Below are 144,179 nucleotides of genomic sequence, written 5' to 3'. Positions count from 1 at the left end.
ATTATTGCCGGCTTGTCAAACTAAGAGATTCTCTACTGTGGCCATGATACAAGAGGTAGAAGAGACTTCCTCTAAAATTGCCTTCAGCACTTTTGCCCTTGACCCATACGAACTTGTTTTTGATTATATACTTATGACGTGGATCTGTACTTATACATCCCGCATTGTGCTATGGTCAATATTGAGTTCTTTTCTTTCATTTTTGCTTATGTATTTTGTCTATATGCCATTTCCTGTTTCTTTGTTGAAACAGTTAATTGTTTTCATAGTGATTAAGATTATATTACAATGTTGACTGCTATACCCCGATTTTTGACGTTTTCTTTTGTATAGACCAATGGAAGAAGGTTCTTAATACTAACGGTATTGAAGACTTGATCACTTTGAGATATATGGGGTCAGTAAATTCAATATATGGAATTTACTGACCCCATATACATGTATATCATATTAGGTCACTAGCACACTATGCAACGAATATAATCCGACTTAGTACTAATGCCGGCTGGCCAAACTAAGAGTCGTCACGTTGGGCATGATACAAGAGGTAGAAGATGACGACATTGCATCTAAAATGGCCAAAAGCATTTATGTCAGCAGGGGATATTTTTTTTGGCGGGAGGGGGTGGGTATCCTGATGTTCTGATGTCACATTGTCCGACTTAACTATTGATAGCTAGCCAAACTAAGAGATTATTAACGTTAACCATGATATCAGGGGTTTAAAGTATATATTGCCTATGAAATGGCTCACAGCACTGATGCTCTAGACCCGTACGAGCTTTAAGCATAGGGTTGGAGGTACCTGGTTTGTCACATAGTCCGGCTATTGCCGACTGATCAAACTAAGAGATCCATCACGTTAGCAATGATGCCAGCGGTAGAAGAAGACAATGCCTCTAAAATGACCCATATGACTTATGCCTAGACCCGTACGACTTTTTTTTAGCTTACATCACTGATGCTCTATACCAGTTCACTTTGCAAGCATACGATGAAAAAAAGGGGGGTACTGATACATGTATATATTACATGGTCCAATTTAATTATTACCGGCTGGCCAAACTAAGAGATTATAAACGTTAACCATGATACCAGGGGTAAAAGTATACATTGTCTCTAAAATGGCTCACAGCACTGATGCTCTAGACCCGTACGAGCTTTAATCATAGGGTTGGGGGTACCTGGTTTGTCACATAGTCCGGCTATTGCCGGCAGATCAAACTAAGAGATTCATCACATTGGCAATGATACCAGCGGTACAAGAAGACAATGCCTTTAAAATGACCCACTTGACTTATGCCTAGACCCGTACGAGTTTTTTTTTAGCTTGTAGGGATCCTGGTATCCCAGTATGTCACATAGTTCCACTTAAGTATTGCCGGCTGGCCAAACTAAGAGATACGTCACGTTGGCCATGATACAAGAGGCAGAAGAAGACATTGCGTTAAAAATGGCCCATAGTATTATTGGCTAGACCCGTACGAGATTTTCAGCTTGTGGGTGGGTTGGGGGGGGGGGGTCCTGGTATCCCAGTATGTCACTTAGTTCGACTTAAGTATTGCCGGCTGGCCAAACTAAGAGATACGTCACGTTGGCCATGATAAAAAAAAAGGCAGAAGAAGACATTGCGTCTAAAATGGCCCAGAGTGTTTATGGCTAGACCCGTACGAGATTTTCAGCTTGTGAGGGGGGGGGGGGGTCCTGGTATCCTTGTATCCTGACATTATCTTACCTCCTATACATTTCTAGGAATATGATTGGTTAAAAGCAACCGCATGGAGACCGTGTATATTCCATATTGGGTTAGTAGGCGGAGCTTATTTCAATACACGATTAGTAGTGGTGTTACGTCCCTTTATAAAAACAACACGGTGTTGAGGAAAAATCTAAAAGGTTTCAACAGACGAAAAAATTGACGATGAACGATTGAAATAAATTCATAAAACACATTTAAAGCTGACAAGTTGTTATTTTTAGCATTTGCTTTTGTATAGACCAATGGAAGAAGATTCTTAATACTAAGGTATTGAAGACTTGATCACTTTGACATATATGGGGTCAGTAAATTGAATATGGGGATTCACTGACCCCATGTATATCATATTAGGCCACTAGCACACTATGCAACAAATATAATCCGACTTAGTACTAATGCCGGCTGGCAAAACCAAGAGTCGTCACGTTGGCCATGATACAAGAGGTAGAAGATGACGACATTGCATCTAAAATGGCCATAAGCATTTATGCCTAGACCCGTACGAGTTTGTCAGCAGGGTTTTTTTTTTTTTTTTTTTTGGCGGGAGGGGGTGAGTGTCCTGATGTTCTGATGTCACATTGTCCGACTTAACTATTGCCAGCTAGCCAAACTAAGAGATTATTAACGTTAACCATGATACCAGGAGTAAAAGTATACATTGCCTCTATAATGGCTCACAGCACTGCTGCACTAGACCCGTACGAGTTTAAAGCATAGGGTTGGGGTACCTGGTTTGTCACATAGTCCGACTATTGCCGCTGATCAAACTAAGAGATGTATCACGTTGGCAATAATTCCAGCGGTAAAAGAAACCAATGCCTCTAAAATGACCCATAGGACTTATGCCTTGACCCGTACGAGATTTTCAGCTTGTCTGGGTCCTGGTATCCTAGTATGTCACGTAGTTCGACTTAAGTATTGCCGGCTGGCCAAACTAAGAGATACGTCACGTTGGCCAAAATACAAGAGGTAGAAGAAAATATTGCCTCTAAAATGGCTCATGGCGTTTATCATGTCTAGACCCGTACGAGATTTTCAGCTTGTCGGGGTCCTGGTATCCTAGTATGTCACGTAGTTCGACTTAAGTATTGCCGGCTGGCCAAACTAAGAGATACGTCACGTTGGCCATAATACAAGAGGTAGAAGAAGACATTGCCTCTAAAATGGCCCATAGCATTTATGTCTAGACCCGTACGAGATTTTCAGCTTGTGTGGGTCCTGCTTTCCTTGTATGTCACATAGTCCGACTTAATTAATGCCGTTTGGCCAAATTAAGAGAGTCGTCACGTTGGCCATGATACAAGAGGTAGAAGAAGATGACATTGCCTCTAAAATGGCCATTATCATTTATGCCTAGACCCGTACGAGTTTGTCAACAGGTTTGTTTTGTTTTGTTTTGTTTTTTTGTTTTTTTTTTTGGGGGGGGGGGAGGTGGGGTCCTGATATTCTGATGCACATTGTCCAACTGAACTATTGCCGGCTGTACAAACCTATAGATTATTCATGTTGGTCATGGTACCAGATGTTACCGCTAACTGTCTCATGGTACATATGCCCTAAACCCGTACGACTTTGTCAGCATAGGGTGGGGGTAATTGGTTTTATCTTTAGTCTGAACTGTTAAATATGGTTGAAAAAAATTGTATATAATATGAGAACTGTATAATTCTGAAAGTGATTTAAAACCAGTAAAAAATCACGTCGGCATGTAAGAGAATTCAATAAGAACCATTTTGTAATCTTATATGGAATATGTCTTTACTAAGAAGCATCTGTAGATTGTATTTTTGGTTCAGCTTAATGTTTAAATATAAAAGGCTATTCATTGATGTTTCAATTGGCATTTTTTATAATTTACCGAAAAATATTTGTAAACTATCGGTTCACGTAAGCGTTCCCCTTTTTATAATTGATTAAGTAAACGCAGACCTCGAAGAAGACACCCGTTGAGTTAAGAATTTATTGTTATTTGTAGCAATATCAAATATAATCAGCAAACATTATTTTATCCTTATAATTGATATTTTCTTACAACACTTCATCGAACCCAGGTCATCTCATGAATATTATTGCTGGTTGCCCTAGTGAATAGTAAGCGGCCGACTGTTATCGCCGGTTAGCTTCACAATAGTCATTCATGTTTACCGGTTTCTAAGCAGGCTCATTTTTGGGGGCCGGCAAAGCCGTCGAAAATTTACTTTCGATTTCGTTCACAACAATTCTTTATTTTGGGTAGAATATTCATTTCATCCTGTTTTCGACATGATAGGTTATGTTCAGTTACCACTTCGTCTTGGTTAGCTTATTCATTTCATTACTTATTATCAGTTCTAACTAGTTAAAATTCCCCCAACCGAATTAAAAATAATTATACTAGTCAACAAAAGAAACGATACACAAGTTTGAACTAAAATTTATCATAAAATATAATAAATAGGAAAATCTTTTAAATTATCATATGAAAAACATTCATTTACAAAGCAAATGCATATGATTAAAAGAATATGACCAAATTGGAAAGTTACAAAATACCAAGTTATTGAACACAGGGGTCAGATTTATTTTGCAGAAAAGTCGGCACTTAATTTCGAAGATGATAATTAAGTATTCAAATATCTGCAAAGGCATTCAAGATTTTAAGCAGACCATGTTTAAGTTTAACAGTCTAAAGTTCTAACACCGATTTTTTCAATTTTTGGGTGAAAAAACGATTTTTGAAATAACAAAAATTTTAGAATTTTTTTTCGCGTTTTTGCTTTGGTTTTGATGAGAAAAATAACACTCTGTAAAAATTAGACGAATAGGGCAGTTATTTACTTTGGTACAGTGTATTTAATTTGATGATATATGGAAAATACATTGCCTTGTATCGTTTCTTTTGTTGACTAGTATAGTAGTCCCTTCCTTTTTTTTCATCATATTTGTCAATGTTAAAGCTTAATGGGATATATTTATATTTTTTCTGTAACATTTGTATTGAATATCTCAGCTATTCTTGGTTTGCTGTTATTGTATTTTAATCTTTATCTTTGTAAAAATTTCTTACCGTGCAACAATGATGAGTTTTTAACAGCCTTCACTAGCTATACAGCCCTCGCACAGTCGGTTACCCCGTCCCCCTCCACCACCATTGTTGTTCGAAGTTCATGAATAATCATAATGAATCTCATGAAATGGGCATAAAATGAAACTGAAAATAGCTTAATTATATATAATTTCTGCAATTGTTTGTTACATGATCATTAATTGTAAATAGATAAATGCTTGACACCTTATGATACAAGTATTTGTTGTTTTACGCATCAAAGAAGACTTTATATTTCAATTATTCTAAAGTAATAATTTTTAAAGGGAGGTAAATCATATTTTTTAAAGATTTATAACAAAAACTTTATTCCACATTTCCGTGCTTTTTAGGGTTAAATTGTTAAAGAAAAATGCTGCTTCACATTGTGTTTTAAAAAAGAAATTCCTTATTTCTCCACTCTTGTAGTGTTCTATATTTTTTTTTGATTTATTTCTCACCCTTTCAACGTGCAGCGCGGTGTGCTAATAAAATATACAAATGTCTTTTAATTCTTGAACAAAAAATGAAAATGTAAAATTCAGTGGAGGATTCAGATAAAGCGTGGTTGGTGTACGACACCCTCCCCTTTAAACGGAAAAATATCTTCTTTTTTTCGGCAGATAAAATCGTTCAACATTTTTTTGCAATCCTCCTATCAGCGATCGATATATGTATATGTTTTCGGCAATTAGCCCCCCCCTTTTCCCCTTCAAAAATCCTGGATCCACCCCTTAAACTCATGCATGGTGTCTTCGATTGTTAAATTAAAAAACGTTATATATAGTATAAAAAAAAACATTTGAGTCTTATGCAACTTTTGGGTTTATAGACATATCTGAAAACTGGCTGCTAGCGGAGTGGCTGCTAGCGAGTGGCTGCTAGCTTGAGTCTAGCTCGGTTGAGGGGCAAACCAGAGACTTATACAGGCCTGAGAATGTGCCTTGGCCCAAACTTGTTGATACTTGCACACAGAGCATTTCGGCTCAGCGTATGATTGGTTTAGTAAATGAATCTTTTGTTTACATTAATAATACAAAGTGTAAGACCTTGATTGATACTGGGTCCATGATATCAACAATATCTGATGGTATGTTGAATGATTTAACACCTCCACCTGAACTGAAAAGTTTAGATGACTTTAGTTTATCAATTAGTGTGGCAGGAGGGTCCACTTTACCATATCTAGGATACATAGAAGCTAAGATAAAGGTTGATTTTGTAGAGCAAGATTTCATTGTGCCACTGTTGGTTGTGTCTCTCTTACTGTTTATAACAAAAATGTACCGATTATTATTGGTACAAATGTTATCAGATTGTTAGATACATGTTCTATGGTTGGTAGAAAGAAAACTAACGTAGAAAATATAAGGATATTGCTTTTAATTCTATTAAAGATGAAGCAATAGGTCAAGTTTACTCTACAAATAAAAATTCCATCGAAATGAAACCTTTATATGTTGTAAATGTTTCTGGTTTAGACAGGTCTAAGACATCAGAAGCATGTACAGTAGTGACGGAGAATCTGACAGACGACTTGTCAGGTTTGTCAGTATGCCCACGGGTAGTAAACGTCAAGGGGTCAACATGTCGTGTTCCAATTGGAATATTTAACATGACTGCTAAAGCTATGGTGATAAAACCTAAAACACACTTGTGTTCTCTAAATGAGGTTAAGGTTGTCCGTCGTGTTGATTTTCAAAGTGCAGAAAGCGCTGTTGATGATGAGAAAAGTATTTTTTCTGATCGGAAGTTGTCCTCTCTAGGTATTAACTTAGAGAATGTCGACGTTCGTGATGAATTAAACTTAGATTGAAAGGTTTAGTTAGTAAGTGGAGGTCTATTTTCTCCAAATGACGCACTGACATTGGGCTCACAGATCTGATTGCACACGAGATCCAGTTATCAGATAATAAACCTTTTAGACAACCATACAGACGTATTCCACCAGCATTGTTTGATGAGGTGAGAGGACATGTACGTGAAATGCTGGATGCGGGCTGTATAAAGGAGTCAAACAGTTCTTACGCAAGTAACGCTGTTCTCGTTCGAAAAAAGGACAGTTCTTTGAGATTTTGTTTAGATTTTAGGTCTTTCAATAAGCTAACAATTCGTGATAGTTACTCTTTGCCTCGCATTGACGAGACGATTGATTGTCTAGCTGGGGCTAAGTATTTTACACGACTGGACCTTCGGTCGGCCTATTTGCAAATGTGCATTAAAGAATCAGACAAGCATAAGACCGCGTTTTCGTTAGGTCCATTGGGGTTCTACGAGTTTGAAAGGCTCCCGTTCGGTCTAACAAACGCAGGGGCGTCGAGAATGCTTGGTATTTTTAGATGACATTGTGGTGTTTTCACGTAACATAGATGACTATTTTGAGTCTCGAGTCTGTTTTTAGTCGTCTTAAACACCATGGCTTGAAACTTAAAGGTAACAAACGTGAATTTTTTAAAAAGGAGATTAAATGTCTTGGAGTAATAGTGTCCGCCGACGGTATCAAAACCGACCCAGAGAAAGTTATGGCAGTCCAGAATTGACCTGCTATAGAGAATATTAAGGATCTTCGTAGGTTTATAGGTTTCACTTCCTACTACAGGAAATTCATTAGAGACTATGCCAAAATTGCAAAGCCTCTAAATGACCTTTTTTTCTCGGACACCCTACAAACAAGAAAAACCTCGGTTCTAAACGGAAGAAGTCTAGTAAGCCTAGTCCTTGGAAGTGAGGTACCGAGGAACAGAATGCTGTAGATCTCATTATAGAAAAGTTGACAAACCCACCAGTACTTGCATATGCTGATTTCTCTTTACCTTTTCACATAAACATTGATGCAAGTGGTACCGGAACAGGAAAGTAGGGAACGAGTGATAGCATACATTAGCCGTAGCCTACGTGGCCCAGAGAAATTATATCAAGCCCATAAAAGAGATTTTTTGGGCGCTTAAATGGGCTGTAACCGATAAGTTTCATGATTATCTCTTTGGTAGCAAATTTACTGTAAGAACGGATAATAAAATTGAGAATGGAAATGGGGAATGTGTCAAAGAGACAACAACCCGACCATAGAGCAGACAACAGCCGAAGGCCACCAATGGGTCTTCAATGCAGCGAAAAACTCCCGCACCCGGAGGCGTCCTTCAGCTGGCCCCTAAACAAATATGTATACTAGTTCAGTGATAATGGACGTCATACTAAACTCCAAATTATACACAGGAAACTAAAATTAAAAATGATACAAGACTAACAAAGGCCAGATGCTCCTGACTTGGGACAGGCGCAAAAATGCGGCGGGGTTAAACATGTTTTTTGAGATCTCAACCCTCCCCCTATACCTCTAGCCAATGTAGAAAAAACATAATCCACTTAGTACGTACGTTCTTGGGAAGGCTAAATTAGATGCTAAAACTACAGCTAGAGCATTATGGAAAATTTCGTTCCGCACTATTGTTTTCCGTCTCGAGTTCAACACGGAGCCTTGGCTCACACCGAACAGCAAGCTATAAAGGGCCCCAAAAGTGACTAGTGTAAAACAATTCAAACAGGAAAACCAATGGTCTAATCTATATAAAAATACGAGAAACGAGAAACACTTATGAACCACACCAACAAACGACAACAGGTTCCTGACTAAGGACAGGTGCAAACAAATGCAGCGGGTTTAAACATTTTAACAGGCACCAACCTTCACCCTAACCTTAGTCTGTTTCAAGAGATCACGCTTCATATGAAGAAACGACTGCAGTTTGCCTATAAAACAGCTGCAAAATCAGCCGAAAGGACTGGAAGACGTCACAAAACGCGGTATGATCTGAAAGTTAGACAGTCAGTACTGGAGCATGGTTATATAGTTTTACTTAAAAATGTTACGTTTAGAGGGAAGCCGACGGTATCAAAACCGACCCAGAGAAAGTTATGGCAGTCCAGAATTGACCTGCTATAGAGAACATTAAGGATCTTCGTAGGTTTATAGGTTTCACTTCCTACTACAGGAAATTCATTAGAGACTATGCCAAAATTGCAAAGCCTCTAAATGACCTTTTTTTCTCGGACACCCTACAAACAAGAAAAACCTCGGTTCTAAACGGAAGAAGTCTAGTAAGCCTAGTCCTTGGAAGTGAGGTACTGAGGAACAGAATGCTGTAGATCTCATTATAGAAAAGTTGACAAACCCACCAGTACTTGCATATGCTGATTTCTCTTTACCTTTTCACATAAACATTGATGCAAGTGGTACCGGAACAGGAAAGTAGGGAACGAGTGATAGCATACATTAGCCGTAGCCTACGTGGCCCAGAGAAATTATATCAAGCCCATAAAAGAGATTTTTTGGGCGCTTAAATGGGCTGTAACCGATAAGTTTCATGATTATCTCTTTGGTAGCAAATTTACTGTAAGAACGGATAATAAAATTGAGAATGGAAATGGGGAATGTGTCAAAGAGACAACAACCCGACCATAGAGCAGACAACAGCCGAAGGCCACCAATGGGTCTTCAATGCAGCGAAAAACTCCCGCACCCGGAGGCGTCCTTCAGCTGGCCCCTAAACAAATATGTATACTAGTTCAGTGATAATGGACGTCATACTAAACTCCAAATTATACACAGGAAACTAAAATTAAAAATGATACAAGACTAACAAAGGCCAGATGCTCCTGACTTGGGACAGGCGCAAAAATGCGGCGGGGTTAAACATGTTTTTTGAGATCTCAACCCTCCCCCTATACCTCTAGCCAATGTAGAAAAAACATAATCCACTTAGTACGTACGTTCTTGGGAAGGCTAAATTAGATGCTAAAACTACAGCTAGAGCATTATGGAAAATTTCGTTCCGCACTATTGTTTTCCGTGTCGATTTCAACACGGAGCCTTGGCTCACACCGAACAGCAAGCTATAAAGGGCCCCAAAAGTGACTAGTGTAAAACAATTCAAACAGGAAAACCAATGGTCTAATCTATATAAAAATACGAGAAACGAGAAACACTTATGAACCACACCAACAAACGACAACAGGTTCCTGACTAAGGACAGGTGCAAACAAATGGAGCGGGTTTAAACATTTTAACAGGCACCAACCTTCACCCTAAGCTTAGTCTGTTTCAAGAGATCACGCTTCATATGAAGAAACGACTGCAGTTTGCCTATAAAACAGCTGCAAAATCAGCCGAAAGGCCTGGAAGACGTCACAAAACGCGGTATGATATGAAAGTTAGACAGTCAGTACTGGAGCATGGTTATATAGTTTTACTTAAAATGTTACGTTTAGAGGGAAGCATAAATTGGATAACAAGTGGGGTAAACAACCTTATGTTATTGCTTCAAAACCTGACTGCAATATTCCAGTTTATATTATAAGACAGGAACATGGTCGAGCTCGTAAGACAGTACATAGAAATATGTTACTTCCTATTACTTTTATAAACACTCAGTGTAGTGATAACTCTCACCATAAGAGAAATGTAGTTTAAGAGAAGAACGATTGTCCGTCAGTATTAGTAGATGAGATTTTAGACTGTAATAAGACAGCGGACAAAATCACTACTGATGACCAAGTTGTTTCAAATGCTTCATCTGAGAATTCTGATTCAGAATGTCCGAGGCGTTGAGTAGATATAATACCGTCACAGAACCCTTTAGCGGATGAATTTCATCCGGGCATTTTGAATCTAGATGAAGTAAGTCAGCGATCTAGTAGTCCTGACAATAGTACTGAGCAAACTAATGGTCAGAGTTCAAGTATTTTAGGTGTATCTGAGTTTAGTAACCAAGTTCCCGTCAGTAGTGAATCCAAAACCAGTTCTGATAATCAAGCGTCAAGCGTATCTGATAGTCATACGCCGAACGCTTTAGATTATGTTCAACCAGAGTCTGAAATTCAGGCGCGGCGGTCGAGTAGACAAGTGAAACCGCCAGTCCGTTTTCAAGATTATGTTAGATACTAGTATTTTAAGGTTATACCTTTTGAATATTTTTTTATTGATATTTGGAGTTTATTTTTATTTCTATGTAGTTTCATTTTTGTTTGTTTCACAGAACATACATACATTTAAACGTCTAGTAGAGGAAAAGTTTTAGAAGGCAAAGTTAGTTGGAAAACATTACGTGTAGTGACTGGAAGGAAAATGGCTACTTTTGCAAATATACATAATTTTTATGATGAACTTAAAGATATAGACGATCTTTATTGTCAAACGAGGAAGTACTTTTATTTATTGTGTCATTGAATTCGCCGGGTCGTTTTAATGTTTAAGCCTATATTATTAATTTTTACAATTAACACAGAACTTGCATGGTGCTATTTGACTCACTTTAAATGTGGTGGTATTTCTTTAAAAAAAGCTATGATCTACATGTCTATATTGTGTTAACACCTCATTTGACCTCAACATAAGACATACTCTATTCTGTCGGGGAGTTCAATCGATGAAACGGCCTTCTTTGATACATGTACTTAAAATATAAATATAAATGTACAACAAAACAATAACATTTACCAGTGAACCATGAAAATAAGGTTATGTCAGATGGAAATGGTCGACTACGATGTTTCTCCATGCAAGCAATCCATGCACCAAGGAGGTGATGAAGTGGATGTCATTTGTCGATCTATGTCATATTTTTTGCTAGATACATTTAACGTTCTCTGGTTGGGTTTTGATCTCGTCGGCAATCATACCTTCACAAATATATTTGACCTTATGCGTAAAGTATCAAAAAACAAACCAAGCCATGCACCAAAACAATTAAAAATTAAGCAATAAGAAATAGAAATAATAGAGACTATGATAACACAGGTCACAGTAGACATGTACAACATACAAATATTCCATACATAAAATAAAGCTGACATAAAATTGCCTACAGTATCAAAGACAATGGTTTGGCCACATATTTAGTATTCTCTTGATATCATATTAATCTTTTTAGATATCACACAAAACACGGATTGACAATTTAGGTTACATTCAATGACTTTTTTTATATATATATGAAGATCCAGTTGAAAAAAATCACAGAATATGATTCAGAAACAGAGGAGTTTGTGTCCGCCCTGAACATGTCATTACCACTATCCCACAAGATCAGGGAACAATGAGTTTAAATACGACGTTTTAAGAGTCAGTATATAAGACATCTGCATCCCAGATATCTGTATGCCGGTCACCATGTCCAGATTCTTCTGTATCCCAGACATCTCAATTCCAGACACCAGGTCCATCTGGTATATCAGCATTGCAAGGTAAAGGATTGTAAATTAATTATAAATGGAATAATGAGATGCATAGCCACTACACTTAATCGTCCAATGCAAGTACCACTTTAAAGTGTCCGTTTATGGTAGCTATGAATACGTACAAGAAATAGTGAACACAAATGTGCTATTATATTTCAATAGGGATATTTTTTTTCACGTTGCCATTTGCTTATTGAAAAAATCAATAAGACACCGCTGGAACATACAAAAGGGCTAATATCAAATAAAAACAGACAACATTATGCATATATTCATTCAATTATATTTGCATTACTAGTATATGTGTCGTACTGACTTTTCTGTGCTGCGTCTGATGACTTTTAGCGCCTGGTGTAAAACAAGAGAAAGTTCTAGTAAATATAGATGTTTATTTCTTGAAATCAGTAATCAAAGTGCTGCAGATTTTACACAATAAAATAGCAAGTCTCACTTGATTATAAATTTAGAATTTCACAACTGAATTAAATTAAGGGACATAACTCTATGCAAATTTTAATCAATTAAATAAAACTTGCCCAAACTCTATTTTATCAAGTGAAACAGCTTTACAAAACTTTACGTACAGGTTAATGCATAATACAATATGTTAAATAAACCGAATCGTTTCAACTTAAATGGATACTTAATTTCAAATGTTTTGCATAATTATTTGTTGCTATGGAAACAATAAACTTTTAAAATTTATAAAATCTTTGTCATACTATCTTAATATTTAATCGCATAAAATCTAATACCAAATACAATTTATTTATGAATAAATTGGTATGTAAAATAACCTTGCATAATGCTTAAACAGTATTTACTCCTTTTGCAAAATATTAAAATAAAGAATATACCCATGTTGCTAAGCAACAAACATGTACTTCTGTCACGAGTTCCGTGTATGTGTGTAATACAATAAATTAACTAAATTCAACTTAGATATAAGGTCTAAAGTCAATTCAAATGTTCAAACAATTTTGTTAACAAACTGAAATCCTGCGGACAAGTGTCGCTTTCCAAAACCTAATTTATGAACTAAATATGCAATCTATATACAAAATATAAAAACACAACTTACAGAATAATGAAGTAGAAAATAAGATTTCATGTCTTTGTTATTTAGCTTTCGATAAAACTCTATAATCATTGCTTTATCAACAAAAGACATTTCTCCCGGCAAATAAAAATTACAAATTATCTCCCCTGGACATTATAACACTTAAAAGTTACTACGGATACAATGTGAAATAGTAAAATTATGAATTGCCAAAGACAAAATTTTAATATAACATATGTACAGAAACATCGATAACTGATCTTGTCGAAGGGCAAACATTAAAAATATCTTTATTTCCCCTTCCCGACTAAGGTTTTCAGGGTATGGGTAGGTAGGTAGGCAAATTATTTTATTTTATTCCTTGATATGGTTTTCTTTATTGAATTTGTACAAAACTCAACACTGAATACAGGGAATACCCAACTTTTCTTGAATTGAGCCCAACCTGTTGAATTTGTACAACAGGTTGGGCTCAATTCAGGAAAAGTTGGGTATTCCCTGTATTCAGTGTACACCCCAGTTTTCTGGTGTTAAAAAAAACGGTATACAGGGACTTCCTTTTTTCCTATTCAACTAATGGTATGAAATCTACAAAAGCGCACCTTCTACATGTGATAACAATGTTTAATGATAACAAGTGTTTTTATTTGTTCAAAAATCAAGTTAATTTCAAGTCTAATATGATGTGTAACTCACAACAAAACAAATTCTTTGTTCACCAATTCATACCTTGATCATCAATTATGAGATGACAAAAAGACAAGTTAATCACTTGGGTATTAAAATTCAATGAATAAAATGTTTCTATAGAAGTGAACATAATTCAGTTATGGTCAGTTACATCTGGATCATGCAGCTTGGTCAATTGATTCCTAAACAAAAGATTTGTATGTTGTTGTTTTTTTTTTACTTCTAGAAAAAACAAGGCTTCACTTATTCATGTTTTGTTGTTCCTGGAATACTTCAAGTATTTCAGTACAATTCTACTGATGCAGTTAAAACGTGCCCTTTTGTAAATCTCATGCCATGGTAATTGAAATTGAAAAAGGAAGTCCCTGTTAACTTGGGTTTTTTTAACACCAGAAAACTGGGGTGTTCCCGGAAAACAGGGAATAAATGTAACCCACATTTCCTGACTTGTGTTCAAAGACAAAGTAGACAGATTTTTAAGCATGATTCAGACCATTTTTACTCAAAGATTTTATCCTTTAAACAGGAACAGAGGTTAAAAACCAAGAAAATCAAGATGCACTAAATGGGTTGAAAGATGCTTCAGTTTTTTTTTGTTTTTTATTAAAGACCACTTTTGCAGACACACAAATCGTGTGGCAAGCCATTTTGTTTGTTTTTCTTGATTATGAATCATTTAGATGCTTCAATGCAAAAATGCCTTGAATTTAAACGCTCATGAACTACAGCATCGAAAAGGTATCACCAAAAACCAAAACAGCAACAAAAAAAATATTGGACAGAAACGGCCATAAAATTTGTCGGTTCGCGGAGATTTTACCGGGTCGGTCGTGGGATGGGAAACAAACAATATTTTTTTTTGGCCTAGAAATATTATCCAGAATGACATGAAAGCATATTATTCTCAAAATCAAAGTGAAAAGCATAAGTGACATGATATTAAAGTATTAAACATATATTGAGTAATACAGTATACATGTGAAAATGCACACATATAAGAAAATTACCAATAAAGATAAAAGGGAGGTAAAATTTATTTTTTTGTTACTGGAGAGGAAGCAGCAAATTACCTGCAAAAAGAAGAAAAACCCAAGAAGATATTTTTGCAATTCAGCATAAAATGTATGAAAAGGAACTGATAAAACAGGACAAGGAAATAGAAAAATTAGATTTGCGAATTGAGTTACTGAAATATATCAAAAGGAACCCATCTATACCTGCTGCACCTTCTGTTAACCGGTTGCTTCTAGGTAGCTTACTAACTATGTAACTTGTTAAAAAGAGGCAGTGATTTGTTCATGAATTTTTAAATTATTTTCAAATATTAACATTTAAATTTTATTAGAAATGTCTACATTTAAGAACAAAGATATCCCTGCAATGCATCAACAACAGTTAAAGTAAATTCTTACTGATTTACAATCAACACTTTTAAAATTGTACTAATTATCAATTCATCATGAAAAATATACTAGGAAAAAGACTGTGTACGACAAATGAAGCGAAAACACATTTTTATAACAATTTGTCAAAACTGAAAAATTTCTTGTCTTAAAATTTGTTGACACATTTCGTTGTTGATCATGCAAATATCCATCAGAAGAACACAGTCATGAATATATATTTTAAAGAAGAGATACTATTTTAAGTACAAAAAATGTTTGATTGAACAGGAAAAGTTCATTGACTGGTAAATGTATATTAGATATGCTAATTAAATTCTATAATTTCTTCATGGGCAGTCTGTAATTTTTTTAAAATCAAAATGCAGGATTTAGGGTATAATTAAAAATAGATAAGCCGGTGTAGTATATAGTCATAACAGTGATGTATATTCTGTATCTTTATTGTTGACATCAAAGTGCTAAAAATATGAATATGAATTCATTTTGAACGAAATAAAGTTATTAGATATATGTGTCAAAAGAATTATCTGACGCGGTATTCCCTTACAGTTTTTCCATCTTGAGGTCCATTGTATGCATTCACCGAAACAGGTGGTGGATTGATGCATGGTGTCTCGTCAAGTGGCTCTTTCTCAAGACAGCTATAGTGTGCAGTACAGCGCATACACCTATTATGCGACACACCTTCTCTGGCTTCATTCTGATCTACAAAATAAAAGAATATAATATTGTTTAGCGTTACAGGATTTTTTAATTTGAGTTAGTTTCAACCTTTATCCATCATCATTATCTGACATAATTTTTACTGGAAAAGGCTTTTTATAATCATAAAACAGTTTTAGATATAATTATACAATTATAGCCTTAATGAGGTCGATACAAGGATATATTGACCTGAAAGAAGTATATTGATGAGGACGAAGTCCGAGGTCGATATACTTCTTTGGGTCGATACAAGGATTTATCATATACTTATAGAAAATAACGGTATAATTGTACCCCATGATAAAACTAATTTGTACATATGTTTATTCGTTAAATTTGAAGAATTGTCTTAGCTGTGTGATATGACTTTTGTTATCAACTGCTTCCGGTTTATATCAACTGCTTCCGGTTATTATCGCATGCCTTTCTGTAATTACGTTATCGCTTTGCATTTCGACGTCATTCGGCATATTCCGGAAAATACACCTCAATGGCACGTTTATAGTGAAAAACATAACTAATTTGGATAAAAAACTAGGATTCAGGAAAATATATTGTTAAAAAATGAAAGAAAAAAAATAATACAATAAATGCATTTTTCAAAGTTTTAAAAATAGTTCTTGTCTGTATGTCCTCTATTTAAGAATACGATAAAAAGAACATAACATGTCACTTTTCATATCAGACCCCTTATCAGCCCATGGTCAAAATCATCCCTCGAGCCTATCGGCTCTCGGGCTGATATCATGACCTAGGGCTGATAAGGGGTCTAATATGAAAAATGCCATGTTATGATCTATATATATTGACCTGAAAGAAGTATATTGACTGAGGACGAAGTCCGAGGTCGATATACTTCTTTGGTCGATATATCCTGTATTGACCTCATATATATTTGATTTTGTTGGAATTTTATAGATATCATATTGTCTCTTAGACAATAACAACATAAAAGTTGTTATTTCATTTATTTTTTATGTCTTTTTTTGTACAGCTTATCTATTTGAAGATTTTTTTCTTCAAATAATCGAACATAAATATACACTTTTTAATTTTTTTTAACAATATCACGAAATTCATAACATGACGTCACAAAGTATATCGGTTTTTAGATATTCTAAAAATAACCGTGCAAAATGCTTTTTGCTATCCGCCATTTTCTATCTACCTTCGAAAATATAGTTTAACATGTGACGTCTCGAAAATTTAAAACTTGGATCTTTTCTTATCTTACTACATCAAGTGAATTTGATAATCGCGAAATTAAATTGCCGCGAAGTGGGCTGGAAAGGGCTAAACGCGAAATAAAGTATCCGCGAGAATAAATTGGTTTACAGTATCCCTGAACGAATCAAATTAGTTAAAATATACGAATTAATAATATATATTTATATACAACATTTGTTCTTTGGTGGATATATATGCAGTTGTCTCATTCGCAATCATACTATACCTTTTATATCAATGTATGTGGTATGATATGAAATCCCAAAAGAACAATTTTGATATGGATGTGTCGTTCTTTTAGTAGCATCTATGCATTGCGCATGGTGTATGAAGACAATGTGAGAATGATTTATAAAAGATGTTTGTTGTTTGCTTTACGTCCAGTGGCGAATATGTCATGCATGTTCACAACGAAAATAAGTTTACAATTCCTACAATAGGTAGGCCATGTAATATATTCAAATTCTTTTTATTAATATGAATAAGATGATGATATATGAGTGCCAATGAGACAACGCTCAACCCAAGATACAATGTAGTTAAAGTAAGCAATTTTAGGTTAAACTACGGCCTTCAACACGGAGTATTGGCTCACACCGAAAGATCAAGCTATAAAAGGCCCCCAAATGAACAGTCTCGGGGCTTTTTATAGCTGACTATGCGGTATGGGCTTTACTCATTGTTGAAGACCGCATGATGACCTATAGTTGTTAATTCATATACAGAACGAGAAACGTTACCTATAATAACATTCATTCACTATTGATACACGCATCTGACATCAAAGGACATGTGTTGGACTGCTATTTAAAAAAATTAGACAGAATACAATACCTCTGAATGAAGAACATGAAATATCCTTTTCCAGACTCCAAATGTTCTCTCGATAAGAGATCTTGTTGAGACATGACTCCTATTAAATCTTTCTTGGTGTGGTTCCTGTGGGTTGTTGTAAGGGGTCAATAAGAATGGACGCCACATGTAACCGCTGCCACCAAACAGAACACCATCTACAAGGCCTTTGTGGTTCTCCTAAAGGTGTTTGTAGATTGATGAAGTCTTAAAAATATGAGAATCATGAACTGATTCAGGCCAAACTGCAGTGATCTGAGTAAACTTTCCTATAACACGGAAATAACTATCATCATTATTATCATCCATTAAAACACGCACTACTTACAGCCACTTCATTTTATTGGCTTTTTCAGTATACGTTTGTTCAATGCCGTCAGTAGTTGGACTGGGGAACATGTGACCAATGCGGCATGCAATAAACAATATTTATTTTCAAATAGACATTAACATTGAATGTTTTCCAGGGTAATGTCATGAATACAGTCAATGAAAACTAAGACACATCAGGACGAGACTCGAAAATGATATAAAAAGTTAGAGTTTACAACCTCATACCTGAGACAGAGAAAAAAAAGAAAAGGTTTTGTGTGTATAGCAATTATTCGTTTGTAGGATTATAACACTTATATGTATAATCACGTATGTTCAAAATTAAAATACAAAAAAATGCACTCATGTGAGAATCGAAAATGCACTTTTGGTTTTGATTGCTATACGTTAGTCTGACTCCCTCTCTACTAGGCCACCAACACCATTGACAAAAAAGTTCGAAATTGCAGTATTTATTCTTTTGAAACAAAAATTTAAAAAACATTTAATCGAAGAACGTTACCTCCTTTCTCTTCGCATGAAAAGTCACACGTTTTTGAAACTTGTACACGATACTAGCATTTGAGCTCACAATGACCTGAGACTAATATAGTAGTCTCAGCAATGCCCAATGACGGAGAGAAGAATTTTTATTATTCAAGAATCTGAAATGGAAAAAAAAAGTGAATTTATAGAAATGATCATGACAGGACGATCTGCCTTAATTCTGTCTTTTCTCTTAAGAATTCATAGATATAAGAAGATGTGGTATGAGTGCCAATGAGACAACTCTCCATCCAAGTCAAAATTTATAAAAGTAAACCATTATAGGTCAAAGTACGGTCTTCAACACGGAGCCTTGGCTCACACCGAACAGCAAACTTTAAAGGGCCCCCACACTTACTAGTTTAAAACCATTCAAACGGGAAAACCAACGGTCTAATCTATATAAAAAAAACGAGAAACAAGAAACACTTATGAACCACAAACAACAACTACTGAACATCCGATTCCTGACTTAGGACAGGTGCAAACATGTACATATATATATTTATAATTTATAGCTGACTATGCGGTATGGGTTATAATCATTGTTGGAGGCCGTACGGTGACCTATAGTTATTAATTTCTGTGCCATTTTGTCTCTTGTGGAGATTTGTCTCATTGGCAAACATACCACATCATGTTATTTTTATATGCGCATAAGAAAAAAATATCTTGACCTCACCGAGGATTGAACCCGCATTCTGGGTATCGCCAGTGTAGTGCGCTTTTTTTTATTTTATCTTTATTAGCCAGTGTAGTGCGCTACCCACCGACACACAAGAACCAATCCGTAACTCCTGTAAAATTAAAGTATATAACTCTTTTGCAAAAAAAGGGAAGAAAAAAAACCCATTAAAACATTATCTGCCTTTTCTCTCTTTTCTCTAGATATGAATTTAGATGTAAATTTATTATTAACTTGAAACAATGATAATGAACGAGATGAATGCTTTACAGTCTGCTATCTTTTCATGAAAAAACACCGTTCCTATTGACTCTGAATAACACTTTTTAAAATGTCCTGCGTCCAAACCACTAAAATGCTTTTCTTTTCAGCCTCGGTAACAGGTTGATAGTAATTATCCTTTTTGACAATTCCACACATAAATTTTAAAAGAAAAGTGCTAATTTTTGAAGTGCTTGGTCACTGTTGTAAACGTTGAAACAAACTGTACATTCCATTAAATGTCAAGCCGAGGTAAAGGGACATTTAAAACAATTTAAACACTACAACGGACATTGAATTTTAAGCAAGCGTTACAAATCATGAACAAATTAAAGTATTTTGACAGGTTTACCTTCATGATTACATACGGCTTGAACATTGATACTTGAAAAGTTCTTTCTGTTGACAAATGCAGCTTCATCCTCGACTGGCCTCTGGATCCGTACTTGGGTACAGTCAATGCAGCCTACGACATGTGGGAAATCAGCTTGTTCGTAGAAACCTATCTTGACCTCATCAACCTTAGCTTTACTGGTTAGGAACGATATAAATTCATTTTTTTCTGGCCAACATTGCATTGGTCACATTATCCACGGCTCTGCTTACTGTCGACTTATCGTACCCCAAAGTATCACCAATCACCTGGAGAAATGACCCGCTGGCATAAAATCTCAGAGCAATGGACAAATGCTCCTCCACTGTGAGTGCTGTCTTTTTCATGGTTCCGCGTTGAAGATCTTTTCCTAGCAGATCCACCAAAAAATCAAAAGTATCCCTCCCAAATCTGTATCTTTCTCTCATTTCTCTTTCTGTCAAGTTAGTGAGATTAATTCCTCCCCGAAATACTCGCGGTGTTCTTAAATTAGGATTTGGAATATTGAAAATAAGTTGTCGTGCTGCCATTTTGAAACTTTTAATCTTGGTTAAATATTTAACCCAGCCCCTAAAGGTGGGTTCAATATATCCGCTTTAACCAAGGATTTAACAGAGGGTTAAATTTAACCACAGGATGAACATGAGAAAATAACCAAGGGTTAAAATTTAAACCAAAAAAGATCTAAGACTAAATGTAGATTCTAAGATCGAATTTTAGAGAAAAAATATCGATACTTTAAGAACACTGTAAAACTGACAGAATAAGACGCTAGAAACTTCTTTAGCATGTTGAATACAATCAACAGATTTTGCTTTAACTTTCAATGGGATAAATCGTCTCCCCCCCCCCCCCCACAAAAAAAACAAAATAAAAAAAAAAAACACAATACAATACACTGATTGCAAATCAAAATAAACATAACCAACATTAAATTGATTCATATCACAGTAATAAAATTTGGCCTTCGTTTCTGTTCAATGAGCCTAGCAACAAACTTAATGTTCGGTTAACATCAACTTATTTTTCAAGGTTTCTGTCTAAACGAGAGTCTGATTCCTTGAAGTAATAAAGATTGTCCTTTAATCTTTGTAAACATCATTGTTTCATAATCCCAACACTAACGATTCCGTGCCCCTTTACCTCCTGTAAAAGTGTTCTTTTATTTGTCTTTGTATATTATTAACCTCTACTGTGTAGTCAATGTTTGGTAATATCATTTTGGCTTGGCTCAGTATTTATACAATCCGCCGTTGTGTTATTGTGCTATGGTCGTGTTTTGTATTCTTGTCTTTCATTTTTGCGTATGTGCTTTGTCTATATGCCATTTTGCGTTTCTTTGTTGACATAGTTGTTTGGTTTGTTTGTGGTTTAGATTATAACACAATGTTGACTGCTGTACCCCTATTTTTGACATTTTTACCTATTATGTCTGTTTGTTTTATTCACATATTGTTGTTAATATAATGGAAATTTATGCGACTGTCATACAAGTGAGAGGTTTAGCTAGTAATATAACCAGGTTTAACCCACAGTTTACTACGTAAGGAAATGCCTGTATCAAGTCAGGATTTTGACCGTTGTTTTCCATTCGTTTGATGTGTTTTAGCCTTTGATTTAGCTATTTGATAATGGACTTTTCCTTGGTGATCAGTATTGTTGTTATATCACTTTTAAAGACGTGTATTATCAAAAATATTTCTTGAGATTTGTAGATTCCATACATAACATAACAGTATAAAAATTAAGGAGAAGTGCTATGAACAAAAATATAAAGAGATGTTTCAGACTATCTTCACGTGTCAAACTCAAGTCATGGATATTGAATTTCGAGCTTTTGCCCACATATATAAATAAGATGTCTTGAACCTCAAAATTCAAATTATATTCATAAAAAACAATGTAAAATAACAATAAACGGAGTCACTTTAACTGAAAATTACCCACTTTCGAATTTTATTACTTTATATTTCCGATTGTTTATGATCTTTTTGGCAGAAGTAAATGAGTTGGCACACGAAGGATTAATATTCGCCCTAGAATAGTAATGATATTTTATTCAAGCCGATTTACTACAAATATTACATACCAATGATAGTGAGATCACTTTTAATACGAAATAAATCTTTTAGGCACATCACCTTAACGAAACGAAGTTTTGACCTCATAATTATTTGTGTTAAAACATCAGTTTTGGCCCAATTTTTCCAATATATATAAACCTTGTTAACATTATTGACTTCTCCCGCAACCCAAGATACAGAAAATATATGTGTCTAGGGATTGAAATTAAACTTGATACTTTTTGGATGAAGAATATTTTGGATCGTAGCCGTGTCAAAAGTTGTCCCACTCAAAAATGTGCTGACTATAGGGCTCATAATGTACCATTATGAACAGATTTGTTTTAGACGAACATTTTGCCTTTTTGATATTGTATGATAAAGTTGAAATTCAAGGTTATATTTTTTGAAAGTTTTAATGTTTGATAGTTAACTATGTGCAATCCAATATTGGAGATTTGATTTGTTGTTGTTAAGTAAAGTAACTGCTATCTTATTTTTAAAATATGTTCACAATAAAACTGCTTTATCAAGATAACAGTTTTGAATTAGGGCAAAGTGTTGTCCTGAACGAACTTGGACGACACGATTAATTTGTCAGCTTTTTAGGTTAGTAAACCTTTCGCGAACCAATCATTGATATTTATTAATATTATAAGAGAATTCAAAATAATATTAGGCATTCCAAAATATCATTTATTTTATAGACTATTCATAAAATTGTTGTATTCAAATCGTCTCGGACGTTCAGCGGCCAATATTACATTAAACAAGCATGATGTTTATATATGAGCACATGTATCTATTAAATTTTTTTCAGTAGTACATGTAGCGAGTATTTCTTGCTACCGTAGAATTGTTTTGCCTATAGTAGAAATAAGAAGATGTAGTATGAGTGCCAATGAGACAACTCTCCATCTAAGTCATAATGTGTAAAAAGTAAACAATTATAGGTCAAAGTACGGCCTTTAACACGGAACCTTGGCTCACACCGAACAGCAAGCTATCAAGGACCCCAAAATGACTTGTGTAAAACAATTCAAACAGGAAAACCAATCTAATCTATATAAAAAACGAGAAACGGGATACACTTATGAACCAAATCAACAAACGACAACCACTGAACAACAGGTTTCTGACTTTGGACAGGTGCATACAAATGCAGCGGGTTTAAACGTTTTAACAGGCGCCAACCTTCACCCTAAAATGAAACAGTAATATAACATTACAACATAAAAAGATAAATATAAAAAAAAACATATCCATATTTTTGTCGTTATAGAACTGATGTTATATTTATATTTTGTCTGCCTACCGAGATAAGAAGGGTAAGAATTGAATACTCAAAAATACATTTATGCTATCACATATGACAAAATGTCTATTGCAAGTCAAAATTCTCGTTAGATTTCGTCTTGAAAACGATAGACGAAAGATATCAAAGGGACGAGACTGAGAAATACGGATCCCTAAAAACCGGGAGTGACATCCGGTGCTACGTACACAAGGGTAAGCATATTATTCTCCAAATGTGGCAACAGTCTTGTTGCTCATAGAAGTAAAAACCCGTTGATAAGTCTTATTCCAATTGGATTATATTCGTCGTCATCTGTGAAACAGATATTCCATAACGATCAACGAACTCGTGACGGCGTGTATAAACTTTTTCCACTATTGGTTTAATAGCTTCCTTGTAAGCAGCAACCATCTATCAAGAAAATCATGATAGGAAATGCGAGATCTGAAATATCGTTTCATATGGGAGTTACAGGCTTATGACTTTAAACAAATATAACAACTATGGGGAAAGGGGGGGGTTAAACATGTTTGGGATCCATCGACCCTCCTTAATTTGGGGCATCATTGCAACAGTACATCAACCTATAAATAAAGGCAACAGTAGTATACGCTGTTAAAAATCAATGTGTACGTACTTGACTCATTAGAGTGACAAAAAATAAAAAAAAATAATAATAACACGCACAACAAAGAGACATAACAACATTTTTTCCTAAAATTGCTTAAATCTCATAAATCGAGTATCGATACAAGTCTAGGTAACAAACCTAAAATGAGAAAATCGCATGAACTGCAAACTGAGTGAAACCGGGTGCATCGAACGGTAAGAAATTTCTTACTATGCATGCCTCACCCGTCATGCGAATCAACATTCAGTCAAATGACACAATCGATAATATCACAAATCAGACGACTATTCTGGTAGCTAAAAATCTAAGACTGCGGAAACATGTCGCCAGCTAGATGAGACATAGACATATAATTTCGGTCAACCAAGTCAAAATGGTGACCGTAAAACTTATGTTATATCGATTTAACAATTATAAAGCTAAAATCGTCACATTAGTCATGATTTTTTTTAAGGTTAAATCAGTATTTGGTTTGATAACATAATTTCTGAATCTCTTGAAGTAAGTTGAATATTGTGAATAACACAGCTGAACGATTATTCCTTGCTTATTTCCAACAAATATTATGAATACCACCTTATACACATTTCTAATTTGTAATGCAATAGGGATGCATATCGTGTTTATATGTCATTTTATCACTGACTAACCTTGTATCTGAGTTACAAAAATATTTAATAGAAAATGTAGGCTTAAAAAATCAGATTAAAAAAACAAAAATTATTTATAAGACCAAACAAAATGAAAAATACGAACTACATAAAATAATTACCCCGAGATCGGTTTACTTTAAGATTAATGTGTTTTGGGCTGCTGGAATGTTGTATATCAATGATTATCAATACCCTGATTACCTTAATAGATTGACAAAATCTGAAGCAAAATGTGAAGCACTGGAGATTTTAAACAATATATTCGCAGACATTCTATTCGAATAGCCGGTATCCCCGGGAAAAAAATTTGAAAGTACAGATAATGAATTGCTACGATTGTCTAATGATGTTCTATATTCTCAGTAAGAACCTTGTAAAATAGACAAATCTCACAGAGTAGGTCCTCCACGAGGTAACCAAAAACCTCGTGAACTTATTGTTAGGTTTTTGTCGTACAAAGGCAGACACAAACTCTTTAAATGTAAAAAAAAATGCACGGATTCAATAAGAACAATGGTTCTAACTACCTAATGTATAAAGACCTAACACGAAAGTGAGCAGAACTAGACTGTAATGTACGTTGGCCTAAAAATAACAACTACCTGGACTTTTGATTGAATAGTTTTAGTGAAATGCTAGATGACCGCATTTTCTTGTGTGTTAGGCCATCAGATTTTCTGGCGGCATTCAACAACATTTACCTATCAATAATAAACCCACCAAACCAGAGGATAACAACAAAGGCAAAAGACCATTAAGTTATGATAAAGCGGTTAAACAGTCATCAATGTCTCTATCAGTATCAATACCAGCACAAATGTCTCAGTCGACTACCCAAGAGAGTGCAACTATTAAGTCACCGTCTGCTTCTAAAGTAGACCAAAGTACAAGGGGTACTTCTAACAGTTCGTAATCTAAAAGTCGATTAATAAACGTGTTTGATTAACAATATTATTATCCTATTTGTAAACAAAAACATATGTTGAAAAGCACATGGTTTCTATTTATAGCTGAACTCAATACTGACAAGGTTACAATGGTCTATCTGACTTCTGTATTTTGCAATGTATCTCTAATTATAAGTTACAACTATTGCATACAACTTTAATTAACTTGAACAATTACAAACCTTTTTTCGATTTGCTTACCTGTTATATTAATATTTGTATATATATTACCTTTGATGAGATTGATCCTTTGTTGTATAATTTTGGTGCATTACAGCCTCATGAGCATATGTTCTAGTACTGTAGGTGTTGGGTCTTATGTTAATATATTTGTTTTCTTCCGGAAAATGAGGACACTACCAAATATGCATTTAATTTTTGACACATACGATTAATTTATAATCACTATTAATTCATCCATGAACAATATTTGTAAGTATCCCTCAACACTTTACTGTTTCAATCACATTTAGTGATATAACAGCTGGCTATAAAACCAGGTTTAATCCACCATTTTCTACATAAGGAAATGCCTGGGCAAGTCAGGAATATGACAGTTGTTTTTTATTCGTTTGATGGGTTTTAGCTTTTGATTTTGTCATTTGATAAGGGACTTTTCGATTTGAACTTTCCTTGAAGTTCGTAATTTTTGTTATTTTACTTTATACTGTACAAACTTATCTTCCAGTTTTTTTGTCACCAGAAACGTTATTATCAACTTACATTTTTCATACATCTTTTTCAATGCTTCTTGTACGGAATGGTATTGAGCGGAACCCAGGTACATATGCTCTACAGGTTTACGTAATTTCAAAATGGTACATAATAATTATTTAGCTTTCCATCCAAGGTAGATTTAATTGAATTTGAACTAGGCAAGTACGATATTATTGCTCTCACTGTGCCTCATCTAGATGATAGCATATATAATGAATCAATAATATGCCATGTGGAAGTAGTAACAATTTGAGAAATATTTTACAACATTTGAATAATTATGTACAATCTTTGAAAAGACTAGTTTTACTACTAACGCAGGCACATGCATTGATTCATTCTTAACAAACAACAAAAAGTTTTGTTAGGTCAGTTTATATATTACCACCTTTTTGTAGAACACAAACACTTGTTTTTCAAATTGAATAAAGAATAAGGAATATACATACAAACGTACAATTAGAAAATTTGAAAATGCAAATTATAAGAACTTTGTATGTGACTTAATCAATATTGATGGGATTTAATTTTTTCACTCATGTGATAATATTAATGACATGTATTCACAAGTTTTAAATGTTTATTCAATAAATTTGAATAAATATATACCAACAAAACATCCAGCTGACAAACCATTCATGGAATCCACTATCCGGAAAATAGAATTCATTACAATGCAAAAAATTCATTTCCATTGTCAAAAAGTTAGAGAATTACGTAATGAGGTGATTTGGTTAGAAAATCAAAAGAACAATATTAACAAAAATGTACGGATAAAATTACTGACAAAAATATACCACCAGGAAAGTGGTGGAGGATTTTAAAATCGATTTATAAATTATTTAAGTTTCGCTGACCTACACCTTATCGTAAATCTGTAGGTCAAATAATTTAACATCAAGTATATTAAGCTGAACTCTTAAACACCCATGTTTCGAAAATTTTGAAAATTTTGAAAATTTGAGCCCGAGCTTAAAAATAATGTACCAGATTCTGCATTGAAAATGGAGGGATTTATTATCACAGAAAATGAAGGTCTTGATCAAGTAAAAAACCTTAACTGTGATAAACCTTCTGCTCCTGATGGTGTTTCCTCTAAAATTTTGAAAGAAATTAAAGTTGGTATTGTTTAACCACTTACTTTATTTCAATATTGCACGGTAACTCAAAAAGGTTCCATGTCACTCCAGTTTCTAACGGAAAGGAAAACTGTCATGATCATGTTAATTACCGATCTATTTCACTTAAAAGTATTATATAAAAAATATGGAAAAAATGTTGTTCAAACATTTATTTGATTACGTGAAAGATCACAATTTATTTTACAGAAATATATACTAGTAATACTATTATATCCAATCTTGATAAAGGAAAAGATATACGCTTTTTTTTGTGATATTTTCTAAAGCTTTTGACAAAGTTAGGCATGAAGGTTCATTATATAAATTGAAAATTTCTGGTACTTATGGTAATTTAATTGACTGGATTGAAGACTTCCTATTTGAAAGATGCCATAAAGTTGTTTTTGATTTTTTTTTATCTCAAAAAGTTACCAGTGCAGGGGTATCCCAATGCTCGGTAATGGGTCCCTTCCTTTTTTTTTTTAACTTATACAAATAACATTGTAGAAAATATAAGTAATCATATTAGATTATTCGCAGATGACACCTTTTATAGGCCATTGACTGGTGATCTTTGGAGGATAAAAAAATTGGCCAAAAATTGGGCTGTAACATTTAATCCCTCTAAAATCAAGTTCATATAATTGAAGTAAAAACTCACTGTCACACAAGTTATGCAAGTTATACTTTCATACAAGTGAGAGGTGTACTGCCTATTCCTGGGAAATAACAGTCAGCTTAACCAAGTAACTAAACACTTAAAGAGTGATAATCTTTATTCTGGTAGATGTACAATAAGTGTTGATAGTTTGTGAGCGGTAAAAAACTGAAATTAAATAAAATTACAATTACTAAATTACTTATATTTCCAAAGAATAAAAGTGTCAAATTTAGCGTTCCATAGAAAATTATGAATTACTTCAAAAGTCAACATGTTAAATATTCTTACATATTTATAAAAAGATATTAATTATATCCAGTTATTTCCTTCGTATATAATTGTTTATTAATAGCAATGATTATGGCATATACTGCTTTCCATACTTTTATTTTTCAAGCGGAGATCCGTTACGTAAATGTTATAACTCATCAAAGATTGTCAATATCGGCAACAGAACAGATAACGCAAATAAACAAATATTGGTCCATCATCAACGTAAATGAATTATGTACAGTTACGAAAATAGTTATGATATAGATACGATTATTTGATTATCCTTTGTTCTTGTTTACGAAGTTCATTCACATTTAATGTCATTAAAATTGTTCTTAAAATAATACTGACGAATGTTATTTCACGGAATAGAATTATGAAATGTTTATAAAGTAGAACTTACACTGTGGCGGTATCAGAATTCCAAAATTTTTGTAAAATATAAGTGTCCGGAGACATCACCTCAACATAATGTATATAAGAATATTGTGGAGGCACTGTAAGGGTAACGCACGTGAATGGTATGTACAAATACCCAAAAGTATAATAAATATAAAGCACACTCCCCGTTTGGTATCCGGAGGATATCACTTTACATATAATGGTTTAGAGTATTATTTACAGATGATTCGTCGCTTTTAAAATTTAACATAGCAATACTTAGTTTCGTACGAGTAGGACAACTTCTACTATGGGTCGAATGTAATATGTAGGTTTTCCGTCTTTAATAACACGTATTTTCATCTTACGAACTTTACCATCGTCACTAGGAATTGATTGCGTAATTATTCCTACGGGCCATTCACTACGATGTACTTGAAAGTCTCTCAACAAGACGACATCGCCTTCCAAGATATTAGGTTGATCGGTTTCCCATTTTCTCCTAGTTTGAAGAGTATGGAGGTATTCCTTTCTCCACTAATTCCAAAATATATTAGACAATGCTTGAACTCTTTTCCATTGTGATCTATACATGTCTTTTTCGTTTAAGCCGTTGAAGGTTTCATCAACAATATCCGATTTTTGTGTCAGTAATAGTGACGGACTAAGAACTTCAGGAACTTTAGGATCAGAAGAAACTGGTACGATAGGACGAGAGTTTACAATGGCAGTGACCTCTGCCATAAAGGTTGACAACACGTCGTGTGTTAACTGTTTCGCAACGGTTTCTGACAAAATAGAATCTAGTATACGTCGCGTTACTCCAATCATTCGTTCCCAAACGCCACCCATGTGTGATGCATGGGGTGGGTTGAAGATCCAGACTGTTTGATTTTTCGTAAGTAAGTCTTTTACCTGAGTGTCTTCCACATTGATAGCTACAATATTCAAATCATCGGTTGCTCCGACGAAATTAGTTCCACGATCGGAACGAAACTCCTTTACATGACCTCTTATTGCGGTGAATCGACGTAGTGCGTTGATAAATGCGGATGAAGACATTTCATCAACAAGTTCGATATGTACAGCTCTTATAGTTAGGCAAGTGAACATTATTGCCCATCGTTTGCTGTTAGCCAGTCCTCCTCTGGTGCGACGTGACACAATCTCTCAAGGACCAAAAGTGTCAACACCAACGTGAGTAAAAGGTGGTGCTATTGTAACACGATCTTGTGGTAATGATGAAATTTTCTGAAATTGTTGTTTTCCCCTTAGTTTTATACACTTAACACATTTTTGTATGATCGAAGACACAAGTCGCTTAACTCCTGTAATCCAATATCCAGCTGATCTTATAATACCTTCTGTTAAATGGCGCCCTTGATGTTTAACCTTTTCGTGAAAGTAACGCACTAGTAAGATAGCAATGTGATGATTTCCAGGGATGATAACAGGATGTCTCTCCTTCGAAGTGATATCTGCTTTTTCGAGACGGCCACCTACTCTCAGCAATCCATCGTTGTCCATAAAGGGATTGAGAGACAGTATCCTACCATCCTTTTGTAATGACTTATTTTCATCTATGTTCTCAATTTCCTTCTTAAAAGTTTCATTTTGAACGGTTTTGATAATGAATGCTTCTGCTTCGGAATAGTTATCTACAGTATTTAGTTTTTTGTCAATCATAATGTTGCTATCCTTTATTTCATGAATCGATCGGATGACTTGTTTAAGGAGAACGAAGGATTTAACTAATTTATTCCAACAGGAAAAGCGGTTAAATCTGTGTGATCCAAGTGGATTTTTCACTATCGTTTTGAATGCAAATTCCAAAATTTTTGTAAAATATAAGTGTCCGGAGACGTCACCTCAACATAATGTAAATAAGAATAGTGTGGAGGCACTGTAAGGGTAACGCACGTGAATGGTATGTACAAATACCCAAAAGTATAATAAATGTAACAGCACAAGAGGTTAAGCTAGCTATAAAACTAGGTTTAATCCACCATTTTCTACGTAAGAAATTGCCTGTACCAAGGCAGGAAATTAGGAATGTGACAGTTGTTATCAATTTGTTTGATGTGTTTGAGCTTTTGATTTTGCTATTTGATTAGGGACTTTCAGTTTTGAATATTCCTCGGAGTTCGGTATTTTTGTTATTTTACTTTTCACCTAGGTCTCAACTTTGCGAGAAATGTTTGAAATCACATATAAGTTCAATTTAATAAAAAGCATGTTCTAGATTAAATTTATTATTGAAAGTTATATGCAGTTTGGATCGAAATGTAATTGGTACAATTTATATATCATGTATTCGCCCTATTCTAGAATATGCCAACATTATATGGGACAATTATACTTTACAAGAAGGTAATGTATTGAAAAGTGTTTAAAATGAAGCTGCTCGTATTATTACTAGTCTCTGAAGTGCAACTTCTCTTAAAAATGTACACTGGCTTAGGCATTGAAAAATATTCAGATAGAAGGAAAAAGCAGAAAATGACTACATTTTATGAAATAGAAAAATGAATTTTCTCCAAATTATATGTTAGATTTATTAGAACCTTGTCTTCCCACACAAAATTATTACAATTTCTGAAGAGATCTTCAGAATTATATCATTTCAAGGTGCAGAATAGTTTCATACTATAGAAGTTTCTTATGTTAAAAAATGCTTTGTCGAATAACCAGTTTAAAGCTTCACTTGATCAAATATGAAACCTCCTAAATATTTTTGTTTTAGTATAAGAAAACTCAATATTATTCATTGCCAATTGCCAAATGAAGCAATTTAAATTCTCACTTGTTTCATGATATTTTCATTGAAAAACCTTCTTGTCCTGATTGCTTATATACATGTGAAGACATTCAACATTTATTTTTTGATTGGCCATCATACTCTTTAAACATGATCATACTCCTTGATAAACTACCTGCCTATGAAGTTGATATTGATTTGAAGTTATAACTACTAGGTAATCAATATCTGAGCATTGAAGACAATATTCAGATAGTTAAAGCTGCTCATGAATACATTCGAAATGCAGAATCGTTTGTATAGTGAAATATATTTTATAGTCCGAAACTAAATTAAGCTTGTGACTTTGTACGTCTGTATTATATTTTATGTTCAACTAGACCCTCACAGACCGATAAATTGATAAAATTGAAACAAAAATCAGAAATTAAATGACAATAATTAAAAATTTAAAAGCTAAAAAACTAATAAATGCACCACTGTTTTCTATATCATTCAAACCAATTATTGTTTTTGTTTTATGTTTTTATTTACATTCTAAATTTTTCTTCTTATTTATGATTCCTTAATTTATCAATATGGTTATTTACTCACTGTCGTTATTCTTCAGGTGCGATAAGTTAGTTAAAATGAGTACATGATATTGAACATGTTGTTTTGGAAAAATGAGTTATTCTAATAATGATATTTAACAGCTGACTGGAGACAATTTAATTTAATGTAGTGCTTCTTAGTCAATATTAGAGTTTGTTACTTAGAATTTTAATAGATTTGTTTTTTAGTTAACTATTTGAAGCATTCTTCCAGTCAGTTATGATCTAGTCTTGAAAATGATAATTTTGTGATGTCATTATGTTTGTATATATTTTGTTTTGTTTAAATGTAATATATTATACCTTGATTTATGGAGAGGGCTTACATAGGCTTTGCCGGTTGTCCAAGCCAATTCAATTTATTTTTCATACCATTCTGTTTAAACTTAAAAATAAGATAAATCCTTTGTAGCGACAATCGTTTGAAATTTCTTAATGTCGTCGGATGACAGTGGTGCACTTGGTAACATATTTTACCTGATAACATACTGCACTTAAATTACCAATGGTTTGTTTAAACAGAGTTATATATTAATCAAATTGTCAAACAAGTAAACGCTTTTATCCGTCATAGATAAAAATGAAACGTTAGTTTGTGCATACCTTAAAAGCTGTGTAAACGTTGCATTCATTTTGAACAACTTGGATTAAATGAGGTTTTTTATCTCTTCAAATATTTACCAAAGGTACTAATGTTTAACTGTGCAAGGAGTTTCAAAAATGGGTTTATAACAAAAAGATAATTTCTTACAAAAGACTTGTGTTTGAGTTCTCTTGAAATTAGAAGTCGAAAGGTTATTTAATCTGTGGATAAACCTTAATTTACAACTACACGGTATTGTCTTTATTTACTTACAGCTTCTGCCAACGCTGTGCATGCTTATAGTTTTAGTACTTAATTGTATTATTCATTTTGTGTTGTCATGTTGACTTATATGCTGATCTGCTTACATAATGAAGTTATGAGTGCTTTTTTACAAGCTTTAATTTTGTGATAACATGTTGCTTGATATGTTTATCCGCTTGCTGCATTATATGTTTAGTTTTACTCATGCATGTGCAGTATTAATAGTTTGCATGTGTGCATTGTCCCTGTTGGATAATATTGATAATGAATTCTTTTTTTTTCAGAATTTATCACAGTTCACAAACATATAATCCACCCGGTGGCCTTCTACATTTAAGATAACAAAATTGTTAAAAGATAATAATACATAAACAAATGAGTAATAGATAAGTAAAAAAGAAACATACTAATACACTGTATACAAGAGCATATATATGGTAGAGGTAGACAAATACCTTTGACATAAATAATTAAAATTATAACATTTTAATGCTAAACAGTCTCTTCCTGTATTTGTAAGAGATAAATTTGAAATTTTGTTTAAAAAACATTTACACGTTTACTTCATTTCAAAGCCAAAGGCAAAAGATGCCACAAAATGGCTCCAGAAAATTGGGCGTTCAAAATAAAATACAACTGTCAAATATGCGAGTAAATGAGAAGATGATATAGAAGAATTTTAGTTATGTGATGTTTGAAGGGCAAAGGATGTTGATTTTAAATTATTCCCGTGGAGTTGAATAAAACCACTTGTACAATACGGCTTAGATTTTTGGTTGATTTCGAATTTCTTATCAAGCAATGTAAATACATACATTGCCACATCTATAAAGACTGATCATAGTATTGCATTGACACTGTCCGGCGTAACTTTAGTGAGAGAGGTCCCACTCTGTGGAAATTCAACTGTGGTTTACTGATAGATAATGATTATTATGCAGAAGTAGTTAAAAATACTTTATCAAAATCGGATGATAAATATTACAATCTAAAAAATACAAATTTTAAATGGGTTACCATTAAACCTGAAATGAGAGGCGAAACCGTCCAATATTAAACTGCGGGAATTAGAGTAAAAAAAAAAGAAAAAAAAAGGACAAGACGAATTTCAGAAAATTTAACTGAATAAGATATTGTTAAAGAGGATTTAGAGCAAATAGTAAACAATCAAACAACGGGGCTTTTAAACGATCACTTGCCGAGCACTGCAAAGGCAATGAAAAAAAAAATATTGCTTGAAATTAGAAAAACGCAATTATAAAAAGAAATGTCTCAACAAATCAACGACATTGAAATTACGTCACAAGAAATAAATATTAGATGAAGAGTGAATTTTCTATGAAAAACGATACTCGTCAAAAGAAGACTCTGATAAATGTTCGGTTGATTCTAACTTTTTTTAATTTTGATTTTATTCCTACGTTTACAGATAATGAAAAAAATATTGCAGAATCTGAGTGCGTTAAAGTTTTGAAATCATTTAAAAATAATAAAAGCCATGGTACAGACGGGCTAACTGTTAAGTTTTACCAAATTTTTTCAAATTGACATAAAAAATATGTTAAAGAAAGCTATGAATTCGAAACAGGCACCATCTCAATATGGGATATGTGGCTGGAAGATATTTGTGAAAATCTACGACTCATTGCTGATAGTATATTGTTCACTACACTAAAGAATTATCCAGGTCTTTTATTACTAGTTGATTTAGAAAAAGCGTGTGATATGCTAGAACGGAAATTTATTCAAAGCGCATTGGTTTGTTTTAATTTTTGCATCAAGTCCTGGAAATGGATCTTAACGTTATACTCACATATATATAGTCTTTTGTAGTCGATTAATTATCGATTTATTTCTTATCCATTCAAAATTGAAAGAGGTGTTCGACAGAGGTGTCCTTTGTCTCCTATTTATTTATTTTTGCCGCGGAACTGTGGCAGAACAATCAGAAATTTGGCATACAATTTGTGGACATTGAAATGAAAATAATTTTCACTTATTTTCTGAGAGATGTATTTTCTGCGCAGGTTTTATTGAATTCATTTAATGATTTTGAGAAGTGTTCTCAGTTAGAGGTACATTTTTCTAAAATCGAAGCAACATGGATTGGAAGTATAATTTGACAAAGATGGTTCTCTTTCCATTAAATGGACAGATGGCTTCAAAACCCTAGGTTTGAAATTCAATGTTTGTGAAGAAATTATTTGTTCTAATTTACATGCATAAAAAAATGAACGCATAGTCGCATAATAACAATGTCATATATTTTTTTCTTCACTTTTGTCTTGTAACAATGTCTTTATGCACTGTAGTTTGAACACAAAAAAGATCAATAATGAATAGAAAAAGACATATCTAAATACAATAAAAACATAATCTTTAAAAACTATCGTAATATTCCTCTAAATGTCTTTTTTTTTAGGAAAACTTGAAGTGAACAAGGCTTGGGCACAGTTTTTTATCTTCATGATGTTAAGATTTTGTGAACTTCAAAAGCACAATTGAGAACGAACGAGTTTCCATAAATGTCGATTTCATAAGTTTTAAATCACGCCAATGAAAAGTATTAATCTTATATCTATTTTGATTAATTGATAGAGGGTCAATATGGTTATTTTGCTTATTTTCTATTTAAACGGAAGGATCTTTAACTAAATAATATTATTATACATTTACGGTCTTACATGTTTGATGTGTACTGAATGATATTTTATTGTAAGATACATGCTGATTTTTTAGCTTTGCACTAGCTTTCAGTAACTGCGAGAGCTCTCAGATCTTTTGTGTTTTGTAAGGTTTTTTTTTGTGGTTTTGTATCGATCTGAATTTTATAGTTAGTTCTGATATTGTACTGTTACACCGCTGTCCCAGGTGAGGGGGAGGGTTTGACCCCAGCAAAAATGTCACGCTTTTTAGTCTCTGGTCGAGAGTTGTCACATTAGCAACACACGGGAGCCACATGTGGAGCAGGATCTGCTTACCCTTCCGGAGCACCTGAGATCACCCCCAGTTTTAGGTGGGGTTCGTGTTGCTTAGTCTTTAGTTTTCTATGTTGTATCATCTGTACTATTATTTGTCTGCTTGTCTTTTTATTTTTGGCCATGGCGTTGTCAGTTTGTTTTCGATCTATGAGTTTGACTGTCCCTCTGGTATCTTTCGTCCCTCTTTGGCAATAATTCCACATCTTATCATTTTTATATCACCGAGTTTGTATTTGATAAGTAACACGACGGTTGCCACACGTGAAACAGGATCTGCTCATTCTTTCGAAGAAAATTATAGGAGTGTTTGATGGGGTTCGTGCTACTATGTATTTGGTATCTCCCGCGTCTCCATTGAAGGAATTGTATGTGGTCCTTTGCTTAATCCATATGGGATTGAAAATGACTAGCGTAGAGAATATTCAAGAAAAAGGGTAAATATTGGACACAGATATTGATGAATACAACAAATACAGCAACTTGACACTTAAACTCCTTCATGGAAGGCTATCATTGGCTTTTACATAAAAAAACATTCTTTTTGAAATTATTATGATAAAATATATGATGATGTAACGTCTATGAAATTGATCAACGTTGATATTTTTGAACATTATATACATAAAGGAGATGTGAGGTGTAGATATATTTCTTTTAAATACACGTCACTAATAATATGTTAGTAATACATATACCATACGAACAATGAATTACATTATCATTCATATATATTGGCCATAAAAGATGCAACACATTAGACAAGGCATTTGGTTTTGTTAAAGCTAGAATTAACAGTCTGTTTCATCATAAAAAGGGGAAAATGTGAAGCAATCCAAAAGAAAAATGTCTATTTATATCAAAATCCATATTTACAAATTTACGTATTTGTTATCTTAAATTAAACTGTCTAACATCATTTTTTTTTCAATGCCTATTAGAATATATATCTGGCACGGAACTAGTACCTTTTAAATGAAAACATGGAACCTGTCAATTACTTTTAAACGTTTTTAATTGTATTGTATTAACATTGTATAAATATTTCAGAAATTGGTGATTTACATTCAGTTCATTATACAAATGGCTGTACAACTGAAAGGTATTAATCGGCAGGATCAACACTGCGGCGTTTCAAACGATACCTTTGAAGATTTTGAACCTGGAAATCCGCCTATAAAGGTATTTTTATTATCCCTAACTTCACTCGGTTTATCGAGACAAATGATTAAAAAAAAAAAGTTATCTTCGCCATGTATTGCGATCGGATCATGTAAAAAAATATTATCGAGAAGATGCATACAAGGTCAGTATTTAATCCTAATTAATCAGGTCGTTAATAAGTATCGGAATACCAACAGGTCTTTTTGGGTCAGCGTTTGGAGTTAAGGTATTGCTACATGCTTCTTTATTTATAACACAAATATTTTTTGTGATGACTAAAAATTTCTTTTTGTGTAAATACAGAAAATAATATCAAATTTCCGAACTCGAATGAAAATCAAATTGTTTTATGAATTTCTAACTTGCTATTTTTTTGGTTCCGAAATTTGGATGCTGAACGATTGTATTACATGGTAGGTTGTCCGTAATGTAGATCCTTGCACATCTGTTGTTAAAAGCGGTTCCAAACTCGGGGATATGGATGAGAATTCGTATACGCGTTGAAATGGGATTTATATTAAATCATTGCACATTTTATATCATGGTACAGTATGCAAAAAAATAAATTCCATGCTTCGGAGAATCATGAATATGGTAAGCGTAGCTCATGTGATTATTGTTCTTCGTGTCGATTGAATTTGTTTCGAACCTTTTTAAAGGTTCCTGTTGCCACACATTTACTGTACCAAATCATGAATATGGCAGCTGTTTTTCGCTTGCTCTGTTGATTGATATATAGCGTTTGAATTTGTCAGTTTTTATAGACTTCCCCTTTTTGAAATTGCCAAAGTGTATTTTTATGGACAACATCACGAATTGGTTGATTTATACGATGTGCCTGTGTCTGAACTAACTAATGACATTTTTACCACGTCTTAGATTGTAGTTTAACATCTATGTCGTCTGTCTGCTATTCCCGAATACGACTGTTTTACCAAGTGAATTTGCATTGCTATACGACGTGTCTCGGTAATTTATACATCCAACATTCGTGTATTTATTTTTGATGTTTCTGTTGTGGTTTCGGTTGGATAATGTGTTATGTCTTATCGTTTGTAGTCCACAAAATTATAAAATAGCCTTTCAATACCGTAAATATCATGATAACTGTTTGGACTGGTATTGTGAAAATAATTGTATAAAGTTCAAGATTACATATTTGTTAATTAAGTGCGTCACTGTTTGTGATGTCCTGTGCTGTCTGTCATTGATGGAAGATGTTTGTTGTTGTTCTGCGGATTGCATGTTGTGTTGACTATTATATTATTTGTTTGTGCGTATCTCTGTGTTGAGTGTTCTTGCGTGTGTTTGTGCTGTATTTCTGTCGCGTAGTGTTGTAATGTTAGCGATATTTTTAACATTGCCATATAAGCGGGAGGTTTGGCTAGCCATAAAACCAGGTTCAACCCACCAGTTTTTCTTAAAATGTACTGTACCAAGTCAGGAATATGGCAGTTGTTATCAAATAGTTCGTTTCTATATATGTTGGCGTTTGCTTTTGTTGGACTTCAGTGTTCCTGTTGTTCCTTTGTTTTCATCTTATAGTTGATGTGTTTCCCTCGGTTTCAGTTTGTAACCCGGATTTTTTTTTCTCTCAATCGATTTATGACTTTTGAACAGCGGTATACTACTGTAGCCTTTATTTGCTATACATTTTTATTCTCTGAACCTGAGGTTTGTTTGTTCAAAACATTAGCGGTGCCATAAATAAGTACGTTTATGTCCCCCAAAACGCTCACATTGAATGATAGTTGGGTTATATTAACGTCTGACTGTCTCAACGGATTTTTATATATTTCTTCTCCAGTATACTCTCAAACTAAAACTAATAAAATAACTTTTGGAGGAATTAACTATTCCTGAAATTCTACTCAAAATGAGAGTAATGGGGGAAAATAATCATTATAAAATGCATTCATTTAGAATATTCATGTTTTAAAATGGAAGAATTGCAGCACGGGACCCTTACCATTGTTAGAATTCAAAGAGATTCAAATTAATTTCTGTAGTTCTAACTTTGTATTTCACCATAAACATTTAAAATTGGAGGGTCTTCAGAAATACTTTGAAACTGTTTACTCGCGTAGTAGTATTAACCATATGTGGATTCTAAAAAATTCTAAAGAACTTCTTGATAATTTCAAATCTCGATCTTTCTCTGAAATTAGTTCTATCAAAACTTTTGCTTTTTCAACCATGTACACCAGCATTCCCCATGTGAAATTGAAAATCGTCTAAAAGAAATAATCCACAATAGTTTTCAACATAAAAATGGTAGCAGACGCTATAAATTTATTACTTTGGGATACCATGCGGCATATTTTGTTAATAGTGAACAAAAAATAATACATGCTACACAGGGGAACAAGTGATCAGCTGGAGATTCTTATTGACAACATATTTGTTGAATTTGGAGGTAGACTTTTTCAACAAATTTTCGGCTTTCATATGGGAACGAACTGTGCGCCTCTCCTTGCCGACCTCTTATTTTCCTATGAGTCGGAGTTCTTTAGACACTTGTCATATACAAGAAGATGAAAGAAGCCAGATCATTTAATTTCACATTCAGATATATTGATGATGTTCTTTCCATTAATAATCTAAACTTTTCTGATTGGGTTCCATTAGCATATCCTCCAGAACTAGAAATTAAAGAAACAACAGACACGGCTTCATCTGCCTCATTTTTAGACTTAAACCTCGAAAATGACACAAGGGGTCATCTCAGTACCAGAATCTATAACAAACGAGACAATTTTAATTTTGAAATTATCAATTCCCCCCACCTTAGTAGCAATATACCAACTTCACCTGCATAGAGGTATACATTGCCCAACTCATTCGGTATTCAAGAGCTATACTAAGGCTTTTCTACCTCAGGAATAAATTAGTCTCTTTGACACATTCCCCATTTCCATTCTCAATTTTATTTTTTACAGAGTTTGTCTTTAGTGCCGTGTGGAGACAGTAGAGTGCCTCCCCGCGCTTCAAGTTTATGCTCTTATAATATACTAGATTATGGAGTGTGTGTCCGAGAGAGAACTTCTCTATGTTCATTACTTTAGGAATATTTATCAAAAAGTAGTATTTCACATTCAGCCCCATTTTTCTATTTAGTCAGACGTCAGTCGCTACCCTGATATACCCTATCTTTTGTTTTATTTTTCGGGTATTTTATGACAGGTAGCGTTTCACGTCTTTAGCCAAACAGTTTTATCATATTCACAGAATTCAATTTATTGTGTATTTAATATTGATTCACTTATAGGGTCTTTGCATCGGAATTAAACATATTTATTCTAAAACCAGTTGTTGACATGACACGGGTTATGTTCTTCTCATATATTTTATGACGGTATAATATTAAACCCCTAACAGGAGGGATTGTGCCTGATATTCATATGATGAAGACATAAACTTTCAATCAGTTTAATTGAGGTCTGGAGCTGGCATGTCAGTAACTGCTAGTAGTTGTTATTTATGTATTATTGTCATTTTGTTTATTTTCTTTTGTTTCCTATTCTGACATCGGACTCGGACTTCTCTTAAACTGAGTTTTACTGTGCGTACTGTTGTACGTTTGTTTTTTCTACATTGGCTAGAGGTATAGGGGGAGGGTTGAGATCTCAAAAAACATGTTTAACCCCGCCGCATTTTTTCGCCTGTCCCAAGTCAGGAGCCTCTGGCCTTTGTTAGTCTTGTATCATTTTAAATTTTAGTTTCTTGTTTATAATTTGGAGTTTAGTATGACGTCCATTATCACTGAACTAGTATACATATTTGTTTAAGGGCCAGCTGAAGGACGCCTCCGGGTGCGGGAGTTTCTCGCTGCATTGAAGACCCATTGGTGGCCTTCGGCTGTTGTTTGCTCTATGGTCGGGTTGTTGTCTCTTTGACACATTCCCCATTTCCATTCTCAATTTTACCTTAGCTGTATTTGGCAAAACTTTTAGGAATTTTTGGTCCTCAATGCTTCGTATTTTATTTGGCCTTTAAAATATTTTGATTCGAGCGTCACTGATGAGTCTTTTGTAGACGAAACGCGCGTCTGGCGCAAATATAAAATTTCAATCCTTGTATCCATGATGAGTTTATTATAACTACTACTCAGACTTTATAAAACGTCACCAGTGTCTGAACAAAAAGTTGATAAACCTGGGTTATGTCAAAGAACGTCTCGTCCTTTTTCCAAAAAAGTTCATCGGAAGATACCAAGACCTTGTTGATAAATATATTCCGTATCAACATCACACATAACACACGATGGTCTTGAAGTATAGATTCTAGATACTGAGTTGTTTATCATCTTAATTACGTGTTACAGTGTTCTTTTATTTGTCTTTGTAAATTATTACTTTTACCGTTTAGTTTTTTTTTTTGGTTATATCCATTTGACGTGATAAAGTGATAAAGATTGTAACACAATGTTGACTGCTGTACCCCTATTTTCGACATTTTTACCTTTTGTGTCTGTTGGTTTTGTTTACACATCGTTGTCAATATAATGGAATTTTATGCGACTGTCATACAATTGAGAGTTTTATCTAGCTATAAAACCAGGGTTGATCCACAATTTTCTACATAAGGAAATGCCTGTACCAAGTCAGGAATATGACAGTTGTTTTTCATTCGTTTGATATGTTTGAGTTTTTGATTTTGCCATTTGTTTAAGGACTTTTCGTTTAGAATTTTCCTCGGAGTTCGGTATTTTTGTTATTTTAATTTTTTGCAGTTAGGCAGGTTGTTGCTAATTTGGAAACCCATGAAGCTTTCAGTGCTGTAAAATAGCTATCAAAATCAACCATTTTTAACCCCCCTCTTTGATATTTGCCGATAAATATACTTTTTTTACTTTGTCATTTTCACCTTCCAAATATATTCAAAACAGCAGATTCAATATCATAATTTATCTGTCTGAAACAAAACAAGAAGTAGCCACAAATGAAAATTTTGGTAGTATCAAATATTTCAAATAAATATTTTCCGACCATAGTTATTTTTCTTTGTCACCATTCCTTAAGATAGGATTTCATTTTTTCTAATTTATTTATGCAGTTGTTATCAAATAGTCCGTTTCTGTATATTTTGGTGTTTGTTATTGTAGCAAATCAGTGTTTATGTTATTTCGTTGTTTTCCTTTAATAGTTAATATGCTTCCATCGGTTTTGGTTTGTGACCCGGGTTTATTTTCGCTTAATCGATTTATGACTATTGAACAGCGGTATAATTCTGTTGCCTTTATTTATGTTCCCACTTTAACTTTTCGCATTTTTCAAGCCGGTGCTAGAAGCGGTCTTAAACTTGCAGTAAGGTGAGAGTTTTTTGCTCGCTGTTGAAGGCCTTACTGTGACTTTGAGATGAAGAACAGCAATACATGCGCTGTTCCTTTACTTTCTATGTGTTTTATGCTGTGCATATACTAATTTTGTGTCATTGATGGACACCCCATATCCTTTGTTTTTCTATTATAAAATTCCAAAGTCAAACGTTGTAATCGTGGTGATTTATTTAGCTTCCTCATGTTAATAGCATTAGTGCATTCATCTTTAGTAACCTCCCCATCACATTCTTTAAATTCATTAATATGTATCTCCCTTTCTATAATTGTATCAGATACGTACGTATGTAGCAAATTTGTATCTGGGCAAGTAGTTGTGTATAATAGTTTATAATAATCTTTTATCATTTCTAAAATGTCCTCCTGATTTGTTGTATCTTCCTTCTTTTCGTTTCTAAGCTTATTCACAGATTTTTTTACTTGTCGCTGCTTTTCTAATCCTAAAAAATAAAGCGTTATTCTTCCTCCCTAATTCTACCCATGTATCCCTTGATCTAATTTGAGCCCCTTTGCTTTATATTCATTAAATGCTTTTAAATGCACCTTTTCGTTTGCGCATTTCGTTTAGATTTATATAAAAACCTTCATTCCTATTCATGGAATAACAAAAGTCATTAAAAAACCCACCCGATAAAAATCACTTTAGGAAAAGCATCTGCACTTTTTCATCAGATGCACACTGTCGAAATCAAAGAAACTGTCATTCAGCACCGTCATATATAGTACATTATATTCGATCTTTCTTTAATGCTTATTACAAGCTTACATAACTTCGACACAGAAAAAAAAAAACACTTTTTATTTTAATTTGTAGTATTTTTTCAAACTGCCAATTAGCAGACTGATTAAACAAAAAATATACGTAGTAACATAATAATCCTAAAAAAAATTAAGCATTTCCTAAATATACCATACATAATGCGAGATGTCCACCCAATTAGAACTTGCTAGTTCGTAATCGAGAGACTAGCAAGTTCATAAAAAGGCCATCAGATGCAATCTCGGAATATCACCAATATGCCTAGTTCTTCATTGTATTTTACTCCTGCAAATGGAAATGTACCACATACATAAACATAATAATCATCTTTATAAATATTAGAAGATGTTGCATAATTGGCAGCTATCAAACAACGAAAAATAAAGCGAATGTAAGCTACTACAGGGGACCGTATGGGCTGCAACAACGAGAAAATCTCATACTGTATATTAAGCTTTGACAGTCTCCAACAAGACGGATATTTAACACACACATGTGTTTATGAAGAATAACAAATGTTTCCAGAGTACTGCTACACTGTAAATAAACCCAGATTAAATTCTTACGCCAGACGCGCCTTTCGTCTACAAAAGACTCACCAATGATGATCGATTAAAAAAAAAGGTGTAAAAGGCCAAATAAAGTAAGAAGTTGAGGAGCATTGAGGATCCAAATTTGGAAAGATTTTGTCAAATACAGCTAAGTTAATCAACAATCTAAAATCATTTCTTTTGAAAGAGTATCCAAATCATTGAAACATGTTTTCGTGCTGATATTCATGTTATATTTGCCATTGAAAATTTTGCTGAAACCAATCAATCGAAAGAAAGCAACATAAAATTAGTTGTGATGTAGGTACATGTTTAGATCACCCACTGTGATCACTTGCCTATCAACACTGAAATTGGGAGATCGTCAGATTCAGATCTTTACTAACAAGGATAACCAGTTTTTAAATATAAAGGTAGCTGATTTTCTCTGAATACCACGATTCCTTCACCAATTAAAACTGGCAACATGTTATAGCACAGAGTGCTGTAAGTGACATAAAACACATACAATCAATCAATCTTTTCAAACTACTTCTAGTCGTTTACCTATCATTTGTCATCATTGGCAAAAAAAATATGAAAAATCATACTATAAATACATGTGATGAAAGAATATATACATTCAAAGAAACACCGGTGGACGAGCAGAAATTGAAACCTCAATCTTACTCTAAATTTCATTGGATCTCAAAATTTTAACTCTAACCCGAATTTTTACTCAAACTTGAAGTATAACTCGAAGTGTAACTCTAGCTGTAACTCGAACATTTTTTCGAACTAAATCGAACTCAAAGTATAACTCAAACGTTAACTCGATGGTTAGCCACACTGTCATTTGTCATCTGATAAAAACTATAGTAAACTAAAATATCTCCACATGTACGACAGAATATGGTACCCATGTAACTGAGCAATAAAGAAATAACAGATTCGTTTATTCATATTTTTGAATGTCCCTTTGGTATCTTTCGCCCCTCTTTTACATATGAAAAAAAAATGAATATGGCGATGTGTCTTTTACTTTCAGTCTGTATACATACTTGTCAGATGCATTACATTCCTCATGATATACCAAACTTTATATATTGATCCAATGGTTTTACCGTCTAAGTAACAAGTAAAGGTTTAATACCCATGCGATGGACATGAAACATATTATGTACAATGAGCATAAAAATATGTATGAAAAATTGGTTGCCGCTGTTCGAATGAATTATAAAAGCGTCGTGTAAGTACGGAAACTTTAACCAATTTTAAGGGCCATTCAAAAATAATTACTACAACGTTTTTTTATAACGTGCTAAGAGTGCAGAATATTAGAACACGGCGTTTCAGGTTTAACTCGGGCGAATGGACGTTAATAGTGAATTTATACTGCACGCACTGCCAAATAGGCAAGTGTTACTTTTCAGCCCGGATACACTCGAACTTCCGACTAGAAGAGGTCTTAATCCGCATTCCGGGACTTATTTCAATAATAATCGGCATGTGATTAACTTTCGTCATTCCGATACAACTAATGCAACTTCTACAACAAATGCCGTCTTTGAGATGACTAGGTTTGGACAATTACTTTATAATAAATTGTTACTGTATGTTTAACGAATCGATGGAATGATTCATATTATTAAATAAGGAATATAGTTTAAAACTATCAAACATGATATTATAGGTTTAAGACAACGCATGGCAAGCGTTGCACGAAATGCTGCAATGCGAGTGACATCGTTCTGTAACGTAACATAAGGAAATAGTTTTAGTTCGCTCAAATTCGATAAAAAGCTTATATACGTTCTTAGCGTTGTTAATATATCGGCTATATATTTTTAGACGGCGATGTTCCCCTGGCTCTATCATACGGTGTATATATATCCCAACTCGTTCGTTATGTCCGTGTGTGTAGTGATGTCATAGATTTTAACGAACGTAATGAATGCATCGCTGGTAATTATTAAGTCAGTGATTTCATTACCATGAATTACTTAAAACATTTTTTAAATTCTTTCATAGGTAGCTTAATTCAACCCCTGTTATTGGTGTGATAAGTTGTTCTCAATTTTAAGAGTTCGATGTGGTTTCTCACAGTAGTTTTCTATTCCTTTGATTTGTTTGAGCTTTTGATTTTGCCATTTGATAAGGGACTTTCAGTTTTGAATTTTCCTTGGAGTAGTCACCCGTCTTTGATAAGTAAATTTGGATGTACGGTATTTCACATCCTAAATTTTACGGTAATATTGTACTTAAAGCGCGAAAATCACTATGTGATCCGTGTAAATTCATCGAACATTTAAAAAAACTTATTAGTAAAGGTTATCTTACTAATGGTGTAATAAGATCTTTGAATATTGTTTACATTGGCGCTAACATCGATTTTCTCATCAACAAATTAAAACTTAACTAAATTTGTATTCTTTTAGACTGGTTTTTGGTATGTATAAATACACATCAACGTTTATTTTCTATTTAGAGATTGATTTATCTATATTTGACATGATACATATTTATAATATGGTTAAATCCTAACGATCCTATTACCTGTCGATACTTTTATTTTGGAAGTGCACAAGTCATATCTTCTTTGACTGTCCATGGCGTTAAAAACTAAATCCCCGGGATGGGTTTTAATTAATTTTAGTCACTGATGCATGATGTTTTGTTGTTATTTGTTTTTGGATAGTCTTTCAATAGCTGCTAGTACTCGCAAATCCTTTTTTCGTTTTAATCTGACCTGTTGACACAATTGACACAATTTGTAATGCATTTCTGTGATTCACTGTTTACCTGTTTTGTTTTTTAACTCGTCTCACAATTTCCAATGTGCACCACCTTTGATTTTTAGTATTTAGTATGACGGTAAATTTCCACTTCTGTACTCGTACTGCGAACAACAAATGTATCAATTTTGTAAAAAATGTTTACTTTCATACTCCTAACAACAAAAGTATTATATTTAAATTTACCTGTGTACGTTGTTTAATTTAACTTTATTTTGTCCCAGGTAAGAGTTGTCTTTCTGACACTGTTCCTACATCTTTTGTTTATTAATATTGTATTTTTATCGTGTCATAGATCAAACTTATTTGTTCTGTGTATGTTTACTTGTTTTTTTTAATTCTTTTTTATATCAAGTTAAGCCATTTCAATTGATATTTTATAGTGCGTCATTTTATGTTGTAATGCTACACTACTAGCTCAGATTAGGATGAAGGTTGACGCTTGTTGAAACGTTAAAACCCACTGCATTTGTATGCACCTGCCAGGAGCCTGTTCTACCACTTCTAATTCTACCATTTTGCGACCACCATCAATATACTGATTATTTGACCACGCTTGAATGCGCATGTAAATGTCTTATATAAAAATAATGCAAAAATTGTGCTATACATTCTATATACAGTAACAGGGAGGTTAAAAATATCATTGACGGCGATTTTAATCATCTCATGTAGGTGAGTCTTGAAACATTCTAGACTACCTGCACTGGTGGTTTTGAGTGGTAGTGCCTTCCATTCCCTTATTGTTCTTGGATAGAACGATTCTTTCCTCACGTTTGTTCTACATGTTGGAAAGTTGAAACCGTTGCTGTTTAAGTTGCGGGATATTCTGTCTGGTGGAATGAGAGTGTCTTCTGTATTAACATTTTCTATCCTGTTGTTCAGATGCTGTCGATTGTTGGTGTGTTTCATTAGTGTTTCTCGTTTTAATATAAATAAGATCGTTGGTTTTTGTTGTTGAATTGTTTTACACTAGTCATTTTGGGGCCATTTATAGCTTGTTTGGTGTGAGCCAGGGCTCCGTGTTGAAGGCCGTACTTTAACCTATAATTGTTAACTTTTTAAACATTGTGACTTGGATGGAGAATTGACTCATTGGCATTCATTCAAAATCTTCTTATTTATATCCACTAAAATTCAACTGAAGTGTATGTAAGCAATTATAGACAACCGAACGGCCTTCAACAACGAGTAAAAACCCGTACCATTAACCCTGCTTTGTACTGAACCGACACGCTGAGACGGAATCTTAAAGTGCTAGTTCACAAACTTGTAGTCCGCAGGAGGACATGTCACTATAACCGGACACATTATTCTGATTCATGACCGACCAAGTCTTTGCTCTTACTCTTAGCAAATACCAATTTAAAAGTCTTTTGGTTTGATCCGGCCAGGGTTCGAACCCACGACCTCCGCACTCGAGGTGAACACGCTAACACAAGACTAAAAAGGCAGTTAGTAAAAGGGTAAAGGATTGACGCTCGAGTACAAGTGAAATATATCATTTGTGAAAAAAATTATAACAGTCAACTAAATAATGAAGTGTTTCATGTGGAAAACTCAAACAAATTTACTTTACCTGTAATAATCCTGTTTTCAATAGATGCCTTGTAAGAAACAACCCTTCATTCAGGAAATATCGTATCAACTGTGAAATATATGTTCCATAAGAAGGTGCCATTGGAATATTAATATATAGAACTATAAAGTTTAGAAATATGTAATAGTCAAGTTTAGTGATCAAAAGACTCTTGCTTTACTTTTAGATGTATGATTTAAAACAGACTTTTGTTTAAACTTTGGTATAAATTATTTCAAATTTACTGGAATAGATAAAGCAATATAGTTATCAAACTTTGGATCATTGGATGAGAGAGCATATTTTAATAGCAGATCCTAAAGTTATATAACGATGCTTATATTTCTTTATATATCTTTGGAACCTTTTGCATGTCGTATGTCTCATTCGAGTAGAGAAACAAGTTTTTCAGAATAGGACTATATTCATTTATAATAAAAATATGAATTAAGGTTGTTTTCAAGGCATAATTTCAATTCTTAAAAGGGATATATATTTCTTCAATAATCAATAATTTTACGTAACAAAGTTTTAAAAATTCCTTCATTCTAATTTAAGTTTACAAAGAGAACACGATATTACCGTCTATCACTTTAACAGATACAATTTATTCTGTGTAACTGTTTGTCATTCAAAATTTTATTTTCTATCGTGTCCAGCAGATCTTTATATACAGTTCCAATTTTTAGTGCAATACAGTGGATTTTTCAATCGTGTACAATAAATTTTATCTGTTACACATAAAACTATGTAATGATTACACAAGTAAACTAGGTATGGGCTTTGCCCATTGTTGAAGGCCGTACGATGACCTAAAGTTGTCAATTTTTGTGTCATTTGGTCTCTTGTTAAGAGTTATCTCATTGGCAATCAAACCACATCTTCTTATACTACATATGTGTATACTATTGCTCGAGGAGAAGAACTTATATTGTATGAATTCTAACAAGTCTTTTGAATTATATAGCACCTCGTCTAATTAACATTGCCTCTAGAGTAGTCTATTTCACAGTTACTCTCAAGCCGGATATGATTGTCGACCAAATATAAGTGTATACTTTGGATAGCGGTTGGAATGTTTAGAAGACCATATATAAAACGTTGTGTCTTAGAATGCTTGGGCAATTTAATATCATGTAGACAAAATTGGTATTTTTGTGCTCTACTGTAAGAATTGTGGTAGGATATGCTTCGTTTCCAAATAAATCGTCAACATCTAATTCCAGTATAAAACACTTTAACAAAAATAATCTTAAACCAAACAAGACATTGCGTGGATCTTGACTGTGGAGACAACAACATATTTGTCACGGCGCGATAGGATATGTATTGAGCTATATTTTGGTTTTAAATAAATTTTGCAGGATGTTCATCAATCCTTTCCTAAATGTTTTAATTTTAACTTTTACCAACGACTATACAGCCTTAATCAATATGAAAGAGTATATATCTCACCTTTTTCACTTGATATCCATTATTTTTGACGTAATATTCGATTGAATCAAGCAAAATTTGATTTTTATATAGTTCGCGATATTTCAACATTTTGTCTAACACATTTCATATGGAAATCGTGTTGAGACAACCAATAGAACATGGCCGATAAGATTTGATAGAAATGGCGAACTTACTCAGGTGTGATGAGATGATGTAGATACGACAATACTTAAAGTAGTACATTCACCTATCTAGCTACTCAAGTGACTATTTAACATCGATTTGTCTTTGGTTTGTATATAGAGAGATGTTTGTAAGGATTTTCATTCTTGTCGTACATGTTTTCGACGATGCGAACTCGCAAAACAAGTACAGACTGATCAGACTGATTAAATTGTTGTTAGTCAATGTATTTCGCATTCTGGTGATCTACGACGTTTCCGTTTGTAGCTTGTTATTTCGTTTCACCTATGTTACCGAAGTTTTAAATGATTTCAGGTTTTTAGTTTTACGTTTGGGAAACTTCACTTCTTTTCAGTGTGATAAAGTACAAAATACGTTGTATTACAGGTGTACACGGCTGCGTGCGGAGATAAGTATTAATTTCTATTTGATGATGATCTGAATTTTAAAATATATGATATCTGGAACTAATAGGATTGTACTTTGAATTTAAGACAACACAGTGCCCTTGATAGGATCTTTTATACTTGGAACTGTCCACAAACGTCTGATTAGTTTTATTTTGTTTTGTACGGAAAAGTGCCTCATCTTGTTTTTACGACTTTCATTTTCGTATTGTATGTTTACCCTTGTGATGCAAATGAGCTCGCATTGTGGAAGCATATTGTCAAAAAATATAGATATTTGTGTTTGCATTAATTATTATATAGTAAATAACTACTAAAGGACATCACAGGCGAATCAAAAAGATTTTTCAGGAGGTGTCACTTATACGACCTTTCAAACCGTTAAATTGTTTTATTTATGATGACGTCATGAGGGCAGTAACAGAGAAGAAAAATTGTTACGCATGAATAACAAACTTGATTCAATTCATTATTCTTGGACGTCTGCAAGCAACAGTGCCAATCATTATGCATGTGCATGACTGGTAATCCATTCAGTCGTTTTCATTGCTGCACGTAAAACACGTGTATAGTTACAAAAGCATTACATCTAAATTCTCATATTCGCAGCTGGTTCAGTAAAAATTTTGCATTGTTTTAATTCTTTCAGCTGCTGCCTTTGCAGGTTGCGAGGTTTCTTTCATATGTTGTTTGAATGCAATTTATCTACTTCCATAATAGACATCATGGACTAGGCAAGTCGAGTTAAACAATTGCAGAAACGACTTTATGTATTCGAGTTTTATGTTTGTCTGGGTGCAGGAATTGAATATCCTAGCTGTATTTGGCTACACCTTTCGGAATTTTTGGGTCCTCAATGCTTTTCAACTTCGTACATTAATTCGGCCTTTTTTGATGTTTTCTTATTGGATCGTCCCTGATGTGTATTTTGTAGACGAAAAATACAAAATATAAGCCTAGCATCTGTGATGAGTTTGTTTAATAATAAAATACAAAGTAAACGTCGAAAATACTAGTAATTCTATTTTTTTTTTGTGTGCGCCTAGGTTTTTGATAATAATCATCGGAAATTAAAAAAAGAGCCATGAATGCTAAAGACAAAAGAAATCTGTCTTTTAAACCAGAGATATGTTTATTCATACAAGGAAATTGTGTTGGCGTTTCCAGGAGCATTACTGCAGTTCTATTGCCTTACGTATGACTATTGAAAGCTCTAGATCTAAAGATTGCCGATATAGACAGCCCCAACATACAACAATTGGAATTTGCTATTAACATTTTTAACTAACATCAGAACAGACAATCCTTACTGGACACTCATAGGCCATGTATAAGTAAATATAATGTATTCATTTTTTCCCTTTGTTTTCTACTTAAGCCAATATTGTAAACATTGTATATGTTCTACTCGTTTTGAACATTTTTTTATATCCCCAATACTAATTGAAGGATGTAAATGACGAAAAAAAAATATAAACTAATTTCAATTTAGGCATTAAGGTTCATCTATACACTTCGACAAAAATGGTGCTACCAGGCATTAACACTTTTAAAATTACACAGTATGTCTGTACTCAGAGAAAATTTCATGGTGTTAACACAGCCATTTTTGTTTAAGTGTATAGATGAACCTTAAAGCTGCAACACATAAGCTGTCAATAAAGTTTAAACTTTTAAAAGAAAACTCAATTAAAAAACAAAATACCTGCATAAAATTTCATAATTTTGGAGCTGTCTCTCGATTTTGAAACCTTACAGTAATCGTACAATAAATTATTGATTGTGGATTACATGTTAATTATATAAATTTACATGTCAAGATGCAATGCAATTTTATTACATTGAAAATGATACATCAATTTATACGATAGTTGATACGATATTCCAGGGCTTGTATTATCTATCGTGATTACCTTGATAGAAGGTTGCTACTCACAATGAAGCTATTAAACCGAGATTTTCAAGTGGTAAAGTAGAAATCATCCCTTTGTAAAATTCTACGGACATCATCACGAGTTGGTTGACCGTTATGAAATATCTTTTTCACAGATGATGACGGATGTTCCTATTGTCGTAACTACAATCCCATCCCCTTTTCCCGAATGTGACCTACCGACTTAGACTTATCACCGGGTTTGTACTTACATGATAACACGACGGGTGTCATATTTAGAGGAGGACCTGCTTTCCCCCGAGGAGCACCTATGATAGCCCCAGTTTTTGGTGGGTTTCTTGTTGCTAAATCTTTAGTTTTCTATGCTGTGTTTTGTGTACTGTTGTTTGTCTGTTTATCTGTTGGTCATTACCCTTTTTAGCCATGGCGTTGTCAGTTTTTTTTCGACTTATGAGTTTAAATGTCCCTTTGATATCTTTCGCCTCTCTTTTATAACCATTGCTGGACTAATTGATAAATGAATATAAATTTAAATATCACTATATTTATGGAGCACAATTTTTGCAAGTCTCCAGTGGGGTCTCGTGCACCAGATGACAAATAACCCACGAGCAAGGGAAACTTCTGAGCTGTTTTGGATAGATTGATACAAAACTATGTCAGAGCTAATTCATTATATTTAATTCAATGCATTTGAAAATCAAGCTGTATGGAGGCAAAAACATAAATGTAGCAATAATTACTGTCAGTCATCCGCTTGATGGGAAAGATATTAACACATACTGGTGATGTCCTTTATTTTGAACTGATATGTTTTTAAACATGAATTAAGACAGATTAGGGGTACATGATACAAGCAGAAATAAGTTTATTATCATAGGCATAACTTGCATGTTGAAACTTTCAGTGTTGCCTTATTCGTTATTTTCGAGATAGGCCTTTTCTTAATTGATTGATTGATTGATTGATTGGTTGGTTGGTTTGCTGGCTGATTAAACACATGGGACCTAGCCTCTAGGAACAAGCGAAAAAGGAATTGAGAGCCTAGTTCCCCTGTTTAAACACATTGGACTTAGCCTCCAGGAACATGCGAAAATGGGTCCGTGCAATATGTTTATTAATATTTAAATTATGATATTTCTAGGAACATGCAAGGATTTAAACACCCCTCCAAAAATATCCTTGCATCTTCCTTTATAAATGTTCTTTTTAAATACGGTTTCCCGGAATTTGTGTCTCATTTACTTATTGTGTGTGCATTTCATTCAATTTTGTATTTAAAGGAAATCGGACCTGCGCATTTCTAATTCTTTCGGAAAAGGGGAAAATTCCAATTTTATCTTAGGTAGCACGCGCTGAAGATGGTGTGATTGTTTACAATAAAAAAGTCTTCGGCTTAACAAGATGATTCGCAAGATGTCGGTAAGGTATTTTGGATATTGTATCGAACAGTTATTACGCTTTAAAAACTCATCTTGTTAAGCCGAAGACTTTTTTTATTGTAAGAGTTATCTCCTCAAAAACTGTTTTTCTTGTTAGTGTATCTCCTCAGTAACCAAAAAAGATAACGACAAAATTCTTTTTCATATTTGTTCGTTACATTTTCAGGAAAATTTGGCTGATTTGGATCGAATCGGTCCGTTGAAAATTTATAAGAGTTATCTACCTTTACCAAATAATTTTGTCGTTATGTTTTTGTAACTCATAATCCGTAAGCCATATTAACCAAGAGTCTTTTTGTTTGAGGTCCTTGGGTCCTAACTTAGAAAATGAGGTCAAGGTCAAGGTCATGTTTTCAATTTTGACTTTTGCTTGTTTTTGCATTTTCTCCAATACTTTTTAAGTAATATATAAAAGAGGAACGAAAGATACCAGAGGGACAGTCAAACTCATAGATCGAAAACAAACTGACAACGCCATGAACAAAAATAAAAAGATAAACAGACAAATAATAGTACAGAAGACACAACATACAAAACTAAAGACTAAGCAACACGAACCCCACCAAAAACTGGGGTGAGCTCAGGTGATCCGGAAGGGTAGGCAGACCCTGCTCCACATATGGCATCCGTCGTGTTGCTTTTGTTATTAAAAATCCGGTAAATAGTCTAATTCGGAAGGTCACATTCGGGAAAAGGGAAGGGTATTGTAGTTACGACATAAGGAACATATCCGATATCATCTGTGAAACGGTTATTCCATAACGGTCAACCAACTCGTGATGGCGTCCGTAAAATTTACGAAGGGATGATTTCAACTTCACCATTTGGAACTCTTGGTTTAATAGCTTCCTTGTGAGCAGCAATCCTCTATCAAGGAAATCATGATAGGAAATACAAGCCCGGGAATATCGTATCAATTGGGAGATATATACTCCGTATGCAGGCGCTGCTTGAATGTTGCTACATATATTGGAAAGTTCACAATTGGGAAGCTGAAATCATCTCTTTTGTAAGTCAAGTTATGAGGCAGACTTAACTGTATCTGTAGTATCCTTTATCTCTGGTTCGATAGGATAGATTCGTTCAACATAGTCACCAAATTTTGTACTATTTAGTGAGAGAACATCATCTATATAGCGGAACGTAAAGTTAAAGGATATTGCTAACTTCTTATCTTTCTTCCTAAGAAGTTCCTGTATGAAGTCAGCCTCATAATAATAAATAATAAAGAAACAAGTCGGCAAGAAGAGGGGCACCATTTGTTCCCATAGGAATTCATACAGTCTGTTGAAAAACACGTCCTCCAAACGTAACAAATATGTTGTCAATCAAGAAATCACGCATCTTGATAATGTCAGTTTGATTCTTTACAAAGTAGGATTTATCCCTCCCCAAGACAAGATACTTGTATCTACGTTCGCCATTCTTTTTAATGAAACAAAGTTATACCAACTCTTTCAATTTGTCTTTTTAGTTTGGAATGGGGAATACTTGTGTAAAGTGTAGAAAAGTCAAATGTTTTAATACTATTGCAAGATGAGAGAGTCTTAGATTGTATGTACTCTAAAAGATCTTTGGAATTTTTTAGTATCCACATCTGATTCACGCCACCTCTAGAATAGGCAGTTTCACAATAACTTTGGAGCCCAGCTTTGATTGCTGATAAAATAGATGTTAATAATTTAGAAAGAGGTTTCGTGGAGCACTTGGAAGACCCAGCAATATATAAAAGAACTAGTGCAAATTGATTGATTTATTGTGATAAAGATATGTTACATTTGTCTAGCCAATCCGATAACATCTTATTGCAGTTATTGCTTCTAAAATGATTTATTTAAAGGTAAATTGATTATTACTTAAGATTGGTACATGATAAAGCCATTAGGTCTTTTGTAAAATGTTGGTTGACATATGACCTTTAAAAGTATGAACCGGAAGTGACCTTGAGTGAACCAGAAGTAGTCATGTTTGCACTTATTTCATGGATAAGTACCTAGAAACAATATATTATTTAAATGGGCATACATAAACTTACATTTGAGACCGGAAGTGACATTCTTTAACCGGAAGTAAAAAAATATCTCCCCTATTACAGGCATAAGTATATAAAACTATATATTTTCGGGATCACTGTGAATAAAGCTATCAAATTAGACCGGAAGTGACATTTTCTAAACTTGAAGCTGACAATTTTGTATCTTTTAACAGTCAAAAATATATATAAACCATATATTTTTGGAATAAGTGTAAATACAGCTATCATATGAGACAGGAAATGACATTTTCTAAACCGGAAGTTGGTTTTATTTTAAACAAAACCCAAACCCTAACCTTGACCCTAAAAGTAGAAACAATATATATTTATTGAATTAGTATGACGAAACCTATGATCCGACGCCAAAAGAAACTTTGATTAAACCACAAGTAGTTTCTTATCAATTATTTAGAAAATTGATGTGGAAAGACCTTCAATTGTTCTCTGAATAATTGGTTTTTAATTATTATTGTTATTATTATTATTTTTTTTTCTTCCACGAAACCATTTTCTTGCGGTATAAAGTTGTTTTGCAAGATGTCCCTTAGATATTTTTGATATTATATCGAACAGTTAATGCGCTTCTAAAACTCATCATGTTAAGCCAAAGACTTTTTTTATTGTAAGAGTTATCTCCCCAAATAATATTTTTCTTGTAAGTGTATCTCCTCCGTAACCAAAAAAGATAACGACAAAATTCTTTTTCATATTTGTTCATTACATCTTAAGGAATTTTTGGCTGATTTGGATCGAAGCGATTCGGTTGCAATCTTATAGGAGTTATCTACCTTTACCAAATAATTTTGTCGTTATGTTATTGTAACTCAAAAACCGTAAGTCGTATTAACCTAGAATCCTTTTGAGGTCCTTGGGTCCTAACTTATAAAATGAGGTCAAGGTCAAAGGTCAAGGTCATGTTCTGAATTTGTCTTTTACTTGTTTTTGCATTTTGTCTAATACTTTTAAAGTTATATGTAAAAGAACTAATACAAACTGTTTGCTTTATTGTGATGAAGATATGATACATTTGGTCCGAAACAATCGAAGGACAACGTATAGGAGTTATTGCCCCATAAATGTTTTATTTTAAGGTAAATTGATTATTACCTCAGATTGGTACACGATAAAAACCATAAGGTCTTTTGGAAAATGTTGGGTGACATATGACCTTGAAAAATGTCAACCGGAAGTGACATTGCCTGAATCGGAAGTAAGCATTTTTGCACTTATTTCATGAAAAAGTACCTGAATCCATATATTTTTTTAAATGGGCATACATAATCCTATCATTTGAGACCTAGAGTGACATTCTATAACCGGAAGTAGCAAATTATATTCCTTATTACAGGCATAGGTATAAGCAATCTATATATTTTTGGAATCAGTGCGGATAAAGCTATCATATGAGACCAGAAGTGACATTTTCTAAACCGGAAGTAGCCAATTTTCTCCCTTTTTACAGGCAAAAGTATATATAAACAATATATTTTTGGAATCAGTGTAAATACAGCTATCATATGAGACCGGAAGAGACATTTTCTTAAACAGAAGTTGGCAATTAACTCCCTTATTTCAGGCAAAAGTATATATAAACCATATATTCATTGAATCAGTATGAAGAAACCTATGATTGGACACCAAAAATAACTTTGAGTAAACCGGAAGTAGCTTCTTATTAACATTTAATAAAATTGATGTGGAAAGACCTTCAATTGTTCTCTGAACAATTGGTTTTAAATTTTTCATTTGAATTTATTGCACACCGTTAAACGCAAATAATGAATTCGAGAATATTTTGCCATTACTTAAAGCCAACACCACAAATCAAACTAGATAAACAGTATATAAAAGTATGGATGAATCATTTACTGTTGATTCGACATTTGATTAACATTTTGGAAGTTAAAATTGATCTTGAATCTTAAAAATTATCTTGGAAAATATATTTAATTGTGGAACATTTTTTGTTTGTTTTGTAGAAAGATGAATATTCACTGTCCAACAATAACCAAGAACAGGAAGGATGCTCCAAATCAGTTAAAGCTAGTGGTCATCCAGTCGTTATCATGCAAAATTTTGTAGCAGAGTTCTGGAAGAAACACAAATCTTTGATCAAATCTATTATTTTCTTTATCCTTTTTTGTCTGTACTGTTGGTATTTGGTGACAGCTATGCTACACGAATTTGGAACAGAATCAGCCTACCGTCTTCTTGTTGGGTCAATTATCACAATGCTGTTCATTTTATTAAAAAAAGTGCTGTCGAAATATCCAGTTAACTTCAAATGTTTTAAACATAGCGCTTGGAAGCGTATTTCCCCGTGGTAAGATAAATTACATACGATATGTTTCAGTTAAAACAACGTTCAGATTTGATCAAATTTTCAAAACTGATGCAATCACGTGCACAGAAAAGACCAGAACTAATGCGTCTTATCTTTATTAAGAAACAAGCCAAGAATATAAGAAATCGTTACAAAAGTCTATTGTTAATATTTAAGGAATATATATATCTAATGGTATTTAAAGCGGAAGGTTTGGCTAGCCATTAAACCAGGTTCAACCCACCATGTTTTCTTAAAATGTCCTGTACCAAGTCAGGATTATGGCAGTTGTTATCAAATAGTTCGTTTCTATGTATATTGGCGTTTGTTTTTGTTACACTTCAGTGTTCCTCTTGTTCCTTTGTTTTCCTCTAATAGTTGATGTGTTTCCCTCGGTTTTAGTTTGTAACCCGGATTTGTTTTCTCTCAATCGATTTATGACTTTTGAACACCGGTATACTACTGTTGCCTTTATTAATGCACAATTTGGCATGATTTTGGGATGATGTCTAAACTGTAGTCTACTGTCATAGTGTTAACAATCTTTATTTTTGATATTCACATGTCACAATTGTTAAAACAAATACATCCCCATTTTATAGTATTCTTATGAATTACCCCAAAAAATTGAATACTGATAATAATGTTTCCATAATAAAAAAAAACATAGAAACAATCACAAACATTTCCTTAAAACCCAGATAATTATAACCAAATGAAAATTCTACTAATGATTCAAGGTCAACTTACCCCTATCTTGAGCTCCTGTCTTTGATCCAAGACCGATTTTCCATTTTTTGACGATATGATTCATTTTGTTGTATAGCCTAATTTGAATGTTCGTTCTTTTTATGACGAAAACGAGAATACAATGTCATATCCATGAAAATCCAAATGAGTTAGCAAAACATGACTTAGTCAGCTGTACTTTCAATTTCCATATTGAAAGACATTGCATTTTCGGTACAGCAAAAGTAGTAATTAACATTTCCGGAAACAATCGTGCTAACGTAAGTAAGGAATAGTGCTACCTTTATGTTTAGTAAAATGACAGGACAAGCATGTCCATTGAATTCCTCAAAGTACATATCAATTAAAACGTCAATATAGAAATGAAAAAATGTGGAATGATTGACAATGAGACAACATTCCACCAGAGGCCAAATGATATTTAAGTTAACAACTATATTTCACGATATGTCCTACAACATTGAGCAAATCCCATACAGCAAGCTTATTGGCAATAGAGTGTAGCTGTTTCTTAAATCTTTTTTTCTTTTCTTTTGTTTTGTTTTCTTAGAGTATATTTTTTCCTTCAACAGGGTCAAGAAAACAGTCATTGCAGGAATGATTATTTTTTCTGTATCCTACATTATCATTGAAATCGGCCTTACAGCACCAAAAAATTTGATTTCAATTGTTGGCATTGTAGTAATGGTGATTGGGGCGTATGGTTTTTCTAGATATCCGTCTGAAGTAAGTACTGAAACATTAATCTTCACAGGCATAGTATAAATGATATATTTATATGTAAAACAAATTTTCAATTCTGAAACTCCTATATATATGTTCGCCTTTATTCGACAATTACATTTCTGATGATGCCTAAAATACTGGGACACCTTTTGAACTTAAAACAATTAAGACTTAAACTGTTAAAGGATTGTTTTCAAAGTGTACGTCACGATTTTTGAAATTCCGTCCGAACATCAGCCTTAATGTAAAACAAACTCCCAAACATTTGAAAACAAAATTAAGCAATTTTGAGATAAAACCTGTTATACACGAAAAAAAGGTGTTTTCAAACATATTTCAGGTCAAACATTTATTTCTGATCATCCACAATTCAATTGTGTCATTAAAACGACCTTCTGCAAATACTGATCATTTTGTTTTTTATATTTGGATAACACATCAATTATTGTCAATATCAGGCAGACCATTATTTTATTAAGTACAAGAAAGGATATTCATAGTTTGAAAAGAAATATTCAAGCTAATTACAGTAAAATTATGTTTTTGAAGTAGGACTTCGAAGTCATGTCAAAATGCCAACAGTTGATAAAATCATCAACATGCATTTGAAAGCACTTGGTTCTCATTTGCATGATATCAACAAACAAAAAGCAATGCACATGTTTTTTTTTATTTAACATGTTAAGAAATGCAATATCGTTCAATAGTCGAATGAAAACTGTTTTCTCCTTAACGTTTTAAACCACAAAGGCATGTTTTTGTGTCAAAATAAATAAATAGATAATACATAATAAAAAAAAACTCATCATAAATTAACACTACAATTAAAATCTTGTAAGTCATTTTGTAAGGACATTATCGATGGTTGTTTTTATCAAATATAACAGAAGATTAGTTTTTATAGTAGAAAATATAATTAGAATCGGCCGTCCAAAACAAATACTTCAAGTCTACATAACGACCTATGACCCTTTATGAAACCCCGTGCGAAATAATTCCATAGGAAAGACATGTTATAAAAAGTAAAATAACAAAAATACCGAACTCCAAGGAAAATTCAAATAAGAAAGTACTTTATAAAATGGCAAAATCAAAAGCCCAAACACATCTAACGAATGGAAAACAGCTAGTACATAAATCTGTAGCTTTTTGTCTCACACGTCGATGACAACATGCGTTTGATCGAATGTACTCAAATGTTGTGTGTTTCCAAAAACAGTTGTTTCAAAAAGAAATGGAGAGTTCAACTGTGTATTTGTCTGGACCAATTCTTCTCTGACAATTAGCCGGAGGGTACCCAAATTGTACCTTTTTTTCGCAGTTTTTTAACCACGTTTATTTGTGAAACAGACAAAGGTTTCAATTCTGTGTTTATTTTGTAGATGTATCTTATTTACTATGCAATTCTACAAATTTCATTTTGAATTCATACTTAATCATAGAAAAATCGGATTGTTTTAGAACAATTTGTCCATACCATGTTTAGTATCAATTTTGTAAGAAATGGATGCCTGTGACGTATTTCAATTTAATGATTAAAGTGACACATTTGAGTATTACAGCATAATTGATGGCACAATTATGACACAGGCCTGTTCATAAAAAGTCTAATCACATAATTGATTTTTTCTGAACTAATCAAATTAGATAGAATATACAAAATATTTATGTTTAGCAATATTGTATGGTATTATATATCGCTAACAGTGATATTATAATTTAAGTAGCTGCTCATTTTTTTTTTGATATAAAGAAGAAATAAATGATAAAGTTGTCTCATAACCACATTCCTTTTTTTATATTAGTTACCAAGTATTATGATTATGTCTAAAGCTAATTATTGAAACCAAAAAAAAAAAATTTCTCATATCATCTGTCAGTTTATCCCATGCAATTGTCGACGCATTTTTCACATCATCTTCCCATCCATTGCTCATCCACTTTCTGCATTTGTTTGCCGAAAACTTCAATATTCTGACCCATAATTGCTATGTATAATATTTTCATCGTATTAGTTTTCAAGAACTACTAATTAAGACTTTATGATATTTGTATAAATCTTCATATGAGCATACGTTACCTTGTGATGTGTTTTATATCCATCGCTTATCAACTTCCTGTTTACAAAAATACTAATATATTGAGACAAACAATTGCCATATATACAGTTTTTATCGCAGATTTCTCTGGACTTCAAAGATGACTTTTCGTCTTTAATCCTAATTGACAAAGATCGCAAGCTTTCCGTCGGTCAATGATTTTATCCGGTTACTCAGGCTGCCTCCACCATTAAGCTTGTTCACTATGTTATAACCATTGTAATTGAAAGTCAGGTTAAACATTAATACAAAAATAAACTAACGCATAAGAGCTTCATATAATGTGGCATCAATCTACATATGAACACGGTTTACCATCTATACTTTACAATAGAATGATTCAATTTTATTTATGAGCATATATCTATTTTAAGGATGTTACTAGTATATCAATACATTGTTGACTCATCAACGTTTAGCCCGCGTATTTTCTTAGTCATAATATTTGATCTATGATGAGTTTACATAGTTAATAAGTTCATAAATCAATGTGTTCTATTGCAGGAAGACGATATGCAACATATGATTCAAAGCTAGTGTTTCTTTACAACGTTTGTGTGGTATTTTTAACATTGCCATATAAGCGGGATGTTTGATTAGCCAAACAACCAGGTTCAACCCACTATTTGTTCTTAAAATGTCCTGTACCAAGTCAGGAATATGGCAGTTGTTATCAAATAGTCCGTTTCTCTGTATGTTTGCGTTTGTATTTGTTGCAGTTCAGTGTTTCTGTTGTTGCATTGTTTTCCTCTTATGCTCATAGTTGATATGATTGTCTCGGTTTTAGTTTGCAGCCTGGGTTTGTTTTCGTTTAATCTATTGATGACTTTTGAACAGCGGTATACTACTGTCGCCTTTATTATACCCCACGCAACGAGTTGCGGAGGGTATAATGTTTTTGACCCGTCCGTCCGTCAGTCCGTCAGTCCGTCAGTCCGTCAGTCATGTTTCTTGTCATCGCAACTCCTCTCAAACCACACAACAGAATTTCACGAAACTAAGGTTCTTTAATTTGTATTTAAAAGTAAGTCATATGTTTTGGTTTTATTTGATATTTCGATATATAAGATGAAATTGATCATTTATTTAATTGTTTTAGGTTAAATGGAAACCAGTCTTGAATGGAATGTTTCTGCAATTTGTATTAGGAATAATTATTTTAAGATGGGACATTGGATACCAAATCACTTCTTGGTTAGGTGACAGATTTATAGAGTTCCTAGGACATTCAAATAATGGAGCAATTTTCGTATTTGGAGAAGCATATGAAAAACATCCATTTGCAATGAAGGTAACTTATTGATCAAATTTTTTTTTAATATCAAAACAAAGCTTTTGTTAAGGAATGTTATTAAAAATATAACAAATCTCTCACATTTAGATGATGAGTTGGAACGGACTTCAGTAAGCTTTATATACTACATGTATGTCGGAAAAATTTATTGAGTGAATATTTTAAATGAAACATAAACTTTAGCCCTATTGTGTTGCGTGGATAATATTTTCAATGACTATGTTTGAAATCTCCAAGTCTATAATCTTTCATTCAAGAGTAAGAAAAACATGTTTTCAACGTTATTTCGAGATTGTTATATTTGACTATGGAAATTAGATAACTTAGAAAAATCAGGTATCTTCTATCCATTCTGCAATTTCTTAAGAATCATTGCGAACAATTCAATCAGATGTGGATGATAAAGAGAAAAATCTATTTTCTACAAATAATTCAAATTATAATTTCGACGCTGTTGGTGGACTTGGTTTAGTTCTGATTCAATCTTTAGTATCATTACGATTGAGATGATGATGATGATGATGAATATTATAAGTGTTAGTTTTTTTTTATACAAAAGTGACATTATTATGGTAAAACACTTGGTATTATTTTACATTATTTCATTTGGATAATCTAATTGAATTACTCAAAGGCCGTTTTGTAGGCCTAAAGTAAATGCAGGTAAAACAGAAACCATATAGGTTAAAAACCTAACTAAAAACATTTGGAGGAGCCCATAAGTAAATTAAGGCGACAGAATAGGAAGGTTAACGATATCAAAATATCATCAATCGATTAAAAAGAGACAAATCAAGGTAAAAAACAAACAGCAAGAGAATCGCATGAGCTCTAAAAGGAGCGAGACCGTTTGTGTCAACGGTGTGGCGTCTACTGCTATAAATGAACCATCCACCATGCGAATTCACACTCAAAATGGCACTATTGGGAAAAGAACACAATCAGTACAATTACAGATCAGACCACTGAAACGGTATCCAAAGATCTAAGACTCTGTAAAGATGCCGCTAGTGAGTTTATCGTATGTTACCTCGATTTCAGTCGTTGTTCCATATAACTTGGTTCAACCAGTGTATGAGTAAGGAGCACACTCCTGTTAATAAACTCCGTATAGTGTAAACATGTACGAGCGTAACGTATTAACCGAGGATTGTAAACGGCACACGATGGAACAGAGATTATGCATCTGCTGATAGATGAGGAGTTTGAAATTGTCATGTTTGTCATAGGTTTTAGTTTAAATTCGTTCAGGGGTGTTAATATCGAGGAAAAGATCAAGATATGGAGCAGTAATTTTGTGCAAGTCATTTTGGTCCTTGTCCGGCATAATTAACCATCTTACTAGAAGTAGTTTAACATATCTAGGATTCCCATTTAGAACAAGACATTCATTTGTGTTATCTTTTAATTAGTTTTCATCTTGAAATGGTATACAATATGTGGCACGAGATATTTCCTTACCCAATGTTTAGATTTACGACCACATTTTGTTAATGTTCAACAGATAAAAAACTGACTAATTTTTATAATGTCTTCTGTGATATAATAGACATTTATGCTTGTGAGTAATAAAATAATACGTTTTTTAGAAATGAAATTGTGAAGTTATATCATGTGCGAAATGCACAACGAAATAAGTGTGTTCTCCGGTCAGGTGTAATTTGTGGAACATCTGGGCTCATCTCGGTCTTAGATGGGAATTTCGTTGTTCAAACGTTTCTTCTCTCTCTACTCTGAAAATTACAGTCTGCCAGCAGGCACGATATCGACTCTGCTTTTATTTTACCTTTAACTCCAATCTTCTATTACATGAATATCAATCGATGATGATAACAAGGAATACTGATTCCCAATACCGATTTTACAAGATATACATCAATATTAAAAGAAAATCTAGCCATTACTGATTTATTCTTTTTTACCCAATTTTGATATAAATTTTTCAAGAAATTAAAATATCATTGCATGGTTTTTAATTATAGAAAAAATATACATAAATTATTTAAGTTGCATAAAAAATACCGAATAGGTTTTGACGCAATCTGGAATGATGCCTGGTTTTTTTTCGGAAATAGCATATTGATCATGCGGAGGAGAAATGTGTATATGGTTTACACTAGCTTTGTTATTAAAATTTTTTTGAAAAACGAAATGTGTTGTAATCGCATTCATTCTCTATCAATAAATTACATAATGGGTAATTTTGAATCTTAAATCGTGTAATATTCAATGTGAAATGGTTTGTAGCGTATAACGGAATAGTGTATGGTTGAAATGGAATATGATGTTAGTGGAAAGTTAACATGACCCAATATCCGAAACAACCACAATGACAATTATCATACTAGAAAATGAGACTAAGAAACAGTTATCTGATAGTAAATCTGCTTGTATGGGTATCATATTAAATTTCGATTAATCTATAAGCATCTTAAACGCGATAAAAATAATGGGCAACTAGAAAGATATTAAAAAAGAGGGACGAAAGATACCAGAGGGACAGTCAAACTCATAGATCGAAAACAAACCGACAAGCCATGGCCAAAATAAAAAGATAAACAGACAAACAATAGTACAGTTGACACAACATAGAAAACCAAAGACTAAGCAACACGAATATTAAAGCATTAAAGAACATACAATCAACAACCATTTACTCCTTTAAGATTTTTTTCTCAATATGAATGACACCGATCTCAAAACTTTTTTATTTTAGGTTTTGCCAGTTATTATATTTGTTAGCAGTATGACCTCTATATTGTACTACCTAGGAGTGATGCAGTTTATTCTACGACACATCGCTACGTTTTTGTCGATCTCTCTTGGTACATCCCCAACTGAGTCGTTGAGTGCAGCAGCTAGTATATTCCTTGGACCGGTAATCTGCTGTTATTTAAGTTAATTATTCGACAATATTATCGGATTAACCTATTATGACTGTAAGATTATTGCTGACCGCGTTGTTAAACATAAACAAAACATTGCATACTGACAAAATCGCCTGTTATAAACTGATTTCCACTTAAAATGAAATTAAACCACTCATTTATAAACAGTGAGAAAACACATTGTCAAAATCGAACAAATATAAAAATAAGAAGATGTGGTATGATTGCTATTGAGACAACTCTCCACAAGAGACCAAATGACACAGGAATTATAACTTTAGGTCACCGTACGAGCAAAACCCATACAGCATAGTCAGGTATAAATGGCCCCAAAATAACAAATGTAAAACAATTCAAACAAGAAAACTAACGGCCTAATTTATGTACAAAATAATGAACGAAAAAAATATGTTACACAGCATCAAACGACAACCACTGAATTACTGGCTCCTGACTTGGGACAGGCACATACAAAATGTAACGTACTTAAGCTAGTCTGTTGGTGTAAAATCCTCCCCCTAACCTGGGACGGTGTTGCAACGGCACAATACAAGAACAAACTATGTAAAACAATAAACGAAAACCAAACAAAAACAAGTGAGAAACTGCAATAAACGACAACCACTCAATTACATGCTTCTGACTTGGGAAAGGCATATACAGAACGTGGCGGGGTTAAACTCTTTTCAAGGCGCCAATCCCTCTCCTAACCTTGGGTAGTGGTGTAACAGTACAACATAAGAAGAACAAACTATGAAAATCAGTTGAAAAAGGCTTAACTCACCCGATTTATACAAATAGAAATACATCTAACAAAAACACAGAGCACACAGTGGACGTGGCAGGGTACTTATACATTCCCATAACTAAAAGACACTACGTACAGATCTGAGAGTACTCGCAGATATTGACAGCTAGTTCAAAGCCCCCCCCCCCCCCCCAAAAAAAAAACAAAAAAACAAAACAAAACAAAAAAATAATAAAAAAATCTTGAATCTAAGACTACAATATCAATCAGTACACATCCAACATCCAATGGATTTAGTGTAAAGACTTCATTAACAGTCAGAGAAAAACATGACCTTGTGCAATGCCAAGATACAGGTATCGACAGATTGTAGAGCCATGAATGTGCATATGTATATACAAATAATGTTTTAATTTGATTTTAATTTACTGATAACAAAATCAATAATAACAATGTTCAAAGATCTAATTACAATGTTGAATTTATAACCTTTAAGAATAAGTTTATTCAAAAGATCGATAAGTTTAACCGGATAGTTTCAAAATTTCTGGGCTCGGTAAACAAAATCTCCGTACAATAAGGATGTGCTATCCCGTTTGAAATAAGTTTTCTACAGGTGCAACCAAACTTCAAAACCAAATCTTTATATCCATGTTAGCATTTAAAGGTTTTAATAATTTGTGGTAACGAAATCCCTGACTTAATAATTTACCAGTAATACATAGATTACGTTCATTAAATCCAAAACATAACAACAGACACGGGCATAGCGAACGAGTTGTGATATATAAACACCGTAAGATGGTGCCAAAGGAGCATCACCGTCCAAAAAAGGAAAATTAACAATAAGGAATACAAAAATTGTCCCTTCTGTCGTAAATGTTAGTCTAGAGTTTCCTGTGTAAATCTGAAAAATCTTAATTTGGAAAGGGCAGTTATTACCATGTATATTTGATTTATTTAAGGTTGATTTAAAGGGGCATTGGTTGTCAATTTCATGTTCATCGATTTGACTCAAATTCTCAAATGTGATTTAAAACGTGCTAAAACGTATATTCTAATAACAAAAAGACTTTATTAAATGATAAACAATGCATGGGCTCGATAATATGTATCAGCATTTCGTGTGTATTTGAGTCTAGATGACATCTAATTAACCGTCGAGATGACCTCCGAAGACTGCCAACCGTCCGATGTAAACATAATTATAAATATAAATAGATATCCAACACGTGCAAGATTTTTCTAGATCTGCTTGATTTAATGTTATAGGTTAAAAATATGTGAATCATCGTTTTTACCTGTGTAAGAATGTTTTCACAGGTAAATTTCTAAAAATAGAATATAAAATTTGGATTAAGTTTGTAATGGTGTTATTTTTTGTATTTTCTAATCATCACAATAATATTAAATTGTACTTGTGTTTGTAATGGTGTTATTATTTGTATTCTAACCATAGTTTTTCTTCTAAATCAAAACTGTGTATAAACAAAATAAATCATATGCATATAGTTGCTTTAAACTAAAAATCATATAAATGAAAAAGCTGATTAATTATCTTAACTTTTACATACATATAGAAAATAAAGATTAAATAACTATAATATAAGGCAAGATCAAGTAAGAACAAACAGTAAACACACTTGAAAACAAACAACATAAAACCAAAACACTGTAGACAAACCACTAGTAACACGACTATACTGACAAATAAGACACATGCAAAATGTACCGAAAATACAGAATTCAAACCACAAACGATAAGACAATATCTAACAGACTTACAAAAGAAACATCAGAACTAAATACACGAATGTTGGATGTATAAATACCGAAAGACGTCATATAGCAATGCAAATTCACACTCGGCAAAGCAGTCATATTCGGAAATATAGGAGTACAAAAACAAATCGGCCAGTAAGGATGCACAACTAGTACCCATTGGAATACTGACTGTCTGTTGAAATATCAATCCTCCAAACTCAACAAATATATTATCGATCAAAATGTTCTTCTCCTTTTTATTCAGATTTAGATATTTAAAAAGGGCAGAAATAATTTTTGTTTGGTTTGAAATACAACACGGAAATTTATTCCCACTCGAATTTGTTAACTTTAAACAACAAAATGCATGTAATACTGAACATATTATTCTTATTACTTTATAAGTGGTATACACATACTTATTGAAATCCAATATTTGGATGAAAATTTGTAAAGTTTTGTTAAAGAATTGATGATTTTAGTTTTTATAAACATAAGGAGATGTGGTATGAGACAAATATCCTCAAATTTTCAAATGAAAATGATGTAAGCAATTTTGGGCAACCGTACGGCCTTCAACAATGAGAAATACCCATACCGTATAGTCGGCTATAAAAGACCCCGACATATAAATATGAAACAATTCAATTGGAAAACTAACGGCCTAATTTATAATAAAAAAATTTACGAAAAAGAAATATGACAGACATGAACAAAAACCAACCATTAAACTCCAGGCTCCTGACTCGGGACAGGCACACTAAGCATGTGGCGGTGTTAAACCTGTTTGTGAGCGTTGAATCCTTTGTTCATATTATAGGATTAACTTCTTGTATAGTTTGTGAACTAACGTTAAAGACAATTATATTATCAATAAAAAGTACCACAGTTTTTTCTTCTATTGTTATTTATTCTCATCATTCTGGAGCTAGGCGAAAACGATGGGAAAGAGCTGTGGGGTAGGGGCTTGGTTTATAGTTACATTTTACAACGACTTCAACCTCGTACAAACGACAGAAATGTCATCGACATTTTAATGAAATGTATGCAGTTTTCGCTGTTGTTCATATATTGGTTGATATAATACGTAAAACACTGGGAAAAAAATTCGGGTAATCAAATTGACCACAGAATGACGATTACAAATTATAAACAGACTGAGTAAAGTTTGAATAGGCATTTTATTTGTTATTTTATGAATAGTTATTGTGGTTTGCAGTCTTTCTTCAAGAATAAGGCAATCTGCGTCTCATTACGTTTGTAGTGCTCACTTGTTACGTTGTCTAATTTCACTATTTCTTTCTTAATTCTTTTGATTCTTATTGTAAATTTTCTTGACGACAGTAATGCAGATTTGAGGGTGCCTATTTTGCCCTTCGGTTTTATCAATTGACTCTGGAATTCACTGTTGTTCTTGTTGTAATGCTAAACCATATTGTCAGATACTCAATACTATTGCAAAAACAAAATGAATAGAGAAACTTCAAAAATGTTTACAAATGACTGTCAACGAATTATAATCTAATCTATAAACGGATTTCGTTTCTTTGTTACTGAACATAAATGGACTCATTATGATAGTTTAGACATATTTTATTGTTCAAAATGACAAATGGATTAGACACAAGATTTACAACTTAGTAACGTCTTTTCATTATGATGCCTTTGAAATAAAATTTCTGTTATTAAGAAATACTATATTGCAACTTTTCTAGACGGAGGCACCATTGTTAATCAAGCCATATATTGAAAGTCTAACAATGTCTGAGCTATTCGCCGTTTGTACAGGGGGATTTGCTACCATTGCAGGAGGCGTGATGGCTGCCTACATTATTTTTGGGGTGAGTATGTTCTTAAAATATCAACAAAGTTGCAAACATTATACATGGTTTTAATGTCATGTAGCTTGCAAATAAGAATAAAGCTTTATAAATATTTTGTGTCTGAAACACTTTTCTGATTCCGTCAACATCCAGTTGGCTAGGATCCAAAAAAAAAAATGAAAGCAGTATAACTACTTCATTACGTAAGGAGCTTCTCAAGAAATAGTAATAAAAGTATAGGCAAAACCATATAATGTCAATTATGCCTAAGGGAGTTTAAATCTTGTTTCGTATTATTTCATCAATCATCGGAAAGTTTGTTAAAGATATGTTTTGAATAATGTCATAACCGAAGAACTACTGAGCCGATGATGAGCTAGCTGAAAAGCATTTCACCAGCAGCCACATTGACGCATAGCTTGAAAATGAAAATGACTCTTTACAAATTGTATGCAGTCCGTAGCGCTTTTCTGTATCTACCTTCATTATGATCGCTTTTAAACAAAACGAAGTATGAGAGCCAGGTATGTATAACTATAAAATACCTATGCAGCTTATGAACAGAGGGGTTATATCAAGTCAATCTACCTGAGAAAGTTGTAACCCTTGTTCACCAGCAGCGGTATTGACGCATATCTTGAAAACGAAAATCACTCTATGCAAATTGTATGCAGTCCGTACCTTTTTTTTGTATCTATCTTCATTAAGATGTCTTAAAAACAAAACGAAATATGAGAGCCAGGTATGTATAGCTATCAAATTCGCAAGCAGCTTATGACCAGAGGCGTTATATAAAGTCAATCTACCTGAGAAAGTTGTAACCCTAGTTTCTAATGACTTCTGTATCAAAGGATACATAAAGAAAGGCAAAGTTCCCAATCACTGACTACCGATCGCTAGTTGGTGATTTCTGTAGGGACAAGAAGTCTACAAGCAGCGCCATCGATCAAATGCCTTAAAAAAAACCTTTAACTTTATTCCCAAACTTTAAGAGTAACAGACTTTCGTTTATGTGTATTGTCCGGCTGGAAACATTGTCAATCTATCAATTGTATCCTGTATTGCAACGTTAACATGTTAGAAAGTTGGCATCTATATGATATAGTATAATTACGGTCAGTAGTTGTAAGTTTATGTCGATAGACAAACAAAACTTACGGTATGAGTTTTGCTCAATGTCGAAGGCCGTGCCTTAGCCTACAGTTGCGTACAACTTCTTCAATGAGAACTGGTTGCTAATTAACACAGTGGTGTTCATACGATATCTCCTTACTTTTATATTGTAAAAAAAATGTTTTTACCGTAGTGTTTTTTTTTTTATTCCCTCAATTTGCCAACTCTTTGATCTTAAGCAAAACGATCACCGAAGATTTGAAAATCTTTGTTAACTGGTACATATAGATAAGAACACGTTAGAATACTTTGCTAGAATTCACCCTTTTCTCATTATCTTTTATCTCCTCCAAGTATAAAATAATTCCCAAGTAACTGTTTATTTGAGATAAGACTTGACACATTTTACAGGACTGAGGTCTGTTGTTCAACTTGTCGTTAAACTAATCATATGATTAACTTTAACGAGTCGTTAAAAGTTAATCGCATGATTAGTAAATACAATGACTAAATTTTGTTGTTCAACTTATTTTAATCATTGTATTAGTTAATCACTATATTAACTTTTAATCATATGATTAATGTTCGGTAATATGCAAGTGTTTCCCACAATGCAATGTAAAACAGGGTCCATCACTTCCTTTTCTGCATTGAAATATAGACTTCTTCTTTTTAGCTTGTTTTTGGGTGCCAAATATGATTTAATATAATTTCTTTAAACATGTTAACATTTTAAATTAATCAAAACTGGATATTTTATTTGAAATGTGAAATGTACTGGAAATATAAATAATTTCAGTAAATGCAGAATGTAAAATGCATTCTATTTAATAACAAATGCGTTAGAGTACATTTTGCAATAATAAATATTTGCATGTTCATTTGTTTATTCACAAATCTTGTTTATATCTGAAATGATGGGATGAGCTTGTCGAGAAAAAAACAACATAGATTGATCTTCTATTTCTAAATTGCATTGAATGAGCAACTTGAAATTTTGTTTCTATAAAAAAAAGTTTCAATCGTTGTTCAAACTAGTTTTACGCTGCATGTGGCTGTTCCAACTCGGATACATTGTCAGTGTTTGTAATCGGTCCTCTCTTTAAAATGTTGGATGCATATACATGTATCCTAGCTTCATTTTACCGTCATGGCCATGATCTTCGTGGAATTTGATGTCACAGTTATAGCAAATAACTTGAAGTCTTTGTTAAATATATATACATATGATAATGATTCCTCCAAAAACCTGTTATTTCTGTTGTTTATTTAGTACAACTATCTACAGATACACGTTTTTTGTTTGTTTTATAAATGACGAAATCATCGTTAAGGTAAATCCGTGGAATTTTAAACTCTGTTGACGCGTTGGTGAAGGGTGCTTTCTTTCAAGGCCGCATTTCATCATGCATGGCATACCAAGTTAACATTTTAGATAATAATAACGGTTGGTGAAAATGAAAATTACAGAACTGTGACCGAAAACAAACATTAAAATTCATACGGCATTAAAAGACACCATGTGAAAATTTTAAATATTCAATTTTGTAATGTAATGTTTTTTTTTAAACTGAAATAACGGCTTGTTCGTTACATTTATTAACAATACTCTGAACAAATGTTATTTTTTGCAAATCAAAAACAATAATAAAAATCAATGAAAATATCCGACAGTATGATATATCTTGGGTATCAGATATTCACGGGTGCATACTAGTAAATATAAAAATAAGAAGATGTAGTATGACTGCCAATGAGACAACTCCCCAACGGAGACTAAATGATGTAGAAGTTTAGGAACAGTAGGCCACCGTACGGCCTTCAATAGCGAGCAAAACCCATATCATGCCAATAAATCCTTGCTCAAACCTCCTACGGCACCCATAAATAGTTAAATATTTGATTTCAACCAATTAATTTATGACCTGCATGTACTTGTCGCTTAAAACACGGCCATGTACCAAATGGTCAATATTAATCATCCGTGTAATTTGCCCTGCTGGATGTTTGAAAAATTTCAACGAAGGAAATTTCTCGGCATGCGAAGAATGAGCTATAAAAGGCATAGAAATGACAAATGTTAAACAATTCAAACTAGAAAACTAAAGTCCTTATAAGTGTACAAAACAATGAACGAAATATAATTATGATATATAGCAACAAACGACAACCACTGAATTACAGGTTCCTGACTTGGGACAGGCACATACAAAAAGATTATATACAAGTAGCAGATGTTTATTTGGTCCTTTTTTGTGGTCTCCTTTACAATTGGGCGAGATTATAGTACAAACGACCAACAAAGATGGCTGTTTACTATGAACTGAATAACTATATATATATATGGATTATGTTTATTATTCTATTTGTTTGGCAAAACATGCAGCTTCTTGTTTGAAATACATTCTCTAAATTGTTCTCCGTCATAAATATGCATGAAATATTTGCCACTAGACGTTCAGCAAACTACAATCAATAAATCATATATCCTCTAAAATCACAGTACTGTAATGACTTTAAACAATTAAAAATAAACTAATAAAATATTCCTTTAACCCTTGGAGCAGTTGTATATACGTCTCTTATTTATTCAACATGTTCAAATTTCAGAAACAAAAGAAAGAAAAAAAAAAATACGAATAATGAATATCAAACACATCGTGTTACTGCATGGGTTGTTTGTCTTATGCTGATGATGATGTATGGTTGTATAACTTCCTGCACGACAAATTAGACGCATATTTAGGACCAGAACATGCTAGTGCGTTATGAATATTAACTCTGCTTTGTACTAGACCGACTGGCTGAACCAGATTTTTAACGTGCTAATTCACAAGACAACAGTCCGTAGAAAGACATTTTACCCTCCTCAGACATATTATCTTCACTACGAGCCAACCAGTTTTTCCTTTTACCCATTAATGCCTCTTGATTAGCGGACTCATCAAATACCAATTTTAAAGTCTTTGGTTTGATCTTGCTGGGGTTTCAACCCACGACCTGCCGTACTCGAGACCACCGAGGCAGTGTTTATTTGTCTCATGACTTTTGTGCTGGGTGGAAAAATGCCTAGCAAAGAAACCCTGTGCGCCAAAATATGCATGTCATCTTAAAAGATGAATATTTAATATTCGCAAGTGAATTAAATCCGATGAGTGTGATTATTAGTGTTTTATATCTCAGCCTTAGAAAATAATGCTTTACATGTAAACTCAAATAAAAGTGTCTTTTTATTCTTGGCTGTATATTTATGCATATTTATTAAGTGGTTTTCTTACATGTTTTTCTCGCTTACTCCAAAATCTGTAGTGTTATTGTAATTTGTTGTAAATTTAAATCGTATACATTGTAGTTCGTGTTCACTAAAACACTAATCAATTGAATGATTAATAAATTTTAACGACTCGTTAGCATTAACAACAAGTTGAACAATAGACCCCTGATGAAATATTTCCACTTTTCAATCTTTGAATAAGGAAATATAATGACAGTCATTAGAAAAGAAATAATCGATAAGTCTAAAAAATGACATATATAGTAAACGTGACGACTTATTTGTTATTTTGGACTTTTAAGATAATGTTACGACGATCAAAATCACCGTTTAAAACTAAAATTCATTTACTACTGCTAAAAGCACATCTGTTTAATCATTTTTTAACAGAGGATTCTGTGTGATCACAATGAACTGTAATAATGCTGACATGACAATAGACTTATTAATGTTCTGAAAACAATCAATTGTGTATGTTATAGACATTGCCTTTCTTAAATCATTTTACGAAGTATATCACTGTCACTCATCGTTATGTTTGAAATATATCTTTTTGCTTTGAAAGTGGTTGCATTAATCAACTGTAGTTGTTTTATTCTAGATACAGTTGTTTATATATGATGTAATGAAAAAAGACCTTTGAGAGGTTGTGTTTGTTCTTAAATCATGTTTATGTTTTAATGAACAAAACATGTTTTTGTTCAGTGTATGTTCACTGGTGTTAATATGTCCTTTGATTGAGGTAAGCTATTTCAGTTGATATTTTATAGTGTGTCTTTCTATGTTGTGATGTTACACTTTTGTTTCAGAAAAAGGGTGAAGGTTTGGTACCATTAAAACGTTTAAACCCGCTGCATTTGTTTGCACCTGTCCTAAGTCAGGAATCTGATGTTCAGTAGTTGTCGTTTGTTGATGTGGTTCATAAGTGCTTCTCGTTTCTCGTTTTTTATATAGATTAGACCGTTGGTTTTCCCGTTTGAATGGTTTTACACTAGTAATTTTTGGGGCCCTTTATAGCTTACTGTTCGGTGTGAGCCAAGGCTCCGTGTTGAAGACCGTTCTGTGACCTATAATGGTTTACTTTTATAAATTTTGACTTGGATGGAGAGTTGTCTCATTGGCACTCATACCACATCTTCTTATATCTATTGATATCAGATACGTTTGATTCTCCAAACCTGGAAACTGGTATACTCTGGACTTGAAGTTAGCATTTTAATGATCCAAATTTATATATTGATTTGAAAATTTGCAAAGCTAATGACACAATTTTTCATCAGGCGGATCAAATTGGTAAAGCATTTTTGTTATCCGAAATATTTGTCGAATTTTGTAGTATTCGTTTTAAATTTGTTTTATAGTACAAATGTATTATTGATTTGCTTTTAAATATATATATCTTTATATAAAGCACTTGATTCTTGTTGCTGTAGGTACCTGCAAATCATTTATTAGCGGCTTCAGTGATGTCAGCACCAGCTGCTTTAGCCGTATCAAAACTCTTTTGGCCGGAAACAGAAAAAAGTAGGACCAGACGAAAAGACGTTTTTAACATGGAAAAAAGGTTATTAGAATAATATATGATTTATCTACATAATGCCAGAAAACAGAAATAGATATCACGTATTGGTGGAAATCTGTTTTTTAATCTCCAAAAAAAAAAAAAAAAAAAAAAAAAATGGTCGAACGTACTGAACTGTAAACCTTAAAAAGGAACTGTTTTTGTACATTAATACATATGATTCATGACAATTTTAGGGGGACATATGAAAAGAAAGTTTCAGAGAAATGAGAAATATAAAATGCTTTGTATTGTTATGAATATAAACATGTTAATCTAATTGCAATTCACTCGGAGATATATCTATGATAAGCTGAACCTTGTAAGCTCGAGACAAAACATTTTGGAATATACTGGAAAGCAAAAGACCTTGAAACAACCCAAAATGCATTAAAGTCGGATTAACTTATAAGACAGCATTCACTATAACAACCTGATTTCTTAACTAAAATTGTTACCAAAACAATATATACTTAACATGTACGCTATACCTATAGGGACGAAGAATTCACCAGAATCGTTTTTAATCATCGGTAGTGCTATAACTATGTCAGTATATATAGTACATACGAGTATCCATCAGCAGATACGCATAAAGTATGCAAAGCCTAAAATAATTGCGTTACGTTTCAGAGAAATATAAGTTGAAAAAGAAAGTAGCAATTTTCTACTCCTTTTCTAATAGAAAATATGTCACTTAAACATATAATATAATGATAATTGAAAAACAATATCAAAGATTAAAACCAACATTTGTTTTCGTAAAAAGAATAAATCATTCAGCAGAATTATATCAATATAGATTATTTGATAAAATATCTTCAGTCAAGGTCAAAAACCTGAAATTTTCTTGAACTCCCTAGTATTGTGGATACTAGTTTTGATATATAAAGACATTGTCATTGCATTGAAACGTTTTTTTTCTTATCAGACAGTTTATATTCAAATTTTAAATACTAGGTTTGCCTGAATATTTTAAATATTTCAAATTTGACTATTTAGAACAGAAACGTTTTCATAGCATGAGAAAACGGATTGGATATACTTATTTATTGATTTTTGACATAAAAGACAATCTCTGTCGTTCATTAAAAAAGACACAAAATTGTAATATTTCAATGAGTAATTGCCTCTTTCCGTACTGTCACGAAAAACAATGCAAACGAAAAGAAAATATTTGACATCAATATTAAATTTTGACCTCTGCAAATCTAAAATAAAGTGACTGAATATGAGAACAATTGCAATAGTTCGGGGAAAATATGAATTCGATCAGAAAAACATGTTTTCAAGACAAACAATTCAATAAAAGTAGATACACTTATAATAGATACCAGGTTTACTGGTTGGTACACCAGACGAGCGTTTCATCTAGAAAAGACTCATCAGTAACGCTCGAATCAAAAATGTTAAAATGGCCAAATAAAAAGACGATGTTGATTAGCAATGAGAACTCAAACTAATATCTCAGCCAGGATTTTTTAGGATGTTTTTTACACTATGCATCCGTATTGTGCGGAGAATACACGTCACCTGTATATAAAGCTTAACTTATATGTGTATTCAAATGCAATTACAAACATAACTAAACTTACTATGACGGGAAACGAGCTCAGATGTTCGTCGATGATTTATTCATTTCTACTTCCTTCAATCGGAGATGTAATGGAATATCTTCAAATCATATAGATAACAAAATTTATATTTAAGGTTGGCAAATACAAATAAACAATCCTTGGACAAAAATACATAACAGATTCTAAAGACAACAAACTATAACTTGTCCGAGGTTGGTCTGACGTATGACGGCCTTTTGTAGGGTAGGACTTGAACCGTGTGATGTCCATGCGCACACTATAAAGAAAACCCTAGCGTAGAGCTGCATGATTTCGTCGTGAAATGATATATTAAACAGGTCATTTTCAATTGGATAAATCATACATTACATGTATTAGATTCCTTATTATATTTTCTCCACAAATATAAACCTTTGATTCACTTACTTTGTCGAGAAGCACATGGATTATTTATGCGTTTTTATATAAGCATTATACGGACTTCTTTAACAGGGGTGCAGTCATGAAAACAAGTGGTTGACTCTTACGAAGTGTTTTAATTTCAACCCACAAAAGCCAATATAGCCGTCAAAGATCTTTAGATACTAGAATAGTGAATATACCAAATGATTTCTATTTTCTTTTATGCAATTTTGACTAAATGTCGATTCGAATGACGGTAGACGCATGCATAGCAGGAATCGCTTACCCTGTCACTCCGTATTGTTTGACCACTATGGAATATCTGTTTCACTGATGACGACGGATATGTTGCAATGGTCGTTACTACAATCCAATCCCCTTTTCCCCGAATGTGACCTACCGAATTATACTTATCACCGGATTTGTACTTACATGAGCAACCCGAGGGGTGCCAAATGTAGAAAAGGATCTTCTTACCCTTCCGGAGCACCTGAGATCACCCCCAGTTTTGATGGGATTCGTGTTGCTCAGTCTTTAGTTTTCTATGTTGTGTTTTGTGTACTGTTATTTTCTCCTATCTTTTCCTAGATTTAGATATTCCAGTATTTCACGGAAAACTCTACACAAAAATTTACAACTAAAGTGACAGTTTGTTCGTCTCGAATTGTTAATTTTCCTTTTTTGGACGGTGATATTCCATTGGCAACATCTTGCAGTGTTTATATATATATAAATATACGAGTTGTATATATATATATATATAAGTCTAAATTGAAAACAACGTTCAAACCTATGATTGCGTTGGATAAAACCGCAATTTTTATACGTGTGCATGCAAAACAAATTTCTTGTTAGAGGGGTCTAAATACAGCACAAACAACATTTTCCAAAATACCAAAAAAGTGAAAAAGTATATTTTAACAAAACGCATTTGACTAACAGGTCGAACAACAAATGTTCTTAAATCCTGCTGACTGCCATTGGCGATTGCCAAATAAACGGATCACAAGGTGTAATAAATGGATCTTAACTTTAAATTTAATACCAAACAGAAAACAATAAACATGCGGCGAAGATGGTATACCGCAAACAAAGGTGCAAATATTTTTTGTACACCATATCCGGATTTCGACAATTAATGTCTCTTCAGTGATGTTAGGAATCAAAACGGTTATTGGAAGGCCACATAATTTACCTCAATTTGGGATAGACTCTTGAATTTTGAGGAGTCAAAATAGGATGAACGGATCATATAAACCCGAAGGCATATATATATATATATATATATATATACAAGTCTAAATTAAAAACAGCGTTCAAACCTATGATTGCGTTGGATAAAAACCGCAATTTTTATACGTGTGCATGCAAAACAAATTTCTTGGTAGAGGGGTCTAAATACAGCACAAACAACATTTTCCAAAAGACCAAAAAAGTGAAAAAGTATATTTTAACAAATGCATTTGACTAACAGGTCGAACAATTGATGTCCTTAAATCCTGCTGACTGCCATCGGCGATTGCAAAATAAAATTGCGGTTTTTATCCAACGCAATCATAGGTATGAACGTTGTTTTCAATTTAGACTTGCTTATATTTTTTCGTTTGGGCTTGTATTATATTTGCCTTCGGGTTTATATCATCCGTGCATCCTATTTCTGCTCTTTCAAAATTCAAGAGTCTATCCTAAATTGAGGTAAATTATATGGCCTTCCAAATACCGTTTCGATTCCTAACATCATTGAAGAGACATTAATTGTCGAAATCCGGATATGGTATACAAAATTTTGCACCTCATGTTTGCGGTATACCATCTTTTCTGCAAGTTTTTTGTTTTCTGTTTGGTAATAAATTAATAATAAGATCCATTTTGTCACATCTTGTGATCCGTTTATTTGGCAATCGCCAATGGCAGCCAGCAGGTTTAAGAACATCAGTTGTTCGACCAGCTAGTCAAATGCGTTTTGTCAAAATATACTTTTTCACTTTTTTGGTCTTTTGGAAAATGTTGTGTGTGCTGTATTTAGACCCCTCTACCAAGAAATTAGTATTGCATGCACACGTATAAAAAATTGCGGTTTTTATCCAACGCAATCATAGGTTTGAACGTTGTTTTCAATTTAGACTTGTTTATATTATTTTGGTTGGGCTTGTATTATATTTGCCTTCGGGTTTATATCATCCGTTCATCCTATCTCGGCTCTTTCAAAATTCAAGAGTCTATCCTAAATTGAGGTAAATTATATAGCCTTCCAAATACCGTTTCGAAATATTTGTCAACACGATTTAATAACAACATCTTCGTATAATACCATCTTATTAGTATCGTTGTGCAAATCTCTAGACATATATATATATATATATATATATCACAACTCGTCCCTATGGACGTGTCTGTTGTAACGTACTGGATTTCAATAAACGTAATCTATGCATTACTGGTAAATTATTAAGTCATGGATTTCGTTAACAAAAATTACTTAAAACCTTCAATTAATTCTTCCTTAGACACAAATATTTGGTTTGGTTTGTTAAACGGGGTAGTACATCATAATTTGTACGGATATATTGTTTACCGAACTCCGAAATTTAGATATGATGCGGGTAAACAAATCGATCCTTTAAATGAACTTATTCTAAAAGGTTATCAATTTAACACTGTAATCAGATATGTGATTATTTTTTTTATTGGTTTAAATATGGATGGTGTTATCAGTAAATCAAGATCAAACTAAATATTATTTGTATATACATATGCACATTCATGACAACAATCTATCGACACCTGTATCTTGACATAGCACAAGGTCATGTATATCTCTGACTGTTGATGAAATCTTTACACTGAATCCGTTAAATGATGATTGTGTACTGATTGATATTTTAGCCTTTGATCAATTGATTTTTTTTTAATTGTTGTTATTGTTTTTGAACTAGCTGTAACAATTAACTGCAAGTAATATCAGATCTGTACTTTTTTTGTGGTGGGGATGTATAAATACCCTGCCACATCTGGTCTGTGTTTTTGTTAGATGAGTAAAATCACAAAAATACCGAACTCCGAGGAAAATTCAAAAAGGAAAGTCCCTAAGCAAATGGCAAAATCAAAAGCTCAAACACATCAAACGAATGGATAACATCTGTCATATTCCTGACTTGGTACAGGCATTTTCTTATGTAGAAAAAGGTAGATTGAACTTGGTTTTAAAGCTAGCTAAACCTCTCACTTGTAAGATGAGTTTTTGCTTTGTATAAATCTGATGAGTTAAATCCTTTAAACTGCTTTTTATAGTTTGTTCTTATGTTGTAATGTTGCCACACTGTACCATGTCAGGAGGATGGTTGGGCGCCAATTAACTAGTTTAAACCCGCCACATTATGTATTTCCCTGTCCTAAGTCAGGAGCCTGTAATTCAGTGGTTGTCGTTTGTTGCTGTATATCATAATTGTTTTCGTTCATTGGTTCGGACAGAAAGCAGGTCGTTAGTTTTCTCGGTTGATATATTTTATATTTGTCAATTTGGGGCCTTTTATGAATGACTTTGCGGTATGGGTTTTACTCATTATTGAAGCCGCACTGTGAACTAAAGTTGTTAACCTCTTTGTCATTTGGTGTCGGGTGGAGAGTTGTCTCATTGGAAATCATACCACATATTCTTATTTTTATATTGAACGTACCAAAGAGATTCCCAGCTGCAGGATTTTTACTTTGTCCTTGCACAAGTTCGTGTCTTCATTGTCTAGGAACGATAAATATTTTTGTCAAAAGTCATTTCGTCTTCAATGAATTTCGCGTAATCATTAAGACTGAAAGTGTACATTAATGTTTGACTTAAGTCTAGGAAAGAGAAATAAAGCATTTTGCCTCTTATCACGTGTATGATAACAATAACACTTTCTGATCCTCCGTGTTTGGCTTGAAACATTAAAGATTTTTTGATATCCAATAAATAAATAGAAAAAATATTTCATCGGTTAAACGTTAAACTTTCACAATACCATTAAATGTAAAGTACAATTTATTATTCTACAAGTCCAAATGGAAAATATGTTTAATGACAAGGAAAGTGTCAACTTTAACCATATACCATAACCTTAACACAGATCCATTAATAAGTCCTTCCTTTAACATTTAATACTTTTTGTTCCTAACTACTTATGCATTCACATTAATGCCCATAAACTCTTATTTTTTTTTTACAGTTGCTTCAAATGTTCGTTTACTGTCTCCTAACCGTCATAGAAGACATATACATTTAACTATAGAATACATTTAACTAAAAAACAAAACTAACGAGGTTCTTGACAATGAGTTTGGGCCAATATTACCTGTTTAATATGCTTCACTTCCAAGGTCAAACATTTAAATTGTTAAATTCTACTTTAATTGAAATATTATTGAGTCTAAATCAAAAACATAATGAAGATCGAGGGTCGTGTGACATCTTGGATATAAAAATAGCAGAACACATTTGTCTAGAATTCTAGTGAAATATGCAAATTGGGAGACAAACATCATTTCCGTTTATACGACTTGACATTATCTGTTTATACAAATACTGAACACTTTAGTTTGGTGTATAGAACCACTAGTTCTGGCCCGGTCGGAAAGAACAAACAAGAAAGTAATACATTATTTTAAACTAAACAGTTCCTACCCATAGCTGTATCTTTGTCAATAGGTGCAATATTGGGGTAGTTTCGGTATCAAATGACAGCGTGAGGACCTGGGGTCACTGTAGAACCCTTATTAAAAGTTTCTTTTGAATAATAAAAAAGTATATGAAATTATAATAGGAGGGCACATTCACCCTGCTGTTCAGATCGGAAGTACCTGTTTTTTGTAACCCTAACCCAATTTTTTAACATTATGGCAAACTATCACGAAAATCACTTTCACTACTAAATTCCAGACAGACAAGGACATATCTCAAATACAGTGTTTTTTTTCTAAAAAGATCCTGACCCATTAACACTTTAACCTTTTTCATAAAACTTCTCTTATCTGAAAAACCGATTTGAATTCGGTGTACATGATTTGTATATCAGTTAAAATAATGTAGCATTTGAGATTTCAATTTAGTACAATAATAACAACATTGTAGGTGCGAGAGAAATATAATCGAAGCAGCTGCAAACGGAGCATTAGATACTATCTATATAATTGCTAGCATTATGGTGAATTTGATTGCATTTCTATCTATTTTGGAATTGGTAAATTTAACACTGAAATGGTTCGGGGAGAGAAATGGTTTAGAACCTCCATATATAGATGATACATTGACCTTTCAGGTAATATCTAGTTTAAACATATTTTATGGTTCAGAAACTAAACAAATGGATGTGACACAAGTTTAACAACTTAATAATGTCTTCTCCAGTACATACACAATTTACAAATAAATGAACATTAAAAGAAATATACAATATATATATACATATACTTTTTTATAACGTATGAAGACGTTGAAAATGAAGTGGAAATTATTTCTGGTATATAAAACACTGCGAGTCGATGATTTTACACAACTAATAGAACGCACCTTTTGATCATTTGGTGTTCTACTTAGTACATCTAACACGTATATAAATATACCATACATAACGCATAAATTAGTGTATCGTTGTGCATGGCATAGAAGGTTAATGTACTACAAGTTTTGAAAAAAGGATTTATACACATAGTTCTAGACTGTAAGTACAGTCTATGTGTTTAATAGCTATTATAAAAGTACTTAGGCTACAAAGTTTACAATTATTTTATCGACTCGCAAAGTTTATTTCGCTAAACAAAGGTGACAGATATGACCATGCTATAAGTATGTGTACTTATTATCATTACAATTACAATGATTTGTTATGCGAAGGAAAACGTCCAGTCTCTTTTATATATCTATGAACATTCAAAAAAATTGCAGTATTTATTTCGGTGGTAAGGAGTTCGTTACCATATAATAAAATATCAGTATTTAGTTGTAAATCGCTTAAGTCTAACACTGTTAGCTCTCCAAATAAAGTATTTCTATGTAAAGTATATCTGTAACAATCAAACAAATAGTGGCCTACACTTTCATTTCTATGACCACATAAACATGATGGATCAGGAACCAAATTACAATGAAATAAATCACCATTTAAGGAACTACACTTATTTCTTAATTTTGTGTGAAGAACGTTCATATACCGATCTCCACAGTAAAAATAATTCGGCTTCTTCTTTAACTGAAAGTACTTTTGTTGCAATTTGAGTTTGAAGTTTGAGAGTTGGAAGTTGGCGCAAGCTCAAATCCAAAGAATTCCATAATTTAACTGTAGCTGGAAAAAAGATTGTTGATATATGGTTAACCTACTAGCTGGTTGTGTAATATTTTGTCTATTACGCAAATTATATGAACTAGTTTCAGCGACTGTTGGTGGCACTAGCTCCGTTAAATAGTCTGGTGTCTGATTATTTACAATTTTATAAAATAATGTTAATTTTTTCACTTCCCTTCTTGTTTTTAATTTTTCCCACCCAGTCTCAATATAAATCGAATTAATACTGGCAAATGACGGAAGTCTTGTGATTATTCGGGCAGCTTCAAGTTGGACCCTTTCCAATCTATCAGAGTTCATTTGCCCACAATTATCCCAAACTTCAGAGGCATATTCTAGTACAGGCCTTATAAACGTAAGGTAATTTTTTTCTAGATAATTCCTCTTTATTTTATATTTTAGTTTCCTAAGTACATTCAGTTGTTTTGAAACTGATTCTATTAATTTATCAATGTGATAAGTCCACCCACAGTTGCTACTAAACACAACTCCCAAATGCCTATGAAGATTTACTGGATGAAGTGTTGTTTGGTCAAATTCAAACGACAAATTACAACCAGTGCCCTGCCATTAAAGACCATAATGTCAGTCTTGTTTGGGTTAAATTTTATCATCAATCTGTCAGACCATTCCTTCAAATGAGTCAAATCAGAGTTAATATTGTTCTGCAAAGAAATTTCGTTTGACGCTACATGACCTATCGATGTGTCATCAGCAAATAATCGTCCGAAACCTATAATATCATCTGTGATATCGTTTATAAAAATAAGAAATAATATAGGCCCCAAAACTAATCCTTGAGGCACACCTGCTTACAATTTACCAGCATTAGATAACGCATCTTTAACCATAACTCTCTGAGTACGATAAGCAAGGTAACTTCAAAGCCAACTTAAGAGATCACCCTTGATACCATACTTTTCAAGCTTAAGCAAAAGAGCCCTTATCCATACGGTATCAAACGCTTTGCTGATATCAGAAAAAGTCATACTGGTTACTAATTTAGATTCCAAAGCAAGTAAACTTATATTATACAATTCTATCAGCTGATGGGTTGTAGAAAATCTTGGTATAAATCCAGATTGAAACTTATATAACAACACATTTTCTTGTAAATGATTAAAAATGTGTTTGAATATAATTTTCTCCAGTATCTTACTCACACAAGAGAGCAATGAAACTGGTTTATAATTTGATGGTAAAGATTTATCCCCACTTTTGAACAGAAGAATGACATGTGCCAATTTCCAGTTTGTTGGAAAAACTCTCTCTTGTATAGACTTGTTAAACAACATACATAAAGGCTTTGATATCACGTTCTTCACTGAAATCAACATTTTATTACTGATGATATCTGGACCAACAGCTTTTTTGCGTTTAGAGTAGATATTATATCCAAAACATCTTGTTCTGTTACAACTATCTCTGATAAAACAATATAACATATGTCTGGAAAATCTGGTAAATCAATATTTTCATCATAAACAGTTGAAATCGAACAGAGATATTTGTTTAAATTATCTGCTTTATCAATGACGTCATATTGAAAGGTTAAAACCATCGAAAGGGTCTCTAAGGGGTGGTAACTCATTCGAAGAACGATCGTCCTTTAAAAGCATATGTATCGTTTTCCAATACATTTTACTGTTAGTGGTTTTTAACTCATCAAGATTTTCGTTAATGTTCTCGTAAAATTGTTTTTTTGCTTGTTTCTTTATATTATTTACTCTATTCCGTTGATTCTTAAATCTGATTTCCGCAGTTTCCGTTTTGGTCCGTAAGAACACCTTTCGTAATCTGTCCCGTTTTCGCGATTCACGACGTAAAGTGGAATCATACCAGACTTTGTCGTCACTACGAATTGTTACCTCGATACTAGGAATACATTTTTTTGCAATATCTAAAAATGTACTTGTAAAATTAGAACACGCTGTATTTACATCTTCAGTCTCAATTATAAGTCTATACCAGTTTGTTTGGTTTTTTTTTTGTTGCATAAGTATGTAATCCCCCCTTTTAAAATTCCACACAGAACGTTGGAATGATCTCTCTTGATTAAAGCCACAGTCTAAGCTTATAAACGTTCCGTTGTAATCACTCACGTGTCTATCAATAGGTATTGTATCGCAATCTATAACAGGAATATAATCCGTAAATAACATCGGATCCAAATGTGACATGTTACCCGTATGACTGTCAAAGTGAGTGGGTTTGGTGACCACATTTACTAGTCCACTGATAGCAAAAATATCTTTCAAATTTTGTGGCAGTGTTTGTAGGAAATTTTTTTTTTAGATCTCCCCAAGCAAATAGTATTGTTGTTCTCGTCTTGGGCCTTTTTCAACATCTGTTCAAAAAATTGTCAATAATTGCTATGAGACTGTCTCTCCGACCTGTAATTTATATTGATTAATATAGACTGTAGTTTGGTTTTCATTTCAAACCACATAATTTCCACATTTTCATGTTCTAGGTCTTGTAAAACATCAATATCCCATCACCACGTGCATTCCTATCCTTTCTGACAGTAGACTCAAAACCTTCTATACGTATGTCAGAATCTAATATTTGTCCATCAATGTGACTTTCGGTGAAAAATATGACATCAAAGACCTGAACAATGTTGACAATATAATCAATCTTATTTCTAATACTCCTTATATTCACATGACAAATAGACAAACTAGTATCATGCGGATCAGATGCGCCCCCGGGACCCGGATTAGTATTTATATCACCAGCTAATAACAATAGGCCAACCAAAAGCAACATAAAGGAAGAAAAGGAATATGCAGATTTGAGCCTGGACAACGCACTGTTCAATATATTACAAACATGCTAACATAACTTTTGCAAAGTTTTGTTAACAGTTAATTTATAATTATGAACATATAAATGATAACTCAAGTCAACACAGAAGTGCTGAATACTGGGCAGGTGATACCCTTGGGGAATTAAAACTCCACCAGCAGTGGCATCGACCCAGTGGTTGTAAATAAACTCATCATAGATACCAGAATTGAAATTTAATATTTACGCCAGACGCGCATTTTGTCTACAAAAGACTCATCAGTGACGCTCGTATAAAAAAATGTTAAAAAGGCCAAATAAAGTACGAAGTTGAAGAGCATTGAGGACCAAAAATTCCTAAAAGTTTGCCAAATACAGCTAAGGTAATCTATTCCTGAGGTAGAAAAGCCTTAGTATTTCAAAAATTCAAACAGTTAATTTATAATTATGAACATATTAATGATAACTCAAGTCAACACAGAAGTGCTGAATACTGGGCTGGTGATACCCTCGGGGAAATAAAACTCCACCAGCAGGGGTGACCCAGTGGTTGTAAATGAATTCATCATAGATACCAGGATTGAAATTGTATATTTGCGTTTCGTCTACAAAAGACTCATCAACGACGCTAGATTCAAAAAATGTTAAAAAGGCAAAATAAAGTACGAAGTTGAAGAGCATTGAGGACCAAAAATTCCTAAAAGTTTTGCCAAATACAGCTAAGGTAATCTATTCCTGAGGTAGAAAAGCCTTAGTATTTCAAAAATTCAAAGTTTTGTTAACAGTTAATTTATAATTATGAACATATCAATGATTGTTTGTGTTTAAGTTTTCTAAATGTGGTTTAATTTTATCATCAACAATTTTGAATAAAATGGGTGTTATTGATTCTATGACTCTCTGGCTTATCAAGGGAATAATCTGGTCAATGAAATTAGAGTTTTTAAGTGTTGCACATACTACATCTGAAAGTTGGATAACAGTATCATTTTGTGCCTCTGAAAACAAGATCTGATGTTCCATTTAGAGAAGTAGTTTGTAACCCAGGAACAATGGCAGTTGATTCATTAGGTTGATCATTCAAAGTTTTTGTAAAGCCAGAAGAATTCACAGTTTTGGCTTACTTCTGTGCTTGCAACAAGGATGGCGAAATGTTATCAGGACTGAAAGGTTCTGATCGCTTGTTGGATTTGTTATTACCTGGTGTTTGAGTGAGAAACTTCTGAATCGACTCTTGTTTATTGTCCGACGCCATTTTGGTTTTGTTCACACAGAAAGTTATTATTGACGAATACAAAAAGTCACAGACAGTCACTTATATTTCCAAAAATATTATCCAAACCACTCAAATGTATCACACAAATAGAATGTTATAGCTCTAGACAAGCAAAAGCATTAATATTGAACATAAATATACATATTTCGAAATTTTGTTCTCCTCGAGAACTTCCTACGCCTTCATACTCAAGGGCACATAACTCAATTCGCTATTAAATAAAATCGTTATTTTAAGCTAAACAAGTTCCAAATTGTTATGATATCTTGTAAACTGTTTTTTTAAACGTATATTTGTATTTTGATGAACATGATGACCAGTTAACATTAAAAAGGTCAACTACCGTAGCAAGCAAACATATTCTTCCCTTAGTTTATTTATTTTGTATTTACATTGTATCATGGGTCAAATTTATTTGTTCAGTGTATGTTCAATGGTGTTAATATGTCCTTTGATTGAGTTAAGCTATTTCAGTTGATATTTTTTAGTGTGTCTTTCTATGTTGTGATGTTACACTTTTGTTTCAGAAAAAGGGTGAAGGTTTGGTACCATTAAAACGTTTAAACCCGCTGCATTTGTTTGCACCTGTCCTAAGTCAGGAATCTGATGTTCAGTAGTTGTCGTTTGTTGATGTGGTTCATAAGTGTTTCTCGTTTCTCGTTTTTTATATAGATTAGACCGTTGGTTTCCCCGTTTGAATGGTTTTACACTAGTAATTTTTGGGGCCCTTTATAGCTTACTGTTCGGTGTGAGCCAAGGCTCCGTGTTGAAGACCGTACTGTGACCTATAATGGTTTACTTTTATAAATTTTGACTTGGATGGAGAGTTGTCTCATTGGCACTCATACCACATCTTCTTATATCTATATATGTTCAAAATGGAGATTTGTTAAGCAACATGTGTGTGATATATATTCAGCAACGTGTAGATACAATCTGAAAGTCGTCAAAAGATGAGAAATATTCATGAACTGTGATTAGATAAACAAAGAATAAGTTGTCCGTAGCTATAGTTATTTTTGTATCTAGGAACCTTATGTCATTGGCATATCTTCTAAAACGCAGCATATTGTCAATTTATAGAGGCTAGAATTACGCAGGACTACAATTACGCAAAATAATAACTTTTTATAATTAACATGTTAGTGACGCATCAACACTCAAAATTTCATTTAGTGAACATTTTGAACTGTGCTCCGGAATGCGAGCTCAATATGTTAATGTTTTCCCGCTTTATCAATTGTAGATGGTACAACGGAACCAAAATGAACGCACAAAGAATTCCATCCAAAGCTAAATTCTTTAAAATTAAGAAGAAATTAGATCCCCCAAAACGAGTACATATGACGTCACTGAACTGCAAAACATGTCTAGTTACTAAAGAGCGAAAAAAAAAAAAAAACGAAAAGAGAAAACCGCACAAACGTGTCCGTATGAGCCCAAAACTTATCGTTTATGAACGCGTGCATATTTTAATAACACCAAAACCTGTGAAATAGTGCTTCGTAATCACATATATTGTTTTAATACAAATCCAATCGCTATTATTACAGGAACCTTAGTTTTGTTTTGTTGCTGTAAAAATGCGACAGTAACTCTGTAAATGCCTAGATACCACTTCTGTAGGAAGCAATGCCCTCATATTATATTAAGATAGTGAGACATCGGAGTATTTTAGTACAAACGAATTCACTTAGTAAACGATGAATTTTACTGTACTAGACTAATACATTGCAATTTTTATGTTCGCTCTAAATATGCATGACATATCTGTCACTGGATATTAAGCAATCAACAGTCAAGAGTTTGTTTATGTGTTGCAAATCAACTTGGAGGCATGTTAAATATGGGAAAACTTTTAAATTTCTGAAGTATGAAGTACCTTCATGTAAAATTTAAAACAATAATAATCATATTGATAAAAAATATTTAAACCACTGCAAGTAAAAATAAATTTTGCCATTCTTCTTCTTATCTGGTGTCTGTTTATTTGAAAGAAGAAGCCAGTGATTTTATATTTCACTTTAGATAATGTACCATGTCTTTGACATTTGTCTATACGCACCAATACATCTTTCCTGCAGATGTCCTTTGGTCTTTTTTTTAGAATCTTGCAACCCAAACCCGTAGTCTTCAATCGTGTCCCCCATCATTGAAATGCCGTTAACGTTATTGACGTCACTGAAGACATATTATCGCTAAACGTTTTGAGACGTTCTGGCGTTTTAAAGTAGACACGTTTTGGCAAATAACAATTATCGAACACTTTTGGGGGATGTGATATCGGACACGTTTGGGCGATTATGGAATTTTAAGGACATGTTAAGGTGAAATAGACATGTTTGGGGCTATCGGACACGTTAGGAGGGAAGGTTACGTTTGAGAGTGTTACATATATGTTTGTAATAACCGACATTCTAATTATGTCCCTTTTAGCGGGATGGCCTCCCCTGTTGCTAGCCTATTCAAACTACTATTACATTACATTGCCGATGACAACGTCAATCTTTTTTACAATCAGCTATGCATATCTCCTACGAGTGAAATCACTTGGAGAAATATTGTGAAAGTGACTTTTTATGATCTATTTGTTTATTTGAATACTATTTAAGGGCATTTTCATCTTTTCTTTTTTATATATACATGGGTCTAAAAAAGTATACAAAACAATAAGAACAAATATGAAATAAACAAACTTCAATAAATACATCGGAATACATATATCCTTCATCAGTATGAGCAGATTGGTGTACAATGGCGTCACTAGCTATGGCAATTTGAAGAAAAAAAAAACAACACAGAACATCGTTTATAGAAAAGTTAAAGTTACAGTTCATTATCTTGAACGGCATACAAATTAGTTAAAAACAAAAGATGTAAAGTTTAGAGTTTTAGCATTCAATCATCTTTAGGTTTTTGTTTCAGTTCATCTGTTCCTACGTCTTTTATCCATTGGCATTCGTATTAGGTGTTGATCCCATCGATTGTAGAAGAGTTGCAGAACTTATTGGGATCAAAATTTTTGTGAACGAGTTTATAGCATACCAATCGTTATCAGTTTACATAGATAACCGAAAGAATTTAACATGGTACGAAAATGTGTTTAATTCAACACTGAACAGCACATGGCATTCCAATGGGAATGACATAGTATATGATAACTTAAACATCACTTTAGAAAATGGAATTCTTCAAGTAAGTAAAATATTTCATACTATTCTGTTTTTTTTTCTCCTGTTCCATTGATTGTTTTAAAATCATCATATTATTAAAAGACATTTCTAAAAGTTGATATTAAATATTTTTCTAATTTTAACTAGCTTTTTTAAGGAAACCATGATGTTGTTATTTGTTTGGATGGACACATGTGGTTTTACATTTGGTTATTTTCTTATTTTGTAATAAGGAACACAGCGATAGCGACAGTTGGTTAAACTAGAGAATATGTAAAAGGAAACTGATTCTTAAATGATAATTGATAATCATTTACAACTCTACTACGTCTTATACGTCTTATAAAATCTCGGTCTAGGTATAAATTGCACATTTTTTTCTTTTAAGGATAAATCCGTTGTTATATCTACGTATGCATTGTGTGGATTTGCCAACCTCTCTTCAATTGGATTGACACTGGGAGGATTAGGAGCAATTGCCCCTTCTAGAAAAGGTGATTTGACACAGGTTGTATTGAGGGCGATGATAGCTGGCAATATTGCTTGTTTTATGACAGCTTGCATATCAGGTAATTATTATAGTTATTGTGAAAAAAAACAATGATTAAGCTTAAACATATCGAAAACTGAATGAGTCATATATATCTTAAATTAAAGTGACACTTACATTGCTAAAATGATGTACTAGAAATAATTGAGGTCAATACAGGAAACCATTGAACCTTCGTTCTTGATTACATACTCATGAAACTATTGAAACAGCTTCGATTCTACGTTCCGTTCACTTTTAAATCAAAATTATGATACAATTGAAGGTTTTTTATTCTCATCATTCTTTGTTTGTTCTTTTAGTAGGTTATATTTTGTATGTCAAACTAATGTGTGTTTAAAGCACTATCTTTTAAACCACAATTTATCGAATTCCGTTCAAAAGTTAATCACATTAAGTATAGTTAATTTATGAATTATATGGTTTCAAAGATTACATGTTATGTTGTCTAATGACCCGATAAATGATATCGTTAAAACATTTATAATAATCAAGAGGTTGAGTTAACGACAAAGTAATTTACAATAACGAAACATCGCGGTACGATGCCGTGAAATAACGAAACAATAGGTAAAAATGATGACAAAGCATGTAGAAACAGGGATATTTCAACGTTAAAATATTGAGTATATTTTCTTTTGATGAGGTTGCTCGCGGTTTTCGATTTTCAGACACCAGAATATTATGTTATATAGATACAATGGATAAGCGTGGATTCTTGAAAAAGAAACCATGAGCCCGGAGGGCGAATGGTTTGTTTTTCATGAATCTACGCTTATCCATTGTATCTATAACTTAAACTATTGTGTTAATTTCTTTTCAAAATTAAAGCCTTTTCTTAATTAGAAGGTATTGTAAGTGAGTTTAAATAACCATGTTACCATGTCCAACGATGCATTGAATGATAAATCTTAGATCACAATTAATTGGTTAAAAAAATACAAATATAACACAACGTTTCTACATTTAAAGATCTTTATATAATCAGGCATCTGAATATTATCTGTTTTTATAAATTAAGACATATCTTATAAAACTGAGGATGGAAATTGGGAATGTGTCAATTAAAGAGACAACAACCCGACCAAAGAGCATATATAAAGTATACATAATAAGTATGTTACCGAAATTTCTAGCAAGAAGCCCTAATTTTAGGCACATCACGATTTTCTCGCATAGGAATTTGCTAACAAATATTTGTAAAATTATGTAGTAAAGCAGATGAAATCATACTATATTTATAAAACAAAAATGGACAAATAGAATGTAATCATTTTCTTTTCAAATATGTGAAACAGCCAATAAAAGTCCACAAATAAACGGTAAAACTCGCTATTGTTACAAAAATATCCACAATAACATACAAAACAAGAAAAGAAAAAAACAACAGGAAAACTAAAGAATAGGGACAACAAAGAGAATACAGGGATTCGAACCTAAGCCGACAAGTCCCTATCTTTAACTCATTGATCTTAACCATGCTAACCTCGCGGCTACCAACTTATACAATACGATTTCCTATTATGTATATATAAAGGTACAAGCCCTGTGAGTCCTTTGTACAGATGTATATTATATGTTCATTTATATATATATAATAGAGATTTAAATTGTAACCCATCGGTAGCCGAGAGGTTTCGTCGATATGTTGATGACAGTCATACATAACAGATTTTAAGGACGCGTTCGATTCCCAGTGTAGGCATATAGAAACTACAAAAATTAAAGGTAAGTTTTTAAATTAATTCCATTAGTGAATAAAAATCAGTAAATTAGCCCATTCAAACTTAATGAAATTAGGCACACAAAGGAAACAATTGAATATAATTTGGTGAGTCCATTTCAGCGACAGATTAAGGAAGCGTTGATTCTAGAAAAAGAATCCACGGTAAATGAATAGGCTGACGTCACGACAATGGTTTAATTTAAATTAATCGATGGAGTCTAATTACTTTTTGTGATATTTTGATTAAATATGTATTCTCATGACGGCTAACGCTTAACCTTTATCGATATGTATCAATATAGCCTCTTCTCTATCAAACACTATCCTTTTTTGAAAATAAGACGTAGATGTAAGCTAATATAGGCAACTGTACGTTGTTCAAATATGTGAAAAACCATAAAGTAAGCCACATATGACAAGACAAAATGTAAAAGGGAAGGAACGGAGTTAGGAACAAAATAATAGACGAAAAACAAGGAGACAGACAGCAACCAACAACAATCACTGAATAACAGGCTCCTGAAATTGGAAAGGCATATTCATAATATGGCGGGATTAAACATGTTAGCTAACGCTCAACCCTCCCAATATCTTGGCATAGGGGCGTATCAGCACAGCATAAAAACAAACTACATGTATACAAATCCGTTGACAAAGGCACTAATTGGTAATTATCTCATTGGCATCAGATTGATACAAAGCACCAAGAAATTTTAAAGTGTCTAAAGACAAAAAGTTCTGATCAAAGAGTACTCACAGTAACTGAATTTAGAAAATATAACTAATTTATCAACAATTAATCAAAGATTTTATTAAAACGAAAAGTTAGATTAAAATCTTGTTTTGGGCGGAGATTTTAGTTTGATACTAAATCCATCTTTAGACAAAATGGGTGGTTCAAAATATAATACACCTGTCAAATATACGAGTAACTCGGGTTTACTGACAGATAAAGATTATGTGAAAATAGTTAAAAATACTTTATCAGAATGTGATAATAAATATCAAAATTTAGAAAATAAAATTTTGAAATGGGACACCATTAGTATTGTATGTTTTTTAATTTTAGTTCATTTATTTGTTTTGGAGTTTAGCGTGACGTCCATTTTCACTGAACTAGTACACAATTTTATTTAGGGGCCAGCTGAGGACCACCTCCGGGTGCGGGATTTTCTCGCTACGTTAAAGACCCATTGGTGGCCTTCGGCTGTTGTCTGCTCTTTGGTCGGGTTGTTGCCTCTTTGACATATTACTTATTTCCATTCTCAATTTTATACCATAAAAAGTGTAATAAGAGGCGCAACCGTCAGATATTCTAAGTATAAAAACATGAAATTACGAGAAAGAGAGTCCAATTTAAAAAACACGAAAAGACGAAATTCAGAAAACTCTCTCTCGTACATATTTAGATAAAGATATAAATACATTTTTGATTGAATTCGATATTGGTCAGGAGGATTTAGAGCAAATAGTAAACAATCAATCAAGGTGGGGGGGGGGGGGGGGGATGGGTGGGGGGGTTTGGGGGGGGGGGGCTATTATACGATCAAATTCAAAATATTTCTTGTCATTAGAAAAACGCATTTATAAAAATAAATGTACCAACAATTTAGTTGTAAACGACATTGAAATTATGTCACAAGAAAAAATTCTAAACGAAGAGAGAAATTTCTATCTAAAACTATACTTATCAGAAGAAAACCCTGATAAATATTCGGGTGATTCAAATTTTTTTTAATTTGGATCTTATTCCTAAGCTTACAGATGTGGAAAAAGATATATGTGATGCAGATATTCCAGGATCTGAGTGCGTTAAAGTCTTGAAAATATTTAAAAATAACAAAAGCCCTGGTATAGACGAGCTAACTGCTGAGTTTTACACATTTTTCTGGATTGACATAAACAAATATGTTTTAGAAAGCAATGAATATTCCTTCGAAACCGGAACCCTCTTAATAGACCAAAGACGGGGTATTCTGTCTCTTATCCAAAAGAAAGATAAAGACAGAACACTCTTGTCGAACTGATGTCCTCTTTCTCTCTTAAATTTTGATTACAAATTATTAGACGAGGTTACAGCCCTTGGATGGTGTAAACGTCCCCAAAAAACGTGTATGGTGTAATGGTGTATGGCATATGGTGCAATGGTAGAAGGTGTATGGTGCTATGGTGTATGGTGTAAGGGGAATGGTGTAATGGTGTAACGTGCGATCGGGAATGGTGTGAACGAATGATGTACGACATTTAAAACTATGCAAAATATTGATAAGAACCAAAGGTGTAACGTGTATGGTGTAATGGCACAGGGTGTATGGTGTAATGGTGTATGCTGAATGGTGTAATGGTGTATGGTGTTAGTGGGAAGTTTACACCATCCATGGATTGTATTGCGGAAAGAATGAAATTATTTCTTCAAAAAACTTATAGATCTGGATTAGACGGGATATGTGGCTGGTACATATATTGGTGAAAATCTACAACTCATTGCTGATATCATATTGTTTACTATATTAAAGAATTATCCAGGTCTTATATTACTAGTCGCTTTTGAAAAGGCGTTTGATACACTAGAATGGAAATTTGTTTAAAAAGCATTGGATTGTTTTAATTTTGGTAACAAGTTTCGGAAATGGGTCTTAATTTCATACTCAAACATATCTAGTCTTGTCGTTAATAACGGATTTAGTTCTATTCCATTCAAAATTGAAAGAGGTGTTCGACAAGGGTGTACTTTGTCTCCATTTTTATTTAGTTTGGCCGTGGAACTGCTGGCAATAAGTATTCGTAAGAACAAACAGATATCTGGTATAAAAATTGGTGACACTGAAATAAAAATTTCACAGTTGGCTGATGATACCACTTGTTTTCTGAAAGATGTATTTTCTGCGCAAATTTTATTAGATTCCTTTAACGATTTTGAGAAGTGTTCAAGGTTAAAAGTTTATTTTTCTAAAACCAAAGCAACATGGATAGGAAGAAATAATCTTAACAAAGAAGGTTCCCTTCCCATTAAATGGACAGATAGTTTTAAAACCTTAGGTTCACAATCTAATGCCTTTGAAGAAATGGTTAGTTCTAATTTAGATACATGCATAGAAAAAATGGAATCAATAAATAAAATGTGGAAGATCAGAAACCTTTCCTTGATCGGTAAAATTGATTTCTGTCAGTACAGGACTCCAAATGGTAACATGTTTCCAGAGCAGTCTTCCCTCTTTTTGATTTACAGGCTTCACTTATGAGCAGATGTCAATTTGAGTTTTTAAATTTAAAAGCACCTGGTTTTTTTTTTTATAAAAAAGTGCTATCTGCTTGGAAACGTTTCAAGGGGATTTTCAAGCCGGTAGATGCATTTCATGTGAGAAAAGAATTTATTTGGTTCAATCCTTTTATCAAAGTTGACAGAACGAGTATTTTTTACAGATCTTGGGACATGAAAGGCATAAGGTTCATCAATGATATTGTAGATGACAATGGCGAATGTTTGTCTCAAACTAACCAAAACTATAAATTGAAAGTTACTTTTGTAGACATTCTAACCATTAAACTTGCTATACCACGTAACTGGAAAGATTTGTTATTACAGCAACGTTTTAACACATGTCACCTAACAGCAACTCATTCGGATTCATTTTTGAGTATGAGAATAAGTAAATGCCTATCAGTAAAATATTTGCTAAAGATGTTTATTTACTTTTTATTGATCAGGGAAATGATTCACATATTTCACGACAAAGATGGGAAGAAAGTTTTAATACAGAAATTAGTAATGAAAAATGGAAAAATATTTATTCGATGGCTTTTAAATGTACTATAGAAAGCAAACTACAAGCTTTCCAATATAAAATTTTACACAGAATAGTCTCTCATAATTATCTTCTTGAAAAATATAAACTTTCCGAAACTAATGAATGTGCCTGTTGTAAAGAGATAGAAACTATAGAGCATAAAATTTTTGAATGTACAGAAATAAAACAATTTTGGAGAGAATTTTCTAATTGGTGGTATTTTGTTTTTAGAGTAAGAAACTTTTTGAATAAAGACAGTGTCATTTTTGGTGTTTTGAATTCTGATAACTTAGTTTTAAATTATTGTGTTTCATTAATTATGTAAAGACCACACAACTAGACAGACTGTTAATATATGTGCAAGCTTTCCTTAAATTTTTGAAAAGACGTCTGGAAATATTAGAATATTTATATCTTTCTAAAGACAAACACGATTCATTTGTCGACAGATGGGAGGATGTATGGAATTTATTTAATTTATTTAATCTATTTTGAATATGATTATATATTTAATGAACTCCAAAATATTCTTAAGATGTATCATATACTTTGTATTCACATCGAAGACTTGTAAATTTTTACTATTTCTTATTTGCATAATAACAATTATAACAATGTCATAAATGTCATTCACTTATGTCTTATAACAATGTATGTATGCACTGTAGTTTGAACACCAAAAAGATCAATAAAAAATAGAAAAAAAAAAAAAAAATTCCCAGACTACAATATAAATCTGTACACATCGAATAGATTTAGCGTAAAGATGTAAAATAAACTAAAGTTTGATAATATATATATGTAATGCCAAAATATAAGTATAGGTAGGACACAGGACCGTTAGTGCTAAAAAATGTATAGGCATATATATATATATATATATATATATATATATAAGTCTAGAGATTTGCACAACGATACTAATATAAGATGGTATTATACGAAGATGTTGTTAATAAATCGTGTTGACAAATATTTCGGCTTAACAAATAGCCTTCTTCAGTGTCAATTATTTTAACAATACTATTGTTAAAATAATTGACACCGAAGAAGGCTATTTGTTAAGCCGAAATATTTGTCAACACGATTTATTAACAACATCTTCGTATAATACCATCTTATATTAGTATCGTTGTGCAAATCTCTAGACTTATATAATTTTTTTCCTTATCTGCACAGTATCGTCTATTCTAGACGATCCGGTACATAGTAAATTTGCTGGTTGGTCCTTTTTATAGACTTCTATATATATATATATATATATATATATATATATGTTTTCTGTTTGGTATTAAATTAATAACTAAGATCCATTTTTACATTTTGATCCGTTTATTTGGCAATCGCCATGACAGTCAGCATGGTTTAAGAACATACGTTGTTCGACCTCCTAGTCAAATGCGTTTTGTGAGAATATACTTTTTCACTTTTTTGGTCTTTTGGAAAATGTTGTTTGTGCTGTATTTAGACCCCTCTACCAAGAAATTTGTTTTGCATGCACACGTATAAAAATTGCGGTTTTTATCCAGCGCAATCATAGGTTTGAACGATGTTTTCAATTTAGACTTGTTTATATTTTTTTCGTTTGGGCTTGTATTATATTTGCTTTCGGGTTTATATGATCCGTTCATCCTATTTCGATTCTTCCAAATTCAAGAGTCTATCCTAAATTGAGGTAAATTATATGGCCTTCCAAATACCGTTTTGATTCCTAACACCACTGAAGAGACATTAATTGTCGAAATCCGGATATGGTGTACTAATTTTGCACCTTTTGTTTGTGGTATACCATCTTTTCCGCAAGTTTATTGTTTTCTGTTTGGTATTAAATTAATAATTAAGATCCATTTTGTTACATCTTGTGATCCGTTTATTTGGCAATCGCCAATGGCAGTCAGCAGGGTTTAAGAACATCCGTTGTTCGACCTACTAGTCAAATGCGTTTTGTGAGAATATACTTTTTCACTTTTTTGGTCTTTTGGTAAATGTTGTTTGTGCTGTATTTAGACCCCTCTACCAAGAAATTTGTTTTGCATGCACAAGTATAAAAATTGCGGTTTTTATCCAGCGTAATCATAGGTTTGAACGATGTTTTCAATTTAGACTTGTTTATATTGTTTCGTTTAGGCTTGTATTATATTTGCTTTCGGGTTTATATGATCCGTTCATCCTATTTCGATTCTTCCAAATTCAAGAGTCTATCCTAAATTGAGGTAAATTATATGGCCTTCCAAATACCGTTTTGATTCCTAACACCACTGAAGAGACATTAATTGTCGAAATCCGGATATGTTGTACTAATTTTGCACCTTCTGTTTGTGGTATACCATCTTTTCCGCAAGTTTATTGTTTTCTGTTTGGTATAAAATTAGTAATTAAGATCCATTTTGTTACATCTTGTGATCCGTTTATTTGGCAATCGCCAATGGCAGTCAGCAGGGTTTAAGAACATCCGTTGTTCGACCTACTAGTCAAATGCGTTTTGTTAAAATATACTTTTTCACTTTTTTGGGTCTTTTGGAAAATGTTGTTTGTGCTGTATTTAGACCCCTCTACCAAGACATTTGTTTTGCATGCACACGTATAAAAATTGCGGTTTTTATCCAACGCTATCATAGGCTTGAACGTTGTTTTCAATTTAGACTTGTTTATATTTTTTCGTTTGGCTTGTATTATATTTGCCTTCGGGTTTATATGATCCGTTCATCCTATTTCGACTCTTCAAAATTCAAGAGTCTATCCTAAATTGAGGTAAATAATATGGCTTTCCAAATACCGTTTCGATTCCTAACATCACTGAAGAGACATTAATTGTCGAAATCCGGATATGGTGTACTAATTTTTGCACCTTTTGTTTGCGGTATACCATCTTTTCCGCAAGTTTATTGTTTTCTGTTTGGTATTAAATTAATAGTTAAGATCCATTTTGTTACATCTGGTGATCCGTTTATTTGGCAATCGCCAATGGCAGTCAGCAGGGTTTAAGAACATCCGTTTTTCGACCTACTAGTCAAATGCGTTTTGTTAAAATATACTGTATCACTTTTTTGGTCTTTTGAAAAATGTTGTTTGTGTTGTATTTAGACCCCTCTACCAAGACATTTGTTTTGCATGCACACGTATAAAAATTGCATCCAACACAATCATAGGTTTGAACGTTGTTTTCAATTTAGACTTTTATATATATATATATATATATATATAGCTAAAAGTCTAACCCGTATACATATATATATATATACATGTATACGGGTTAATCATAAATAACAGAATCAATGTAAGTACTGAACAAACAATATTCAAAGATCTTAATACAGTGTTTAATTGATAAACTTTGGGAATATGTCTATTTTAAAGATTTATACGTTTGTATAGACCGTATATAAATTTACGGGCTGTATGAAAATCATCATCGTAAAAATGAGGATGTGATATTACGTCTTTAATAAGGTATGACCAAACTTCAAACGTTATTTTTTCAACATTATAACATAATGCGAGCGCTAAATTATCCTTCTACTACAGGCAAATTGTGTAATAGAACACTATACATTTATTTCCTGTGCCGGAGGGAGATATGAAGATTTGTACACCCAAGAATATTCATATTTCACGAGGGCTCTTCCCGAGGGAAATATGATTTTTCGAGGGTGAGCAAATCTTCATATCTCCCGAGGCAAAGGGAAATGAATGTTTTATTCCACTGCCTATGCTTTGTTTACTATCAATACATTAAATATTATTTTGCATACATTTTTTCTTCTTATCCGCTTGTTTTTGTAAGTCAAACTAAACACGACATATCCATTGATAAACAGTAAGGATCAAAATTTAATTATAAGTCTTTTTTTTTATCGTCTGAAATAAATTTGAACATGATAATAATTTTTGCTATCGTTATTTTAAGAAGAATAAGAAGTTCAAAACGTTATGTACATTAACCGCACGTAACGTCGCACGAAGTAATCCCGACATTTCAGAGGGGAATATGATCCTCAGAATGGAATATGAAGATTTGTTCAACGACACGTGGGATAGTCTCAACCAATCAAATATTGATTAAACTATCAATATGTTTAGACAGTGGAATAAAATAAGAACACACTTTATAGATAAGCCAAAAAAATGAAAACAACACGTCCTAAATGTTATGCTTCCGAATCGCTTTTCTGAATTTACCTAAATCAGGAACGCTCACAGCCGAACTTGGTTAAAGCCAAGGATGTATAAGTACTGAAACAGTTTAAGAGCTATATAATAAAAAAAGGCTAAACTCATCAGTTAAATACTTAAACATAAAAAACAACTAACAATAACACTACAGACAAAAAGTATCGACCTATGATTTCTCGCAGTTACTGATGCCTAGTTCGAATCCAATAACAACTTTTAACTAAGTCTTGATTCCCGGACTAGAACTCAACGTTATTTAAACATGGCCCCAGCCCAGTAAACAGTACTTCATCACAGCCATGCAAATATAGATATTGTTTTATTTAATTGTAAAACTATTTTGAAATCATTTTAAATCAAGGAAAATATCCCACTTGTGGATAACTCTAAATTCTTGTCCGCATTTTTTACCATCTTAGGATTGATCAGCTCCTCAACGTTAGAATACATTTTGGACTTTCAAATATTTTGGCCCCTAGCATCATCGAAGAGACATCTTTTGTCAAAATCCCCGTCTGGCGAAGTAAATTGGTACCGTTAATGTTGTAATATCGCCCAATCTCCACAAACGTTTCACTCGTTCACATATTGTTTCGTTATTTCACAATGATGTATCGCTACTGTACATTGATATGTCGTTAACTCAAAAGTTAAAATACTTATTACTTTTTTTAATTCAAAATATATCTTCTATCTGTCGATATGTAAAGGTTTTTAAAAAATGTCATAAATTGAGGAAATAATAATCTTTTTATATCAATAAATTTGGACCTTATGAAGGACACAATTTTTTGAAATCCTGCCACAAATTATGTAGATGCAGTCTTGTGAATAAATGACTTACAATATCCCCATATAATTGCGATATGTTGAAATAATGACACAGTGTTTCGTTGTTGTGATCACGTTTGAATTTATAAAGTTATAATCTTTGTACATGCCAAGTTGTTCTAATGACAACATGTGTTCTGTGCGGTCCTTATCGGCTTTTTTACTTTATACATGACTTCGAGTTAAAGCATTGCTAATAAGTGAACGATTATACTCTCTTTTTTAATAACATTGTGTGCATTCGTTTCTAAGTAATATCTGCATGTTTAAATGTCATGTACATTATATATATTGATATTTCAGGTCTACTATATGATGGAAGATAAGTACAGCCCCTTTGATGCCTTGATGAGTATCGAATACATACATGATTGAATTCAAATTAAACTGCGTTATTCTGCTTTTATTGTACATACATATTTTTACTATTTCAATCGAATTTGTTTTTTATGTAATTAAGACTCATACGTCAAGTATAATAATTGTATTGATTGCTTTTCTAATCAACATATTGTTTCTTTACCTGCTTTTGTTTTTCATCTGAATCAAATATATATATTATGTTACAGTACACATTGAATTTCAGATGCATCCAGAATCTTTCTAGTACAAATTGGATTTTTGTTCTCTACCAGCAGAGTTGTACTGGACAATTTTTCATCTGTAAAAGACTTAAAAGGTTTTCCGAAAAACATTTATAAACTGTTTAGCGTTTTGGAAAGGGAATTCAATTGCGCACATTTTGGTGTCTTGATATTGAATATGTATTGGGGCATTCAAAAATTATAGGTCGTTGAAGAAAACGTGTCAGAAATTGTGGTACAACGATCCAATGTGCTCCACCTAAATATTAAGAAATGATAGCCTTTCATGAAGGAGTTTAAGTGTCAAGCCGCTATATTTGTTGTATTTATCAATATCTTGGGCTAATATTAACCCTTTTTCTTGAATATTCTCTACCGGCATACTAATTTTATTCTTTATGTACCTCGCGATGAAAATTTTTTCAAAAATTTAGCGCTTCATAAGTCTACGGTTATACTAAAACTTTTGTCGACAAGAATAAAAAAAGCCAATATTTCTTCTTTTGAATGATATTCTGGTACTGGCCTTATAATTGAGTACTTTTAAATACATCCTGATGGGTTGTTTGACATTAAATGGGAATGAAAACAAGTTTAAATAACAAAATTTGTTGTGGGTATCAACAAAAGGTGCCAATATCTTCCCTTCTTCCTGATTTTTCTGGTCCGGCATCATTATTTGAATCTAAGAATGAATAGTTTGACACAAATTGAGAGATTTATAAGTGTACGGTTACTATTATTTATGTCGCGAAACAATTAAAAGCGACACTATTTCATCTTTGTTCTAATATTCTTGTACTGGCCTGGTAATAGAGGACATTTGATACATTCAAATGGATTTACAGACATAAAAGTGAAAGAATAAAGGTTTTGAAGTGCTATATTTGTTGCATTCAGCAATATAGGGTGCCAATATTGACCATTTTCTTGGTTATTACTTACTGGCATTAACATTTTATCCTTTCGGTACCTGAGGATTGATAGTTTAACACAGGTTTGGAGTCTACGGTTACTAAAACTTTTGTCGACAACTATAAGAATGCATAATTTGACAACAATTGAGAGATTTTTAAGTGTACGGTTACTGATATTTATGTGGATACCAATTAAAAGAGACAATATTTCATATGTTTTATAATATTTATGAGTTTAGATGGATTCTCAGACACAAAAGTGAAGAAATGAATGTTTCAGGTTGCTGTATTTGTTGTCTGCATCTATAAATGGTGCCAATATCTATCCTTTTTGATGATACTTGTGTGCCAGCATGAAGATTTTATTCTTTTGATGGATAATTTGACACTGTATAAGTCTACGGTTACTTATACTTGTGGCGATAAAAAAATAATATCGACAATATTTCTTTCTTTTTGATGATACTTCTGTGCCGGTATAAACATTTCATTCTTAGGATGGATAATTTGACACAAAATGAGAGCTGTATAAGTCTACGGTTACTTATATTTGTGTCGATAACAATAAAAGGCGACAATATTTCTTTCTTTTTATTGATATTCTCAGTGGCGGATCCAGAACTTTTTGTAAGGGGGGGGGGGGGGGGGGGCGCTGACTGACCTAAGAGGGGGGGGGCCGCTCCAGTCACGCTTTAGTGATTCCCTATATAATCAACCAAATTTTTCCCACGAAAGGGGGGGCCCGGGCCCACCAGCCCCCCCCCCCCCCCCCCCCCCCCCCCCCCCCCCCCCCCCCCCCCCCCCGGATCCGCCTATGATTCTTGTACCGGCTTGGGAATTGAGTACTTTTTGTACCTCAAGATTGATTGTTAGACATTAGAGTGAAGGATTTTAAGTTTCCAATGCTATATATGTGTTGTACTCATCAATATAGGGTGTCAACATTGACCTTTTTCATGGTTATTCATGGTTATTCAGGGTTATTCCATACCAATATTTCTTCTTTTATATGATATTTAAGTACTGGTCTGATAAATGAGTACTTTTATGCCTCATGCTGGAGTTTTTTTTTTAACTGGTCTGATAAATGCTGGAGTGTTTGAGTTAAATTATAGTTAAAATTTTTATTATTTTTTTTTTAACTGGTCTGACAATCTACAGGCATGCAGGTGTTAAAACTGATATTTGCATTTTGATAATTTTGATAAGAGGTTCTTACTTCCTACAAAGTTACCTATGTCAAACAATATTTATTTCTGTAATATGAACAATCGTTTTAGTTCAAAATCCCACGAATCGATTGTTTCATCGATCCGTCCTATTTAATTGAAGTTTTTACCACTGACAATTTTGTTCACAACATTTTCACAGTATTTTTTTTTTATTAATGTTATATCAAAAGTATAATTTAGATACTTATAACGTCAGTAAATCATGCAATGCTTCCATAAGTCTTTTAAAGTGTGTATCTGATTTAGAAATAATACCGTAAAATATCTAAGGAAATAATGGCAGTACTGGAATATAGTGTGTTACACGGTTGAAAGGGTAGGAAACAGGTTGGGGGACTAGGTATCATCCACTTTTTGGCAAAAGAAAATTAATGACAATTAAAAAAAATTTTAGAAATAAAAGAGGACATTGACAAAAAAATAGACTATTATACTGTAGAATATTATATTAGACTATAGAAGACTTTTTAATTTTTTGTTTGATTTCCAATGACAAAGCCTTGATCCCTCACCTTCATTCTATTCTTACGTATACGCCGCTAATAGTTTCGTAACTTGAATTTGTCCTTTTGTATATAAGCGGTGCTACCCAAAAGAAAAATGGAGATGCTTTTCTGGGAAATTGTTTTTGAAAAGATTGGAGAAAATTTTCTTTTAACCTGGTCCGCACTCGTTAAACCAGCTGTCATTTTGTATTCTAATTTTAGCCATAGGGTTGTCAAGTTTATTTTCGACTTGTGAGTTTGTCCCTTTGGTGACCTTCGCAACTCTTTCAGAACTTCACTCGTGTGTTCTATGTTTCTTATGTAGTCTACATGTATATAAGTTAACTGTAATTTATGTTATGTTTACTGTTTAACCCTTCTAGTTTTACTTTTATCAATAAATTATTGTTTTTTTTTATTAATCCAAACTAAAAGAATTATTCAGACACTAGACTGAATGGGCTTTTCTCATTGTTGAAGGCCGTACGGTGACCTATAGTTGTTAATTTCTGTGTTATTTTGGTCTCTTGTGGAGAGTTGTCTCATTGGCAATCATACCGCATCTTCTTTTTTATAGGTATATCTGTAATAAAAATTGTGTTTATACAAGAAGAATATTGATTGATTGATTGATTGGTATTTAACACCACTTTCAACACTATTGTGCTATTTTGTGGCGATCAGTTTTTATTGGCGGAGGAAGCCCACCGAAAACCACCCACCTTCTGTAGGAAAACTGACAATCCTAGTCAATTAAGATTGGAGTCGAGTGCACCTGCTCCGTGCGGGATTCGAACTCACAACCTAAGTGTTGACTAGCTAGTGATACAGTAGTTCGACTACTTAGACCACTTGGCAAAAAAGCCCCCTACAAGAAAAATAAAAACGGTTTAATTTTTTGGGGGAAACGATTCACAAAGTGTTCCATAAGAATAATTTAAGAAAAATTCGTGAAGGGTTCCGTGAAACCCTGTGTTTCGCCTACGATTGCTGCTGTCCGATTAAAAGTGTAATGTTGACTTAAAAGTGAGTCTATTTATCAGTAAAATACAGAATTTAAAAAAAAAATCAAACTTTGTCTTCAGATGCTATTTCTTGGAGATTAGCTTATGACCAAGTTTCAACAATCCATCAAGTATTTTACTAAGGTTATACTTTACACTAAAGCAAGGAGCATTTTTGTTTTATAAATATTGCGGCACCATATATATATATATCTAGGAGCTTATATCATGGAAAAGTCATATCTTTTAATTTACTTTGACTTAATATGTTAAATATTTGATAAAATACAGATTTTATATACACGCGCTAAAATGTATTTGCATTTGCGATCAGGAAATGTCTATGACAGGTTCTATAGTATTATTTTACTACGACGAGCACGCGTACCATATCCAGATCATTATGTAAGAAAAATGTACACATACACCACAGAGGCTACAAAAGCCACGGAACGAGAGACACAGGTTGCTTTTCTGGCGGCGTTGGCAGCGACGGCAGAGCATGAGTCAACAATTATTTAGTTTTCTGCGTTAGTCAGTTTGATAGGAACTACTTGATCAATGATATTTTTTTACAAAGTTGCATTAGTATCAGTTCATGTCAGCTATTTCGAGGCCCTGTCCCCTAGGTCAAGGTCAGGCGACTTTTAATTAGTAAGCAATTTTCAATGTTTAAGTTGCCTGCTTAAATGAGTTTGATAGGAACGACTAGTGATAGATCACTGACATTTTCTATAAAGTTGCAATACTATCAATACTTATCAATTTAAAGACTATTTTGAGGCCCTGCCCCTATGTCATGGTGAAGTGGTTTTGAATTGGGAAGCAATTTTCAATGTTAGCTTCTTTTCTGCTTAAGTCAGTCTGATATATATGAACTACTTGTGATAGATCAATAACATTTTCAATAGAGTTGTATTACTATCAGTACATACCAGTTTGACGACTATTTCGAGGCCCTGTCCCCATGGTCATTGTCAAGCGACTTTGAATTGATTTGATTCTAAATTTCTGCAAATAGGTGAAACATTTCTTTGTGTAAAAAGTTTTTTTGACGATGAAGATGAAAAGTCTCAGGCTAAAGCTGGAAAGTCGAACGCTGAGGAATTGAAGTTTGGCGCTGAAATTTAATTAGTCTAGCGCTAAAATTTAATTAGTCTAGCGCTGAAATTTAAAGTTTACCACTGGAGCTGTATAGTCTTGCTCTGAAGATGTTGGGATCAGCGCTGAAGATGAATTGTACAGCGCTGAAGAATTAAAGTCTAGCTCTGACGATATTGAGATCAGAACTGACGATTTAATGTCCAGCGCTGATGATGTTAAGTCTAGCGCTGAAGATATAAAGTACAGCGCTGAAGCTGTAAACTCAAGCACTGCAAATATAAATTTGATCGCTGTAGATAAATATAAAAGCTAGCAATGGAGATGGAAAGACTGGCGCTACAGATGTAAAATGCGCGGTGGAGATAAAGTTCAGCGTTAAAGATATAAACCCCAGCGCTGAAAATGTAAAGTCTAGTGCTGGAGATTTAAAAGTCTAGAGCTGGAAATAGAAGTATGGTGCTCTAAATGTAACGCAGCGGCGGATCCAGGGGGGGGGGGGGGGTCCGGGGGTTGAAACCCCCCCTTTTTTGGACGATCAATGCATTTGAATGGGGAAATATGGTTGGAACCCCCCCTTTATCCTGGGTTGTGAACCCCCCTCCCCCCTTTTGAAAATTGGTGGATCCGCCCCTGTAACGTCTAGCGCTCGGTAAATAACTTTATTTTTTTTAAACTGCAATGTATATTTAGTAGTTATATAAAATCCACAGTCCGAGTTTATACCGTGTTCACTCATCACACCATTTGTTCAAAAACAAATAGTAAAAATCCAAAAGTATTTTGTCGTTTGATTGTTGTTTCGTCGATGTATAACCCACACCTTCTTTTATTTAGATCTGAATTATGAACTAAATTGAAAGAAATATTTTTAATATTCTAAGCGGTCCTGTGTATGAGAAGTCACCTTACACAAATTAGTAAATAAAGAAATAAGAAATGCATTTGTTATAATAATATAATTGTGAGATCAAGAGATTTAGATATATAACGTGTTTTTGGATGGCATTTCCCAGTACAAAGTCTTGTGTAAAACCCATATGTTTTACACCAAAACAAAATTGTTCTCCAAATTATATTCACGTATACAAACACCTTGTTTTATTTTTAGACTACGCGGGAAATATAAACTGCTTTAACCCAACTAACATGATTATTTAGATGGTGTCGAAAATCGTTAAACGATTAGGGCGAAAGAAGCGGGAAATATAACTGTAAGCTATACATAACATGCTGATTATGCATTTCTCACGGATATTTGATATAGGGAAGGTCGTTGTTTTATCATCACTCCTATATTCCATCCTCTAGTTTCCGCCGTAATTTATAATTAATCTGACAGTGCTCGACATCATTCTAAAGTATTTTGCTACACCGACAAAGGAGTTTGTTGCATTTTAGATATGACATTAAAAACATTTTGTCAATATAATATTTTATACAGTAACTATTCTAAGACAACGACCATCTTTTCATTTTATAAAGGAACCATGACGTTTCTAAAAACTGAAAAAAAATATTCTGATGTGAATTGAAAAAAAAATATAGATTGTTTCTACCAGAAATAAGAACATTGATTTAAAAAAGTTTGTTCCTGTGTGTTTTAAAAAAAAAAGGTTTGTCCTTTAAGTTGGAAAATAATGTTTGTCCCATGCAAGTATAACCATACCCCCTTAAAAAGATGAATTGTCGGGCCAAAAATTTATTTGGCTTTCATTTAGAAAAAAATAATTTTTAATCAAAATAATCATGTAATTGTATTATGCCTAATGAAAACGTGATTCAGCTTTTAGGCATGGAGAAGATTAGCCCATAAATATGATTCCGCACTACAATCAGTATCTTCTACGGAAGCTTATTAGCGCCACACATTTTTTTTAAAATTTCTTCCTAGGTTTGCGTTTTCAATTATTAATTTAGTTTTGTATATGTATATAATCAGAAACTATATTGGATTTACATTTACATTCATGATATAATTTCAAATTTTATAAATTTAACAAGAAAATAGATATGGTATAGGCAAATTCTAATTGAAAGGCCAAGATTTTGAAAGTTTAGATTAACAAAATGGGGTGTAGTAGACTAGAGCAAAAATAATGTCATACAATTGTGAAACTATCAGTCAAATAGAAACAATGATCTTTGTGCCTTAAAATAAATTATTTAGAATAAACATTTTTAAAATTTTGATGTAAGAAATCGTTTGTTGAAATTTCAGAATACGACAGATTCTTTGTTATTTCGAAAATGTCTGCGTTATTTCGCAAAAGTTTGCGTTATAACGCAAAGGTCTGCGTTATATCTCAAAGGTTTGCGTTATTTCGCAAAGGTTTGCCGTTTAGCGCAAAGGTTTGCGTTAAAACGCAAACATACATGTAGGAAGAAATATAAAAAAAATTGTGTGGCGCTAATACGCTTCCGTAATCTTCCGCCTATACATTATATCTTTCTTATAGGGAAATTTCTCAACTGGACATTCAGTTTGAATTTTTTACACTCCCAATTTTTTTTATTACCTTTTAGAATAAATAAATGTAGACGGTGCGCTTATCCCAGGTTTAGGACACAGATCCAGATAGAGTAACCAACAGTTATAAATAATGTAATCCAAGTCGAAATATAAGGCGTGCCGAGCGACTTTTAAAAGGAGTTCTTATATTCAGTCATTGGCTGAAAAAGTTCAACCTCACTGATACTTTTTTTGCTCTACAAATTTAAGCTTTGGTCTAAAGCATAAAATATTAATAAACATAAGCTTTACAAAATTAATTATTTTCATGACAGTATCGAATCGCTCAAAACAGGAGGACTGCTGTTCTATAATCCCCGACAGTACAAAAAACACATGTGTTTCGGTACTGACATACTTTTCCAAAATTCGCCGATGATAAAAATTCGAAATTATTTTAAAAGAAACTAGGGTTCCAACTTCCTAAGGGATAGCTGAACTTACGTATATGTATGTTCCTTTTGGTCATAAAGCTCCTAGCATATGCTAGTATATCTATACATTGATAAATTGAGAACGGAAATGGGGAACATGTCAAAGAGATAACAACCCGACCAAAGAGCAGACATCAATAGTGGCTTTGAACTAGCTGTCAGTAACTGCGAGTACTCTCAGATCTGTACTTAGTGTCTTTTTGTTGTTGGGATGTACAAGTACCCGGCCACGTTCACTTGTATTTGTAGTATTTGTATTTTTATCCATCTGATGAGTTAAGCCTTTTTCAACTGATTTTTATAGTTCGTTCTTATGTTGTACTGTTACACCACTGTCCCAGGTTAGGGGGAGGGTTGGGATCCCGCTAACATGTTTAACCCCGCCACATTCTCTATGTATGTGCCTGTCCTAAGTCAGGAGCCTGTAATTCCGTGGTTGTCGTTTGTTTATGTGTTACATATTTGTTTTTCGTTCATTTATTGACCATAAATTAGGCCGTTAGTTTTCTCGTTTGAATTGTTTTACATTGTCATTTCGGGGTCTTTTATAGCTGACGATGCGGTATGGGCTTTGCTCATTGTTGAAGGCCGTACGGTGACCTATAGTTGTTAATTTCTGTGACATTTTGGTCTCTTGTGGAAAGTTGTCTCATTGCCAATCATACCACATCTTCTTTTTTATATCAGCCGAAGACCACCAATGGGTCTTAGTTTGCTTTCAAAGTTCTGGTTCTGACCGTTCCTGATAAAGGTCAATGAAGTTAGGTGCTTCAGATGTAGAATTTTTGAAGGCTTATATAACCCTCTAGAAGACTTTTAGTTTAATGTGTTGCTGGATTGGTATCTCATCGGCGTATATTCCACATCGCCTTTTATACATACGTGTTTAAGCTAAATAATATTAAACTATTAATTATAATTATAAAAAAATACAAAAATGGTAGTAGACACCGTTTTTGCATGAACATGCAGGTACGATGACAAAGCCTTTCTTAACTTGGTTGATGTCAAATCATAAAAATTAGAAATAATTTTAAATCAACGGACAATAAATTGTTACACTTTAATACATTTCAATAATCATGATAATGTAAGAGAAATAAGACAATAGCGTACTCAGGGGCGGATACAGCCATTGAAAAAAAAGGGGTGGGGGGTGTTCCAACCACATGTCCCCATTGCAAATGCATTGATCGTCCAAAAAAATGGGAAAGTTCCAACCCCCGGACCCCCCCCCCCCCCCCCACACACACACTTTTTGGATCCGCCACTAGTACTAAACTATGATCTATCGCCATTCGTAAGTATTTGTTAGTTTTCAGATATTGATAGCTGCTAGGCTAGCTACTCGTTCAGTAGACATAAATTTACGTAGGCCTAATTAGCCGCTACGATATTAAACGCAGCCCTGGCTTTCACATTTCTTGATCGGTGTGAGAAAAATATTTCTCATCACTAAGGAAATATCCATGGGTTGCGTTCAATATCGTAGCAGCTAGCATAGCCACTATGTCTTAGATATATATCTATGTTGAACGATATGCTATGTAGCTAGCAAAATGGCGTCATTAGTAATAACCTTCCAAACGCCATTTTGTATTCGCTAGATAGCATGATTGTTTTGGGCTATCTAGATCTATTTAGCGGCTAGGCTAGCTATACGTTCAATAGCCAAATTCTAGGTAGCGCTACGTAGCAGCTACGATATTGAACGCAACCAGGGAGAATTGTGAAAACTGTTAGCACGGAGAGTGATACAAAAAGTTATACGAAAAACTGCGTTAATTTGATTGGCTTATCCAGCATCATAAGACGATATTACGGCATTTCCATTGGCTAATCGTTAGTGAATTTCAAAGTTTAAGACGATGTTGTTTCGTCCATGGCAACGGACATATATGATTTTTTCAATAAAATACAATAAACACTCACACTTTTCACCGGACAATCTTCTTTTTGTCAAATTTTATTAAATTCTGAAGGGTACAAATAGTCTTAAAATGTCTGATGTTAAAGTTTGACGACAAAGGCTCGTTAATTATTATATTGAAATTAAACAAGTGGATCTGTGAGCTATAGACTGCTCACTAAGGATACCTCCGTCCCCTAAAAGTATAAGGTAAACAGGAAGTTGTTGAGTGATGAATCTGAAAACGTATCCAAGGTATAGCTGACTCATATAAACCCTCAAACCAAATTTCAGAAATCCTTGTAATGTAGTTCCTGAGAAAGATGCGACGAAAAATATTCGTAGGACGGACGGACAGACAGAGGTAAAACAGTATACCCCCATTTTTTTAAAGCGGGGTATAATAACTCGAGTTGATATCAATCGATATCATAAGTATTACATATTTTATATATCAATATGTATAGAACACGGTGATTATACATAGCTGGAACCTAGTCTACGTCCGGTCGGAATGGGAACGTTATCTCCGAAAGGTGTCACAGTCTCCTCACGTTAAAGAACATTTGCAAGAACTCTTTGAGGGGTCCGTTATTGGCCTGTTGCAAAGCGAAATTTCCGTTATCATACTAGTACTCGTTTTCTAATGGCAGTCCAAATTTCAAACTCTTCTTATTGATGAACTTACTTAGCAGCACCTATACCTTTTTTTTTATAAATTGTTAATAAGTACTCGTCTTTAATAAACACGAAATAAGTGCTACTAGACGTTCAATCTATCAATTAACCATCCGAAGAACATATATTTTCATTACATATTATGTGCATTAAGTTATAGGTGTAAGAGATATAATAGCTGATTTTACTACGAGTACTCTTAGATCGGTACTTTGTGGGTTTTTTTCTTTATTTTTTTGTCGAGCCTGCGACATCTGCCGCAGAAAGCTCAACAAAGGGATATAGTGATACGGCGGCGGCGGCGTTAGCTAACTTCTTAAAAGCTTTATATTTTAGAAGATGGAAGACCTGGATACTTCATACTTTGTATATAGATGCCTTATGTTACGAAGTTACCATCTGTAATATGTCCATTGTCCTTGACCTCATTCAGTTTCATGGTTCAGTGACTACTTGAAAAAAAGTTGAAGATTTTTTGTAATGTTAATTTCTTTCTTATTATGAGTAATATGATTACTATATTTAGTATGGGCGTACCTTGCAAGGTCATCATGCCCGTCAGACAGTTTTCATTTGGCCTCGATCTCATTTCATGGATCAGTGAACAAGGTTGTTTTCGTGGCCATGATATAGTCCATATATATATCAGATACTATAAGCTATGGGTCTACAATATTTGGTGTATGGAATGATTGTAAGTTGTACATGTCCAACTGACAGGTGTCATCTTACCTTGACCTCATTTTCATGGTTCAGTGGTCAAAGTTAAGTTTTTGTGTTTGGTCTTTATTTCTAATACTATATGCAATAGGTCAACTGTATTTGGTGTATGGAAATATTTTATGATGTACATGTCAGTCTCGCAGGTTTTTTTTTGACCTTGACCTCATTTTCACGGTACATTGCTCAGTATAAGTTTTTGTGTTTTGGTCCGTTTTTCTTAAACTATAAGCAATAGGTGAACTAAATTTGTTGTATGGAAGGATTGTAAGGTGTATATGGCTGTCTGGGAGGTATCATCTGACCATGACCTCATTTTCATGGTTCTTTGTTCAATGTTAAGTTTTCATGGTTAGGTTTGTTTCTTAGATACTATAAGCAATAGGTCAACTATATTTACTAAATGCATAAATCGATTGTAAGATGTACATGTCTGTCTGGCATGGTTCATTTGACTTTAACCTCATTTTAATGGTTCATTGGTCAATGTTTTGTTTTCGTGGTAACGTCTGTTTCTTAGAAACTATAAACAATGTGTCAACTATATTGGGTGTATTGAATGATTGTTAGGTGTACATGTATTTCTCGTTTGGTTTATCTTACCTTGACCTCATTTTCTTGGATCATGTTAAGTTTATGTGATACTTGTAGTAAAACCTTATATTTAGAACTATCAACATAAAATCAATGGTTAGTAAATAAGGCGAGACATTTCAGCGTGTGCACTCTTGTTTTTTTTTGGTTCTCCGTATTATGTCAATCTGATTAGTCAACCTTTTTCCGACTTGTTTTTATAGTTGGTTCTTATGCTGTGCTGTAACACAGCCGACCCAGGTTTAGGGGAGGGTTGTACGTTAGTAAACATGTTTAACTCCGCCACATTCTCTATGTGCCTGTCCAAGGTCAGGAGCCTGTAATGTAGTAGTTGTCCTTGGTTGCTCTCTGACTTATGTGTTTTTCTTTTTGTCTGTACAGAAATCATACCGTTGATAGTTTTGATTGAATTGTTTCGCATTTGTTCATGTCGAGGCCTCTTAAAACTCTCTATACGGGATGTATTTTGCTCATTGTTTGTAATGGCCTGACCACTAAGTATAACCACGATTTGGCTCAAGCAATAAGACTATCAGGTGCTGACAATTTATTCTCAAACCAATCTAAACAAATGGTAAAAAGCTGAAAATACAAAATAAAATACAATTTTACAATGTGTTCTATTAGTGTTATAATGTATAAATGTCAAGTGTAGACAATAGCAAGGTCCATAGAACGCGAAATAAGGCTGCAGTTATCAAAGGTGAAGTTTCCAGTATGTCACGGATAAAGAGTTCAATTATGTGAAGAACGATTTGAAGGCATCAAATACAAAGTTATAAATGAAACTCACTCTGTGGTTAGCCACGAATTGGGTCCTAGATGACGTTTGTTCTTCTCCAGTTCTGGAATGACCTTGCAATATATTCAGTTCGAGATACGTGTAAGAAAGGGAAAGGTAACGATATTACGATGTTTAAAATTCTTACAAGCTCTTATAAGGTTAAAGATGAACAATCCTCCTAAACTGGAACACATAAACAGATTAAGAATATAATCAAACGAACTATATAAATTGAGGAAAGGAGTAACAGAATACTCCCCATCTGATGTCTATCTGATATCACTATTCCATAAATAAATCACATATGAATATAAGATAAATAAATAAATCCCAACATAAATTGAATATGTACAGGTGAAATGTCCACTATTGGTCGTGTGAGAAATATCAGGTCTCAACTTACAACTTTTCACTATAACGTTTCCTGAATAAATTCATTCCACGTGAAACTGGGTTTGGTACAGTTTCGTGTCCTTTAGAAGAAGGATGTCTCGGATGAGATTGATGTGGTCTGTAGAATGTTCCATTACTGCTGTATCGATAAAAGGAACTGTTTTCTCCAACGTTGTAAGACGGCGATATCCTCCGGTAAGTATGACGGGAGTTAGTCCTCGTCCGATTTGGCGAAATGTCACATCTTTGTGAGTCTCAGACGAAATTAATCGTCTCGTCCTAACGTTCCATCCTGCGGATCTAGTCGCTCTATATGTAAAGTGGCGTCCTCGGTGTTTGATTTTGTCGTTGTAATGTCCAACAAAAGGCGTTACTTTGTGATGATGTCCAGATAAGACCACCGGTTCCTTTTCACTAATATTCAAGTCAGACTTGACGATACTGCTTCCTACTCGGAGAAGAAGTTGATTGTTCAAAGGCAGATTGAGATTGGCAATCGGTCCTTCTTTCAGAATAGGTTTGTGAATGCGACTGATTTCCTCTCCATGAACTTCAGGTCTTGTTGATTTCGGAATGACATTTTCTTTATCCATAGAATTTTCTATAGAAGTCACAGATTTTGCTTTTAGTGACACGAGTGTTGTCCCTTTAGAGAAATTCGTGAGTTTACCAGGCTTGGTACTAGGTCCAGTACACTCAAGGAATTGTATGGAATGCGATTTTGCAACCTTGGTATTTGAATTAAAGTATTGGTCGTTATCCTGAACAACAATTTGATTCTTGTCCTTGGAGGCTATTTCCGGTCTTGAGGCAAGACTTTGTTCTGGTTCCGTGATTGAAACGTTAGTTATCTTCGTGTTGACTTCAAGCGGACCAGTTTGCTTGTCAATGTATGTATTTCCAATTATGACCCAACCAAGTTTTAACTTTTGGGCAAATGGAGTTCTTGATGGTCCTAGGCGTTGTTCAAGGACGTGGTGTGCCTCTAAAAGGTCTCTTCCAATTAGCAGTTGTATTTTGTACTTTTCCTCTATTGGTGGAATGCTTCCTCTGAGTTCTTTTAAATGAGGATGATGTATTGTAACTTCAGGAGTCGGGATTTCGTCCCGTTTATTGGGAATATTATTACATTCAATTAGTGTAGGCAGATCAAAAAAGAGGGACGAAAGATACCAGAGGGACAGTCAAATTGTACGTCACTATGTACAGATTTGATGATGAAATCTCTTCCTCTTTTCCCGAAAGTAGCTACTCTGCCGGAGCATGTTGTTAGAGAGTATTTTTCCGGTTTTTTCCCGTACGTCGAACAGACTGAAGAATTCAGGCGAGGCAAAAGACCGGTTGCTTTGGTCGTCAATAATGGCGTACATCCTGATAATTTTGTCTGTCCTGTCCTTGTGGTACACATCCACAGGTAATATCTTGGCATACGATTTCTCACTCTTATGATCCCTGTAGATCTCTGTGCAGGTCGAACTCACAGAGGTTAACTTTGTTTCAGCTGACTCTGTCTGCTCCCCGCCGTAGATTGTTCCAGGCGAATTACCTTCAGAAATGGTGTGTGGTTGCACCCTTGTTATGTGTAGTGCAGTAGCGTGTCGTTGACTTCCACACTCATTACAACGGATACTTGCGTTGCAGTCCCGACTTCTGTGTGTGGTCGACTCACAGCACTTGTAGCAAACATTATTTTGTCTTAACAGTTCCTTGCGTTCTTCAATTGATTTGGCTCGGAACGCTCGGCATTCGTTCAAGGGATGCTTTGTCTTGTGTAGGATACACAGATCTTGTTGTTGACTGCTGTCTTCAGGTTGCTGTTCAACAGCCGTCATATGGACGTTGACTTTAGAGTACGTCTGAGGTGTGAACCTTGGTGCAGCACCTTTTGTATTTGGTGTGACTTTTGACCCAAAGATGAAACCAGGATCGTTCTTAATTTTACTTATTTCCCTGATGAAGGCAGAGAATTCTGTGAAAGGCGGAAAGGCAACTTCGTGTCTAGACTTGTATCTCGAAGCCCTTGTTATCCACTTTTCTTGGAGTCCGTATGGCAGTTTTTCCACAATAGGATTTATCCCTGACGAAGAGTCGAAATAAGTTAGCAAACATCCCAGCTTGGGATTTTCTTTGTGCTACTCTTTTCTGGGATAATATCTGACAAATCGTACAGGAGTGAGTTGTCTTTATTTGTCAGTGTTGGAAAGTTGGCAAGTTTGTTGACGAGAGACGCCTCCAACATTATTGGAGCACCATATCGGTCGTCCAGTCTCTCCCATAGTCTGAGTAGGCCCCTTGTTGGGTTGTTAGCATTTGATGCCCTTATACTCATGGCATGTTTGGCAGACTCTGGTCCAAGCCATTTAATAAGTAGGTCTATCTGTTCCGAGTCTGAAACTTGTAATTCATCTATGACGTTTTTAAAACTGGCTTTCCATGTATGAAAGGATTCTGCCTGGTCGTAAAAGCTTGTTAACCGGGAGAACAGCAGGTCCTTACGTAGAAGAAATCTAGTTATCTCTGATGTAGGATTGATTGGTTGCAGGTGTGCAGCAGGTACATCATCTATAACGCCTTCCCTTTGGTGTGAAACATGGATCTCTTCTATAACGCCTTGTTTTTGGTATGCAACAGGGATCTTTTCTGAAACGCTTTGTTTTTGGTATGTAACAGGAATCTTTTCTGAAACGCCCTGTTTCCTTATGCCAGTTATTGTTCCCAGATCTGGGAATACATTAACTTCTGGTGACTTAGCATGTGAAGGCAAGACCGCAGGTGTCTGTGACGGCTAGTTCAATGCAACGGAAGGTACAAACTCAGGTGCTTCATGACTAAGCTTAACAGGAGTTTGTTTTTTATTTAGAGGGCCTGTCGGGACTGTCACTTCCTGTACGGTAGTTGGTACAGGATGTTTGTTTACGAAATCTTGTTCCCGGTGGAGCGAGTCTTCTGTCTCGTCAGGTAGATCGTCCAACGCTTGGCTGTCGTCGTACTCCAGGACACGAGCCTCGGCCTCTGCGGCTGCAGCCTCTCTCAGTGTTTCCTCCGTGCTAGGCTTGACATGTCGAAGACGTTGGAGCTTCCGCTGTGGGATGTTTTCTTCCCCTTGGATGTCTTCGTTTTTGTGGATTTAGCTTTTGTTAGGGCAAGGCGGTGCTCGTGTAAAGTATCTATGGCCAGGTCCACTTTGGACAGACGGATGTCTAATGAGAGATTACATGAATCTATGTCTTTTTGACTGTCCAATGTTCTGGTCCTTTTCAGAAAGTCAAGGTATTCATCTGTGAGCCTACGATAATTAGTACAGACTTTAACAAGTTTGTCCTGGGCTGTTGCTGGAGCTCGTTAGGAGGCGTGGTGACTTCCAATAACTGGGATTCTATATCTGTCCAGTGGGCCTCTAGTTCCTGACAGAACTTGTCACGTTTTTCTGTGAAAACTTCTTTACCCTTTTCCGTGAGGTCACGTACTCGCCTAGTCTCGGGATTTTCATCTGAATGTGTGGTATTAGACGGATTTTCTACTAGTTCAGGGACATCTCCCTCTGGGGGCTGAACCTCTTCTTGTGGTTCCGCGTGACTGGGATCCATGATGGCTCAACGTTGTTGGTTTGCTGCCTAGTACACACAGGTTGTGTCATTTACAGTACGTACGTTGCTACGTTGTCGTTCCTTGTCTGGATATGTAAAGACAGGTTGTCGTCAATTTACTGTACGTCAAGGGATGACGCGTTCCTGCGGGCAGGTTGTAGCTGTAGAACTGACGTGGAGTGGCGGTATCTGTGAGACACAACAGGCAAGTTGTAGACTTTTTACTGTCCTATGTAATGGCCTGACCACTAAGTATAACCACGATTGGGCTCAAGCAATAAGACTATCAGGTGCTGACAATTTATTCTCAAACCAATCTAAACAAATAGTAAAAAGCTGAAAATACAAAATAAAATACAATTTTACAATGTGTTCAATTAATGTTATAATGTATAAATGTCAAGTGTAGACAATAGCAAGGTCCATAGAACGCGAAATAAGGCTGCAGTTATTAAAGGTGAAGTTTCCAGTATGTCACGGATAAAGAGTTCAATTATGTGAAGAACGATTTGAAGGCATCAAATACAAAGTTACAAATGTAACTCACTCTGTGGTTCGCCACGAATTGTGTCCTAGATGACGTTTGTACTTCTCCAGTTCTGGAATGACCTTGCAATATTCAGTTCGAGATACGTGTAAGAAAGGGAAAGGTAACGATGATACGATGTTTTAAGTTCTTACAAGCTCTTATAAGGTTAAAGATGAATAATCCTCCTAAACTGGAACACATAAACATATTAAGAATATAATCAAACGAACTATATAAATTGAGGAAAGGCGTAACAGAATATTGTTGATGAGAACAGTTACCATAGTGCTTAAATCTAAGTCATTTGGTCTGTAGGCTATGCTTGAGGATAGTTGTTACATTGGCATTAATACTACATTTTCTCATTGTTATGTTGCTTCATAAATGTCTTTAAGGATGCAAATCGTTGGTAGTTGCGACATTCGGAGACTGTTCAGCCCTTTTTATTTCTCATATCTATAATAGTATTCTAGTTAAAAAATAGCTAACAGCTTATCACCATCTTTAGAAGTTTAGACATATGCATTGAATATGCATGTGATGAAATAAACACTGGCAATGAATGAAATTCTAAAGATGTCGTAAACATGTTGATTTATTAATAAGTATAAGATATCTTGGTTTGTAATTGATTGCATCCGTGTCGTTCTCTCACAAGTGCTAGTGAAGATCTCATTTGATTATACTGAACTGTACAAAATCTTGAAAAATTCATTATTAATTGTTTAAAAATTTGTCCATCTTTGACTGACAGAAATTCTATCACAAACTTCAACATAGAAACTATATTAGCAAAAGTTTCAAAGGTCGACCATCTGTGAGGGGCGCATTCATATAATATTCACGGATGTGAGTTTTGCTAACGCTAATACAACTGTGTACCAAATAGCCTTTACTTGTTATTAGTGGTTTATCTTAAACTGATACGCCTAGATCTCGCCTCCGCTACATCGTCGGAGCGAGACAAAAACTTCGTGTTTATTCAATTTAACTATTCTTTTTAATTCATATAATATAATGCAGAACCTCTTTATGATGTGCCGCAATTTAAAAAAAAACAACAATTGTATCTTTCGCTTTTCTTGCATGCATATATTCATATCATATTACAATACAAGGAATAGGTTGATAATATGATGTATTAATCATAATGTAACTTTTCATGCTATCATGTCTGTTTATATGATACAATGTATATATTATTATATATGCAATAAGGACTCAACCAATTTTGTTAATGAAAATAGTTGTATTTGTATTACACGTACAAATTATCTACTTTAAATTTATATAGTTTGGATTAATGCTGAGTATTGATATTAATCCATTTATGAAATAATTACAATCTGTGAATCAATAATTGATTGATCGATTGTTGGTTGCTTAACGTCCAGTGGCAAATATTTCATGCATGTTCAGGACGAGAACAAGTTAACAATACATACAATAGGTAGGTCTTGTAATTGAGGCCATCCGGGATGATAGTCGGGGAAATTTGGACCGCCACTGGAAAATGAGGGTATATTGGATAAGGACAGAAATTTTGCCTTGCAACAGACCACCTACGGATCCCTCATACAGCGTGGCACTCTCTTTACACGAGGCATCGGATTTAACGTCCCCATTCTGACCGGACGTGACTGCAAACTTGTACATCCCGCACAGCCAAACGGACGCCCCACTTTGGCAAGCGTTTTACTGCCGAACGCGGACGAAGACTAAGTAACAATATTTCTATTCCCCAGTCACCGGGGGGGGGGGGGGGGGGGGGGGGGGCGGAATCAATGAAACACGACATGTGGTATTTATCAACCAACAAATTATAATTGGAGTGACAGTTTAATTTGAAAAGTGGTGTTTTCTTAGTGTTGCAGATAACAAGTTCAGATATACTGCCAACATCATTTTAATTGCGATTGATTGATTGTTGGTTGCTTAACGTCCAGTTTCAAAAATTTTGATGTTAATTCTTGGGAATAGATGTAGGACTGTAAACCATGATAAAAATGTAAATCAACCATAAAGACAGAATGCTTTATGCTTGATTAAGATTTTTGTCATGGTATATACTATATATACAGTCCTACATCTATTACCAATTCTATTTCTAAGGGTTTTTTTCGAAGTACATTCGACTTATAGATAGGTGAATATCTAACAAAAAATCATTCCAAACCTGTAGCGTTAACTATTGTTCAGTAAAATAACTGAATTCTTATTAAGAGGATGTTGATTTAAAAGTAACAGATGGGATTATCGTGTATTAAATCTAAGACTAGACATGCTAAATTTCTGGCCCATTCTAATATTATACAATCATTGACATTTGATTGAGGTTGATACATACAGGTTATTAGAAAAATGATTATGCTTAGATTATCAAGTTACTGTAAAACTAATATGTAAAACTGAAGTTCCTTTTCCATGTCTTTTATTCTTTTAAATGCATAATGTGTATAAATAATCTATTTAAGTTGTCCCATCAGCACATATAAAAAAGAAGATGTGGTATGATTGCCAATGACACAGAAATTAACAACTATAGGTCACCGTACGGCCTTCAACAATGAGCAAAGCCCATACCGCATGTATATATTTTTTCTTTCTTTGGATGGTTATCAGAAAAACTTAAAACCTCTATTAATAACGTTTATGTTTATACTTTACTATTTTAACATGTTACTATCTGCATGCCATAACAGATTTATAGCTTTACTTTGCCATTTCAAAACTGCCATTTCAAAACTGAGAAAAAATATGAATTGTAAGCTGTAACATGTCGATTTTGTTTTCACTCTCAACGGCTTAGATTCAAGACTGTATACCATTGAAAAGTAAAGTTTTTCAAAATACTTTACAAATCACAATACATGAATACTAAATTACATCACTTCGCTCCTTTGATGAAACTGTTGCATATAAATTTTTATCAACACTGAAATGTAATTACCTTTGGCGTTTTTCTGATGATATAAGTGCGAGAAATACTAGACGGTGCATCATTGAACTGAATTGACCTGCGTAGGCGTGAAGACAATAAAGCTGTCATTTCACTTATCAATCATTTAACCACTTAACCAACTCACCATGCTCACCATGCTTGCATGATGTTGAACACGCGCGTCTTATCGTTCAGTCCCTTTAACAAATACCGCTGCTATAAAAGAATAAAGCTACTTTCAGCTATCATTTTTTAATCATTAACTAAAATATTTATTTCTTCTGAATTATTTTTAAAAATGCACTTGGTCTTTGTTATAGATTGAATTTCTGTTATTAATAGGTTTTTGTCGGAAACTACTAAAGTTAAATTCAACATTTTGATTGCAACAGGCGATACACGTAAATTAATAAACGTCTCTTAATATTATGTGGAATGTGATATGACTATTCCCAGCAGGCACAGCAACGTTGATTCAACATTGAATAAACGTCAGATTTCAACGTTGAATCAATGTTGAAAAGTAGTGTTGGATTGAAAATTGATATGACGTTGAAAACATAACGTTGATTCAACGTCAGCTTCCAACGTTGAAAATAGGTTGAATTTTGGTCTAAATTTGGTCAATGCAAGTTGAAAACAAGTCGAATGATGGTTGAACTGTGGTTAGTGTATGTTGAAATTAGGTCGAATGCTGGTTGAACTGTGGTCAGTAAATGTTGAAATCGGGTCGAATGCTGGTTGAACTGTGGTCAGCGTATGTTGAAATTAGGTCGAATGCTGGTTGAACTATGGTCAGCGTATGCTGAAAACATGTTGAATGTTGGTTGAACTGTGGTTACTGTATGTTGAAATCAGGTCGAATGCTGGTTTTTCTGAGGTCAGTGTATGCTGAAAACCTGTCGAATGTTGAATGAACTGTGGTCAGTGTATGTTGAAAATAGGTAGGATTTGGGCCCAGGTCGAAATTTTTAGGCTTAACGTTAATGAAAGTTGAATCTCGAAATGTGGTCAATGTTGAGAATATGATTTTGAACATTGGTTTAATTGTGTGTTGTCAACAGCTGAAATCATTACCACTTATTAGATCCATCAGTGCCAGTATATGTGTAATAAAACTTTCACAAAACTATATGTACTAAATGGTAGTAGTCATGTGTCGGTGGTTGATATACATGTAGTCTGTTGCAGAGTTCATTAGTTAGGAGATTTCTGCCTGTTCCAATATTTCCCTTTTTGTATTATCTAAATTTTATGATTAGGTGGAAAATAAGTCATTCCCTTTGTTTTGGTAATTATTATACTTGTAATGAGACCACTCACTTCTGAATCTGGTGTTTATGATACAAGACTTGACAAGAAGAACAGGCACAACTTATTAACCATACCAGGCATAGATAATCTTAAACTTTATTGTAGTGTCAGTTGGCATACATTTTTGTACTTTCATTTTTCATAATAGACAGGATCATGTTTGTTCATACACAAAATATGTTTGTGACATAAAACAGTATTATATAACATGTTGCTCACATATGCATCTTATAATTTCAAACAAACACAAACTGAATACTTAATTTTATTTAAAATGTTTATCCTTTTGCTAGACACATTCCCGATATTTCTGGGCGTATTTTAGGTATATTGCACACTAGTTCCATATTGTTGTCCATGTTGCACATTTGTGACTTGTAGCTATAGCATCTGCAACAGAAAAAAAAACATATTATACTATCTTTATCATAACTAGGTTAATATTATTTTGCAGCTCAAATAAAGATCACTACTTTAATATGTGAAAAAATAATCTCTGTGCAATAATATTGTTATTTTTTCAAATATTTATTGAGAACAACCATGTCCTTTTTTTAAACTTGAGTTCAGATATAATAAAAAAAAATAATTTTTAATACAAAAAAACCTATAGATTTTAGTAGACAATGATACTAGAGCACATTTAAAAGAAATTATGACAAAATCCCACACAATTTTTAATGTGGAAAACAATGATATATATTTCAATACTCACCTCGTATTATTTCAAAAAAGCTTGAACCACCAAAGGCATGTTTATTCTTTTTACCCGTCATGTATTTTTCAGACATGGATTTATTGGTGAAGACATCTACAAAAAATATACTTTTAAGTGCAGCATTTCCAAATTGTCACAACTCCTTCTATAACTTGAAAAAGAAAAATAAATTTTCATATGTGTGAAACGGTTACAAAATTTGGACTTCCAAAACCTTTCACAATTTGGTTGAAAATCTTCAAGTTCAATTATTTTTATTGTAGCATTAAGGGAAATTTGTCCTGCAGAATCCAACAAGATTCTCGAATCAGTGGGGGATCCGGAAATTTTTATAAGGGGGTCCACTGAGTGCATAAGAGGGGGCACACTCTAGTCATGCTTCAGTGATTTCTTATACAGTCAACCAATTTTTTCCCTCAAAAGGTTCGCCTCTGGGACCAAGGGCTTTAGAATTAATTTTAATCCTAAATCATAGTTTGAAGATCTCACAATAAGCTAATGGCATTTTAAATTTGTTTTATCTTAACAGTCACTCATCTTGAAAAACAATAATGCACCACAAGCACCAAGATCTTGACAGTCACTCATCTTAAGAAACAATAATACACCACAAGCACCGAGATCTTGACAGTCACTCATCTTGAGAAACAATAATGCACCACAAGCACCAAGATCTTGACAGTCACTCATCTTGAGATACAATATTGCACCGCAAGCACCGAGATCTTGACAGTCACTCATCTTGAGATACAATATTGCACCGCAAGTACCGATATCTTGACAGTCACTCATCTTGAGATACAATAATGCCCAACAAGCACCGAGATCTTGACAGTCACTCATCTTGACTTACAATTATGCCCCACAAGCACCGAGATCTTGACTGTCACTCATCTTAAGAGACAATAATGCCCCACAAGCACCGAGATATTGACAGTCACTCATCTTGAGATACAATATTGCAACGCAAGCACCGAGATCTTGACAGTCACTCATCTTGAGATAAAATAAAGCCTCACAAGCACCGAGATCTTGACAGTTTCTCATCTTGAGATACAATAATGCCCTACAAGCACCGAGATCTTTACAGCAACTCATATTGTTCAGTGGCGGATCCCGAAATTTTCATAAGGGTTGGCCCACTGACTGCCCTAAGAGGGGGCCCGCTCCAGTCATGCTTCAGTGAATCCCTTTATAATCAACTAATTTTTTCCCACAAAAGGGGGGACCCGCCTATGTTGTTGGTATAAAACCCATAAAACAACGCGTTTCGGCAGATAAAGCTTTGGGTGGTCACCTTAAGATGCTTTAGCTGTATTTGGCAAAACTTATAGGAATTTTTGGTCCTCAATGCTCTTCAACTTCGTACTTTATTTGACCTTTTTAACATTTTTTGATTCGAGCGTAACTGATGAGTCTTTTGTAGACGAAACGCGCGTCTGGCGCAAATACAAAATTTCAATCCTGGTATTAATGATGAGTTTATTTACTTTCATATAATTCAAAATGAATATTATTCATGGATTATTTATTTTATTGATATATTTCATTCTATTTTTAAATATTTCATCAATTAATATTTTCAGCATGTTAATTTGCTATACTCAAGCAGTAATTCAACTTTGAACCTTTGTTTACATTCTTCTTCAAACTGCAATAAATTCAAGTCTTTCCGACGTGATACGTCTTTTTTAAATTTTACGTACACATGCATATGGGTTATGTTTAGATATTAAAACTAAAGGAATATTGTCTATTTCCTTGAATATTTTGGGCTGTAATAATCCAGTACGGTCAATTGAACAAGCATCTATTTCGACTTTATCATAACTCAGTATCAAATAAACCACTTTGAAATACTCTAGTTCAGGGAAAGCGTGTTCGCGACCTAGAATTCTGAGTGGGTCAAGCGTTTAATTAAAATTCATGCGAGAATATGCGAGATTTGGATGAACTGGGGGCAAAGTCATTTGGTCTAAATCAATATTCGATGTTAAGGATGCCCGCCGCTTTCCCGTTTACCTGTGAAGTCGTTGAGTGTCATCTGTTTTTTGGTTTATGTTTATGTTTATTAAAGTAAAAAAAATATTGTTTAGAATTTCGAGACCTATAGTGTTTGAAAATAACGGGAGAAAATTGGGAAAGAAATTTGAAGGAAACTTGAAATTTACCTTGCAAATAACCAAAACGAAATTTTTGATAAAGAAGGAACGAGGGTCTACAAGTCCCTGAACTTCGAGGAAGTTTATGTGCAGAAATATCATCTTTGGAGATTGAGAATAATTTCCTGATACATGCTGACGTAATGGCATTAATTGCCAAAACAGTATATCATTCAACGGTGACACTGCATAATTTATTCTCTTTGGCTTGTGTCGGTCGGATATAGATAAACAGTTTAAACCATATGATTGTCATGTAAAACGGAGCTTTTTGAAAAGTTGTTTCTTGTCATAACACAAAGCTAGTTGATATTATGCGAAGTATTCAATAAACTATAACCATGGCTTCATAAATGTTATGTTATCAATATTGTATAAATAGTCTGATCGTTTAACCTTGGAATAGTATATACGTTCCTTGTTCAACCCATAATAAAAAAGTTCCCATAAAAACAAACAGCTATGTACAGTTCGTCGTATGGAATTTTAATTACTCTTAGAAAAAAGCCACACCCACTAATAAGCTATACAATGTCTTTACTCGGACTGTTGCATTTTGAACAAACAAGTGAAAAGTCAAGCGCAATGTAGAACAAAACAGTTTCAACATTCATATATCATTATCATGATCTTGACCTGCATGGATATGCATTTAACTTGCAACTGGACGATTAAACAAAACGGTTATTGATGACTGCATGAAAAACTTTAACCTTAGACAAAACCTGAATTTAACTGTTAAGGAAAAACGAAGTCCATTTAGTAATAAAATACGGAAAAATGAAAATAAATATTTGCAAAATTTTGTCCTGGATACTGTATTTTGGTCATAAAGAAGCTTCTGTCCCAATTTCCCGAAATTCCATTATGTTTGACAAAGATTTTGATGTTAAACAAAACTTTAACCACAGACTGAACCTAAATGCTGACGCAGCCGGCGTTACCGCTGACGACGGAATCTAGGATCGCCAAGTCTCGCTTTCGCGAAATAAATTTCTCAAGCTTGTCAAAAACAAAGAAGTATGTCAAAAGATCCAAGTAGGCAGTTATTTCACTCATAAATCTTGAAGATCTCCTTGCTTTCGACTCGACGACAATCATTGTTTTTTTTTGTCTAGGGGGGGGGTGTACTTTTTTCTAAATTAATTGTAATATAACAATATTTTTTTTCACATTTATTATCATTTTTCTACCTATTAACGTGAATTTTCTGACACAAAAATAAATATACAACAGAACTGTTCATTCAAAGTATGTAATCAAATGCCAAACTATATATATGTGTGAAAATTTACTTTCTGAAGATATAAAAAAATATATAAAGTATCTTTTATTCTGTTTAAGATCTTATAAAATCTCATTGAAATTAATTAGATATTCTGCATACTATATTATGTATGCTTCACGATAAGACAAGATAAAATGCTGAACGACCCAGATCCCTCCTTTCAAAATTGTCAATATCTGATGCATTTGAATTAAGCACGATACCTTTATGTAAATTTAATACACGCATGCAATCAGGGCTAGTATTTTGAACATATGTTTTAACGGTAACTGTCAGAACATGATTATAATTATTAAGGGTATATTAATTTTGTCTAACTGTCGCCTGGTGAGATACATAGTTTAAGGTAAAACTTCATGATACCATATGGCCTAGGTGTTGATTGACTTTTATTTTTATGACCTAAGATATGGTAATGAAATAGCACCCGTAACTTGTTGAATATATCTGCTAAGTGAACATCACAGCATGAATCTGTCCATTTTTGCGTGAAGGTGACACGCAAAGTCAGGTGACATATCAAACCGTTTCTTTTGTAATTAAGATTAATTATCATATAACAGTCAAAATAGTCTGTTTTAATCTGTCAGTGTAATCAACCACTTTTTATAAATAATCTGATTACAGTAATAACGATGCCGATCTTATAAATCAATAAACTGATAATGCCCCCAGTTCATCAAATCTCGTATCTAATCAGTCGATAACGCAAAATCACGATCGATCTTGCACATGCGCATTGTTTCCCTGAACTAGAGTATTGGTCAGATTGTGTATTAATTTGTTATGGTCACACGTGTTTCTTATCCGCCGTATTGCTTCACATGATTAGTAAATCTTCGGAATACATGCTGTGAGTGACATCTATTCTGATGCAGAGAAAATAATTTGTTTGTTTTAAATGTATTTCAAGGTCAAGAATGCCATCCGTTGTAAATCTTTGACTTTTAATTACATCAACATATAAAATATCGAGTTTGAGATTACATAGGTGAACTTCAAAAAAGGGGTTATAATGATTTGCCATACTTGCGGGGACAGCGAATAATTACAGCTACAATACTGTTAACATTAAATTATCATATAACTTTTATTAAAGCAAACAATGAATGAAAATTATACTTACTTTGCACTGCTTCGAGCAACTGTTAACTTGTTGTGGTAATCATATTGGCGCAAATAAATTCGAAATGTCGGCCTCATACGCATGCGCAAATTAGAAAAAAATCTCTTTCGCGTAAGTTAATTCATTTGCTCTTATCGTGTAAATTTGAAGATTTATATACACATGCAACATAATTCCAAATTATTAACATTTATTCCCAATAATTCTTGCAAAGTTGTATATATATAAAATGATTCAATCTCATCTGGCATGAAATATCGGTCGACACTTAAAGTCATCAACCTTAAATAAACCTTTTATCAACGTTATAATTTCAACCTATCAAAACATTGAAAGCATTAACTTAAATTCAATGTTGATTCAACGTTGACAGTTCAACGTTGATATTTTTAACCACAAATCAACGTTGATTCAACCACGTGATTTAAACGTTGATAGGATTGACGTTGATACAACGTTGATTTTACGTTGATCAACGCTACAACCATATTTCAACATATTTTCAACGTTGGTTCAACGTTGTGTGCCTGCTGGGTTGTTTCTCCCCTATCTATATATTTTTTCTTCAAATATTACATCAACCCGTTTTGGAGTTTAGTGTGACGTCCATTTTCACTGAACTAGTAAACAATTGTATTAAGGGCCAGCTGAGGACCACCGCCAGGTGCGGGATTTTCTCGCTTCGTTGAAGACCCATTGGTGGCCTTCGGCTGTTCTCTTGTCGAGTTGTTGTCTCTTTGAAATATTCCCAAATTTCCATTCTCAATTTTATCATAATATTAAAATAGTTGTTCGTTTATTTATGATTAAATTGAGATTTAAAAAAAAAATCTAGTTTAGCCCTTCAACATATTCCTGTGCCAGTCCTTACCTCGTCAGTTTTTTTGTCTTAATATGATATTCAATCCGGAGAATATGGTAATGATTGTTTAAATTATGTTTAATAACAACCTTCATATACTTGAGGTAATTTGCATGTGTAATTGTTGAAAAATCCTACATTGATAAAAGCTGACTGACGACCTATGTCGGGTATTGTTTTAAAGTATTATGTTGAAACACTATTAATCAAACACTGCTTATCATATTTTCCGAAACCAAACCATTATATTATACATTTATCTTTTTTAAATCGTGAACAACAGAAGTTATTTTTTAAATCTCAGATAAGCAACTTCTCTTATATACAATAATGTTCCCTACAGTAGGTATATACTAACCCTTTTCCATTAATATTTCCTTGCGACCCGTCAGATACTGACAATATCAAATCAGATAGTGAAATACGCTGCATGTAACCTTTTATTGCCAGATCATAACGAAAAGAAGTGTTACCTTTTGTTAATTTTATTTGCTTTGTTTATTTTATAAATTTCCCTTTTTTTTTTAAAATGCCTGTGTCTGTCGAAACAATCTATGATTAAAGGGAGATAACACTTTCTGCTCGTCTATATTACAGATATTCGTAATAAAGGTAAAATTACTTGTTCAAGTAATATTACCCATGCACATAATATTACACGAATAAATAATCGCCTGGACTGTTTATGGCAATGTTAAATATAAAATTAAAATGACAACATTACATGACAGGACTACAATAAAAATAAATGGGAGAACATATAGGACAGAGAAACATACGAATAATAGCTAACAAAAGGTACCAGGTTTAAAATTTAATACGCAAGACGCGCGTTTCGTCCACACAAGACTACTAACACTCGCCAATTTTGTCCCAGCTATGGGTTAATAGTCGGTTAAGCGAGAATTGAAGCCCAGAAAGGCAGCTCATCTAGGAGAAGGACATCTAACGTTAACATGGTAAAAACCATGTTAGGATGGCATCATTAGCCGTGGCAGGCAACCATTCTAGAGGAGGGAAACTAAGATGAAAAATCCCTGGCCCTCCAGGTTGGAGCGTTTCGTGGTATATGGCTAACTACCCCATCCTGTACAACAACTTGGTTACAGAAACCATAGCAAATGAGATTAAAGTTATAATTTAGGCCGTATGTCCCACCGAGGACGAAGAGGGTAGATAGGTAGGTATACCCGGCCTCTATTTATTTCCAGTAAATATAAAAAAGAAGATGTGGTATGATTGCCAATGAGACAACTCTCCACAAGAGACCAAATGACACAGAAATTAACAACTATGGTAAGCACGTTGAAGTTCTCGAGCGTTGTGTCTCTTTCATTTTGTTTTGTTTAATTGTTCTTTGTCGCATCGCCATGGTCCCCAAGTTTCTTTTTTAGTTTGTACCACCTAACTAGACTCAAGCTGGCAGCCACTTTTAGCAGCCAATCAAGATAGCAGCCACTTTTTTCCAGCAGCCAATTTTGATGATATGTCTAAAAACCAAAAAACTGTATAAGACTCAAACGTTCCAAATATCTCAAAATCTTAGTTAAATGTAATTTAACAGCGGAATTTGACAATTTCACGGCTTGTAGTCATTCTCAAAGGATTTCAGTCCGTTCTAAATACCAATAATGATAGCAGTCACTTTTTTGTTGGCAGTTGTAAGGAATCGTGTTATATATATAATTCAAACCAATTTGGAATGAATAAACCAGATGCAATGCACGATAGAAAAGTTACATACATGCTTTCCATAAACTCGGCATCCTCAAATATCAAGAATTTTCGCTGAAATCATTTTTAATATTTATTTTTGTACATATGAAATGAAAACATTTTGATATACTTGTAATGGTTATCTATATTTTAATGTGAACAAGTATTTTCACAAAACTCCTGCGTGGACTATTTTGTACGGCATGCATCATTACCAACTCATTGAATTAAAACTGAAACTTTCCTTGTCAAATGTGCCAGTACAAATAATTGACATATAACTAAAACTGTGGGTAAACGGACCCGGATCCAAGAAAAAATATTTAAGCGGGGAATAACCTAGGTCAACACCTTTAAAATGAACTAGGTCTGGTTCGGAACTTTGCCGTAGGGAGTTGCCAAGGAGTACCGAAAGCATGTGTAGTAAATACGAAAAGTACGTATAGGGACAACTTTGAACACCTGTGGTGTCCAGACGTATTTTTTTCTATAACAACAACTTTGAAAATCTACAAATACCGAATGGGCCTAACTCCCAAAAAAACCTTCCAGTGGGGCCTTCCCTAAGTTATTACTTTTCATTTGAGCCATGTCCGGTAGCGAACTTTGCCGTACGAAGCTGGCGAGGCTTGCCGAAAGAGTGTAAGGTGGAGACGTATTTTTTTTCTATAACAACAACTTTGAAATTCTACAAATACCGAATGGGCCTAACTCCCAAAAAAACCTTCCAGTGGGGCCTTCCCTAAGTTATTACCTTTCATTTGAGCCATGTCCGGTAGCGAACTTTGCCGTACGAAGCTGGCGAGGCTTACCGAAAGAGTGTAAGGTGGAGACGTATTTTTTTCTATAACAACAACTTTGAAAATCTACAAATACCGAATGGGCCTAACTCCCAAAAAAACCTTCCAGTGGGGCCTTCCCTAAGTTATTACTTTTCATTTGAGCCATGTACGGTAGCGAACTTTGCCGTACGAAACTGGCGAGGCTTACCGAAAGAGTGTAAGGTGGAGACGTATTTTTTTTCTATAACAACAACTTTGAAAATCTACAAATACCAAATGGGCCTAACTCCTAGCCTTCCCTAAGTTATTACCTTTCATTTGAGCCATGTCCGGTAACGAACTTTGCCGTACGAAGCTGGCGAGGCTTACCGAAAGAGTGTAAGGTGGAGACGTATTTTTTTCTATAACAACATTTTTGAAAATCTACAAATACCGAATGGGCCTAACTCCCAAAAAAACCTTCCAGTGGGGCCTTTCCTAAGTTATTACTTTTCATTTGAGCCATGTCCGGTAACGAACTTTGCCGCACGAAGCTGGCGAGGCGTACTGAAAGAGTGTAAGGTGGAGACGTATTTTTTTTCTATAACAACAACTTTGAAAATCTACAAATACCGAATGGGCCTAACTCCCAAAAAAACCTTCCAGTGGGGCCTTCCCTAAGTTATTACCTTTCATTTGAGCCATGTCCGGTAGCGAACTTTGCCGTACGAAGCTGGCGAGGCTTACCGAAAGAGTGTAAGGTGGAGACGTATTTTTTTCTATAACAACAACTTTGAAAATCTACAAATACCGAATGGGCCTAACTCCCAAAAAAACCTATCAGTGGGGCCTTCCCTAAGTTATTACTTTTCATTTGAGCCATGTACGGTAGCGAACTTTGCCGTACGAAGCTGGCGAGGCTTACCGAAAGAGTGTAAGGTGGAGACGTTTTTTTTTTCTATAACAACAACTTTGAAAATCTACAAATACCGAATGGGCCTAACTCCTAGCCTTCCCTAAGTTATTACCTTTCATTTGAGCCATGTCCGGTAACGAACTTTGCCGTACGAAGCTGGCGAGGCTTACCGAAAGAGTGTAAGGTGGAGACGTATTTTTTTCTATAACAACATTTTTGAAAATCTACAAATACCGAATGGGCCTAACTCCCAAAAAAACCTTCCAGTGGGGCCTTTCCTAAGTTATTACTTTTCATTTGAGCCATGTCCGGTAGCGAACTTTGCCGTACGAAGCTGGCGAGGCTTACCGAAAGAGTGTAAGGTGGAGACGTATTTTTTTCTATAACAACAACTTTGAAAATCTACAAATACCGAATGGGCCTAACTCCCAAAAAAACCTTCCAGTGGGGCCTTTCCTAAGTTATTACTTTTCATTTGAGCCATGTCCGGTAGCGAACTTTGCCGTACGAAGCTGGCGAGGCTTACAGGTTGCAATTCTGTAAATACAGACAATGCAATTTCCCATAGGAACTCCCTTTGCGGCTAAAACTGTGACACTTTTACTATGAAGTTTCGTGAAAAATAATATCCCAGAACGGAAAGTTTATATGCACTACTATTTTATTCAAAGGTCAAAATATAGGGCTGTGCGGCATATTTTCAACATTTATATGCCCTGAACTTCTAAGAGTTTAAACTTATACTAAAATTCTATACTACCCTTACCTCCATTTTTGGACCTCCTAAGAATTAAAATTTAGCCGCTACCATGTTTATCTATACTGGTTACATTCCCAAGTGATGTCTCTATGAGATGAAACACAGAGATCATCAATGGGAACCAGTACGTTAACAAATTAACATACCTATGAATATTAAATATCTCCCCAAAAGAGGCGTGGTTTGAGAAACAGCTGTATTTACAAAGTGCAACCTATACAAACATTTATTCAAATAGAAAACTCTCTAAAAACACTTTTTCTCACAACAATACTTATTTATCAGAATTATAGCCTTAAAGAAATCACTGCATATACTCTAAGTCTCCTTTTACAGTACATTTTATACCCCTACCCCTGTTTCAATTTTTTAAAGATTTTGAAAACAAGACTCTAATTATTGCCAGCTTACCCTATGTGCATGTTTTCTGACATGAACTGTCTAAAACCTGTTTGAAACTATTCTGATAACAAATTGAAAGCATTTTAGAATACTATAAATGTTTTGTTTAGTAGTTAAGCATTCCAACATTCAAGATTATACAAAGTATCAAATCCTGCCTGTGTCTCCAGTCCACATCTTACTGTATGCCTATTTGTCAATGAAAGTTCACAATTTCTGCCTCAAATGGTCAGTTTAGAATTCTTGTCACAACAGTATCATCCCTAACCATATATCTAACATAAGTTAGTTAATATATGTCCTAGAAGTGTTTAAACAAAGGCATATTTGCAAAAGTTGTATTTATGAAGATATCAGTCTGGTGCATAAATTCACTAAAAGTTTCATTGAAATGACTGCTTACATCTGATTTTTGCATAACTTCCTAGCACAGTTATTGTTTACTTTATAAAAGACCTTTAAAATAAAAAAATCATAGCATTTACAAGTTAAATTATCTGTTTTATGACTCAGGGGTAGGCATTTTCCTCTGTTTTTTGCCCCTGGGGCCTCACATTTCCTAATTTTTTTCCCTGTTTCTAGCAATGTGAAATATTTACTACATATTAAGGATAGAACACACTATTGTAAGTTTTACTGAGGTCTTTTTGTAATTCTAGCTTGTACTTTTTTATGCCGCAGTCACAAAAAAGCACATTTAGGCGTTACGGCTTACTTTTGGGTTATCGACAGGACAAAAACACCCCACCAGAAATATTTAGGAAGGATCAATGAGTTGCAATTACTGCGAAGAGTAAATATAAGCACTTCTAAACAATTTAAATTACAAATAGGCATATATTATGAATTTATTTTTAATTCAGGGCTTTAAGTAAACCATGCATACTTTAAACTGTGAATTTATGCTGAGTCATCATAGTTAAGGCCCAGGATTTTCTCAATCTTCATGAAATATTTATAAAACTTCATATTTGAGTTAAATTCTTTAAAATCTCTGAGATAAACCAGATTTTGTGAAATTCTGTATGTTCTATTTTTAACCCTATATACAAACATTTATTCAAATAGAAAACTCTCTAAAAACACTTTTTCTCACAACAATACTTATTTATCAGAATTATAGCCTTAAAGAAATCACTGCATATACTCTAAGTCTCCTTTTACAGTACATTTTATACCCCTACCCCTGTTTCAATTTTTTAAAGATTTTGAAAACAAGACTCTAATTATTGCCAGCTTACCCTATGTGCATGTTTTCTGACATGAACTGTCTAAAACCTGTTTGAAACTATTCTGATAACAAATTGAAAGCATTTTAGAATACTATAAATGTTTTGTTTAGTAGTTAAGCATTCCAACATTCAAGATTATACAAAGTATCAAATCCTGCCTGTGTCTCCAGTCCACATCTTACTGTATGCCTATTTGTCAATGAAAGTTCACAATTTCTGCCTCAAATGGTCAGTTTAGAATTCTTGTCACAACAGTATCATCCCTAACCATATATCTAACATAAGTTAGTTAATATATGTCCTAGAAGTGTTTAAACAAAGGCATATTTGCAAAAGTTGTATTTATGAAGATATCAGTCTGGTGCATAAATTCACTAAAAGTTTCATTGAAATGACTGCTTACATCTGATTTTTGCATAACTTCCTAGCACAGTTATTGTTTACTTTATAAAAGACCTTTAAAATAAAAAAATCATAGCATTTACAAGTTAAATTATCTGTTTTATGACTCAGGGGTAGGCATTTTCCTCTGTTTTTTGCCCCTGGGGCCTCACATTTCCTAATTGTTTTCCCTGTTTCTAGCAATGTGAAATATTTACTACATATTAAGGATAGAACACACTATTGTAAGTTTTACTGAGGTCTTTTTGTAATTCTAGCTTGTACTTTTTTATGCCGCAGTCACAAAAAAGCACATTTAGGCGTTACGGCTTACTTTTGGGTTATCGACAGGACAAAAACACCCCACCAGAAATATTTAGGAAGGATCAATGAGTTGCAATTACTGCGAAGAGTAAATATAAGCACTTCTAAACAATTTAAATTACAAATAGGCATATATTATGAATTTATTTTTAATTCAGGGCTTTAAGTAAACCATGCATACTTTAAACTGTGAATTTATGCTGAGTCATCATAGTTAAGGCCCAGGATTTTCTCAATCTTCATGAAATATTTATAAAACTTCATATTTGAGTTAAATTCTTTAAAATCTCTGAGATAAACCAGATTTTGTGAAATTCTGTATGTTCTATTTTTTAACCCTATATACAAACATTTATTCAAATAGAAAACTCTCTAAAAACACTTTTTCTCACAACAATACTTATTTATCAGAATTATAGCCTTAAAGAAATCACTGCATATACTCTAAGTCTCCTTTTACAGTACATTTTATACCCCTACCCCTGTTTCAATTTTTTAAAGATTTTGAAAACAAGACTCTAATTATTGCCAGCTTACCCTATGTGCATGTTTTCTGACATGAACTGTCTAAAACCTGTTTGAAACTATTCTGATAACAAATTGAAAGCATTTTAGAATACTATAAATGTTTTGTTTAGTAGTTAAGCATTCCAACATTCAAGATTATACAAAGTATCAAATCCTGCCTGTGTCTCCAGTCCACATCTTACTGTATGCCTATTTGTCAATGAAAGTTCACAATTTCTGCCTCAAATGGTCAGTTTAGAATTCTTGTCACAACAGTATCATCCCTAACCATATATCTAACATAAGTTAGTTAATATATGTCCTAGAAGTGTTTAAACAAAGGCATATTTGCAAAAGTTGTATTTATGAAGATATCAGTCTGGTGCATAAATTCACTAAAAGTTTCATTGAAATGACTGCTTACATCTGATTTTTGCATAACTTCCTAGCACAGTTATTGTTTACTTTATAAAAGACCTTTAAAATAAAAAAATCATAGCATTTACAAGTTAAATTATCTGTTTTATGACTCAGGGGTAGGCATTTTCCTCTGTTTTTTGCCCCTGGGGCCTCACATTTCCTAATTTTTTTCCCTGTTTCTAGCAATGTGAAATATTTACTACATATTAAGGATAGAACACACTATTGTAAGTTTTACTGAGGTCTTTTTGTAATTCTAGCTTGTACTTTTTTATGCCGCAGTCACAAAAAAGCACATTTAGGCGTTACGGCTTACTTTTGGGTTATCGACAGGACAAAAACACCCCACCAGAAATATTTAGGAAGGATCAATGAGTTGCAATTACTGCGAAGAGTAAATATAAGCACTTCTAAACAATTTAAATTACAAATAGGCATATATTATGAATTTATTTTTAATTCAGGGCTTTAAGTAAACCATGCATACTTTAAACTGTGAATTTATGCTGAGTCATCATAGTTAAGGCCCAGGATTTTCTCAATCTTCATGAAATATTTATAAAACTTCATATTTGAGTTAAATTCTTTAAAATCTCTGAGATAAACCAGATTTTGTGAAATTCTGTATGTTCTATTTTTTAACCCTATATACAAACATTTATTCAAATAGAAAACTCTCTAAAAACACTTTTTCTCACAACAATACTTATTTATCAGAATTATAGCCTTAAAGAAATCACTGCATATACTCTAAGTCTCCTTTTACAGTACATTTTATACCCCTACCCCTGTTTCAATTTTTTAAAGATTTTGAAAACAAGATTCTAATTATTGCCAGCTTACCCTATGTGCATGTTTTCTGACATGAACTGTCTAAAACCTGTTTGAAACTATTCTGATAACAAATTGAAAGCATTTTAGAATACTATAAATGTTTTGTTTAGTAGTTAAGCATTCCAACATTCAAGATTATACAAAGTATCAAATCCTGCCTGTGTCTCCAGTCCACATCTTACTGTATGCCTATTTGTCAATGAAAGTTCACAATTTCTGCCTCAAATGGTCAGTTTAGAATTCTTGTCACAACAGTATCATCCCTAACCATATATCTAACATAAGTTAGTTAATATATGTCCTAGAAGTGTTTAAACAAAGGCATATTTGCAAAAGTTGTATTTATGAAGATATCAGTCTGGTGCATAAATTCACTAAAAGTTTCATTGAAATGACTGCTTACATCTGATTTTTGCATAACTTCCTAGCACAGTTATTGTTTACTTTATAAAAGACCTTTAAAATAAAAAAATCATAGCATTTACAAGTTAAATTATCTGTTTTATGACTCAGGGGTAGGCATTTTCCTCTGTTTTTTGCCCCTGGGGCCTCACATTTCCTAATTGTTTTCCCTGTTTCTAGCAATGTGAAATATTTACTACATATTAAGGATAGAACACACTATTGTAAGTTTTACTGAGGTCTTTTTGTAATTCTAGCTTGTACTTTTTTATGCCGCAGTCACAAAAAAGCACATTTAGGCGTTACGGCTTACTTTTGGGTTATCGACAGGACAAAAACACCCCACCAGAAATATTTAGGAAGGATCAATGAGTTGCAATTACTGCGAAGAGTAAATATAAGCACTTCTAAACAATTTAAATTACAAATAGGCATATATTATGAATTTATTTTTAATTCAGGGCTTTAAGTAAACCATGCATACTTTAAACTGTGAATTTATGCTGAGTCATCATAGTTAAGGCCCAGGATTTTCTCAATCTTCATGAAATATTTATAAAACTTCATATTTGAGTTAAATTCTTTAAAATCTCTGAGATAAACCAGATTTTGTGAAATTCTGTATGTTCTATTTTTTAACCCTATATACAAACATTTATTCAAATAGAAAACTCTCTAAAAACACTTTTTCTCACAACAATACTTATTTATCAGAATTATAGCCTTAAAGAAATCACTGCATATACTCTAAGTCTCCTTTTACAGTACATTTTATACCCCTACCCCTGTTTCAATTTTTTAAAGATTTTGAAAACAAGACTCTAATTATTGCCAGCTTACCCTATGTGCATGTTTTCTGACATGAACTGTCTAAAACCTGTTTGAAACTATTCTGATAACAAATTGAAAGCATTTTAGAATACTATAAATGTTTTGTTTAGTAGTTAAGCATTCCAACATTCAAGATTATACAAAGTATCAAATCCTGCCTGTGTCTCCAGTCCACATCTTACTGTATGCCTATTTGTCAATGAAAGTTCACAATTTCTGCCTCAAATGGTCAGTTTAGAATTCTTGTCACAACAGTATCATCCCTAACCATATATCTAACATAAGTTAGTTAATATATGTCCTAGAAGTGTTTAAACAAAGGCATATTTGCAAAAGTTGTATTTATGAAGATATCAGTCTGGTGCATAAATTCACTAAAAGTTTCATTGAAATGACTGCTTACATCTGATTTTTGCATAACTTCCTAGCACAGTTATTGTTTACTTTATAAAAGACCTTTAAAATAAAAAAATCATAGCATTTACAAGTTAAATTATCTGTTTTATGACTCAGGGGTAGGCATTTTCCTCTGTTTTTTGCCCCTGGGGCCTCACATTTCCTAATTTTTTTCCCTGTTTCTAGCAATGTGAAATATTTACTACATATTAAGGATAGAACACACTATTGTAAGTTTTACTGAGGTCTTTTTGTAATTCTAGCTTGTACTTTTTTATGCCGCAGTCACAAAAAAGCACATTTAGGCGTTACGGCTTACTTTTGGGTTATCGACAGGACAAAAACACCCCACCAGAAATATTTAGGAAGGATCAATGAGTTGCAATTACTGCGAAGAGTAAATATAAGCACTTCTAAACAATTTAAATTACAAATAGGCATATATTATGAATTTATTTTTAATTCAGGGCTTTAAGTAAACCATGCATACTTTAAACTGTGAATTTATGCTGAGTCATCATAGTTAAGGCCCAGGATTTTCTCAATCTTCATGAAATATTTATAAAACTTCATATTTGAGTTAAATTCTTTAAAATCTCTGAGATAAACCAGATTTTGTGAAATTCTGTATGTTCTATTTTTTAACCCTATATACAAACATTTATTCAAATAGAAAACTCTCTAAAAACACTTTTTCTCACAACAATACTTATTTATCAGAATTATAGCCTTAAAGAAATCACTGCATATACTCTAAGTCTCCTTTTACAGTACATTTTATACCCCTACCCCTGTTTCAATTTTTTAAAGATTTTGAAAACAAGATTCTAATTATTGCCAGCTTACCCTATGTGCATGTTTTCTGACATGAACTGTCTAAAACCTGTTTGAAACTATTCTGATAACAAATTGAAAGCATTTTAGAATACTATAAATGTTTTGTTTAGTAGTTAAGCATTCCAACATTCAAGATTATACAAAGTATCAAATCCTGCCTGTGTCTCCAGTCCACATCTTACTGTATGCCTATTTGTCAATGAAAGTTCACAATTTCTGCCTCAAATGGTCAGTTTAGAATTCTTGTCACAACAGTATCATCCCTAACCATATATCTAACATAAGTTAGTTAATATATGTCCTAGAAGTGTTTAAACAAAGGCATATTTGCAAAAGTTGTATTTATGAAGATATCAGTCTGGTGCATAAATTCACTAAAAGTTTCATTGAAATGACTGCTTACATCTGATTTTTGCATAACTTCCTAGCACAGTTATTGTTTACTTTATAAAAGACCTTTAAAATAAAAAAATCATAGCATTTACAAGTTAAATTATCTGTTTTATGACTCAGGGGTAGGCATTTTCCTCTGTTTTTTGCCCCTGGGGCCTCACATTTCCTAATTGTTTTCCCTGTTTCTAGCAATGTGAAATATTTACTACATATTAAGGATAGAACACACTATTGTAAGTTTTACTGAGGTCTTTTTGTAATTCTAGCTTGTACTTTTTTATGCCGCAGTCACAAAAAAGCACATTTAGGCGTTACGGCTTACTTTTGGGTTATCGACAGGACAAAAACACCCCACCAGAAATATTTAGGAAGGATCAATGAGTTGCAATTACTGCGAAGAGTAAATATAAGCACTTCTAAACAATTTAAATTACAAATAGGCATATATTATGAATTTATTTTTAATTCAGGGCTTTAAGTAAACCATGCATACTTTAAACTGTGAATTTATGCTGAGTCATCATAGTTAAGGCCCAGGATTTTCTCAATCTTCATGAAATATTTATAAAACTTCATATTTGAGTTAAATTCTTTAAAATCTCTGAGATAAACCAGATTTTGTGAAATTCTGTATGTTCTATTTTTTAACCCTATATACAAACATTTATTCAAATAGAAAACTCTCTAAAAACACTTTTTCTCACAACAATACTTATTTATCAGAATTATAGCCTTAAAGAAATCACTGCATATACTCTAAGTCTCCTTTTACAGTACATTTTATACCCCTACCCCTGTTTCAATTTTTTAAAGATTTTGAAAACAAGACTCTAATTATTGCCAGCTTACCCTATGTGCATGTTTTCTGACATGAACTGTCTAAAACCTGTTTGAAACTATTCTGATAACAAATTGAAAGCATTTTAGAATACTATAAATGTTTTGTTTAGTAGTTAAGCATTCCAACATTCAAGATTATACAAAGTATCAAATCCTGCCTGTGTCTCCAGTCCACATCTTACTGTATGCCTATTTGTCAATGAAAGTTCACAATTTCTGCCTCAAATGGTCAGTTTAGAATTCTTGTCACAACAGTATCATCCCTAACCATATATCTAACATAAGTTAGTTAATATATGTCCTAGAAGTGTTTAAACAAAGGCATATTTGCAAAAGTTGTATTTATGAAGATATCAGTCTGGTGCATAAATTCACTAAAAGTTTCATTGAAATGACTGCTTACATCTGATTTTTGCATAACTTCCTAGCACAGTTATTGTTTACTTTATAAAAGACCTTTAAAATAAAAAAATCATAGCATTTACAAGTTAAATTATCTGTTTTATGACTCAGGGGTAGGCATTTTCCTCTGTTTTTTGCCCCTGGGGCCTCACATTTCCTAATTGTTTTCCCTGTTTCTAGCAATGTGAAATATTTACTACATATTAAGGATAGAACACACTATTGTAAGTTTTACTGAGGTCTTTTTGTAATTCTAGCTTGTACTTTTTTATGCCGCAGTCACAAAAAAGCACATTTAGGCGTTACGGCTTACTTTTGGGTTATCGACAGGACAAAAACACCCCACCAGAAATATTTAGGAAGGATCAATGAGTTGCAATTACTGCGAAGAGTAAATATAAGCACTTCTAAACAATTTAAATTACAAATAGGCATATATTATGAATTTATTTTTAATTCAGGGCTTTAAGTAAACCATGCATACTTTAAACTGTGAATTTATGCTGAGTCATCATAGTTAAGGCCCAGGATTTTCTCAATCTTCATGAAATATTTATAAAACTTCATATTTGAGTTAAATTCTTTAAAATCTCTGAGATAAACCAGATTTTGTGAAATTCTGTATGTTCTATTTTTAACCCTATATACAAACATTTATTCAAATAGAAAACTCTCTAAAAACACTTTTTCTCACAACAATACTTATTTATCAGAATTATAGCCTTAAAGAAATCACTGCATATACTCTAAGTCTCCTTTTACAGTACATTTTATACCCCTACCCCTGTTTCAATTTTTTAAAGATTTTGAAAACAAGACTCTAATTATTGCCAGCTTACCCTATGTGCATGTTTTCTGACATGAACTGTCTAAAACCTGTTTGAAACTATTCTGATAACAAATTGAAAGCATTTTAGAATACTATAAATGTTTTGTTTAGTAGTTAAGCATTCCAACATTCAAGATTATACAAAGTATCAAATCCTGCCTGTGTCTCCAGTCCACATCTTACTGTATGCCTATTTGTCAATGAAAGTTCACAATTTCTGCCTCAAATGGTCAGTTTAGAATTCTTGTCACAACAGTATCATCCCTAACCATATATCTAACATAAGTTAGTTAATATATGTCCTAGAAGTGTTTAAACAAAGGCATATTTGCAAAAGTTGTATTTATGAAGATATCAGTCTTGTGCATAAATTCACTAAAAGTTTCATTGAAATGACTGCTTACATCTGATTTTTGCATAACTTCCTAGCACAGTTATTGTTTACTTTATAAAAGACCTTTAAAATAAAAAAATCATAGCATTTACAAGTTAAATTATC

At 33.5% G+C, this 144,179-nt stretch overlaps 1 protein-coding gene and 1 long non-coding RNA gene across 2 annotated transcripts; one reads left to right on the top strand and one right to left on the bottom strand.

The window, feature by feature from the left end:
- The first annotated feature begins 27,488 nt into the window (after positions 1 to 27,488).
- On the top strand, positions 27,489 to 92,159 carry LOC127717245 (solute carrier family 28 member 3-like). Its single transcript, XM_052222990.1, has 10 exons — positions 27,489 to 27,606; positions 37,147 to 37,198; positions 59,306 to 59,459; positions 62,658 to 62,849; positions 65,569 to 65,730; positions 69,968 to 70,093; positions 75,896 to 76,026; positions 83,107 to 83,293; positions 91,308 to 91,577; positions 91,944 to 92,159. The coding sequence occupies exons 1-10, from the start codon at positions 27,489 to 27,491 to the stop codon at positions 92,157 to 92,159; spliced, it is 1,608 nt and encodes a 535-aa protein (XP_052078950.1).
- A 32,434-nt stretch (positions 92,160 to 124,593) lies between these two features.
- LOC127717246 (uncharacterized) lies at positions 124,594 to 129,717 on the bottom strand. The gene is made up of 3 exons (XR_007989158.1): positions 129,636 to 129,717; positions 125,057 to 125,152; positions 124,594 to 124,731 (listed from the first exon to the last, which is right to left on the bottom strand). It is a non-coding gene; the product is annotated as an uncharacterized LOC127717246 (long non-coding RNA).
- Between the last annotated feature and the right edge of the window lie 14,462 nt (positions 129,718 to 144,179).

Source organism: Mytilus californianus, unplaced genomic scaffold (assembly GCF_021869535.1).
Source record: "Mytilus californianus isolate M0D057914Y unplaced genomic scaffold, xbMytCali1.0.p SCAF_92, whole genome shotgun sequence".
Taxonomy (NCBI): Eukaryota; Metazoa; Mollusca; class Bivalvia; order Mytilida; family Mytilidae; genus Mytilus; species Mytilus californianus.
Note: the sequence above shows the minus strand (reverse complement) of the source record. Positions and strands in the feature narration are given on the sequence as shown.

Coding starts and splice junctions, on each gene's coding strand:
- LOC127717245 (XM_052222990.1), top strand. CDS start 27,489: ATGGAGGGATTTATTATCACAGAAAATGAAGGTCTTGATCAAGTAAAA. Junction 70,094..75,895: donor CTGCCTACATTATTTTTGGG/GTGAGTATGTTC, acceptor TTGTTGCTGTAG/GTACCTGCAAATCATTTATT. Junction 76,027..83,106: donor GTTTTTAACATGGAAAAAAG/GTTATTAGAATA, acceptor ACAACATTGTAG/GTGCGAGAGAAATATAATCG.